This window comes from Macaca fascicularis, chromosome X (assembly GCF_037993035.2).
Source record: "Macaca fascicularis isolate 582-1 chromosome X, T2T-MFA8v1.1".
NCBI classification, from domain to species: Eukaryota; Metazoa; Chordata; class Mammalia; order Primates; family Cercopithecidae; genus Macaca; species Macaca fascicularis.
The window spans coordinates 2,316,696-2,438,591 of NC_088395.1; the positions used below are offsets into that span (position 1 = coordinate 2,316,696).

Below are 121,896 nucleotides of genomic sequence, written 5' to 3' on the forward strand. Positions count from 1 at the left end.
AGCAGATGCCTTTGGTGGTGGAGGAAACCGTGAGTAACTCTTTTTAAGTCTGGTTACCGACTTGCTTACTGTCACCAAATTACTGTCATTTCCAAAAGACTTATCTCTTTTGCATGACCATGGATTGGGTTTATACAGTGGAAATATTGGAAATATTTGCCTTGTTGTGATTTATTCTTGTTGTTGTTGGATTCTTTTTTCCACCAGTATGCTGGCTTTTATTTTAAAATTGTTACAGTTTCTGGCATGATATAAGGCAAATGTCACTTCCCTGGCCGGGTCAGACTTCATGGGCATGTGACCTGTGCACACAGGGACCTGTGCATACAGGGACCTGTGCATACAAGGGCACTATATTGGTGTATTACTCTGTAGCTGCCATCTCGAAATTCTTCATAAAATGGGAACAGTGAGTCTTGCGTTTTCATTTTGCACAGGACCTCTCAAATTCTGGAGGTGGTCTGGACACCTGGCTTAGTTTTCTTTGAAAATACTTGAAAATACTTAAATCCTGTAGCTGGAAGATGATGGAAGGGAATTGGCAAGAGGCTGTGTGTATGGACATCCCCACCATGACAAAAACAAGGGCCACTTTTTACCTGTTTAGTGAACAGTCTCTATGCAAATTGATTTTTCATTTGCTTTTCTGGCTACTATGGAAATTGATTTTTCATTTTCTTTTGTGGTTGCTATTGAAATTGATTTTTCATTTTCTTTTCTGGTCACTATCGAAATTGATTTTTCATTTTCTTTTCTGGTCGCTATGGAAATTGATTTTTCATTTTTCTGGTCGCTATGGAAATTGATTTTTCATTTTTTTTTTGACTGCAAGGCACTGATGATCGCAACTCTCATGTTTTACAAACAGGTGACCCAGCACCGCCTGATCCCCCAAACCAAAGCCAGATCCAAGCCCCAACCGACCTGGTTTCACTGATAAGAGCCTCTAACCCTCCGGGTGGTCTCTATGTCGTTTACCTGGCAGTGATGTTCATGTCATCTGAGAAGAGGAGATTTCAGGTGAGCCTGTTCCTGCTGTTGAATTACAAGGTGATTGCAGTGCTCAAGTAGTGGAAAACCTAGATTTCAAAAATAGTTTTCGGTTTGGATTTTATTTTTCTTTTCTTGATGTCACTTCAAAGATAAACGGAACTTCCAGATAACTGAATAAGAGCTTTTAGATGTAGACTTGCTATGGGGAAAACCATCTCTGTGTTTCCTATGGGGAAGCCAACTTGTTTTAAATAATTAGATTTTTACTGAGTGTTTTTCTTTACATGTTTGTTTAATTTTTAACACAGAACATTATCAAGATGGTCTAAATCCTGTTGACATTTTTATGGTTTTTTGCTGGTAATGTTATTATTGGCATAAGAATATTCCTTGAACATTTTCTTGTGTCATTTAATCATTCGTATCATATGACTTTACATTATTATACTACAATTATACTGCATACTTAATTACATACTTTGGTTTCTTTAATCCCTAATTCTGAAGTTATGTTTCTTCTGATGTTTTGGAATTATAAATTACAAAGCAAATGTGACTGCCCTTCATGCACTTTCCTTTATGTTTGAAGATATGTTTCTAGAGTGCAAGTTGTTTAGATCAATGTTTGTGAGTACATTGGTAGCTTCTGACATGGTTTTGAAATTGCCTCAGAATTGCACCAATTTATTTTGATGGCAGCGGGGTGCGCAGATGACCCTTTCCTCACACCATCTCCGATAGTGGTGTTCACCAAAACATCTTTGTCCAATAGTGCAAAATGTCATGCTAACCTTGTCTCAGTTTCATGTCTTTAATTCTGAAACTGGAAACAAAAACAATGCGTCAGTGGGCCGTGGACACTTCTTCTGTGTATGGCATAGTGTGGCTTTTATTCTTCTGTTCTAGTATGTCCTCCCTGATTTCTAGTCATTTTTGAATTACTTATAGACAATTAACATTGCCCAGTATATTATGAAAATGTGTTTCCACTTTATTGTTGCCTCTGAAAACATTTTGAACAGAACCATTTACAAGCAAGACTTGAATTTTTCTTTTTTATGTTGTCTTAGATTGGTGTGAGTTTCCACCTTTGTGTACCATGTTTTTCCTTTGAACTTCAGAACCATTTTATCACTGTCTCTCTTCCCTCTTGGGAAAAAGAAAACCATCTTTTTCTTTTCTTTTGAATTACTTACAACTATGAATTGATTTATAGAATGCTAAAATATTTGTAAAAGCGAGCATTTTCATTGGGACTCAAATTCTTCTGTGTGCCTTTTTCTCCTGGTGATTTCTTTAAATGGATCTCTAAGGTGTTTTCCCGTCAGTATTGATTTGTTTTGCTGAGTACATTTTTATGTGTGCTGTTTTTCTCTCTATTTCTGAACTATAGCAGCATTTTCGTGCATTCTCTCTTACTCTCCACTGAATGATGAACCTTATGAACTCCAATTGTTCTCTCTCCATTTCTTGTATTTCTAAGAAGACCGACATATGATTTGTAAGTGATTTTTAAAAATTGTCTGCTTTTCTGTGTTTTTTCGTTGTCTTCAGCGTGCATTCGTATTTTTATTGAATTGGCTTTGCTGGAGAACACATGATGGCTTTAAGTATGAGTGAAGAGAGGAGACATTTTTTTATTCCTGATTTCAAGGCAAAAACCTAAAGAGGTTCACCTTTAAATAAAATAAATTGTCTTTGCAAAACCAGATATTCATTTCAAGAAGATCTCTCTATTCTAGTATACTTTATTTTCTAAACATATAATATATAGGTTCTCATCCCGTGAGACTTCTTCTTTCTTTATACACAATATATTGGAAAAATCATCAGTTTTTTAGTGATTACTAATGTACTGTTGTTACATGGTGTTGAAAAGTGTTGGATTCAAAGTAGCCCCTCATGTTTCCTTCATTTAAGCCTCCTTTTTTCCCCTTCCCCATGTAAAAAGCTCCTGATGGCCAGGAATAGAGGTTCACACATATAATCCCAGCACTCTGAGAGGCTAAGATGGGAGGATCTTTCAAGCCCAGGAGTTCAAGACCGGCCTGGGCAACATAGCAAGACCCCCTCTCTAAAATGAAATAAAAAATTAGCAGGCGTGGTGGCACATACCTCCTGTCCCACCTGCTTGGGAGGCTGAGGCAGGAGGATTGCTTGAAGCCAGGAGGCGGATCCTGCAGTGAGCTGTGGTCAGACCACTGCATTCCAACCTGGGTGACGGAGGAAGACCCTGTCTCAAAACAAAACAAAAACAGTTGCTCTACCTTAATTAGAATTTGAAAAGCTTAGAACTGGAAGGCAGCCTCTGAAATGATCAAGAACATACCTGGTGGGTAGACCCACTTTTTAGACGCTCTCTAGCCCAAATCTGATCACAGTCATTCTTCCTCACCTCTTCGGGTCTCCCTCACAGAAGGCGTTGGGGGTGTCGAACGAGATGATGATGGGATGGGAATAAACAGGAGCAAACAGTGTGCAGGCAAAGTTGGAGTTCCTACTCAGTCCGGGAGCAGAATTGATTTATGAATTTCTTTCTCTCTTTGTGTCTATCTCTTTTTTCTCTTTCTCTTTCTCTCTTCCCCCCAGCCCCACACCCCGACCTTCTGATCTCTAATCTGTTCATGTGAGAGAAGAGTGATGTGAAAATGGTCAGGAATTTGCTTTTTCTAATGAGATCCTGGTGAGAGTCATATTCAGAAAAGTATTTAGTCACATGGGGCTCTGGTGATTTCTCTGTTTATGAGCTCATTCCTTCCTCATTTCTGAGAACTTTGGTGTTAACAGCCCGTTTCCTTTTTGTAGGGGCTGACTTGGACTTCGCAGATGCCTTTTATGGTGGAGGAAATCGTGAGTAGCTCTTTAAAGTCTCCGCTGTTGCTGACTTGCTTGTTATCACTCAATTATTATCATTTGCAAGAGACTTACCTCTTGAGAATGATCAATGGAACTTGTTTGCACCATAGAAACTTAGGGAGTAAGTGTGATGTTGTCTGTTTTTGATGTTGTTGGACTTTTTTTTTTGCCAGTTCACTTGCTTTTGTTTAGTCTTTGGAATGATGTAAGGCAAATGTGACTCTCTTGGCCGTGTGAGGCGCACAGGCATGCGACTTGTGAAGTCACCCAGGGAGCTGTGCTTACAAAGGTGCTATATTGGTTTACTGGTCTGTAGTTACCATGTTGCTCTTCTTCATACAGTTGGGATGAGGGTCCCACATTTTTGTTTTGCACAGGACCTTGCCAATTCTGTCACTGGGCTAGACAGCTGCTTTAGTTTAATTTGATGTTAAACAATGTAGCTGGAAGTGATGGAAGAAAGTTGGCAGGAGGCTGTGTGTATGGTTATCCCTGCCATGACAAGCAGCAAGCTCCAACTTTTACCTGATCTGTCAGCCATCTCTATGCAAATTGATGTTGCATTTTCTTTACTCTAAGACAGTCACAATTGCAACTCTCATTGTCACAAAGAGATGACCCAGCACCTCCTAATTCACCCAAGCCGAAGCCAAATGCAAACCCTAAGCAACCTGGATTCATTGGTAAGTGCTTCTCACTCTATGGGTTGTCTGTATATTGTCCATAGTAGAGTGGCATCCACGTCAGCTGGATGAGAGGCTTTCAGATGAGCATGTGCTTGCTATTAACTCTGTACAGAGTTATTCCATTGGGCAGGGAGGGAAGTACACAGTTTTCTGAAATAGATATTTGACTTCATTTTATTTTTAGTTTGCTGATTTTACTTCCAAGATTGTATGGAACTTCTAAAACACTGAGCACAAGATTTTCATGTGAACTTGGTATAGAGAAAATGGCCTGTGCATTCCCTGTAGAGAAACTTGGGTGTTTTCAATGTTTTTGCTCTTGAATATTTGTATCAGCTATTTTGACACATGAGAGCATTCTCAGGGTAATCTGACTAGCAACTGGTTTTTGAAGTGAATTGTTGTGAAACATTCAGGGTTTTAGTTTTGTTTTTGTTTTTAATTTTTAACACAGAATCATAAATAATGTGCCTGCGCTCTTGGCATTTTGATGGTTATTTGCACTTATATTTTATATATCAGTTTAAATGAAGCAAATGTTAAGTAATAAAGCCAGTCTTTTGTTCATACTGCACTGTAACGTTATTATTATTATTATTATTATTATTTGAGATGGAGTCTCGCTCTGTCACCCAGGTGGGAGTGCAGTGGCACGATCTCAGCTCACTGCAACCTCTGCCTCCTGGGTTCGAGCAATTCTCCTCTCTCAGCCTCCTGAGTAACTGGGATTACAGGCATGCACCACCATGCCCAGCTAATTTTTTTGTGTGTATTTGTAGTACAGGTGGGGTTTCACCACGCTGGCCAAGCTGGTCTCAAACTCCTGACCTCAGGTGATCTGCCCACCTCGGCCTCCCAGAATTCTGGGATTACAGGCATGAGCCACTGCACCCGGCCTATTTTATAGTTATTAATAGTCACTGAACATTTGCTCATGTCATTTTATCATTTATATCATATGACATTTACTGTCAATTATATACTATTCTATATAGATATATAATACATTAATTTATTTAACTAATCCCTAATGTCTAAACTATTGTGTCTTCTGACTTTTTAGAGTTAGGAATTACAAGGCAAATTTGAGTCAACTTCATCTGCTTTTTTTTTTTGAAGAGATTTCTGGTATTCAAATTGTCTAGATCAATGTAGATGAGTCCTTTTCTTTTTTTTTTTTTTTTTTTTTGAGACGGAGTCTCGCTCTGTCGCCCAGCCCAGGCTGGAGTGTAGTGGCGCGATCTCGGCTCACTGCAAGCTCCGCTTCCCGGGTTCACGCCATTCTCCTGCCTCAGCCTCCCGAGTAGCTGGGACTACAGGCGCCCACAACCGCGCCCGGCTAATTTTTTGTATTTTTAGTAGAGACGGGGTTTCACCGTGGTCTCGATCTCCTGACCTTGTGATCCGCCCGCCTCGGCCTCCCAAAGTGCTGGGATTACAGGCGTGAGCCACCGCGCCCGGCTAGATGAGTCCTTTCTAGTTTTTGACCTGGTTCGCCATTTGCCCCAGAATTGTCCCAGTTTATTTTGACGATGGTGTGTGCAGATGTCCCTATCGTCACACCATCTCTACTGGTTATCACCTACAAAACCTTTGTCAGATAGTGTAAGGATTGTATCAAACTTGTCTTAGTTTCACATCTCTAATTCTGAAATTAAAAAAAAAAAATAGTGCATTCCAGTTAGCCATGGATACTTCTTTTGTGTATTGGATGTTATACCCTTTATTCTTAAATTATCATATGTACCTACTGATTTATAAGTCTTCTTCAGTTATTTATGGATATTAAAGATTATTAGCCACTCACTATGAAAATGTTTTTGCTATGTATTTTTGCCTTTTAATATTTTTCACAGGAATGTTTCACAAGCAAGACCTATTTTTTTTAATGGTGTCTTAAGTTTGTGTTGGTTTTCTGGTTTTTAAATTTTTTTTGATGGAGAATAATTTTGCCATTGTGTCTCCCACTTGGGAAAAGTAAAACCGTCTTTTTAATTTCATTTGCATTGTCTTCAAACATAAGTTGATCAAAGAAGTTGGGAAACATTTTCAAAGTTGAGCTTTTTCCTTGAGATTTGATGCATCTGTTTTTCCTGATGATTTCTGTCAATGGATTTCTCAATTGTTTTTTGTTTCTCTGAATCTATTTCTATGTCCACTATTTTTCTGTTTGTTTCTATAATATACAAAGGATTTTGTATATTTTTCTTTACGATCCACAAATTGCTTGCAAATTATTTTTTTTAATTTCCTCTTTTTTATATTTGTACATTTTGTTTACAGTTTATTTGTAATTTGGTTGTACTGTCTTTGCTAGATAAACCCAGGACAGCTTTTCATATGTAGAATTGTAAGTGTAGTAAACAGCTTTTATTTCAGACGTTAGGGCAAAAACCCAAGGAGATTCACCTTTAAATAAAATAAATCACTTCAAAAAGCCTCTTTCTACTCTAGTATACTTTTTTTCCTAAACATATAATAATATAGTTTCTCATACCATGAAATGTATTATTTATATGCAATATGTTTGACTACTTATTTGATTTTTATTGATTACTCATGTACTGTTATATGGTTTTGGAAAAATGTTGGATTTGATGTAGCTCCTCATGTTTCTTTTATTTACATTTCCTTGTTATCCCCTTTCAGTATAAAAATTTCCCCAACCTGGCTGGGCACAGTGGCTCACCCTTGTAATCCCAGCACTTTGGGAGGCTGAGGCGGGTGGATCACAAGGTCAGGAGTTCGAGATCAGCTTGGCCAATATGGTGAAACCCCATCTCTACTAAAAATACAAAAATTAGCTGGGTGTGGTGGTGGGCACCTGTAGTCCCAGCTACTCAGGAGACTGAGGCAGGAGAATCTCTTGAACCTGGGGGAGGAGGAGGTTGTAGTGAGCCGAGATCGCAACACTGCCCTCCAGCCTGGGGGACAGAGCAAGACTCCGTCTCAAAAAAAAAAAAAAAATTTCGCCAACTTTAGTTGGGATTTGAAAAGCTTAAAACTAGAAGGCAACCTCTGAAACCATGGTGAGTTTTCACGTCAGTTTGTCTGGCACATCTGGGTTGGTAGAGTCACGTTTTAGACACCCGCTAGCCCCTCTTAGGGCCTCCCTGGCGGACGGTGTTGGTTACCTGGGGGGAGATGATATTTGGACAGGAAATCAACAGGAGAGAACCATGTGCAGGTTAGAGTTGGAATTCCAACTCTGTCCAGGCAGCACAATTGGTTTATAAATTAGTTTATTTCTCTCTCTCTGGCTCTCATCTTTTGCTGTTTTCATCTGAAGGGAGAGTGATGTGAAAATGATCAGGAATTCATTTTTTCTGTTGAGATTCTGGTTAGAGGGATTTCCAGAAAAGTATTTAGGAACGTTGGGTTATGGTGTTTTCTGCATCTGTTTACGAGATCATTTCTTCCTCATTTCTCTGAGAACTTTGGTGTTAACAGCCAGTTTCCCTTCTTTAGGGGATGACTTTGACTTAGCAGATTCCTTACATGACAGAGGAAACTGTGAGTAACTCCTTAAAGTCTCCTCTGTTGCCGACTTGCTTATTACCACCAAATTATTATCGTTTCCAAAAAACATATCTCTTGTGAATGATCAATGAAACCTGTTTGCACAGTGGAAAATTAGGGTAGCTGTGTCGTCGTTTGTTTTTGATGTTGTTGGACTGTTTTTTTTTTTTTTTTTTTTTACCAGTATGCATAGTTTTATTTTAAAATTCTTACAGTCTTTGGAATGATGTAAGGCAAATGTGACTCCCCTGGCCAGGTTAGGCTTCATGAGTGGGTGACTTGTTCGATCACCCAAGGACCCATGCTTACAAGGGCGCCATATTGGTTTATGAGTCTGTAGTTGTCATCTTGAAATTCTTAATACAGTTGAACAAGGGTTTCTGTATTTTCGTTTTACACAGTACCTTGCCAATTCTATAGCTGATCTGAAAAGCTGCCTGATAGGTTTTATTGAAAATACTTGAAGATAAGTACTGTAGCTGGAAGATGTTGGAAGGATATTGGCAGCAGACTGTATGGGTATCCCCACCATGACAAAGAACAAGGTCCAGTTTTTATCTGTTTAGTGAACGTCTGTATGCAAATTGATGTTTCATTTTCTTCACTGCAAGGCACTCATAATCGCAACTCTCATCTTACAAACAGATGAGCCAGCACCACCTGACGCACCCAAACCAAAGCCAAGTCCAAACCCCAAGCAGCCTGATTCCACCGGTAAGAGCCTGTAACCCTGTGGGTCATCTGTATGTTGTTTACAGGACACTGATGTCCATGTCAGCTGGGAGGAGATTTCACGTGAAACCTGTGCTCACTCTTCACTCCTTGTACAAGGAAATTCCAGTGTTGAAGTGGCGAAAAACCTAGTTTTCAACTATATGATTTTTATTTGGATTACATTTTTAGTGTCCTGATTTTACTTCTAAGATTTTAAGATATAAGTCATAAATCTTAAATAGGATCTTAAATTCTGAGATTTTTTGGATTCCACCTCTAAAAAGTTGAATGCCAGGTTTTAAACATAGACATGATATGAAGGAAGGGATCTTTGCATTCCCAGTGGAGAAGTGAGTGCTTTTTGAATAATTAGATAGTTACTGAATTTTTTTTTTTTGTTTACACGCTTGTTTAACTTGTAACACAGAAAAATATAGTGTCCAAATCCTGTTGACATTTTGATAGTTATGTGCTAGTAACGTTATTTTTGGCATATTCATATTTCTTAATGACTTTTTCATGTCATTTAAGTCTTTCTAACATGACTTTTACTGTCAATTTTATATTCTTATTTGTTTCACACATAATTATATACTTCAGTATTTAATTTCAAACATGTTTCTTCTAACATTTTAGAATTACGGATTTCAAAGCCAATTTGAATCAACTTTATGCACTTGTTTTTATTCCTTTGAATCAATTTCTAGAATGCAAATTGTTTAGATCAATGTGTACGAGTACTTCTATAGCTTTTGACCTGGTTCTGAAATTGCCCCAGAATTATATGAATTTATTTTGATGCCAGGGATATGTGCAGATGTCCCTTTCTTCCCACCGTCATTACTGCTGGTGATCACCTAGAAACCCTTTGTCGTGTACTATCACATGGAACATTAATCTTTGCCTAGTTTCAGTTCTTTACTTCTGTAGTTAAAAAAAAAAAAAAATAGTACATCAATTGGCCATATATACTACTTTTTTTTTTTTGAGACAGAGTCTCGCTCTGTCGCCAGGCTGGAGTTCAGGGGCACCATCTTGGCTCACTGCAACCTTTGCCTCCCAGGTTCAAGCAGTTCTCCTGCCTCAGCCTCCCAAGTAGCTGGGACTACAGTAGGTGCACACCATCGTGCCCAGCTAATTTTTTTTTTGTATTTAGTAGAGACGGGGTTTCACCAGGTTGCCCAGGCTGGTCTCCTGAGCTCAGGCAATCTACCCGCCTCGGCCTCCCAAAGTGCTAGGATTGCAGGCAAGAGCCACTGTGCCCAGCCTACTTCTTCTTTTAGGTATTTGTTACTTTGCCTTTATTCTTATCTCCCGATATGTCCCTACTGTTTTATAAGTGTTCTTCATTTTTTTATAGACATTAAATATTGCCAACCATTTACTATGAAAATGCTTTTTCATCTTATTTTTGCCATTAGATAGTTTAACAGTATTTTTTTGACAGGCAAGTCTTCAAACTTTTATTCATGGTGTCTTATATTTGAGCGTTCTGATTTTGGTGACTTTTTTTTTTTGAGACAGAATCTTGCTCTGTCGCCCAGGCTGGAATGCAGTGGCATGATCTCGACTCATTGCAACCTCTGCCTCCTGGGTTCAAGCAATTCTCCTGCCTCAGCTTCCCGAGCAGCTGGTACTACGGGTGCCCACCACCACACCCAGCTAATTTTTGTATTTTTAATGGAGACAGGATTTCACCATATTGGCCAGGCTGGTCTCGAACTCCTGACCTCATGATCTACCTGTCTCAGCCTCCCAAAGTGCTGGGATTACAGGCGTGAGCCACCACGCCCGGTTGACATTTTTTCCTTTGAACCTCAGAACCATTTTGTCATTGCTCCCTTCCCTTTTGGGAAAAATAAAACCTTTTTTTTTTTTTTGAATTGTTTACAAGTAAGAGTTGACTTGTAGAGTGCCGACATGCCTGCAAAATTGAGATTTTTCTTGATATTCGACGTACCTCTTTCCCCGATGATTTCTTTTAATGCAGTTCTAATTTTTTTCTTTTTTTTTTTTTTGTTTCTCTGGATATGTTTTTATGCCCACTATCTTTCTGTTTATTGTTGTAACATAGAAAGGATTTAATATATTTTTCCTTACTGTATCCTGAGCTATGATCCCTTATTAAATTTCTATTTTTTTCTCATTTCTTACCTTTCTAAGAAGACAATCATATTATTTGCACATGATTTTAAAATATTTTTCAATTTTCTGTGTTTATATGTTCTCTTCACATTTTATTTGTATTTTTGTTGTATTACCTTTGATAGTAAACCCAGGACAGGTTTAAATATGAGTGAAGAGAGCAGATATTTTAAATTCCTGACTTTAAAGTGAAAACCCAAAGATATTAACCTTTAAATAAAGTAAATTGCCTTTTAAAAAATGTACTCATTTCAGGAAGGGTCTCTCTATTCTGGTATACTTTTTTCCCAAAATATATAATATTATTGGTTTTCATACCATGAGGTTTCTTACTTCTTTATATATATTTGTATAATCATCTGGTTTTTATTGATTACTCGTCAAAACCATATAAGTTATTGATTACTCATTGAAACTATTATGTAAGTGTATTCTTACATGGTTTTGGAAAAATGTTGGATTTGATGTAGCCCTTCATGTTTCTTTTATTTAAGCCTCCTTATTATCACCTTTCAGTATAAAATTGTCTCCAACCTTAGTCGGGATTTGAAAAGCTTAACACTAGAAGGCAACCTCTGAAACCACAGTGAATTTTCACGTCAGTTTGTCCAGCACGTCTGGGTTGATAGAGCCATTTTTTAGACACCCTGTCGCCCAAATCTGATCACAATCATGTGTCCCCATCTCTTAGGGCCTCGTGGTGGAGGGTGTTGGTTACCTGGAGGGAGATGATGATGGGATGGGAAATCAACAGGAGGGAATCATGTGTTGGCAGGGTTGGAGTTCCAACTTCCTCCAGCCAGCGCAGTTCATTTATAAATTACTTTGTTTCTCTCTCTCCCTCTCTTTCCACCCCCGACTCTTGCTCTCATCTTTTACTCTTTGCATCTGAGAGAAGAGTGATGTGAAAATGATCAGGAATTTGCTTTTTCTTATAAGGTCCTGGTCACAATGATACTTAGAAAACACTTAGAAACACAGGCCTGTGGTGGTTTCTCCATCTGCTTCCAGGTCATTTCTTCTTCATTTCTCTCAGAACTTTGGTGGGAACAGCCTGTTTCTCTGGTTTAGGGGATAACTTTGATTTCATAGATGTTTCTTCGTGGTGAACGAAACACTGAGTAACTCTTTAAAGTCTCCTCTATTGCCGAATTGCTTATAGTTTATTTGTATTTTTGGAGTGCTGTAGGAAGAGCAGTGATGAAGGTTTGAGGCTTCTAGATGCTTCCATATTAGTTGCCTGAGGCTTAGGCAGGGGACATGTGGACCCCTGGGGGGATGCGACAGTTGAGATGACAGCTGAGGAATGAGGATGACTTATATCCCAAGGAGTGGGCCAAAGGGAGTTTTGTGTAGCAAGTGTGGCATGTGCAAAGGGCCTGTGGTCAATGGAACTGAGGCTGCCTGTGGGGCTCAGTGAGGGGGAAAAGAAGAAGTGAGGTATGGCATGGGATGGAGGGGAGCAGAGTGAGGCCACAGTCAGTGCCCAGTCTTCAAAATGTCCCTTTGAGTGTCCCCAGGGCCCATGCTTGTTTTCAGTGCTTATTACTCTTGCTCCCCTCTGCTTGCTCCCAGAGAGCTCTCTCCTGCCTTCCAGCTCTGCATCTCTCAGATCCTGGCTCTGATCCCACGCTGCTGTTGCTTACACCCATGTACCCATTGCTAATGTCATCATTCCCTTCAGCAGCTAAGTGCAAAATTCACTTCCCATTAGAAAAGCAGTCTATACTAATAACAGCCAACTGGGAGACCCTAAAGAGTGCAGTTAAAGAAAAAAAAAAATTCAAATTTTCCCTCGAAAAGAAACCAGTGATATCACTTGGGTCCACCTCTCTGAGGTTCAAAAGCCTCTCATTAGTGTTAGTTGCTTTTAGGCCTGTTCTTACTGCATTAGCAAGGTGTATCTTTCTCTTCATATGCAGACAGTGCCCTTTCCTGGTGGGAGGCTCTCAGTCTCTGTCTACAAATCCAAGACCTGAGAGGTAGAGGGGTCCCCAACTGTCTGTCTTCTGCCAAAGTGGTGCCCTTGGGAATCACCAACTTCCTATGCCCACCTGTTCCAGCTACTGGGTTCACTTTGACCCAGCTCCTCCGAGGTGACACCCTTCCTCATCAGGCTCCCAGATTCCATCAGGTGTTCAAACCCCATGTGACAGGTGAAATACTGGTCCCCAGAGATGCCCACATTCTAACCCCTTGATCGTGTAAATGGGTGACCTTATGCAACACATGGGACTTTGCAGGTGGGATTTCATTAAGGATCTTGACATGGGAAGATTATTTAGGATGAGCTGTGTAATTGCAATGGAATCACAGGTTCCTTATAAGAGTGAGGCCTGTATCAGAGGATGAAGGAGGTGTTCATATGTGGAAAGAGACAGAAAGAAAAGTGGAGAGAACCATTGAAAAAAAGTAATTGAAAGACTTTGGCACCCAGGTTACCATGGCTGCCCCCAGCCCTTCAAATTCTCCTAAAGCCTCAAATCATCTTTGCCTGGAAGATGCACCAGCCCACTGGATAGCTGAGATGCAGCTGTTGGAGGGTGGATCTAGCCTGTGAGGACCCAGTAACCTGGATCCAATACATGACGATAAGGATTGAATGAGTGGTCATTTATTGATGAGTGATTGCTGGTTTTCTTGGCTACCTGGGCCCTGGGTCACAGGGATGGGAGGGCTGAGATGAACCTGGAAAAAAGGCTTTTCAGCACAGAGTCCCAGAGATTTTGAGTATGTGGATAGAAAAAAGCCGTTGTTCCTACACATTCAGTGTCAGAAGTGAAGGATGAGAATGGTGTGCATGTCAAAGGAAAAACAGCTTTTTCCCCCTGTACGTGAGGTCACAGCAAATTTGCAAGATTCAGCGCACGGTGAAAGAAGCAGGCAGCCCCTGACATCCAGGGGCTGGCCTGGCTCCCACTGCCTGGCTTCGGGTTTCCTGTTGGTCATAAGGAATGTCACAGACAGGACATTTTAAAGTCAATAAGAAATGTCAGACAAGATCACTGTGACTACAGTGAAGTCAAGAGACCTTGGGTTGTGCTTTGGCTGGTTCTTGATTTATTTCAGCTCAAGGCAATCAGTATGCCAAGGTGGCATATTTTGGGGTATCACGTAATCTCTTACATTTGTATTTAGGGTGGGGTGTCCTGTACCCCATCATCTGGAAGGTTGTAGCACTTCCTGCTTTCTAGAGATGGTAAATGAACTCCCTGGGTCACTGGGAAGGTTGTAGTACTTCCTGTTTCCCAGAGATGGTAAATAAACTTCCTGGATCACTGGGGATGTTGTAGCACTTCCTGCTTCCTGGAGATGGTAAATAAACTTCCGGGGTCACTAGGGAAGTTTGTAGTACGTCTGCTACCTGGGGATGGTAAGAGAACTTCCTGGGTCACTGAGGAGGTTGTAGCACTTCCTGCTTTCTTTTTTTTTTTTTTTTTTTTTGAGACGGAGTCTCGCTCTGTCGCCCAGGCTGGAGTGCAGTGGCGCGATCTCGGCTCACTGCAAGCTCCGCCTCCCGGGTTCACGCCATTCTCCTGCCTCAGCCTCCCGAGTAGCTGGGACTACAGGCGCCCACAACCGCGCCCGGCTAATGTTTTGTATTTTTAGTAGAGACGGGGTTTCACCGTGGTCTCGATCTCCTGACCTTGTGATCCGCCCGCCTCGGCCTCCCAAAGTGCTGGGATTACAGGCGTGAGCCACCGCGCCCGGCCTAGCACTTCCTGCTTTCTAGAGATGGTAAATGAACTTCCTGGGTCATTGAAAGGTTGCAGCACTTTCTAATTTATAGGGACACTGTAACACTTCCTGGTTTATCTGGAGATTGTAATGCTTTGTGATTCGTAGGGACACTGCAACACTTTCTGGCTCACATTGTTGCATTTCCTGGTTCAAATGGGTAATAGTAGCACTTCCTGGTTCACGGGGACATTGTGACACTTCCTGGTTCATAGGGATAAATGTAGCACTTCCTAGTTCACAGGGATATTGCAACACTTTTTGGTTCATACAGATAATTGTCACACTTCCTGATTCACAGGGATCTTGCAACACTTCCTGGTTCATAGGGATAATTGTAGCACTTCCTGTTTCATAGGGACATTGTAGTACTTCATACAGATAATTGTAGTACTTCTTGGTTCATATAGATAATAGTAGCACTTCCTGGGTCACAGGGACATTGCAATACTTTCGATTCACAGGGACATTGCAATACTTACTGGTTAATTCGGATAATTGTAGAACTTCCTGGTTTGCAGGGACGTTGTAACATTTCAAGGTTTGTACGGATAGTTGTAGCACTTCCTGGTTCATAGGGACATTGTAACACGTCCTGGTTCATACAGATAATTGTAGCACTTCCTGGTTTGCAGGGACACTGCAATACTTCCTGGTTCATAGGGATAATTGTAGCACTTCTTAGTTTGTAGGGACACTGTAACACTTCCTGGGTCATGGTGACACTGCAACACTTTCTGGTTCATATGGATAATTGTAGAACTTCCTGGTTCATGAAGACATTTGCAGCCCTCTGGTTCATAGGAATAATTGTAGCATTTCCTGGTTCGTAGGGACATTGCCACACTTCCTGGTTCATCTGGATAATTGTAGCACTTCCTGGATCATAGGGAAATTGTGACACTTTCGGCTTCATAGTGGCATTGCCACTCTTCCTGATTCATATGGATAATTGTATCACCTCCTGGTTCATAGGGACATTGCCACACTTCCTGGTTCATCTGAGTAATTGTAGGACTTCCTGGTTCATAGGGAAATAGTGAAACTTCCTGCTTCATAGTGACATTGACACACTTCATGATTCATATGGATGATTGTATTGCTTCCTGGTTCATAGGGACATTGCCACACTTCCTGGTTCATCTGGATAATTGTAGCATACTTGCTTGTTCATAGGGACATTGTGATACTTTCTGGATCATAGCGACACTGCCACAGTTCTTGGTTCATATGGATAATAGTAGCACTTTCTGGTTCACAGGGACATTGCAACACTTTCTGGTTCATTTGGATAATCATAGACCTTCCTGGTTAGTAGGGACATTGTAACAGTTTCTGGTTCATATGTCTAATTGCAGCACTTCCTGGTTTATGGAGACCCTGTAAAATTTCCAGGTTAATACAGATAGCTGTGGCACTTCCTGGTTCATAGGGACATTATAACACTTCCTGGTTCATACGGATAATTGTAGCACTTCCTGGTTCATAGGGAAATTGTGACACTTTCTGGTTCATAGTGACATTGCCACACCTCCTGATTCATATGGATAATTGTATCACTTCCTGGTTCATAGGGAGATAGCCACATTTCCTGGTTCATCTGGATAATGGTAGCACTTCCTGGTTCATAGGGACATTGTGATACTTTCTGGTTCATAGTGACACTGCCACACTTCCTGGTTCATATGGATAACTGTAGCACTTCCTGGTTCATATGGATAATAGCACTTTCTGGTTCCTTTGAAAAATTGTAGAACTTCCTGGTTTGCAGGGACATTGTCACACTTTCTGGTTCATATGGGTAAATGTAGCACTTCCTGGTTTATAGGGACACTGTAACATTTCCTGGTTCATACAGATAATTGTAGCACTTCCTGGTTCATAAAGACATTTGCAACCCTCTGGTTCATAGGAATAATTAGCACTTCCTGGTTCACAGGAATATTGCTACACTTCCTGGTTCATCTGGATAATTGTAGCACTTCCTGGTTCATAGGGAAAGCGTGACACTTTCTGGTTCATAGTGACATTGCCACACTTCCTGATTCATGTTGATAATTGTATCACTTACTGGTTCATAGGAACACTGCCACACTTCCTGGTACATCCGGATAGTTGTAGCACTTCCTGGTTCACAGGGACATTGCTACACTTCCTGGTTCATCTGGATAATTGTAGCACTTCCTGGTTCATAGGGCAAGTGTGACACTTTCTGGTTCATAGTGACATTGCTGCACTTCCTGATTCATGTGGATAATTGTAACACTTCCTGGTTCATAGGGAAAGTGTGACACTTCCTGGTTCATAGGGACATTGTAACATTTCAAGGTTCATATGGATAATTTTAGCACTTCTTGGTTCATAGGGACATTATAACACTTCCTGGTTCATCCGGATATTTGTAGCACTTCCTGGTTCATAGGGACATTGTAACACTTCCTGGTTCATACAGATAATTGTAGTACTTCCTGGTTTGCAGGGACATTGTGACGCTTCCTGGTTCATAGTGACACTACAACACTTTCTGGTTCATATGGATAATTATAGAACTTCCTGGTTCATAAAGACATTTGCAACCCTCTGGTTCATAGGAATAATTGTAGCACTTCCTGGTTCATAGGGACATTGCCACACTTGCTGGTTCATACGGATAATTGTAGTACTTCCTGGTTTGCAGGGACATTGTGATGCTTCCTGGGTCATAGTGACACTACAACACTTTCTGGTTCATATGGATAATTGTAGAACTTCCTGCTTCATAAAGACATTTGCAACCCTCTGGTTCATAGGAATAACTGTAGCACTTCCTGGTTCATAGGGACATTGCCACACTTCCTGGTTCATCCGGATAATTGTAGCACTTCCTGGTTCATAGGGAAAGTGTGACATTTTCTGGTTCATAATGACATTGCCATACTTCCTGATTCATATGGATAATTGTATCACTTTCTGGTTCATAGTGACATCGCCACACTTCCTGATTCATATGGATAATTGTATCACTTACTGGTTCATAGGGACATTGCCACACTTCCTGGTTCATCCAGATAGTTCTAGCACTTCCTGGTTCATAAGGATATTGCAACACTTTCTGGTTTATATGGATAATTGTAGCACTTCCTGGTTCATATGGATAATAGTAGCACTTCCTGGTTCACAGGGACATTGCAACACTTCCTGGTTCATTCGGATAATTGTAGAACTTCCTGGTTTGTAGGGGCATTGTAACACTTTCTGGTTCATATGTCTAATTGCAGCACTTCCTGGTTTATGGAGACGCTGTAACATTTCGAGGTTAATACAGATAGTTGTGGCATTTCCTGGTTCATACGGATAATTGTACTTCCTGGTTTGCAGGGACATTGTGACACTTCCTGGGTCATAGTGACACTGCAGCACATTCTGGTTCATATGGATAACTGTAGAACTTCCTGGTTCATAAAGACATTTGCAACTCTCTGGTTCATAGGAATAATTATAGCACTTCCTGGTTCATAGGGACATTGCCACACTTCCTTGTTCATCCAGGTAACTGTAGCACTTCCTGGTTCATAAGGATAGTTGCAACATTCCCTGGTTCATCACCACCATCCTGCCATCTGCTCTAGCGCTATGCAGCCACTCACAAATCTACTTCGTATCCATGGATTTGCCTATCAGGGGCATTTCAAACAAATGGCATCCCATGTGGTTTTGTGCCTGGCTTCTTTCACTCAGCATAATATTTTTGAGGTCCATTGATTCTGTACCATGCATCAGAATTTCATTCTTTTTGATGGCCGAATGACATTCCATTATATGGGTAGACCACATTTTGTTTACCCACACACCTGTTGATGGGCATTGGGTTCTTTCCACTGTGTGACTACCATGAATAATGCTTAGCACTTAGCATACAGTTAGGACTTCTATGTACGTACTTGTCTGAGTACTTGTCTTCAATTTTTTGGGTAAATACCCGGGAGGGGAATGGCTGGGTCATATGATAACTCTATGTTTAACCATTGAAGGATCCGCCAGGCTGCTTTTCAAAGCACCTGCACCATTGCACCATCCCACAAACAATGTAAGAGTACTCCACTTTCTGCACATCCGAGCCAACACTTGTCATTGTCTGTCTTTGTCATTAGAGCCATCCTAGTGTGTATGATGAGCTGTCTCATTGTGGTTTTGATTTGCATTTCCCTGATGACCACATAGGTCGGCTTTCAAGTTTTCTTGTTCTTTCTTCTCTGTCAAGTAGGTGAGTAATACATAAATAAATATTTCTTACTCAGCGTTTTGATGTGTTTTATTCATAGCCTTATTAATGCTTGACCTCATTTGCTTGTCTCTCAGATATGTTTCTCTAAATGTCAGTTTCAAGAAGGAACTGTGTTTTGTTCAACTCCAAAATCCCCAGATCTATCTAGGACACTGCCTGAAACACAGAAGGGGTTAAAAAAATATGGATGAAATATAATAGCAAATGCATGTTCTATTTCAAAATATCAACAGTTATTCCATTTGCAGAACAATAAATTCAATGTGAAGACTAAGACACTGTTGTTTATGTGTGTATGCTTGTATATGTATATGTACATACATATATATGTGTGTATACCTCCATGTATGTATAGGTATATATAGGTATATACACATATACAAGCATACCCACATTGTGTGTGTGTATATATATGTATACACACACACACACATACACACACATATATTTACACATATCTTTATAAAACACAGACCTAGGATATTTTCCCTAGAATCAGGTCCAAGCCAGAGAGTTGAAAATGTTGGATTTCTAATTTTTTGTTAAAATAAAACTAAGAACATTTCATTATTTTCATCATGATTTATTTTGCTGACTTGTGGAACATATGCAGGCTTGTTACGTGGGTGTGATGCTGAGATTTGGGGTATGATCGATCTCATCACCCAGGTAGTGAGCAGAGCACCCAATAGGTAGTTCTTCAGTTCTTACCCCTGTCCCTCCCTCCACACTCTAGAAGCCCCCAGTGTCTGTTCCTATCTTTGTGTCCATGAGTACCCAATGTGTAGATCCACTTATACATGAGAACGTGCAATATTTGGTTTTCTGTTTCTGGATTAGTTTGATTACAATAAGAACCTCCAGCTCCATCCGTGTTGCTGCAAAGGACGTGGTTTTGTTCTTTCCCGTGGCTGTGTAGTATCCCATGGCGTCTAGGTACCACATTTTCTTTATCCAGTCCACCATTCATGGGCATTTAGATTGATTCCATGTCTTTGCTATTGGAAATAGTGCTGTGGTCAACATATGTGTGCAGGAGTCTCTTTGGCAGGATAATTTATTTTCTTTTTTTTTTTTTTTTTTTGAGACGGAGTCTCGCTCTGCCGCCCAGGCTGGAGTGCAGTGGCCGGATCTCAGCTCACTGCAAGCTCCGCCTCCGCCTCCCGGGTTCATGCCATTCTCCTGCCTCAGCCTCCCGAGTAGCTGGGACTACAGGCGCCCGCCACCTCGCCCGGCTAGTTTTTTGTATTTTTTAGTAGAGACGGGGTTTCACCGTGTCAGCCAGGGTGGTCTCGATCTCCTGACCTCGTGATCCGCCCGTCTCGGCCTCCCAAAGTGCTGGGATTACAGGCTTGAGCCACTTTACGTATGTATGGAGGAATGGGATTGCTGAACTAAATGGTAGTAGTTCTCTTTTTAGTTCTTTGAGAAATCAGGGAGATATGTTTTGGAATGAACTTCGTATAGCTTTTTACTTTCTCCCTTTTAAAATGCTTCCAGAAGGCTGTCCCTTATTTGGTGCACAGAAACTGGCTGAAAAATAAACGTGACCAGCTGGGAGCAGTGGCTCACGCCTGTAATCCCAGCACTTTGGGAGGCTGAGGCGGATGGATCACCTGAGGTCAGGAGATAAAGACCATCCAGGCCAACATGGTGAAACCCCGTCTCTACTAAAAATACAAAAAAATAGCTGGGCATGGTGGCAGGCGCCTGTAATCCCAGCTACTTGGGAGGCAGAGGCAGGAGAATTGCTTGAACTTGGGAGCCAGAGGTTGCAGTGAGCCAAGATGGCTCCACTGCACTGCAGCCTGGGTGACAGAGCGAGACTCCATCTCAAAAACAAACAAACAAAAAATTAACCAGGCATGGTGGCACACGCCTATAGTCCCAGCTACTCAGGAGGCTGAGGCAGCAGAATCACTTGAGCCCAGGAGGCAGAGGTTGCAGTGAGCCTAGATGGAACCATTGCACTCCAGCCTGGGCGACAGAGCAAGACTCCATCTCAAAAAAAAAAAAAAAAAAAAAATAATAATATAAATAAAATTAAAATAAAATAAATAAAAAAAAATAATAATAAAAGTGACCTGCAGCCACCTCTCCAAGGGGCCTGGATACCAATGGAAGGAAGTGGAAAGGAGGAGATGAAAAATGTACACCTTGAAAGCTGGAAGTGTTCTAATATTACCAATGCTGTGTAGTCAGACACCTCGATAGTGACTCTAATACCTCCTGACGTCCTTATGTTATGAATACGTAGATGGTAACAAATTATCCTCCGCTTTTTTCCAGCTCATTGAAACATTTTACGGAGGAACACTTCTGCACTGATAACAGCTTTAAATATTTAATTAGTGCTTTGAAGAAACAGAAGAGTCTGTGAGGCAGAAGGGAAATGAAAAGGAAAGCTTAGTCTCCATTTAGTTATGTTTCTCATAAATATTTTCCCAGGGGCAAAGATGTTCTCTTTAATATTAAAAATACAAATAAACACTTGACTTCTCATTAGCCCAAGAACATATTGTGGAGATTTTCATTATTCTAAAAAGGCACACTTTCAAGACACACGGAACAGAGATGGAGCATTGCCTTAGCTTGCTTCTGGCTAGCATGTCTGGCTATTGACCAGATTTTATTTTTAAATGACTAAAATAATATCTTAACTAAATGGTGAAATTCATTTTCAGCATTGGCTTGAGGGCACAGGAGGGTTTTGGCTGGGCCAGTCATCCCTACCAGTGAAGAAAGCAAGGAAATAGGTCATTTCACTCAGGGACAGCTTGAAAACAGAAATTTCATGGAGCTTCGTCATTCCATCAGCCTAGAGTGGGATTTGGGCTGTCACCCTTCAAGGATGAAAAGGTGCAGAGGACATTGGGCTAGAGATGAGGCACTCGTTTAAATGATTGAAAAGTTTTGGCCAGGCGCGGTGACTCATGCCTGTAATCCCAGCACTTTGGGAGGCCAAGGCGGGTGGATCACCTGAGGCTAGGAGTTCAAGACCAGCCTGACCAACATGGAGAAACCCCATCTCTACTCAAAGTACAAAATTAGCCGGGCGTGGTGGCACATGCCTGTAATCCCAGCTACTCAGGAGGTTGAGGCAGGAGAATTGCTTGAGCCTGGGAGGCGGAGGTTGTGGTGAGCCGAGATTGTGCTGTTGCACTCCAGCCTGGGCCACAAGAGCAAAACTCCATCTCAAAAAAAAAAAAAAAAAGTTTCCATCTGGCTGGACACAGTGGCTCATGCCTGCAGTCCCAGCACTTTGGGAGGCTAAGGCAGTTCAATCACTTGAGGTCAGGAGTTTGAGACCAGCCTGGCCAACATGGAGAAACCCCCATCTCGACTAAAAATGCAAAAATTAGCCAGGTGTGGTGGCGGAAGCCTGTAATGCCAGCTACTCTGTAGGCTGAGGCAGGAGGTTGCAGTGAGCTGAGATTACACCATTGCACCCAGCCTGGGTGACAGAGCAAGACTCCGTTTCAAAAAACAAAACAAAAAAACGAGTTTCCGTCTAAGTGAACTCTGTTGGTTCTCCCACCTCTGACCTTACGAGCTTTCTTCTTTCTTTCACCTTCACCTTGTTCTCTGAGTCACTTTGCATTTTAAGGCACAGCTGCAGCTCTCCCATCAGACTTGTTGGTCTTTTATGAAAGGATGAAAAAGTTCTTCCTCCTTTGGGTCTTTAACCGTTTCCTGGTGTAAGACAGCTTTTATGTTTGCTACCTGCTGGAATCAACCTGAAATTTCCTCCCAGAAAATTTGTGAATTTATCTTGTTCGAGTTACTCATGGTCAGTAAGTTAATAAAGATAGGTAGACAGACAGACAAATACATTGATACAGATAGATTCATGATAGGTAGATAGATGATAGATAGATAGATATTACATAGATACATAGATAGATACATAGATTAGACCTGATATATACAGGGTGGGTGGATAGATAAATGAATAAATGGCTAGATACAAGATTGATTGATAGATGATTAGATAGAGATTAGATAGATACATAGATAGATACATAGATTGGACCTGATAGATATATAGATATATATACAGGGTGGGTGGATAGGTAAATGAATAAATGGCTAGATACATGATAGACAGATAAAGCCAGTACATAAATAGATACGTAGACAGGGTAGGTAGATAGATAGATGAATACATGGATAGATAAATATACACAGAGACAGATCAATGATAGAAATGGATATATAGATATATGAATGATAGAAGATATTTTTAGAGAGATGATTGATTAATAGGCGATTGACAGATTAGAGGACAGATAAAAAGTGGGTAAAATGAAAATAAACTGTAAGCCAAAAGTCCATGTGGAATAGCGTGGGAAGCATTGAGAAGACAGTTTTTGGTGGTACCTGTTTAAAAATCGAAAACCTGAGCTAATTCCGTCCACAGTAAGATAGAGGAGGGCACTGGGAATTTATACCTCCCAGGAAAAAGAAATCATGGTAAACAGGCAAAGATCTTTCCAGATTACAGCTCTTGTGGGTAAAAGGTCCCCGAGATGCTCAGTTTGTGACAACCTGTTCTGAACTATTCAGTTCAAGGTTTCTGTTTTTTCTCCCAGGGGAGTTGCCTCGACTCTGATGTGTTTGCTTCGGTGCTCTATGTATTGTATTCATCCCACCCTTCAATTCATAAGCTCTGGAAATTGTTTATTTCACTGGGCAAACCATATGCCTCAGTCTGTCCTCTGATGGAGGCCCTTACATGCAAAATCCAAGAGCAAAATTTCAATAGGTAAGATTTCAATCAGGACCCAAGAGGAGGCTGGCATCAGGCTCTCAGTCACCCATCTTCACATTCAGGTTTCCGGATTCACTTTGCAACTCTTTGGGCGACCTCTGGACTCCTTGTTCCCAGGGTCCACATTTAGTTGCATCTTTACTGCATTGGTTTTATAAAAAAGAATAAAATTGGATGAAACAGGTACAGATACAGAGTATGGGGTCAACCTAAGTAAACACAAAGAGATGGTTTGGATCTGGTTCCCCACCAAATCTTAGGTTGAGTTGGAATCCCCAGTTTGGAGGTGGGGCCTGGTGGGAGGTGACTGCATTATGGGAGTGGTTTCCGTTGACTGGTTTACCACTGTTCCCCATGGTGCTGTTGTGGTGAGGGTGAGTTATCATCCAATCTGGTTGTTTAAAAGTGTGCAACAACTTCCCCACCCCCGTCCTGCTCCTGCTCTGGCCATGTAAAACGTGCCTGTTTCCCTTTTGCCTTCTGCCCTGATTTTAAGTTTCCTGAGGCCGCCCCAGCCATGCTTCCTGTACCACCTGTGGAACTGTGAGCCAATTAAACCTCTTTTTCTTTATAAATTACCCTGTCTCAGGTATGTCTTTATAGCAGTGTAAGGACTGACTAATATACTCTGTAATAGAAGAGATGTTTATTTGGGAGTATAGTAGTGCCATGAGAATAGATGTGCCATATTAAAATATGTACATATTCAGGGAGGTAAAGGGGAAATAAGGATTTTAAAGGAAATAATGAAGAGGATTCCATAATTATTTTGAAATGATTATCCTTGGCTAAAAAGATCAATAACATGGTGACAGCAGTCTGAGTTTGGACAGCCAGTTGTTGAGCAGATGTCCTTGTGGAATTATTTTTTTTGCAAGGGTGAGATTTTTGCAGTCTCTTATGATAGTTTTTGTTATCGGGCATATAAGCATAAAAAGCATTAATATACACTAGAGGTACATTGAAGAGCTTATAAAATTGAAGTTTTTCTTCTTTGGTCAGAATATGACCAAAATATGTCTAAATATGAGTCTAAAATATGAGTCAGATATTTCCTTGGTTATCTTTGAGATTTATGTGGTCCCAGCTTTCTCCTGGATGGGTAGAAATTCCTGCAGCATATACAAAACTATCCTTCATGCCATACTTCTTCCTACCATTATACGATTAAAACTAACAAAAGAGAGTTTTATAAAATGTTCTTCCTCTTGCACTCCTGTACCAATAGGAAGCACAATTGTGTGTTCTTGTGGTTATTCACAAAGGTTCTCTTGCAGTAAGTTTTAAACCCTTGTGTGTACACAGTCACACACACATATACACACATACACATGCATGCACACAGTTATACACATCTTACAAATACATACTGCACATGTATATGCAGATATAAACACACATACATGCACAAATATACAGACATACATACACAGATACACATTCTTATGCACATGTATGCAGACATACACACGCAGATACACACATATACCTATGCACATAAACCATACACAGATATACACATATAAAACATACATACACAGGTATACATACAAACATATACACAGATGTATGCCTACACACGTATACACACATACACATGCATGCACACAGATATCCACAAGCCTGCGGATATGCACATGTACACACAGATATGCATATGCATACATACCAAACATACATTCATACTTACACCTATACACACACATACAGAAACACAAAGATATACACATATGCACATGAACACAAATACATACACACATACACATACACACAGATACACATGCACATACATACCAAATATACATGCATACTTACACCTACACACATACACGAACACATATACACAAACACACATACACAGAGATATGCACATGCACACAAATACCTACATACACATGTACATACTCATAGTTGTACACGCACACACACATGCACACGCAACTTTGGCATAATGGAAATTTGATGATTGGTCATTGGAGTCAACCATACAGTCCCTATCAGAAACAGAGGACCAAAATCTAAGGGGACATGGATGTCACAAACATCTCAACATCTATGGAACCACATAACTTGGAGAAACATGCAACTGAGTAAGGACAGAAGATCTGAGTGACTGCAGCTCTTTTTCTTTTTCTTTTTCTTTCTTTTTTTTTTTTTGTGTGAGATGGAGTTTCGCTCTTGTTGCCCAGGCTGGAGTGCAATGGCGTGATCTTGGCTCACTGCAACCCCCGCCTCCTGAGTTCAAGCGATTCTCCTGCCTCAGCCTCCTGAATAGTTGGGATTACAGGCATGTACCACCACACCCAGCTAATTTTGTATTTTGAGTAGAGATGGGGTTTCTCCATGTTGGTCAGGCTGGTCTCGAACTCCCAACCTCAGGTGATCCACCTGCCTCCGCCTCCCAAAGTGCTGGGATTACAGGCATGAGCCACCGCTCCTGTCCTAACTGCAGCTTTTACTTTGGAATTCAGGCAGCTACAGAGCCAGATTCCTGCAGGCACAGGCATGTGGCTAATACATTTCCCTTCCTTTCCACAGAGTTGGGTGGGTTTTGTTGCAGTGAGTGTCTGGTAGCTCCAGAGAGAACAAATATGAATGTGAAAATACATGCCTTGGTCATTAGTGTTTCTTAAAAATTCTCCATCCCACCCCACTTAATGAGGCCTCTGCTAGAACTCTGGGGTCGGGTCAGTTCCAAGAGCAAAAAACATCCCTGCCTAAAAGAAGCAAATGGAAGAACTGATTCTATGCTGCCATGTGTGTTCTTATCAGGCATTATCTAAGTTTCTCACTAGGAGATGTTGAAAAATATTGATTGATGTCCAAAGGCTAATATACTGCAGTGGTTTATTGAGAAATCCCAGCCATCATCTCTTGCTTGTTAGCTGCTCTGAACGCTCTTAGAAGGCACCATTCATGCTGCTGTATTCAGGACTGCTGAATTGTGCCGCGCTCCTTGGTGTTACGCGTGTCTCTTCTTGAGGAAGTTCTAACCAGAATGCCATTGTGAGGTTGGAAATGTCCTTGGGTGAAAAAGCAGCCCCTGGGTCACACGCCCCATGATTCAGATGCGTCTGAACCCCTCCAGTGCTTTACTGCCAGGGTCCAGGAGAGAGGGAAGGAATGTCACTGTCCCAGCATCCTCTAATTTACTTGACAACACAATTGTTTTAATGTCGGGATTTTGTTTTGTTTTGTTTTGTTTTTGAGATGGAGTCTCTCTCTGTCCCTCAGGCTGGAGTGCAGTGGCACGATCTCGGCTCACTGCAACCTCTGCCTCCCAGGTTCAAGTGAGTCTCCCGCCTCAGCCTCCTGAGTAGCTGAGATTACAGGCACCTGCCATCATGCCTGACTAATTTTTGTATTTTTGTAGAGACAGGGCTTCACCATGTTGGCCAGGCTGGTCTTGAACCACCGACCTCAGGTGATCCGCCTGCCTCAGCCTCCCAAAGTGCTGGGATCACAGGCGTGAGCCACCATGTGCAGCTAGGTTGGTTTGTTTTTTTTTTTTCCTCAGCTCAAGAATGAACTTTTTCTTAGTATCCTGTAGCTACAGTAATGCTTCTCCAGTTTTATTTATTAAAAAATCCTAATGCCGGCTGGGCCCTGTGGCTCACGCCTGTAATCCCAGCACTTTGGGAGGCCAAGGCTGGCAGATCCTGAGGTCAGGAGATCGAGACCATCCTGGCCAACGTGGCGAAATCCTGTCTCTAGTAAAAAAATACAAAAAATTAGCCGGGTGTGGTGGCGGGCACCTGTAGTTCCAGTTACTCAGGAGGTTGAGGCAGAAGAATCGCTTGAACGCAGGAGGCGGAGGTTGCAGTGAGCCGAGATCGTGCCACTGTGCTCCAGCCTGGCAACAGAGTAAGACTCCATTTCAGAAAAGAAACAAAAAAGCAAAGAACACTTAATACTAATGATCACATTTTTGGGCTCAAACATCCTAATTAATTAAGGAAAGAGGAGATGCCACAACGGATACCACACTATGAGATGCCCTGAAGAGTTTCACAAGGGAAGAAATTACCATCTTAGGGAGGGCAAACTACGGAAACTTTTCACGCACTGGTCATTCACGGGTATGATTAGAAGAAATGCCATACAGACCTCAGGATACTTTGACCCAGATGGGGCCACTCTGATGCCTTCTGAGATGAGAATCTATCACATTACCACAGCTGATCACCACTCACTCGGTGACTTAAGACAAAGGAAATTGACGTCACCATTCCAAAGACCAGAAGTCTGAGATCTAGGTGTGAGCAGGGCTGCGCTCCTCCTGGAGGCTCTAGTGGAGGATTCTTCTTGCCTCTCTCACCTCCTGGGGGCCCCAGGTGTCCCTGGACTTGTGGCCACATCACTGTAGTCCCTGCCTCCGTCACTACTTTGCTTCCTCCTCTGTGTCTCCAAATCTCTCTCTCCTTACAAATACACTAGTAATTGGATTTAGGACCCATCTGCAAGGATCCTATTTCTAAATAAGATCCTATTTCTACATTTTGAGGGCAAGGACATGATACACTTTTTTTTTTTTTTTTTTTGAGTGGAGCCTTGCTGTTGTCACCCAAGCTGGACTGCAATGGCATGATCTTGGCTCACTGCAACCTCCGCCTCCTGGGTTCAAGCAATTCTCCTGCCTCAGCCTCCCGAGTAGCTGGGATTACAGGCATCCACCACCACACTAATTTTTGTATTTTTAGTAGAGATGGGGTTTTGCCATGTTGGTCAGGCTGGTCCCGAACTGCTGACCTCGTGATGTGCCTGCTGCAGCCTCGCAAAGTGCTGGGATTACAGGCGTGAGCCACCGTGCCTGGCCCCACATATCTTTTTATAACTCATGACAGTATGCAACTCTGGCATACAATCATGCAAATGGTTTACTTAGGCAGACCCTCCAGGCCTGCGTGGCAAGGGAGTGGGGGTTCACGCCACAGCAAAGGGAAGAAAGAAAACCCCTGTGCTTCTCTAGCTTTTTCAGATCACAGGAAAGAGCAAACCAGCAATTGAAGGGCAACAGTCAAAGATTGCAGGTATAGAGCATGAGAAGCAATGAGCACAGGGCTGGAGGGGTGCACAGAAGTGGTAAAGGAGGTCGAGGATAGCCTGAAGTGGGGCTGACCTTCATGGGAGGGATGGCAGAAGGTGAAGGTGATTGAAAGGGAGGATGGGACGCCAGTAACATCAGCTCCAGGACCTCAGGAAAGTGTAGAAGGGAGCTCCTTTTCCATCCAAGACGGACCCCATGTCTCTCGCGCTTTGGTGCAAGGATGCATGGATGCTGAGACTCATAGGAAGGGCATGTGAGGGGCGAAGCATGTGGGAGGTGGAAAAAGGGAAAGAGGAGGAGAAGGGCTGTGGGGAAATAAGTGAGGAGAATTGCGGAAACAGACCATTGACTTAATTCTCAAGAGGATTCAAAGGCCAGATGCAGTGGCTTATGTCACTAACCCCAGCTACTCAAGAGGGTGAGAGAGGAGGATCACCTGAGACCAGGGGTTTGAGATCAGCCTGGGCAACATGGTGAAATTCTGTCTCTACCAAAAATACAAAAATTGGCTGGGCAGGCTGGTGGGCACCTGTAATCCCAGCTACTTGGGAGGCTGAAGCAGGAAAATTGCTTGAACCCAGGAGGCGGAAGTTGCAGTGAGCTGAGATCGCAGCATTGCACTCCAGCCTGGGCAACAGAGTGATACTCTGTCTCAAAAAAAAAAAAAGATACAGGTCGAGCACAGTTGCTCATGCCTGTAATCCTAGCACTTTGGGAGGTTAAGGCAGGAGGATTGCTTGAGACCAGGAATTCAAGGCCAGCCTGGGCAACATAGTGACACCCCATCTCTAAAAAAACAAAAAAAAAAAAAACAAGAAAAATAAAAAAAATCATGGCCCCTGTATTTACACTCCTCATACACTGCAGACAGATGCCATTTAGAAGAGACGGAGCCTTATTCCTGAGTGGGCAGTTGAAGAAGGATGAATTGGGGAAGTGCGTGCATTACTTTCTTGTTGCTGTGGTAACGAACTGCCAACACTGAAAACAACACATGTTTATTTTCTTACATTTCTGTAGGTCTGGAGTCTGAAATGGATTTCACTATTTTAAAATCAAGGTGTTGGGAGGCTTGCGGTCTCTCCAGAATCTCTAGGAGAGAATTCATTCCTTGCTTTCTCTAGTTTTTAGAAGTCACCTGCCATCCTTGGCTCATTAGCCGTTACCCCATCTTCAAAGCACATGTCTCTGATCTCTGCTTCCATCCTCACATCCCGTTTTTCTGTGGTTAAATATCTCACTTCCTCTCTCTTATAAAAGCCCTGGGACCCCACTGTGATTACATGGATCATTCAAACAATGTCCCCATCTTAAGAACCATACCTGAATCCTTTCTGCACATTCCTCTTTGTCCTAAAAGGTCATACGTTCTAAGAATTAGGATATGGGCATCTCTGGGGACCAGGATTGTACCTGCCACATAGAGTTTCAACACTTGATGGGATCTGGGAGCCTGATGAGGGAGGGTGTCACCCCTGAGGGGCTGGGTCAAAGTGAACCAAGTAGCTAGAACAGGTGGTCACAGGAAGTTGGTGATTCGCTAGGGCTCCAGCTTGGGAGAAGTAAGGGGGGCAGCTGGGGACCTCTCCACCTCTAGCGTCATGAATTTGGAGCCAGGCACTGAGAGCCTCCCACCAGGAGAGGGCACCGTCTACATAGAAAGATAGGCTGGGTGCAGTGGCTCCTGCCTGTAATACCAGCACTTTGGGAAGGTGAGGCGGGTGGATCACCTGAGGTCAGGAGTTCGAGACTAGCGGAGGTCAGGAGTTGGAGAACAGCCTGACCAACATGGCAAAACCCTATCTCTACCAAAAATACAAAAATTAGCCGGGCATGGTGGCAGGCGCCTGTAATCCCAGTTACTTGGGAGGCTGAGGCAGGAGAATTGCTTGAACCCAGAAGGTGGAGGTTGCAGTGAGCCAAGGTCACGCCACTGCCCTCCAGCCCGGGCAATAAACTGAGGCTCAGCATTCAAAACAAAAAACAAAAACAAAACTAGCGGGGTGTGGTGGCACACGCCTGTAATCATAGCTACTTGGGAGGCTGAGGCATGAGAATCGCTTAAACTCGGGAGGCGGAAGTTGCAGTGAGCCGAGCTTACGCCACTGCACTCCAGACTGGCTGACAGCGAGACTCCATCTCAAAAAAGGGGGGTGGAAAAAAAAAAGAAAGACACACCTTGTATATGCAGCAGGACCAGGCCTAAAAGCAACTTACACTAACAGAGAACCTCAGGGAGGTGGACCCAAGCCATATCACTGGCTTCTTTTCAAGGTAAAATTTGATTTTTTTTTTCTTTAATTGAACTATTTTGGGCCACCCTGTTGACTGTACTGAGCACAGACTGCGTTTATAGTGGAATATGAACTTTGCAATGAATTACTCCAAGAAACGATGCCGTTAGCAATGGGTACATGAGTGGAAGCAACAGCAGTGTGGGATCAGAGCCAGAATCTGAGAGACGCAGAGCTGGGAGGCAAGAGAGAGCTCTCTGGGAGCAAGCAGAGGGTGCTAGGCACAATGAACATGGCAAGCAAGGCTAGCCCCTGAGGACAATCAAAGGGCCATTTTCAAGGTTGAGGACTGACTGGCCTCACTGTGTTCCCCTCCATGCCACGCTATACCTGAACTCTTTCCCTCCTCACTGAGCCCCATGGGATCGTCAGTTCCATTGACCACAGGTCCTTTGCACGTACCACACTTGCTACACAAAACTCCCTTCTGCCTGTATCTTGTGCTGTCTTCATTCTTCAGTTGTCAGCTCCACTGTCACTTCCCCTTAAAAGTTCACATCTGTGGCTGGGCGCTGTGGCTTACTCCTGTATTCCCAGCACTTTGGGAGGCCAACGCGGGCAGATCACGAGGTCAGGGGATCGAGACCATCCTGCCTAACACGGTGAAACCCCGGCTCTACTAAAAGTACAAAAAAATTTATCCGGTTGTAGTGGCATATGCCTGTGATCCCAGCTACTTGGGAGGCTGAGGCAGGAGAATCGCTTAAACCCAGGAGGCAGAGGTTGCAGTGAGCAGAGATCGCGCCACTGAACTCCATCCTAGGTGACGGAGCAAGACTCTGTCTCAAAAAAAAAAAAAAAAAAAGTTCACATCTGTGTTCCTGCCTGACCCAAGCTGACCACATTGTAAGCATCTACAAGTCTCACCTTCTTACTGCTGCTCTGACCACAGCACTACTTTTATGTCCTGTGGGCAGTTTTGTTTAAATGTCTGCTTTCCTCGTTAGACGCTAAGCAACATGAAAGTGAGTGAGTGGCCATGGTTTGCTCATCTGTGCACCTCCAGGACTGGCTGGGTTCCTGGACCTTCTGTCGTGTTCAAAGCTGGGTGACCTGGGTGTGAAGAAGCAGAGGTCCACACACATGGGTGAACCTGTGCTTATTCTCACCATCACACTGCTTGACTTCCTTATTTCCTTCCTGTCACCTGGAATGCCTACCCTGTACTTCTCCCCAGTGCCAACACCATCATTTACCACCTCGTTCAGCTCCCAGTCATCCTGGGAGCCTTTCCTGACCACAGGGATGCATCGTGGTGCACAATCCCTGCAGCTGCTGCTATGGTGCAAGGTGATTCTAGAAGAATAGTTTTGCTGTGCGGTCACCCTTATGCGCTATTGTGATTTTGCCTGTAAGATGTTGAAAAAGACATGGAAAACACACACCATCTGATCATCAGTTGCAGGCACATCCCCCGTTGCTAAGAATGTGCCGTGGTTTAAATCAATATCTGTTGGCTCTTCGGCTCCTGCTCTGGGCTTCGTACATCCCCCCTCAGCCCTGAATTCCATTCCCAATCTTGGTAACTTTGGTGGCTTTTGCACCAACCAAAATCAGATCCTAGGTCTTGAGCAAAACCAAGAGCAAGGAAAAACATCCCCCATGGGAATCTGAGTCACTCTAATGACTTCAGTTGCTGTTGACTTGATTTCCTTCAGCTGCTTAAGGGGGTTAGCTCAGCTTCCTCTTGCTTCTAGGACAAAGCGTCACAGACTTTGCAGCTTAAAACAATGCACATTTCTTTGCTTTCAGTTCTGGAGGTAAGAAGTCTGAAATTAGCTTCCTGGGGCTCCCATCAAGGTGTCAGCAGGGCTGGCTCTCTTCTGGAGGCTCTAGGAGAGAAAGGGTTTGCTTGACATTTCCAGCTTCTAGAGGCTGCCTGCCCGTCTTGTTATGTGGCTGCTTCCTCCATCTTCAAAGCTAGCAGTGTAGCATCTCCTAATCTATCTCTAACTCTGACCCTCTTGCTTCCCTTTTTCAATGATAAAGACCCACGTGATAACACTGGTCCTACCTGGGTAATCCAGTAATGTCTTCTCATCTCAAGCTCAGCTGATCAGCAACCTTCATTCCATCCGCAACCTTCATTTCCCTTGCTATGGAAGGCAATATATGCGCAGGTTCTGGGAATCAAGACATGGATATCTTTGGGGCCCATTATTACTTCTACCTACAACAGGTGTTACAAGACTTGGCCTACTTCATCTTGCAAATCCTTTCTGCCCCCCTCCTGCACCGAATGAGATCTGTTCTCTGTGAATGTTCAGGACCTCAAGAGTAGGGACCCCAAAGGCTGGGGGCAAAGTAGATGTGACCGGTGCCAAGCATAGGGTGTGTGACCAGATTCAGATATGTGATTACATTGGGCGGTGATGCAGTCATTTTCGTTAGGAAGGAACATGGTTGTAGGAAGAGAAAATGGAACACAACCCACACGTGTTGGGTGGTTGGAAGATCTGAGAACTCTCGTGGGTGTGCTCCTCCATTTCACTCACCATGGTACAGGGGACATTCTTAGACCTGTCAGTGTCACTATTTAACATAAACATCCAAGAAAGTCAGCGAACTTCAGGCAGGATGAAGGCAGAGACCCACCCCGAAGCACAGTGTGATTCAACTGTCGAAAACCACAAGACAGAAGCGACTGATCCCATCTGAGGAGTCCTAAAGAAGATTATCATCAGACTTCCCTTCGGAAACTTTGGAAGTCAGAAGGCAGTAGGCTGATAAATTCAAAATGCTAAAAACCAAAACCAACGAAAACTTGCTAACCAAGAAAAAAAAAAATACTACACGGCTAAAAAATCAAGCAGAAATCTTAGCAAAATTTTAAATGATCCAACAAGGTCTATGGTTTCTGCTCAGATATGGGCAAACATGAACTTGTATGCTTATTTTTATGGGTACAAGGAGCACGCAGTTATCTCCACTAGCATATTTTTTGTTTTGTTTTGAGATGGAGTCTCACTCTGTCGCCCAGGCTGGAGTGCAGTGGCACAATCTTGGCTCACTGCGACCTCTGCCTCCCGGGTTCAAGCAGTTCCCTGCCTCAGCCTCCTGAGTAACTGGGATTACAGGCATCTACCACCACGCCTGGCTAATTTTTGTATTTTTAGTAGAGATGGGGTTTCAGCATCTTTGCCAGGCTGGTCTTGAACTCCTGACCTCGTGATCCACCTGCGTCGGCCTCCCAAAGTGCTGGGATTACAGGTGTGAGCCACCACACCCAGCCTGTTTTTCTTTTTAACTCATGTGTAGGTTCAGAATTTAGTTCCAGGTACGTGAGAGCTCTTTGTAGATCTTTTTCATGGTGAGTCCGCTGGCTTACCAGACCTTGTCTGACTTCTCCTTCCTGTGTCTTCCCAACAGCTCAGCACCTTGGTGCGGTACAGGGTCCCATTAGCGGCCTCATTTCCCACCACTGACTGAACATCAGCAGGCTCAATCCACGAGTCAGGGGCTGGGGATGTCTTGTCAAGAATTCCCTCTTTTGGAATGAAATTTATAACAACAGCCGTGCTGCTTGATGGAGCCCTTTCTACATGGCAGGTGCTTTGCAAACACTTTCAGAAAATCTGCAGCAAACCTTATAGTAAGAATGATTGCTCTCATCCTACAAGTCAAAGATCAGATTGGTGACGTGGTCACCAATGCACTGCTAATAAACAGCAGAAGTGAAATTCAGATATCAAGACGTTTGTCCTCAAAGTCTCTGCTTGCAACTAGATTATGGTCCTGATATCCTAGGGGTGAATCAGTTTCAGTTGCCCTTCCTGGACCCCCAGCAAGAAGTACATTGGAATTATTCTTGTCCGGTATAGCGGGGAGCAGTGTAAACAGATCAACAAGGTTTTCTGGGACCCTGGTTCAGGCAAATAAATCTTACAACATTATCTGGCTCTTTCAAGTAGACTTTAGACTTGGCCTTGCTTTCTATACTTTATTTTACCCACCCGAAAATAGTGTTTGTATCTTTACAAAATGTAATACTTGATTTTCCCCTCTCAATATTTTGCAGGGCAGAGATATTGCTTTGATCTATTTTCACATAATAATTATTATTTGAGGTCTCAATTAAGACCAGTGTCTTCATCTGTGTGGGGCTCTGCGTTAAGGGCTTTCATAGACTCGCTCCTGCCGTTTCTCCTAACTCACTTGAGCAGAGGCCAGCAGTAGAGAAACTTAATAAATAACACAAGTGCTGCAGTTTCTGAGTCCTCTAAGAAATGAGACCAAAAGGAAAGACTCCAGGGACATTTTCACAGATATGCCCAATTCCAGTGGCCCCAGGTTTTGCACCCTGCTATTGATATTCTGCCACCCATAGTCGTGATCATCTGGCTACAAAACAGCAGGCAAGGCTGTGCTTGAATGATGTTACAGGTGGGCTCATGGCTACATGGATGTCTAGACATGTCTAGGTGTCCATATGCAGGAACTGAGGGAAAGTGAGAAAGAGGGAGGGAGGGATGGGTCAAGGGATGGATAGATAAATGGATGGAAAGGTGGACGAATGGATAGATGCATGAATGGATGGTGAATTGGTGGGTAAAATGGAGGGATAGATGGATGTTTGGATGGATATTTGGGTGGATGGGTAGATGGGTGGATGGATGAATGGATGAGTGGATGGGTAGACAGTGGATGGATGGAGAGATGGGTAAATGTTTGATGGATGAATAGATGCATACATGGATAGACAGGTGTTTGGGTGGATGTGTAGGTGGAAAGGGGGATGGATAGACAGTTTCATAGGTGGATGGATGGGTAGATGGACAGATGGATGAGTGAATAGATGTGTTGAATAGGTGGATGTATAGATGGAGGGATGGATGATTAGTTTGGTAGATGAGTGGATGGATGGGTGGATGGATGGATGGATGGTTAGGTGGATGAGTGAATGAGTAGATGGGTGGATGAATGGATGGATGAATAGATGGATAGGTAGATAAGTGAATGATTGAATGGATGGATGGATGCATGAATAAACAGGTTCATGGATGGGTGGGTGGATGGATGGATGGATGTGGGTGGCTGGCTAGATATGTAGATAGATGCAAAGGTGAATGCAAATAGAAGGGTAGATTTATGAGGATGAAAGAATTTTTCGCCGGAAGTGATGGCTCACGCCTATAATCCCAGCACTTTGGCAGGCCGAGGCGGGCGGATCACGAGGTCAGGAGATCGAGACCATCCTGGCTAACACGGTGAAACCCCATCTCTACTAAAAATACAAAAATTAGCCAGGCGTGGTGGTAGATGCCTGTAATCCCAGTTACTCGGGAGGCTGAGGCAGGAGAATGGCGTGAACCCAGGAGACAGAGCTTGCAATGAGCCGAGATTGTACCACTGCACTCCAGTCTGGGCAACAGAGCGAGACTCCATCTCAAATAAAAAAAAAAAAAAAAAAAAAAAAAAAGAAAGCGAGAATTTTTCTCCTTAGGTAATCAGGGGAAAATTAAATCCTTACCCACAGAGATGTCTTTCATTGACATCAGGCGGAGGCTCTCTTTTCTCTCTTCTGGTGACCAGGACAAAGAGAAGTGCAGGTTTAGAGGGCTCTGACGAGGGAGCCCTGCCTGCCTCCTGTCCTGAGTCACCTTTACCAAATCGTCTCCTGTGTTGGGTCTCCCTAACCTTGATTTTCAAACGCTAGCTTCTAGGCTTTGCCTTTTCTGTGTCTGTGGTTCTGTGTCATCCACCAAGTCTCCCAGAGAGCCCCTTCCTGCCTCCCCTCTGTCCCTTTAGCCCCCACTCCAGACCCCAGATTGGGCTCAGGGTTCCTCTGTAAAAGTCACTGATGGGAGTCCACACCCTGAAAATGCCTTCAGCCTTCATTCCAGCCTCTCCTCTCTGCCAAGTGAGCTGCCCCTGCCGGCAGCAGTCACTTCTTCACACAGGGATGCTTGTTCCGGCACACTGAGTAGGCGCTGTCTCCTGTGTGGGAATCGGCTTGGCATAGGCGACCGTATGACATTGTTTCAAAAAGCCATTCAAATTCTTTGTCTTGTACATCCTGTCTGGAAGCACGTGTATACATTCCCGCCTCCCCACTGGGCACACTCTTACCCTTGCCCTGCCATTGTGGTGCTAGGAGCTGTCTGTGCCGTCCACTGGGTGGACCAGACGTCTTCCCCATGAAAAGGGGAATCAGGGTCTTCATGTGTCTCTCAGAAGCCAGGCATTTGGCACCGGGGCTCATGAACAGCTGATTTTTGAAGCGGTCCCAGGGGAAGCTGAGTTGGTGACTGATAAGAGGAAGGTCTAGGTCCAGTGTGGTGGCTCACGCCTGTAATCCCAGCATTTTTGGAGGCTGAGGCAGGCGGATCAGTCAGGAGATCGAGACCATCCTGGCCAACATGGTGAAACCCCGTCTCTACTAAAAATACAAAAATTAGCTGGCCATGGTGGCGGGCGCCTGTAATCCCAGCTACTTGGGAGGCTGAGGCAGGAGATTCGCTTGAACCCAGGAGGTGGAGGTTGCAGTGAGCTGAGATCGTGTCACTGCACTCCAGCCTGGGTGACAGAGCGAGACTGCATCTCAAACAAAAAGAAAAAAAGAAGAAGAGGATCTGAAGAATTGGGATACTGAGGCATCATCTTCCTTGCCCAGTGGATTTGCAGTTTCATACCGTGGATCTCCTGAAGCTTTGGGGCTCCTTTTTCTTTTTCTTATTTTTTTTTCTTTGAGACGGAGTCTCTTTTCTTTATATTATCCAGTCTTAGTTATTTCTTTATAGCAATATGAGAACACACTAATGATGCTGGTCTCTTCAAGGAAACTCCTGCCATACCCCCTCCCCCATCTTCTTTCTCTCTCTCTTTTTATTTTGAGATGGAGTCTAACTCTGTTGCCCAGGCTGGAGTGCAGTGGTGTTATCTCGGCTCACTGCCACCTCTACCTCCCTGGTTCATGCCATTCTTCTGCCTCAGCCTCCCGAGTACCTGGGATTACAGGCGCCCGCCACCACGCCCGGCTAATTTTTGTATTTTTAGTAGACATGGGGTTTCACCGTGTTGGCCAGGTTTGTCTTGAACTCCTGGCTTCAAGCGATCCACTTGCTTCGGCCTCCCAAAGTGCTGGGGTGACAGGCGTGAGCCATCTCTCCTGGCTGGGGATCCTTTTTCATCTCTGGTGGACGACAAGGTGTATTTTCCTCTTGCTGGTCCAGGGGGCTGCAGACGGACAAGGAGACTCCAGTGTTTGGGGGTCTGTGTGTGTGTTCTTTTTCCCCCGTGGTGCCAGCTGTGGCAGGTCACAGGATGCAGGTGGATAATGATGGCACAGACATATCCTGGCTGTTGGCCTCTCCTACTTCACTTCGTTATTGATGGATGCAGCACCCACTAAGTTGATTATAAAAGGCTGATAAGGCCGGGTGTGGTGGCTCACACCTGTAATCCCAGCACTTTGGGAGGCCAAGGCAGGCGGATCACCTGAGGTCTGGAATTGAGCCTGACCAACATGGAGAAACCCCGTCTCTACTAAAAATACAAAATTAGCCAGGCTTGGTGGTGCATGCCTGTAATCCCAGCTACTGGGGAGGCTGAGACAGGTGAATCACTTGAACCAGGGAGGCAGAGGTTGCGGTGAGCCAGGATCGTGCCATTGCACTCCAGCCTGGGCAACAAGAGGGAAACTCCATCTCAAAAATAAATAAATAAATAAATAAATAAATAAATAAATAAATGAAATCAATGAAATCAATGAATGAATAAATAAATAACTAAATAAATTTAAAAAATAAGCTGGGCATGGTGGCATGTACCTGTAGTCCCGTCTCCTCTGGAGGTTGAGTTGGGAGGATCGCTCGAGCCCTGGAGGTCAAGGCTGCAGTGAGAGGTGTTTGTGTCACTTCACTGCAGCCTGGGTGACAGAGTATAGACCCCCATCTCTAAAACAGATAAATACATATATACAGAAATGATTAAATGGTGAAGTTAATGTTACAGGTATTTTTCCACAACAACATCCTTACCCACAGAAACCTCAGTGGAGAAGACAGGAGTGTGGCAGACCAACATGCTTCTGTAGCCCCACAAAGCTGTCCCTTTAATTGGTAGCACTCCTGGTAAAGGCTGTTTGCTTGGCGGACATTGACCTCTGACCTTGTCCTCCACCTGCTGGCGCAGCGACTCCTGCTATCTCCACTTTGTCCAGCTCACCTGTCAGTCCCCAGAGTCCTAGAACCGTCTATCGGTTCTTGCTTCTCCCTTTTCCCCTAGAAGCATCTCCTGGGAATCGCCCTGATCAAAAGCCCCAGCCACCTCTCCAAGACCCCCTCCAGAAGCCCACACAGCCCTTACATTCATTGCCTTTGAACCTACCCGAAGTCAGCAAGTTCAAAACTCGTCAGAAACCAGGAGAAGTCTCAGCCCCAAATCAATAGCAGCCGTTGTCAGCTCCTCCCAGCTCAAAGTCCCCCGGAGATTGGTTCCCTGGTCTGAGTCAGGAACAAGAGACTGAAAAGCACGGGGATCTGGTGCTTTTTCTTCGTAGGGTTACTCCCTCTCCCCACCAAAAAACCTACCAACTGAAAGATCACTGATTGGTTGCGTCAACCAGCCTCAACCACCAGATGTCTTTGAGATGGGGAGCCAGCCCCCTAAAGCTGAGTCTCTGTGTGTAGCTTCCAAATATCTGGTCCCCTGGGTGCAGACAGAAGAGAGGACACAGAGGCTGGACATCTCCCAGAGGAGGGGGAGACTGGCTGGGCACCAAATAGTCTGGCTTCCCTCTCTGATATCATAGGAACATGAACAGACTTGGAGATACTGATTGAAAGTATATGTCACTTGAAGGAGACATTGGTTCCAGAGCCATTAGTTCCTAACCTCCTACCATACTCTCTGCATGGTGGAAGATGCCAGAACATTCTCAGAGCTTGAGAAGAAAGAGGAATTGAGAGAAGGGATGGGGGTCAAGAGATAGAGAAGGTGAGGAGGAATGCGAGAGAAGGGAGGGAGGGAGGAGAAATGAAGAAGGAGAACTCAGAAGCTCAGGTCTAACTTCACCCCACTCCCCTCAGGATCCCTGCACTCTAACAGTTGTTTCTGAGAGTTCCTGGGGGCCACCCATAAACAATGAGGTTAAATGTAAATGGAAGGGCAGGACTCTGTTGAAGTCCCTGTTGGCTGCATAGTCACCAGCTCTCATGACCCAAAGAGGAGAGTGATCAGGTGACTAGATCGTCAACGAGGGTAAATCTGGAAGACAAAATGTTTGAGGCCAGGTGCAGTGGCTCACAACTGTAACCCCAGCACCTTTGGAGGCCAAGGTAGAAGGATCACTTGAGCCCCAGGAGTTTGAGACCAGCCTGGGCAACATAGGTAGACCCTGTCTCTACAAATAATTTTTAAAAATTGCTCACGCCTGTAATCCCAGCACTTTGGGAGGCCGAGGCGGGCGGATCACAAGGTCAGGAGATCGAGACCACAGTGAAACCCCGTCTCTACTAAAAATTACAAAAAATTAGCCGGGCGCGGTTGTGGGCGCCTGTAGTCCCAGCTACTCGGGAGGCTGAGGCAGGAGAATGGCGTGAACCCGGGAGGCGGAGCTTGCAGTGAGCCGAGATCGCGCCACTGCACTCCAGCCTGGGCTGGGCGACAGAGCGAGACTCCGTCTCAAAAAAAAAGAAAAAAAAAAAAAAAATTAATTGAAGGATTTCTAAAGACTACATGAGTGGTTTTTGTCTCCTGGAGTCAGAACCCAGGGAGGATTTTTGCTGAAATACCAAAGCCGCAGGGAGCCTGAATAGAGATGTTCAGACAGAAATTAAGTTTGAAGAAATAGATTTTGGCAGAGAGGCATGAGGCCACAGACAACTCATACATTCATTCATTCTTTCACTCACTCAACAAACATTAAATGGACTGTCTCTAACTGCATTTCCCTCTCTTGACAAGAGGGGTACATGGGAGAGAGACAGGCTGAAGGAGTGTAGAGTTGGTATTGGTTGGGCCTGGGAGCTTTCCAGAGGCACTGTGCTCTGCTGTGCCCTTCTTCACATCCCAGTCTCTACGATGTTGACTGTGTTCGTGGATATCACATCGCTGTTGAGATCCCAGAAAGAATATGCATGAACCACCGTGACCAATGTCATTCATAATCCTTTCCGCGAAGAATAACCTCCAAAAATGTCTTCTGTGTGCCTTCCCCTGGAATAGTTTGTGATTCTGATGCAATTGGAGACAAAACATCTCTTATCCATGGCCTCTGTTGAATCGGTTTTGTCTCCAATCTGCCTTTCACGGGCACTCCAACAAGAAGGCAAACAAGGAAGGTTCAGCTGGTCTAGCAGTTCTGAGACAGCAAATTATCTCACTGTTGATGTGGACAAAGAGGCTTTTGCAGAAAGACTATACTTAACTTTGAGAATCTGGGTCCCAGCTTTTTGTTTACCCAGAGAGGTATAAATCTGAAAGAATCTGGGTTCCAGCCGAGCTGAGAGAGGTGTAAACTCACAGAGGTATGCCTCCACTCAGAACACACCATTATCGTGCTTTTATATGGAAGGCACAGCCATTCACTCATTGTCTGATAGACGTTTCCATTGAATGTTGGATCTCTTCAAACCAAGTGTCTGTAAACCAAGGGTTCTGCACTGACACTGAGGATGAATCCAACAGGAAAGATAAAGAGAAACATCACAGCACACCCCAGAGACATAGGCAATTATTGTTTATTGATTAAAAATATAATGAAAATTAGGAGGCCGAGGTGGACAGATCATGAGGTCAGGAGTTCGAGACCAGCCTGGCCAATGTGGTGAAACCCCATGTCTACTAAAAATACAAAAATTAGCCAGGCGTGGTGGCACACACCTGTAGTCCCAGCTACTCAGGAGGCTGAGGCAGGAGAATCGCTTGAACCCGGGAGATGGAGGTTGCAGTGAGCCGAGATGGCACCGTGGCATTCCAGCCTGGGTGACAGAGCAAGACTCTGTCTCAATAATAATATTAATAATAATGAAAAATAAAAGAAGAATAAGGGAAACCAAAAATAAGCATCTAGAAGAGCAGTTTAACATGCAATTTCATTTTCATTATTTCTGCTTTAAGTTTGGTATTTATATCGTGTCTCAAACGAACAAGGCTGGCCACTCGTTCCCTCTTCTGTTACCCTGTCGTTGGAGGTTTTGTTCTTTGCCTTGGTATGTTGAGAGACCCCAGAGGTCTGTGAGTAAAATTCAAGGGCTCTGTCAACTCAGATGGGACAAAGTCTACTTCTCTGGATTTACTCACTTGTAACTGAAATTCTGCATCGCCTGTGGACCTAGGCAACACCCCACAACAATATTAGTCTCGCCTGTAGATTTCTTACCAACCATTATCACAGATGCTTTCCTATCACTGTACAGGAGTTGCAGATGAAATATCTTTCATGCTCATGACCACTTCAGCATTACTGTGCTCCTTGGATGCCTCGAAATATTTTAATCTTACGAATATCTAATGCATTACTGTGTTTCCATTACACGAAATAAAACAATGACTTAGCAGTTGCCCAGGTGAAGGGAACCACTTCCAACAGGTGGAATTAATCGTTCAGGGTTTTAAAAAGTTCTCTGTGTAGTTGGATTTTAAGCTCCAGGGTGAATCTGATAGAACTTGCTCATCTGGTTTTAAGAAGTGTGGTTAATGGGGATCCCTTGACTGTAGAATTAGTTTTAAAACACCACATTTACTTCTGACAGTAGGTAAATTTTACCTTGGGGAGAATTGTATGGCCTTGGTGGTAGTTAGTATAAATTAGTATGAATTAACTTGGGCATATGTGAAAATTAGTATAGCGTAAGTGAATGAAGGCATATGTGAAAATTTGCAATTATTTTCTATATTCATCTAAAATGGAATTGCACTGGAAATATAGCATGCTTGTTTTGTGATTTCTACATATCTCTGTTTTATTCTCATGTCAAATTCTACTTTACCCCTCAATGACAGTCATTTGACACTCCTCTCTGTGTCAGTGTCTGAGACACCCTGGGACCGTCCTGACTGGAAAGCACAGTGACATTGCTGGCCTGAGCTGAAGTGCTGATTAAAATAAATTGAAAGCTGAATGACCTTATGAAGAGCTGCTTTACCCAGGAACAAATATGGAGAGGAACTCCTTGCAACTGTGTTCTCAAGTAGACCACTTTTGAGAAATTATACATTTATCATAACACCTCAAGTCCTGCTCTGCATAGAATGACCATTATTATCAAGAAAAGTTCTCCATTCCCTGTGATTCATAAGGAAGTGCAGGCCTAACCAGAAAACAGGAGCTGCGACAACCTTGGGTCAGACACATTCAATCTCTCTATTCACAGTTGCATTTTCTCTCTCTCTCTCTCTCTCTCTTTTTTTTTTTTTTTTTAACAAAGCCAGTTACCAATAACTGGGAAAAACAAAAACAAAAACAAAAAAAATGAACATATGGTTGAGCTCACTTCTGAGAAAGCTTCTGCATTGTGAATGTCAGGATTCCACATTTCTGAAGCACCTTTGCTCCACCAGAAAGCACCTCTCTAGTTTCGTGGTGATACGGGAGGGAAATGACAATTGTCTGGATTATCAGGATGGCCCGTTGTTCTCTGTGGTTCTCAATCAATGTGGACATCCACCATGACCAAGCTCTTTCTTTCTTTTCTCTCTTTCTTTCTCCTCTCTCCTTCTTTCCTTCCCCCTTCCCCTTCCCCTCCCCTCTTTCCCTTTCCTTTACCTTGTTTCTTGCTTGTTTCTTTCTCTCTTCCCTTCCCTCCTCTCCCCTCCTCCCTTTCTTCCCTCCCCTCCGTTTCTCCCCTCCCCTCCCCTCCTCCCTTTCTTCCCTCCCCTCCCTTTCTCCCCTCCCCTTCTCCCTTTCTTCCCTCCCCTCCTTTTGTCCCCTCCCCCCACCTCCCCCTTCCCCTCCCCTTCCTTCTCCCCTTCCTTTTCCCCTCCACTTCCCCCTCCACTCCCTTCCGCTCCCCTCCCCCTTCCCTTCTCTTTTCTTTTCCTTTCTTTTCTTTTTTTGAGACTCTGTTGCCCAGACTGGAGTACAGTGAAGTGATCGTGGCTCACTGTAGCCTCGACCTCCTGGGCTCAAGCCATGCTCTTTCCTCAGCCTCCTGAGTAGCTGGGACTACACACACACACAACCATGCCTGCCTACTTTTTTAAATTTTTATATTTTTTTGAGACAGGGTTTCATGCAGGTTTTCATGCCCAGGCTAGAGTGCAGTGGTACAATCTTTTGGCTCACTGCAACCTCTGCCTCCTGGGCTAAAGCGATATTCCTACCTTGGCCTCCCAAGTAGCTGCGACCACAGGCACTAGCCACCACATTCGGCTATTTGTTTATTTTTTTTTAAAGACACAAGGTTTTACCATGTTGTCCAGGCTGGTCTCAAACTCCTGAGCTCAAGCGATACACGCGCGTCAGCCTCCCAAAGTGCTGGGATCACAGGCATGAACCACCGTGCCCAGCCTGGTTAATGTTTAAATGTTTCCTGGAGATGGGGCTTCACTGTAGTGCAGGCTGGTCTTGAACTCCTGGGTTCAGGTGATCCTCCCACACTCAGAGATACTATTTTCTTTTCTTGCTTTTTTTTTTTTGAGAGGGGTCTTGCTCTTGTCCCCCAGGCTTGAGAGCAGTGGCTCGATCTCAGCTCACTGCAACCTCCACCACCCAGGATCAAACGACTCTCCTGCCTCTGCCTCCCAAGCAGCTCAACTTCAGCACCTCATTCTTTGTCTAAGCCAAGTTTAGCCGAAGAAAACACCTGCCGAGAAGGTAAAAACAAAAACATCTGCCAAAGGCAAGAACCCGGTGGGAAGCCCCCTGAGCCCAGGGGCCTGCAGAGTCTGTTCTGGTGACAAAGCAGGCAGTTGGAAGAGAGCAGGGCTGCGAGACAGCGTGGGTGGGTTTTATCTGCTGCTTTTGGAAATTCATTGCATGATGCGTTTGTTTTTCAGAGGTCCCAAAGCAAAGAAACAAAAGCCCCGCAGAGTTCACCCAGAAGGAAAGCCTTCATTGGATCAGGCTATAAGAGGACTCTCCCCTGAGAAAGATACTTATTTTGGCGCTGTGTTTAGAGAAAAGGGAAGAACGATGGCTTTCCCGTAGAAACATTGACTTATTTCATGATTTGAAAATGGACTTTTATGTTTTAGGAATTATGTGGATGGGATGTTTTCTTGGGTGATAGGATTTGAAATTGCAGAGGGGAGCAGGTGCCATGTGCCAGCAATGGCCGGCCAGTCTTCCTGCCTCCCTCCCTCCCTCCCTCCCTCCCTCCATTTCTCCTTCCCCCCACCCCGTTTCTTCCTTCTTTCTCTCTGTGTTTCTTCTTTCTTTTCTTTTCTTCTTCCTCCCTCCCTCCCTCCCTCCCTTCCTTCCTCCCTCCCTCCCTCCCTCCCTTCCTTCCTCCCTCTCTCTCTCTCTCTCTTTCACTTTGTTTGTTTTAATGAGAGTAGAGAGGAGGAAAAACACTTTTTTTTTTTTGAGACGGAGTCTCGCTCTGTCCCCCTGGCTGGAGTGCAATGGCGCGATCTCGGCTCACTGCAAGCTCCGCCTCCCGGGATCATGCCATTCTCCTGCCTCAGTCTCCTGAGTAGCTGGGACTACAGGCGCCCGCCACCACACCCGGCTAATTTTTTTGTATTTTTAGTAGAGACGGGGTTTCACCGTGTTAGCCAGGATAGTCTCGATCTCCTGACCTTGTGATCCGCCCACCTCGGCCTCCCAAAGTGCTGGGATTACAGGCGTGAGCCACCACGCCCAGCTGGAAAAACACTTTTTATTTTTTGTCTACCTTTATTGTAAGGAGAGAGTGAGAATACCATGCCACACATGCAGGGTTCTGAGCAGAGGGCTACACCGTGCTTAGTTCTAAAGGTACCTACACTTTTATCATGAAAGCCATGGAGAGGCCCACATTTTGAAACACTCAGTCTCTCAGAAGAGGATAGAATGGGCTGCCAGTGTGATAGGGAGAGAAATTGAACATAGCTGACTCCATCTTGCTTCTGACTCCTCAAGCTAACTGCTCTTAGGCACTTCTGCACATGGGCCAAGTTAATCATGGAAAGAACTTAGATTACAGTTTAACTGGAAAGCAAGGATGATAAGAATTCCTTTCCAAAACTAACCTCTGAGGAGATAAGAAGGGCATGCATATAAGTAGCAATGTTGTCTTGAAGATTTGTAGGAGCACTGTGACCTGAGCAAGGACAAGGAAGTTTTGCAATCTCCTTGGGCCCCTGCTGATGCCCAAGTGTCTGTGGTCACCAGCCAACCCCCTCACCTCAGCCTCCTCCTTGTTCCCCCTTCTCAATGTACAAAGAAGTTTGAGATTCATGCCTTTAAAAATGGTTCCTTAGGACATGGGTCCAGTATCTTCCTGACTGGCTGGCTCTCCAAATAAAGATGCTTTTCTTTTTCTAACTTCTTGTCTCTCGAATGATTGGCTGTTATGCAGCGAACCTCAGGAACTTTGGACTCCACAGCACTAGGACCACTCTCAGGACTTCCAGTCTGTACTGGGTGCAGGAATCACTGGGGAGTCGGACTGAAATGCAGGAATCACTGGGGAGTCGGACTGAAATGCAGGAATCACTGGGGAGTCGGACTGAAATGCAGGAATCACTGGGGAGTCGGACTGAAATGCAGGAATCACTGGGGAGTCGGACTGAAATGCAGGAATCACTGGGGAGTCGGACTGAAATGCAGGAATCACTGGGGAGTCGGACTGAAATGCAGGAATCACTGGGGAGTCGGACTGAAATGCAGGAATCACTGGGGAGTCGGACTGAAATGCAGGAATCACTGGGGAGTCGGACTGAAATGCAGACTCTGATTAAGGAGGCCTGGGACACGAGGCCTGAGATTCTGCATCTCCAGTAAGCACCCAGGGGATGTTGCTGCTGCTGATCCAGGGACCACACCTTGGAGAGCAACGCTGAGAAGCTGGCGGAAGAGCCCCGGCTGATGAGGATCTGAACATTGTCCGTAGCAGGGAGGCTGGGAAAATGAGATAAAAATGTTAAAAATGGCAGAGTCACCTTCCTGGAGAAGAAATGGCTTTTCCATTCCTTATTACGCTCATGTCTTTGCAACTAGCCCCCAGTGGTCTCCTTCCTGCTATATACCTGCAGTTACCGTGTTCTTGTTAAGGAAGAATTGCAAATGAAAAAAAAAAAAAGACGCGGTGGCTCAAGCCTGTAATCCCAGCACTTTGGGAGGCCGAGACGGGCGGATCACGAGGTCAGGAGATCGAGACCATCCTGGCTAACACGGTGAAACCCCGTCTGTACTAAAAAATACAAAAAACTAGCCGGGCGAGGTGGCGGGCGCCTGTAGTCCCAGCTACTCGGGAGGCTGAGGCAGGAGAATGGTCTAAACCCGGGAGGCGGAGCTTGCAGTGAGCTGAGATCCGGCCACTGCACCCCAGCCTGGGCGACAGAGCAAGACTGTCTAAAAAAAAAAAAAAAAAAAAAAAAAAAAAAAAAAAAAAAAGGAAGTTGATCATGTTTGGTTGCTTTTGGTCATGTTTGGTCATCACAATAAGCAAATAAAATCTGAAATTTCCCCCTGACTTTGCAAATGTTTTCTTCCAAGGAGATCAACCTTATTGGATTTCTTTGGTTCCCGAACAGCCTGCCATGAGGTATGAAGGACACACGATCTTTTATGTAATTGGTGAGACCCAATGCCTTCTAGATGTTGGGTGTCTCATCCCAGTGTGAGGATTTTTTTTTTTTTTTGGAAATGGAGTCTTACTCTGTAACCCCAACTGGAGTGCAATGGTGCAATTTCAGCTCACTGCAACCTCCGCCTCTCAGGTTCAAGCGATTTTCCTGTCTCAGCCTCCCGAGTAGCTGGGATTACAGGTGCATGCCACCACACCCAGCTAATTTTTTGTATTTTATTAGAGACAGGGTTTCACCGTGTTGCCCAGGCTGGTCTTGAACTCCTGAGGTCAGGCAATCCATGTGCCTTGGCCTCCCAAAGTGCTGGGATTACAGGCGTGAGCCACTGTGTCCGGCCAAGGATATCTTTTGAAAACTTAATTTCCCTTTAGAAAAGAGAACTTAATCTACATGTTGGTTCTTTTTGTTGTTGTTGTTGTTTGTTTTTTTGAGACAGTCTCATTCTGTCTGGTGCAATCTCGGCTCACTGCAAACTCTGCCTCCCAAGTAGCTGGGACTACAGGCGCCCGCCACCACGGCCGGCTAATTTTTTTGTATTTTTTTAGTAGAGATGGGGTTTCACTGTGTTACCCAGGGTGGGCTCGATCTCCTGATCTTGTGATCTGCCTGCCTCGGCCTGCCAAAGTGCTGGGATTACAGGTGTGAGCCACCGCGCCTGGCCTAGATGTTGGTTCTTTTAATTTATCTTGAGTAAAAGTTGTTTTTGCTAATATGAATTTTTAAAGTCATCATTTGGTTCAAACAGTTTTGTGTAATTCACCTCTAAATGTTTTCAGCAGAGGGAGTAACAAAAAAGAAAAGGTTTTTTTTTTTTTTTTTTTTGACATGGAGTCTCACTCTGTCGCCCAGGCTGGAGTGCAATGGTGCAACCTCGTCTCACTACAACCTCTGCCTCCCAGGTTCAGGCGATTCTCCTGCCTCAGCCTCTCAAGTAGCTGGGACTATAGGCACCCGCCACCACACCTGGCTAATTTTTGTATTTTTAGTAGAGATGGGGTTTCACCATGTTAGCCAGGCTGGTTTCCATCTCCTCACCTCATGATCTGCCCGCCTTGACCTCCCAAAATGCTGGGATTACAGGTGTGAGCCACCTCTCCCCGCCAAAAAAAGGTAATTTTAAGGGCAAAGAAGTGAGATGACTTGAGTAACGGTATTCCCCATGCATGGCTATTAACAAATGTTTCCTGACTGCCCACCTGGCGAAAACATCGAACAGGTAGAATGTGTGGTCCTAGGAGGTGACAAACTTCTATTTTAAATGAAATATTAGAAAACAGATTAGACATCCAAGTCAAAGGGGTGACAAATAAGGAATTTCATGGGAGTTCAGTGATTTTTTTTTTAAATGGTGATTGTAAGTCTATTAGAAAGTAGCATATAAAATTTGCTATGGTCTGAATGTTGCTATCTCCCCAAAATTTCTATTTTGATCTCCTCACTTCCAAGGTGATAGTGTTCAGACATGGGGCCTTTGGGAGGTGATGAGGTCGTGAAGGTGGGGTCTCATGGATGGGATGAGTGCCCTTGTAAAAGGGGCCCCAGAGAGCTCCCTCACCCCTTCCACCATGTGAGGACACAGCCGGAAGGCTCCATCTAGGAACCAGGAAGTGGGTCCCCACCAGACACTGAATCTGCCACGTCTTTGCCCTGGACCTCCAGCCTCCAGGACTGTGAGCAATCAATTCTCCAGTGTTGTTAGAGGGCTTGCTCCTCGGTCACCACAATAAACTGAACGCTCGTTTTTCCCCGAAATTTCTGTGCCGCAAAGTGGTGGCGCTAGGAGGTGGAGTCTTTAAAAGGTGGTGTGGTCATGAGGGTGGAGCCTCACGAAGGGATCAGTGCTCTTATAAAAGAGACCCCAGGGGCCGAGCGCGGCGGCTCACACCTGGAACCCCAGCACTTCGGGAGGCCCGGGCGGGTGGATCACCTGAGGTCAGCAGTTGGAGACCAGCCTGGCCAACATGGCGAAACCCCTTCTCTTCTGAAAGTACAAAAATTAGCCAGGCGTGGTGGCACATGCTTGAAGTCCCAGCTACTTGGAGGCTGAAGCAGGAGAATCGCTTGAACCTGAGAGATGGAGGTTGCAGTGAGCTGAGATCGTGCCATTGCACTCCAGCCTGGGCGACAAGAGCAAGACTGCGTTTCAAAAAAAAAAAAGCACATCGGCTCAGACTTACTTTGCTGGAAAGCATATTAGAATGTGTCTCATCCCCCTTGTATGCCGTTTCCAAGAGCTGCTGTAGCAAGCTGTCACACACCAGGTGGCTTACAACTGGGATTCATTCTGTCACAGTTTTGGAAGCAGAAGTCTGAAATCAAGGTGTGGGCAGGGTGAGTTCCTTCTGGAGGCTCTCGTGGTGGATCCGTTCCTTACCACAGCCCCGAGCCTATTCCCGTGGCCTCAGGGCTTCCCATACAGTGCACAGGACGGCCTCACCTCAGAGAGTGATCCGGACTCCAATGTCCACAGGGCTGAGGCTGAGAAACCCTGTATTAGCTTCAAATGCACACACACTCTCTCTCTCTTTCACTCTCTGTCTCTCTCTTGTTCTCTTTTTGTCTCATGTATTGATCTAGCTGTTTCTCCGTAGTTGTCTACCTATATCCATCTGTCTGTCATCTACTTTTTCTTTTTCTTAGAGACAAGGTCTTGCCCTTTTGCCCCGGCCAGAGTGCCATGGTGTGATCATAGCTCACTGCAGCATCAAATTCCTGGGCTCAAGCAATCCTTCTACCTCAGCCTCCCAAGTAGTTGTGACTATAGGTATGTACCACCATTTCCTGCTAGTTTTTAAATTTTTTGTAGAGATGGGCTCTTGCTATGTTGCCCAGGCTAGTTTCAAGTTCCTGGGCTCAAGCAATTCATTTGCCTTGGGCTCCCAATATGCTGGGATTACAGGTGTGAGCCATAGCACTTGGCCTCTTATTTTATTTATTTATTTATTTGTTTATTTCTCTCTCTCTCTCTCTCTCTGTATCCATTCATCCAAGTATCCATATCTGTCTATATATCTATTCATATCTATCTATATATCTATCTGCCTATGCATTTATCTATATCATCTATATATCCATTCATCCATCTATATTATCCATATCTATCATCTATATATCTATAGCTATATATCTAACTACCTATTCTATATATCTATCCATTTTATCCATATCTATCATCTATATATCCATATCTATGTATCTACCTATCCATTCATCTCTATCTATCTATATCTATCTATCTATCTGTCTGTCTACTATCTGTCTGCCTACCTATCTGTCTGCCTATTCATCCATGTATCTACCTCTATCCATCATTTATCCATGAATCTACTTTCTATCAATATATCCATACATGTATCTCTATCTATTTAGCAATCATCTATCCATGTATCTATTTGGATCCACATATTGATATTTACCTATATATGCATTCATGTATCTATATCTGTCCATTTATTCATTTATCTGTGTATCTCTACATTTAATATACATTTGCACTTATATATGCTATGTCTCAAACATGTGCACACTCACATATGCATGTGTGTCTGTATACACACACACACACACACACACACATTTTAGTGAAGGGGCACCCTGACTTGATTTGTACATATCTCAGTGGTGAGAGTCATCAGCAAGAAGCGGCCCCAGGCCCCAGGCCCCAGGCTGATTGCCCCCTTCTCAGGCCCCAGCCTGAGTCCCAAGCATCGCTGCAGAGGCTCACCCAAGAGTCCACCCAGCCAAGGCCACCCCTGGGACCTCCCCTCACTGGAGAAGCCTCATGCCTTTGGCTTCCATTTCTCTTCAAATGGCATAATAAACACCCACGCTCCGGACATGGCGTCGGGATATAAAATTAGAGCCAGATTAACCATGCTTGCTGGCCCTGTGGTGACCACTAAAAATGAGGTGTTTTCCTCTTCCCGTCATTTCCATGCAGTGCTATTTGAAAAGGAAATGGTTTCCATTGCAAAACATTTTCTGTGACTTTTGGCTGCAATATTTTGCTTCTTATGCTCTTTTTTCTCATACTTTTCCTCCCCTGCCTACATTTTCTTTAAGTTTTTTCTGTACATTAAAAATATTCTTTATATGTTAAGTATAAAGAATATTTCAAACACTCTTCTGTAAATTAAACAAATAAAGAAGCTGAATTTTCCAACAGTGACAGCATCACCACAGACAGACGAGAAAAAAAGTGATTTCTCCCAACAGAAAATGCTTACAGTAAGAAATTAAGCCCCATGTTTTTATGTGAAAACTCCCAGTTCAAAACTGTACAAACATTAAAACCTCACGTGAAGAAAATTGTCCGCCAAATTCATCTCTATATTTTATTTGCTCTTCTTGAGGATAATTTGGAATACAATCAGTCCTCTGCCAGAGTAATGTTTTATTTATTTCTGTATTTATCTATTCTTACTCCCTTTATTCCAAAAATCATGTGAGAAGGCTTTCAGACAAAATGGCTTTAGTTTGACTTTTAGAACGGCAACATTCTAGGAGTCAGAGCCGGAAATCAATGCCTTTTATAGTTATCTGTTTTCAAGAGATGAATTTTCCTGGCGCAATAGTACTAGAAGATAGAACCCCAGTTGAACAGGCTTTTTATTCTTAGTCCTGTGACTTTCTTTCTTTCTTTTTTTTTTGTTTGAGATGGAGTCTCGCTCTGTCACCCAGGCTGGAGTGTAGAGGCATGATCTCGGCTCACTGTAACCTCCACCTCTCAGGTTCAAGCGGTTCTCCTGCCTCAGCCTCCTGAGTAACTGGGATTACAGGTGCATGCCACAATGCCTGGCTAATTTTTCTATTTTTAGTAGAGACAGGGTTTCACCGTGTTGGCCAGGCGGGTCTCGAACTCCTGACCTTGTGATCCGCCTGCCACGGCCTCCCAAAGTGCTGGGATTACAGGTGTAAGCCACCGCGCCCGGCCCTGTCCTGTGACTTTCAAGGAGGGACAGCCCTTGACATGTGGCCTGGCACATGTAATTTTTGTGCTGAATCAGTATCCCTGGACTATAGTCCTCTTTTCACCCTTCCATATCCACTTTCTGCCCTGGGAGTTGATTTTTAGAGACTGTATCAGAGGGACTCAGGCCTGTGAGTTTCTAAACGGTGTTGGCTAATCTGGGGGACTGATATTTGACAGTAAAACCTGTATTGGGGTGAGCAGTGGCCCCTCCAAACTCCTGTCTCCTAGGGAGTTCAGAATGAGACCCTGTGTGGAAATAGGGTCTTTGTAGATGCATTTGTTAAGATGAATGAGGCTGAGCCCTACGTCCAATGACAGGCAGCCTTCTGAGAGACGAAGAAGAGACACAGACACACAGAGGAGAAGGTCACGTGGAGATGGAGGCAGAGACTGAGGTAAGATGGCCACAAGGCCAGGGACTCCTGGAGCCACAAGGGGCTGGGAGAGGCAAAAAGGAGCCTCCGCTGGAGCCTCTGGAAGCAACTGGATACAACTGTAGTGGACTGTGCGGTGGTCCTCCTAAAAGATATGTCCACATCCTCATCCCCAGAATCTGCGAATGGGAACTTATTTGGAAAAGGGGTCTTTGCAGATGTAATTGAGTTAAGAATCTCAAGATGAGGGCCAGGCGCGGTGGCTCACGCCTGTCATCCCAGCACTTTGGGAGGCTGAGGCGGGTGGATCACCTGAGGTCAGGAGTTTGAGACCAGCCTAGCCAACGTGGCAAAACCCTGTCTCTACTAAAAGTACAAAAATTAGCTGGGCGTGGCGGCAGGCGCCTGTAGTCCCAGCTGCTTGGGAGGCTGAGGCAGGAGAATTGCTTGAACCCGGGAGGCGGAGGTTGCTTTGAGCCAAGATCGCACCACTGCACTCCAGCCTCGGCGACAGAGCGAGACTCCATCTCGAAACAATAACAACAACAGCAACAAATCAAGATGAGATCATCATGGCATAGGGTGGACCCTCCACTCAATGACAGGTACCTTTGTAAGAGACAGAAGAGGAGACACAGACACAGAGGAGAAGGCCAAGTGGAGATGGAGGCAGACACTGGAGAGATGCGGCCACAAGCCCAGGGATGCCTGGAGCCCCCAGGAGCTGGGAGAGGGAGAACGGATTTTCCTGCAGGGAGGTCATGTCTGTGTCCCACTATCTTCTTCTTATAAGGCCACTAATCATATCAGATTAGGACCCACCGTAATGACCTCGTTTTATATTAATCACCTTTTTAAAGAACGTATCTCCAAACACAGTGACACCCTGCAGTCCTGGGAGTTAGGATGTCAATTGATCAATTTAGAGGACAGAATTCAGTTCACAACAGTCTTTGCAGTTGGGGTCACCAGGGTGGGCCCTGATTTAGTGGCTGCTGTGTTTATAACAAGAGGAGATGAAGACGGACACGGAGGAGAAGGCCAGGTGGAGATGGAGGCAGGGACTGGAGTGATGCGCCCACAAGCCCAGGGACGCCTGGAGCCCCCAGGAGCTGGGAGGAGCAGGGGGGATCCTCCCCTAGAGCCTCCAGAGGGAGCACAGCCCTGCCCACCCCTTCATCTCAGACTGCTGCTCTCCAGAACTGGGAGAGAATAAATTCCTGTTGTTGTTTTGTTTTGTGTTTGAGACAGAGTCTTGCTCTGTTGTTCAGGCTGCAGTACAGTGGTGCAATCTCGGCTCAAGACAACCTCTGCCTCCTGGGTTCAAGTGATCCTCCTGCCCCAACCTCCCAAGTAGCTGGGATGACAGGTGTGCACCACCACACCCGGCTAATTTTTGTATTTTTAGTAGAGACGGGTTTTGTCGTGTTGGCCAGGCTGGTCTCAAACTCCTGACCTCAGGTGATCCGCTCACCTCGACCTCCCAGAGGGCTGGGGTGACAGGCGTGAGCCACTGTGCCCCATCAGTGCCTGTTGTTTTATACCACTGTTTGTGGTCATTTGTTAAGCCACTCCCAGGAATCTCATTCATACCCTCTAGTCTCCTCTGAGTCCCTCAGGCAGCAGCACACCCCTCCAACGGCTACAGCACCTGATCATGAGCCCAGGCTCCGCACGTCACCCAGCTCAGCTCTCTATGGCCCCAAGGCCCAGCACAGAAACTCCTGACCACGGCCCTTCCCACCACTGCCTGCCTGGACACTGACTGATAGAATGCTGCCCTCCCTGTCATCTCAGTGACCCCTTCTCCTTCCCAGGGCTCTGTTCCTTCCTGCCTTTGCTCACACATCCCCTGGTGTGTGACAGATGGTTTTTTTCAATAGTTTTGGGGGTAAAGGTGGTTTTTGGTTACATGGATAAATTCTTTAGTGGTGATTTTTGAGACTAGTGTACCTGTCACCTGAACAATGTACACTGTATCCAATATGTAGTTGTTGTTGTTGTTTGTTTGTCTGTGTTTTGAAACTGAGTCTCACTCTGTTGCCCAGACTGGAGTGCAGTGACGTGATCTCGGCTTACTGCAAACTCCACCTCCCAGGTTCTAGTGATTCTCCTGGCTCAGCCTCCCAAGTAGCTGGGACTACAGGCACGTGCCACCACGCCCAGCTAATTTTGGGATTTTTAGTACAAATGAGGTTTCACCACGTTGGCCAGGCTGGTCTCGAACTCCTGACCTCAGATGATCCACCCGCCTCAGCCTCCCAAAGTGCTTGGATTACAGGCGTGAGCCACCATGCTTGGCCTGAATATGTAGTCTTTATTTTCACCTCCTTTCCATCCTCACCCCCGAGTCCCCAAGTTCCATAATATTCTTATGCATTTGCATTCTCATAGCTTAGCTCCTACTTACAGATGAGAACATACGATATTTGGTTTTCCATTCCTGAGTTACTTCACTTAGAATAATGGCCTCCAGGGCCAAGCGTGGTGGCTCACACCTGTAATGCCAGCACTTTGGGAGGCCAAGGCGGGCGGATCACCTGAGGTCGGGAGTTTGAGACCAGCCTGACCAACATGGTGAAACCCCGTCTCTACTAGAAATACAAAAAAATTAGCTGGGTGTGGTGGCACGTGCCTGTAATCCCAGCTACTCGGGAGGCTGAGGCAGGAGAATCGCTTGAACCTGGGAGGCAGAGGTTGCAGTGAGCCAAGATTGCACCATTGCACTCCAGCCTGGGCGACAAGAGCAACACTCCATCTCAAAAATAAATAAATAAACAAATAAAATAATAATGGCCTCCAGCTTCATCCAAGTTGCTGCAAAAGACATTATTCCATTCCTTTTTATGGCTGAGTAGCATTCCATGGTGTATGTATACCACATTTTGTTTATGCACGGATTGGCTGATGGGCACTTAGATTGCTTCCCTATCTTTGCAGTTGTGGATTGTGCTGCTATAAATGTGTGTGCAAGTGTCTTTTTCCTATAATGACTTTTTTCCCCCACTGAGTAAATACCCAGTAGTGAGACGGCTTCCCCGAAAGGTAGTTCTACTCTTAGTTCTTCAAGGAGTCTCCACACGGTTTTTCAGAGTGGTTGTGCTAGTTTACATTCCCACCAGCAGTGGAAAAGTGTTCCGTAGGATGGTTTTGATGGGGCCATTTTACATCTACCCTGGTTTGTTTGGCCCAATAAACAAACCAGAACTAATCCCTCAAAATAACCCAAGGGAATCTAAATTCTTCTTCCTTCTCATGAATTCCTGGAACTATCACACAGCTTTTTGTTTTTGTTTTTTGTTGTTGTTGTTTGTTTGTTTTTGAGATGGAGTCTTGCTCCATCGCCCAGGCTGGAATGCAATGGCATGATCTCGGCTCACTGCAACCTCCACCTCCTGGGTTCAAGCAATTCTTCCTGCCTCAGCCTCCCAAGTAGCTGGGATTATAGGCACCCGCCACCACATCTGGCTAATTTTTGTATTTTTAGTAGAGACGGGGTTTCACCGTGTTGGCCAGACTGGTCTCGAACTCATGACTTCAGGTGATCCACCCACCTTGGCCTCCCAAAGTGCTGGGATTACAGGCATGAGCCACCGTGCCCGGCCCTAGCACAGCTTTTTATCACTATGTGTGCATGGAGCAACAAGACCCTTCAGCATTGACCTACAAGCACTCCTTCAGCCCTCAAGTTGGAAGACGTTGCAACATGACTCTGAAACAATTGCTGGGTATTTCTCCCAGAATCCAGCATAGAGCTGACCATTCATAAATATTTCTGGATTGGCTGATAAATATTCCTCTGTAATGCTTTGTGTATATTGGAGTTGATGAAGATGTGTTGACTTAAAGCTATTAAACTTGTGACAACCGATTGATGTCTGTAGTCTTGTTATCAGAAGTGCACCGGTGTTGGTGACCCGCCTTTGATATTGCACTCCAATCCTAATAGAAAATGAAGCTGGGTTAAGGGCAAATGAAACTCTAGGTGGGGGTCTTGCGTCCTTGCATCTTCCTTAGACTCTTTAATTACCTCAAAAGGAAATTTAAAGAAAAAATATCAAATTACAATTTGTAAACATTATGCAGAAAACTAATTTGGAAAAATGGTACATTTTACCACGTCTTGTTATATTTCAAAATCTAAATTTGCTTGGATGTCATGAAATAATCCTGTCTGGAACCAAAAACTTTCCCATCTTTATTTTTTATTTATTTATTTTTGAGATGGAGTCTCACTGTGTCAGCTGGGCTGGAGTGCAGTGGTGCGATCGCAGCACACTGCAACCTCTGCCTCCCAGGTTCAAGCGATTCTCCTGCCTCAGCCTCCCAAGTGGCTGGGATTACAGGCACCTGCTACCACCCCCAGCTAATTTTTGTATTTTTAGTAGAGATGGGGTTTCACCATGTTGGCCAGGCTGGTCTTGAACTCCTGACCTCAAATGACCCACTCGTCTCGCCCTCCCAAAGTGCTGGGATTATAGGTGTGAGCCACCACACCCAGCCCCGTGTTTATCTTTGAAGTTGACTTAACATCATTCCTTGTTAAGGAGAGGTAGTTTTATTACATTGAGCAACAAATCTGTTGGCTTCTTTGAAATCAGGCTTAAGCATTAACTAGAACCCATGATGGGGTTAAAGCGATGGATGCATAAACACACACACTTACACAGACATGCATGCACACCTGCACACACACATCAATTAAAATTCAGTTCACTGATTTGCTGGTGACAAGAACCTGCAAACAGAATGTGCAGGTGTACTGATCTGACCTTGGAGGAGAGATAAAGGTTCAAAGATGAGCTCTTTTAATTTCAAGATATGAATCAACTGCCTTGGATTCATTTCCTTGTTGTTTTTTTTTTAATATTAGGGATGTCAATGACTTCCTCATAAGATTATCAGGAGAGACAGATGGCATAAAGTGTATTATAAATGTGATGGTTCTTACTGCCTGTTTAAGGTTCTAGTGCAATCGAATATTAGGGATGTCAATAGCTTCTCATAAGATGATGAGGAGACATAGATGGCATAAAGTGTATTATAAATGTGGTGGTTCTTACTGCCTGCTTCAGGTTTTAGTGCAATAAAATATGAGAAATACATGGCTTATAATTCAAGCAGCTATTAATGTGATCCCGTTGGATTTTTGCTGCCCATATGTGGCCAACCAAGACCGAACAGAGGATATTCTTTAAATGTTGGAAGAATCTGCAAACCACAGACTAGCCAGTTTGGCGTTAATCACCAGAAGATGATTAAGCATGGAAATCAAAGCCAGAGAAACAGTTTATGGTCATGAACTGAACATGTATGTGTACCTCCCCTTTCTCCAACCCCAAAAAGGATGGCAAAGCCCTTGAGGATGCTTTATCTTGTGTCCCTCAAGGTGCCTAGCAAAGCGTTGAAAACTCGGCAAATTCTCAGTAGTGTCTGTGTTGGAATGGGGATGTGGGGACATTGAGAAGCTCGTTAGGTAAACAGTGATTAACTTTTGCAGCATGACAAACCACTCCAAAACGTGGTGCTTTAAAACAACACCCATTTAGTTCATTCCCGATTCTGTGGCTCAGCTATTTGGGTTTGGCTCAGCGAGGCAGCTCGGGGGTCAGTTGGATTCGCTTATGAGTCAGTGCTCAGCTGCCGGGTGGCCAGGAGCAGGCTGGTTTCGATGACTCAGCTGGGGCAGCTTGGTTTAGCTCCAAGTGGTCTCTCCGCCTTCACTGAGGCAGCTCAGGCTTATGGATTTGGCAGCCAGGAAGGCTTCCAAGCCAGGGAGCTAAGGCGTGAACAGCCTCTAAAAGCTCAAGTGCAGAAATTTTTAAAAAATACTTATTTATTTGTTTTTAGAGACCAGATCTCACTCTGTCACCCGGGCTGGAGTGCAGAGGCACGATCGTACCTCACCGTAACTTTGAATTCCTAGGCTCAAGTGATCATCCCACCTCAGCCTCCCAAGTAACTGAGACTCCAGGTGTGCACCACTATGTCCTGCTAATTTTTTTTTGTTGTTGTTAGAGAGATAGGGTGTCATTGTGTTGCCCAGGTTGGTCTCAAACTTCTGGCCACAAGAGATCCTCCCCCTTAGACTCCACAAGTGCTGGGTGTACAGGAGTGAACCACTGAGAGCACAATAATGTCGATCTGTTTTCGCTGTATTCCACGCAGGGATTACAATTCGAGATGAGATTTGAGTGGGAGCAGAGAGCCAAACCATATCAACTCGGTAAGGCATACAAGGTGCATCCCCACCTGATCCCAGATCCCAGACTACCTACCCACCCGCACCTCCCAATTCTCCTCCTACTCATTCAGGTCATAATTTTTTCCCTCAATGTCTGTGTTTTTGCTCATGTATGTATGCTCTCTGGAATGGATGCCTGTACATTTTCTATCTGGAAGACTCCTACACATGCTACACAACCCAGCTTAAATGCAGTCTCATTCGCGAAACATTTCTCAACCAGCATGGCCTCCGTTTTTCTCCTTTTTCCTGGCACAGCACTGTGTGTCCATCATCTGTAGACTATATCACGTTGTGTGAGATAAATTGTTATTTCTGGTGGTGTCGTTGTTGTGCTGTTCTGTTTCCTTTTTTGCTCTCCCTCAACAGAACAATTGGGCTATTTGATGAAAGAAAAAGGACTTACTCACCTTGGCATGCTTTGCATGTAGGAGACAATCTGTAACACTCTATTTGCTAAGTCAATGTTTATTGGATAAATAAACATAATTTTCACATGTTATTACATTACAGTGCTTAAATGTGCTTGCGTTAGCTCTGTAGCTACAATGATGCACATACTGTTGTTGGAAGAGATTATATTTTTCTTAAATGGCCACAGCAATATTTCTGTCCCACACTGTCTTCCAGAACCTTGGCGCTTCCCATCAGGAGTGGGAATCTAATTCCCGTTTCCTTGAAATTGGGTGGATATTTGTGGCTGCTTTTGTGCAGAAGTGATGCCACGTGACTTCAGAAACCAGGTTGTAAATGTGCTGTAACTGTCACCTCACTTTGCCTCCCTCCTTCTCTGTGTTCACTTTTGGGATCCAGCCAATATGCTGTGAAGAAGCCCAAGCCGTGCAGCGAGGCCGTGGGTGGCTGTTCTTGGTGACGGCCACACCAGATACCTAAGCCAGGGCCAATTTCCTGAGCCCACAGTCTATGCAGGTGGACTTGTGCTCAGAAGGGGACCCCATGCTTGGATGAATACTCTGTTTCTGTCATCCTGAAATTCTTAATAAAGTTTGGGCAAGGGACTTCATGTTTTCATTCTGCAGTCAGCCCTATACATCCTGTACCTGGTCCTAGTCTTTTTCAACAGCCAGCCTCAAGCATCAGAAACGTGGATGAGCAAAGCTTCTGTGATTTAGCCCCAGCCTTCTAATTCAGCAGAAGAGTCACCCATGCTGCGATCTGTCCACACTGCAGATTTATGAAGAAAATACATGCAGTGGCTCTTTGTTTTTTCTTTCTTTCTTTTTTTTTTTTTTTTGTGATGGAGTCTCACTCTGTTGCCCAGGCTGGAATACAGTAGCAGGATCTCGGCTCACCACAACCTCAGCCTCCCAGGTTCAAGCAATCCTCCTGCCTCAGCCTCCCAAGTAGCTGGGACCACAGGCACGCACCACCATGTCCAGCTAATATTTTTAGTAGAGATACAGTTTCACTCTATTGGCCAGGCTGCTCTCGAACTCCTGACCTCGTGATCTGCCCGCCTTGGCCTCCCAAAGTGCTGGGATTACAGGCGTCAGCCACCGCACCTGGCTGCAGTGACTCTTTTAAACCAGTAAATTTTGGGATAACTAGTTATACATAATAACTGAAACAATCAGGCGTTTTATAATTCATATGTAAGCTAACTTTTACCGTGTAGCATTCTCACACATTTGTGTGTTTGTGTGTGTGTGTGTGTGTGTGCGCAAAAGAAAAGAGATAAGGAGCTTTGTTATTGCAGAGTGTTTTGTGGTCTGCTCACTTTTGCCTTGCCTGCATTCAGTTGAGCAATTAAGAATCTAAAGTACCCAGTCTGTACATTGGGCTGTCTGCCAGGTACCGTGTTAAAAACAAAGCTGAGCCTGCTCCTAGCTTGTTGGAAAACTCAGATAAACACAAATTAACAGACACAAATTCCAACAGCTCTCCTGTCACATTCTATGTTTCGGAACACCCTAGGGTGGCTCTCTCAGATTCAGCACTGGGACCATCATAGTCAACACTTGTCATGATCAAGACTCAACCTTAGGTCTTGGATACAGTCCTAACGGACCACCGGTTCTAACCCACAAGGTTGTTTACCCATCTAAGCAGACTTAGGGGTAAACAGGATTCCTGCTTCAAATACAGGATTCTGGGAAGTTGATTCTTTCTTGACTCTAAGTCAAACTAAATGCAAGCATAAGCTTCATCAACAAAGTAGTTGTTTGTATATTATGCAACTTCCCTAATGCCTTTTAATTTCTTCCGAAGACTCAACCAATGCTACAGGTAAGACAATTAAAAAGACACACAGACATAGGATCACACATCAAGTTTGTGCCAAATTAAATTACTGTTTTAAAAATGATTTGCACCACTGATGGGCAAAAACCATAAAATTTCCAATGTATGAACTCTGGGATACAAGACACTCTTTATCTTTGACCACTGTGAACACTCTGAGGAAAATTCCTGTGGTTTTGAGGCAGTCACAAGGCAATGTGCTGCAAATGGCCTGGACTCAGAAGCAAAGGGCTCTTGATTTTAATCCCAGCCCACCACTGACAAGCTCAATGGCCCTGGGATGTTTCCTCATCAGCAGAGGTGGGCTAATGAATCCAGAGCCCCTGATTCACAGTTGTTCCTCAATGAACGAACACACAGAAAGTTATACGACAATACAAAAATATCAGGTAGAAATTTACTTGTTTGTAAGTCTATCAATCCATCCGTCCACTCACCCGTCTGTCTGTTCATCCATCTATTTTTCTAGCCACCCATCCGTCCGTCTATCCATGCACCTATTTATCCATCCATCCAATTATCCATCCATCTATCCAGATGACATATCCATCTGTGCACCCACCCATCCATCCATTCATGGATACAACCATTCATCTACACATCCACCCACCTATTCACCAAATTATTCATCTGTCTGTCCATCCATCCATCCATCCATCCATTCATTCATCCATACATACATTCAGCCACCCATTCACCAAACCCTTATCTATCATCCATCCATCCATCCATGTGTACACCCACCCTTTCATCCATCCATTCACCCACCCACCCATGTGTTTATCCATTCATTCATCCACCCACACATCCACCTACCCATTCATCCAACCCTCTATCTATTCACCCATCCACCCATCCACCCACCCATCCATCCATCCACTCACCCACCCATTTGTCCATGCATTCATTCATCCATCCATTTATTTATTCATCTACCCATTTATCTCTCAATCAATCCATGCATCCAGATGGCTGTCCATTTATCCATACATCCACAACTCCCACCCATCCACCTATCTGTACATCCATCTTCCCACTGACTCATGAGACTTCATTTGAGTGTCTACAGCCGACACTGCATGTGGCTCAGACACCTCTTAAATGCCTTGGTTGCCCACAAGTACCTCACAGGAGGTCTCTACTATAAATTTTGCTCAGCCCCTGGCAATGGAGGCCAGAAATTAAAAAAAAAAAATGATTTAAATAACACTGAAACAAATCTGACTTTTTGAACGGTAAGGTTAAAAACGTACTCCTCTGTCTGTAGTGAGGTCAGCAGAGTTGCTCTGGGCCTGGCACGGCCATCTTGCAGTGTCACCAACCACCCTGGCACCTTTGCTCCATATATTCTGTCATTCTTGGAATAGGACCTCTACCCTCTAGAGGACTTCCTGCTCTAAGCTAGCTGCTGGAACTCCAGACATCACATCATTATTCCAGGCAGGCCCGGCATGATGCAGAGAAAGTGAAAAGTGGGCTTGTTGGCCACCAGTCCCCCTCTTTTTTTTTTTTTTTTTTTGAGACGGAGTCTTGCTCTGTCGCCCAAGCTGGAGTGTAGTGGCCGGATCTCAGCTCACTGCAAGCTCCGCCTCCTGGGTTTTATGCCATTCTCCTGCCTCAGCCTCCCGAGTAGCTGGGACTATAGGCGCCCGCCACCACGTCCGGCTAGTTGTTGTTTTTTTTTTTTTTTTTTTTTTTTTTTTTTTTTTGTATTTTTTAGTAGAGACGGGGTTTCACCGTGTTAGCCAGGATGGTCTCAATCTCTTGACCTCGTGATCTGCCCGTCTCGGCCTCCCGAAGTGCTGGGATTACAGGCTTGAGTCACTGTGCCCGGCCATAGTCCCCCTCTTAAGGGACTCCTCAGAAGTTTCACCCAATAACTTTGGTTTACATTGATTTTATTAACTAGAACATAGATTTTTGGTTACACCTAACTGCAAAGGAGAATGAAGATATCGTCTTCCAGCCGTCACATTGCCAAAATCAGTAAATTCAAGGTCCCTTAATATAAAGGAAGAAAGAAAGGATATGGGATAAGCAACTGGAGTCTCACACATGCATGAGAAATGGATGGACGGACAGTGGACAGGGGCGTGTATGTAAATACTATATTAGTCTTCTCAGGCTGCCATAATAAAATAGCGTAGACTGGGTACTTAAACAAAAGGAATTGATTTTCTCACAGTTCTGGAGACTGGGAAGTCCAAGATCAAGGAACTGGTTGGTTCAGTTCCTGGCGAGGGCTCTCTTCTTGGTTTGCTGTGTTCTCACATGGCGGAGACACAGAGCAGGCAAGTCCTCTGGTATCTCTTCTCATAAAGGCGCTAACTTTACTGCCTAGGGTCCTAACTTTACGATTTCATTTCACCTTAATTATTTCCTTGCTGCAAGTACAGACACATGGGGAACAGAACGTCAACACAGGAATTTGGAGAGCAGACAGCACCCTGCCCATGGCACGTGTAAGCATGCATACTGAATGTGTGTGTGCATGTGTGTGAATGGAACGATTGGAAACCTCATTCATAGCACATATATGCATGTATACCGTGTGTGTGCATGTGTGTCTGTATGGAAAGATAGGAAACCTCATTATCTAAATGCCTAGCCTTTTGGGGGAGCTACGTTTTGTTGTGTATGCATTCAATTGAGTAATTTAGCTTCTCAAAGGCTGCCTCTCTGTTGGGCTCTCTGCCAGGTGCTGAGGTACAAACAAAGATGTGACTGCTCCACAGCTTATTGGGAGGCTCAGATAAACACGAATAAATCTAAATAAACACACATAAATTAAGGGCTATTAAAATAAACACTTGCTGCTCCCAGAAGCAGAGCCACAGCTGTTTGATTCTACTGCTGTATCCCACAGAGCAGATACTCAAAAAGCTTTGTGGAGGCCGGGCATGGTGGCTCCTCCCTGTAATCCTAGGACTTGGGGAGGGCTGAGACTGGGGGATTGCTTGAGGCCAGGAGTTTGAGACCAACCTGGGCAATATAGTGAGAGCCCATCTCTAAAATAAAATAACCTGGGCATGGTGGTGCAGTCCTGTGGTCCCAGCTACTCAAGAGGCTGAGGTCAGAGGATCACTTGGGCCCAGGAGTTTGAGACCAGCCTGGGTAACACAGAGAGACCCCATCTCTAAAATTATAAAATGAGCCGGACATGGTGGCACATTCCTGTGGTCCCAGATACTCGGGAGGCTGAGATGGTAGGATCTCTTGAGTCCAGGAGTTTGAGACCAGCCTGGGCAACAGAGAGAGACCTTGTCTCTACAAAAAATAAAAATAAGCAAAAATAAATAAAATATTTTTTAAAACGTGAAAAAGCTTTGTTGAATAACTGGGCATGTTGAGAAATCACCAAGAATAGAGCACTGTAGGAACCTGAGGAGAAAAAAACTGAGTTGGTGGTGCAGGAGCCAAGCAGTTAGGGGTACATGGAAGAAAATTGCGAGTGGGCTATACCCTGGCAAATGCAGCTAGACAAAAGATCTGATGCTACTCGTTCCCGAAGATCACATTCTTAAGCTCGAATGGGTGGCAGAGTTGACCTGACTCAGGGTAATGGTACAGGAATATACATGTGCATATATTTCATACTGCAAATGTATCGGTTTTGAATCTGACTCTCTAAGAATAATCTAGAGGCCGGATACGGTGGCTCCCACCTGTAATCCCAGCACTTTGGGAAGCCGAGGAGGGTGGATCACCTGAGGTCGGGAGTTCAAGACCAGCCTGACCAACATGGAGAAACCCTGTCTCTACTAAAAATACAAAATTAGCTGGGCATGGTGGTGCATGCCTGTAATCCCAGCTACTCGGGAGGCTGAGGCAGGGCAATCACTTGAACCCGGGAAGTGGAGGTTGCGGTGAGCTGAGATCACGCCATTGCACTCCAGCCTGGGCAACAAGAGCAAAACTCTGTCTAAAAAAAAAAAAAAAAAAAAAAAAAGCCGGGCATGGTGGCTCACACTTGTAATCCCAGCACTTTGGGAGGCCGAGGTGAGCAGATCACGAGGTCATGAGATCGAGACCACCTTGGCTAACACAGGGTGAAAACCCGTCTCTACTAAAAATACAAAAAATTAGCCGGGCGTGGTGGCAGGCACCTGTAGTCCCAGCTACTCGGGAGGCTGAGGCAGGAGAATGGTGTGAACCCAGGAGACAGAGCTTGCAGTGAACCAAGATCGCGCCACTTCTTTCCAGCCTGGGTGACAGAGTGAGACTCTGTCTCAAAAAAAAAAAAAAAAAAAAAAAAAAAAGATAATCTAGACATCAGGAGAACATCTGTTGGTCACAATTTGAGAGAACAGGGAGATAAGAATATCCAGCCACCTATCCATCTATTCATCCGTCTGTCCATCCATGCACCCACCCACCCATGTATTTATCCATCCATCCATCCATCCATCCATCCATCCATCCACTCACCCATCAATTAGCCCACGCATCCTATCTGAATTATGTCTGTGAGGTTCCTCCATAGTGAAATTATTCTTTTCCTAATTTTTTAATGTCATACACTTTGGAAGAAGTGGGGATTTGTGTCTACCTCCTTGATGGTTAGAGCAGCAGTCCCCAACCTTTTTGGTACCAGGGACCAGTTTCATGCAAGACAATTTTTCCATGGGACCAAGGGTGGGAGGGATGGTTTCAGGATGATTCAAGCACATGACATTGATTGTGCACTTTATTTCCATTATTATTATTATATTGTAATGTGTAATGAAATAATCCTACAATTCACCATAATGTAGAAACAATGGGAGCTTATATGAGCCCATTCTCGCACCGCTATGAAGAGCTACCTAAGACTAGGTAATTTATGAAGGAAAGAGGTTTAATTGAGGGGGGCGGTGCAAAACCATTCATGAAGGATCTGACCCCATGATCCAGTCACCTCCCACCAGGCCCCCACCTCCAACACTGGGGATTTCAGTTTGACGAGTTGGGCAGGGACACAGAGGCAAACTGTATCACCACCAGCACAGCACCTAGCATCTTGCCACTCAGAAAGAATGCCAACATTTCTCTCTAGACATATTTTCTTTTTCTTTTATTTATTTATCTTTTGAGACAGAGTCTCTCTCTGTTACCCAGGTCGGAGTGAAGAGGCACGATCTCGGCTCACTGCAACCTCTGCCTCCCAAGTTCAAGTGATTCTCGTGCCTCAGCCTCCAGAGTAGCTGAGATTACAGGCACTCACCACCACGCCCTGTAAATTTTTTCTGTAATTTTAGTAGAGATGGCGTTTCACCATGTTGGCCAGGCTGGTCTTGAACTTCTGACCTCAGGTGATCCACCCACCTCAGCTTCCCAAAGTGCTGTGATTACAGGTGTGAACCACCGTGCCCAGTCTAGACATATTGACATATTTCCTTGTTCTCTTTCTTTCTTTTTTTTTTGAGACAGAGTCTTTTTCTGTCACCCAGGCTGGAATGTAGTGGCGTGATCTTGGCTCACTGCAACCTCCACCTCCTGGGTTCAAGTGACTCTCCTGCCTCAATCTCCCAAGTAGCTGAGATTACAGGTGTGCACCACCACACCAGGCTAATTTTGTATTTTTAATAGGGACGGGGTTTCTCCATGTTGGTCAGGCTGGTCTCAAACTTCTGACCTCAGGTGATCCGCCCGCCTCAGCCTCCCGAAGTGCTGGGATTACAGGTGTGAGCCACCGTGCCCAGTCTAGACATATTTTCTTCAAGGATGCACTTATCATTGGAAATGGTTCCTTCTGACAACCCCCTGCCCTGATGCTTTCTTTTCTGTTCCATGGAGTTCCGTGTTCTGTGCAGCGTAGTTTGATTCTCAGTCCTCCTTTGAATTCTGCAGCTGTGTATTTAGACCCATTTCCCAGACCAGTAAACAAAGCCCCGTGGGCAAGAAACCACAGATCCCCCCTAGAAAGTGGGAGAAAAAGCCAGTCTGCAATAGTGTGTGCATGTATGTGTGTGCGTGCATGCACGTGTGTGTGCATGCACGTGCATGTGTGTGCATGAGGATGGAATATAATTATAACCCACGTGTGTGTGCAGTATAAAACATATAAAACTGGTTTGGAGAGCAGGGTATGAAAAGTCCAAAGTCAGAAGAACTAATCTTTGGCCGGGGGTGGTGGCTCACACCTGTAATACCAGCACTTTGGGAGGCCGAGGCTGGTGGATCACTTGAGGTCAGGAGTTCGAGACCAGCCTGGCCAACATGGTGAAATCCCATCTCTACTAAAAATACAAAAATTAGCCAGGCATGGTGATGAGCACCTGTAGCCACAGCTACTCAGGAGACTGAGGCACAAGGAGTGCTTGAACCTGGGAGGCGGAGGTTGCAGTGAGCTGAGATCGCACCACTGCACTCCAGCCTGGACGACAGAGTGACACTTGGTCTCAATAAATAAATAAACAGAAGAAGAACTAATTCTTAAAAATTAAAGACACATGGAAGGTTTCCGCAGGAGGCCGGGAGCTACCAAGGGTTAGGTTGAAAGGTGCAGCGTGGCCACTTGGGTCCCTTGGAAATGGTCAGAACGTCGTTATTTCTTGGGGTTCCACTGGTGAAATAAATGGGAAACATGGAGACTGCCCCAGCGGTGAGTTCCCCATCCCTTCCTCAGCCTAGCTTGTGGCCTTCAAAAGATGCTTCCCATGGCACCTGGACACAATTCAGAAGACTTTTTCAATTAATTTAATTTTCGTTCTGGAGGTTACAGCCTCTTGGTGCCAGTTCCAGAGTGTCTGCAGAATATTATGGAAATTCGTATTTGGAGCCAAAGAATGGTAGCGTTAAAAAAAAAAAAAAGAAAGAAAAAAGGCAAAAGGCATCTAACTAAATGAATTAGAAACAGAAGTCTTCCAAATGCTTATCTGTGTGAACGCAAAGAAAAAGCCTCAAAGCCTGGCCTTCAGAAGCTGATGTTGCGTCTTTATTATGGCTGGCAAGAGTGACCTGCGCCCTCCCTGAAAGGCAGCCAGAGTCTAGACTCTACTGGAACATAATGGACGGTCAGAGGAGGGAAGCTTCACCTGCACTGCAGTGCCGTCCAAATGTCAGAGGCTGGAGATTGTCCAGGGTAGGGCCTTTCTTTTGGAGGTAATGGGGGGGGAAGCAGGAAGTTCACAGGGAGAGGGGTCTCTGGAGTATGAGACGGCAGAAAGACCCTGCTTTCTTTGCATCTCTGCTTCATCCCAAGTCGGACTTGCCTCAGGGTGCCAAAATGCCCAGGCAGCTCCAGCATCCCCTTTCTCCTCAAAAGGAGCCCCCAGGGTCCTCCTGCTTACCCTGACCTAGGGTCCACACCCTCCCTCGATCCCAGCCCAGGACTGTGGCCAGGGAAAAAGAAAGTGCTAATTGGTAGAGTCAATGCCACATGGGGAGGTCGGGGGAGAGGTGCAGGAGAAAATACCACGGAAGGAGCTCTGGTTGGGTAATTCATCGGGATTCACTCCAAGAGGTAACACTTTAAAGATGGTGTTCCCATGAAGAATGATTACATTTTCCTCATGCCTCTAAAGTGCAATTATGTTGCTGGGGTTTTGCTGGCTGAAAAGAAAACAAAAAAGAAAAGAAAAAACCTTCCGGTGTGCAAGCTCACCCTGTTACTTCTGAAGATATGCATCACTCACACCACCTGGGGCACAGGCCCAGCCCCTCTAGCCTTGCAGGTTTCTGACCTAGGGGTGCAGATGACCTAGGGAGGGGTGGGTATGGCCACAGGCAGGGGACAGCTCAAGACCATTTGACCCAGCAAGCCCATTACTGGGTATATACCCAAAGGATTACAAATCATTCTACTATAAAGACACATGCATACGTACGTTTATTGCAGCACTAGTCACAGCAGCAAAGACTTGGAACCAACCCAAGTGTCCATCAATAATAGACTGGATAAAGAAAATGTGGCACATAGACACCATGGAATACTATGCAGCCATAAAAAAGGATCAGTTAATGTCCTTTGCAGGGACATGGATGAAGCTGGAAACCATCCTTCTCAGCAAACTATCACAAGAACAGAAAACCAAACACCACATGTTCTCACTCAGAAGTGGGAAAGCACATGGACACAGGGAGGGGAGCATCACACACCGGTGCCTGTTGGTGGCGGGGGGGGGGGGGCTAGGGGAGGGACAGCATTAGGAGAAATACCTAATGTAGATGATGGTTGATGGGTTCAGCAAACCACCATGGCACGTGTATACCTATGGAACAAACCTGCACGTTCTGCACATGTGCCTGCCCCAGAACTTAAAGTATAATAATAATAATAATAATAATAATAATAAAAAGACAGTTGTTATCTCAGAGCCCCTGACTCAGCTGGCCAGGCAGCAAGTCTGCCAGCCCAGGAATGGGCCAATAGATGAGGCAGGGTTTTGTAAACCAAAAATAAAATTCTTTGGGAGGCTGAGGTGGGCGGATCACTTGAGGTCAGGAGTTCCAGACTAGCCTAGCCAACATGGTGAAACCCCGTCTCTACTAAAAATACAAAACTTAACCAGGTGTGGTAGCAGGTGCCTGTAGTCCCAGCTACTCAGGAGGCTGAGGCAGGAGAATCGCTTGAACCTGGGAGGTGGAGGTTGCAGTGAGTTGAGATGGCGCCACAGCACTCTAGCCTGGCCGACAGAGTTAGACTCCGTCTCAAAAACTCAATAAATTAATACAATAAAATAAAATCCTAAGCCCCCCACCTCCCCACCTTCAAAACATCTGAATGGACTTCCTCCTCGGCCAGAGCTTTTTAAAAATTTAACCTCAGAGACTGTTTCAGGCCGTGATGCGAAGCAGGGGTCGAACATGCCTCATGATGCCTCTCCGGGGTTAACATCCACACAGGCTTTAAGTCTGAGAAGAAACATTTTACAACCTCTTCTCTCTGACCCTAGCACCCAAAGGCTCCTGTTCAAATAAGAACTTGATTCTTCACAATTCTTTATCTTAACCCAGACATTCTTTTCTATTGATCCCAGGACTTTAAAGAAACTCAAGCAATTGCCAATCAGAAAATTCTAAAATCTACCTGTAAGCTGGAAGCCTCCTGCTTTAAGTTGTCCCGCCTTTCTGGACAAAACCAATGTGTCTTACATTTCATTGATGCCTCACGCCTCCCTAAAACGTATAAAACCAAGCTACACCCCGACCACGTTGGGCACACGTTCTCAGGACCTCCTGAGGGCTGTGTCACAGGCCATGGTCACTCATATTTGGCTCAGATTAAATCTCTTCAAGTATTTTAGAGTTGGACTCCTTTTTCTTTTCTTTTTTTTCTTTTTCTTTTCTTTTCTTTTTTTTTTTTTTTTTTTTGAGACGGAGTCTCGCTCTGTCACCCAGGCAGGAGTGACAGAGTGCAGTGGCCTGATCTTGGCTCACTACAACCTCCACCTCCCGGGTTCAAGCGATTCTCCTGCCTCAGCCTCCTGAGTAGCTGGGACTACAGGTGCCCGCCACCACATGCGTCTAATTTTGTATTGTAGAAGACAGGGTTTCACCTTGTTGGTCAGGCTGGTCTCCAACTCGACCTCAGGTGATCTGCCTGCCTCGGTCTACCAAAGTGCTGGGATTACAGGCGTGAGCCACTACGCTGGGCCTAGTTTGACTCTTTTCGTGGACAGTTGGAAACGTGGAATGCAAGAATATTCAGGGTTATTTGTCAGGCTGCAAAGTTGTTCCACCACCCTACAGGAAAATGGATACAATTTTTTTTTTTTTTTTTTTTTTTTGAGACGGAGTCTTGCTCTGTCGCCCAGGCTGGAGTGCAGTGGCCTGATCTCGGCTCACTACAAGCTCCGCCTCCCGGGTTCACGCCATTCTCCTGCCTCAGCCTCCCGAGTAGCTGGGACTACAGGCGCCCGCCACCTCGCCCGGCTAGTTTTTTGTATTTTTTAGTAGAGACGGGGTTTCACTGTGTTAGCCAGGATGGTCTCGATCTCCCGACCTCATGATCCGCCCGTCTCGGCCTCCCAAAGTGCTGGGATTACAGGCTTGAGCCACCGCGCCCGGCCGAAAATGGATACAATTTTAGGCTTGGGTGTTAACAAAAAACATATAGTTAGTGTGGGAAGGGCGACAACTGCACTGCAGCTGTGGCCGGTGGTGCGGGAGGGTCTCTAACCTCGAAGCCCACTTCGGAAGGCGAGTCGCCCGTGACCAGGACTAGGGCCTAGGCACCCCAGATAGGAGAAGGGACCTCGTTCCCTATTGTTCCCCACTAACCCCCATGACCAGGAGTCCCCACTCCCAGCCTCGTCCTGGGGATTCTGGGGAGAAACTGCCCCAGCGCAGAGGCTCCTCCAAGGGTCGTCCTTGGTCCCGCGCAAAGGGGGCGTCCGCCACCCTCCCGGCTGCGCACCCCCAGCTCCCCAGCTCGGACGCTTTAGAAAGGACATGAGGCGGGGGTTGCCCGTGGAGCGGGGGCCACGCTTCCTGAGCAGGGAGGGGATTGCCCTTTGCTCCCCTTGGGGAACTCCCTGAGGTGAGCATCTGGGAGGGGCCCCCATAATTTTCCCAGCAGGGGAGCCGGGAGAGTTTCCTTTGCTCCCATTGCAGAGCAGGGGAGGGTCCCTGTTAGGGGCAGAGAAGGGGCGCAGGGGCGAGTAGGGAGAGTGGGGCCACACATTTCCACTAAGGGCGGTAGTTTCGTGTCGCTACAGTTAGAGGCGTGCATTTAGGAGGCTGTAGACAGGGAGCGACCCGCACTTTCCCGAGCAGGGGAGCTGCTGGGAAAGTTTATTTTGCTCCCACTGGAGACCAGGGGGTGAGGGGGTCCTTGTTAAAGGGAAGGGGAAGTGGCTGCACGGGCGAGCGGGGAAGGGGGAGCTCTGTGTTTCCAAGAAGGGCGGCAGTTTTATGCCACTACAGTTAAGAGCTGCCCTGGGGCGTGCATTCAGGGGGCTGTAATCTGGAAAGGACCCGCACTTTCCCGAGAATGTTGTAGTCCACTTTGCTCCGGGTCGGCGCCGCCCTGGCTACGGCCTTGTGGGTGGGGGAGGGGGCGTGAGCAGCTTCTCGAAAAGGGAGGGGGGGTGTCCCGTGCTCCCCTCGGTGCTGCCTGGGGCCATCCCCTCCCGCCTCCCCGTTCTGTCCCCTCCCCAGGCCCGGCGTTCCCGCCCCTTCTGTGCGCGCGTGGAGGCCGGGGCGAGGCGGGGCGGGCGCAGCCGGGGCTGAGCTTGCAGGGCCGCTCCCCTCACCCGCCCCCTTCAAGTACTCCTCGGGCTTCGCACCACCCGGCCCGTGGGGGAGTATCCGTCCCGCCGCCTTCGCCCACTCGCTGCATTCGGGGACAGTCCCTGCGCGCTCTGGGCGCACCATGGCCCGCGGGGCTGCGCTGGCGCTGCTGCTCTTCGGCCTGCTGGGTGCTCTGGTCGCCGCCCCGGGTGAGCGAGCGGAGGGATCCGGGTGGCGGGACGCAGAGGGCGCGGACCGGGCCTGGGGATCCGCTTGGGATGCGGGGTTGCGGGGACACCCGCACCCTCCTCCCTGCCTAGCGGGACGTGCTGTGCCCGCGGGGGCCCAGGCCCGGAGGAGGCCCCCACTTTCTCCCCAACGCTTTTCCTGGAGCCATTTCACAGAGAAAAGTCAGCGTTTGTTGTCGGAGTTGTAAACTCTTAAATTTGGGGGGGCCTTGGGAGAGGTGGCATACGATTCTTCCCAATCTAGGGGACTTTCTTCCGGATCTCTGCCCCTTTGGATAAGCCCCTCACCCCACCCCGTTATCTCCCCGCAGGGTTTGGGGACCTGCGTCTTTAGGCCGCGCGCGGAAGCCGCCCTGGAGTTGCCTGTCAGAGCCACGCCCTGCGTCCCGGGCCTAAATTTGGAATCGCTGGGAGCCGGAGACCCGGGTGGTGGGGGGAAGGGAAGGAAAAGTTAGAAAAACACTTTGAGCCCTGAATATGTTCCAAAATACTGTGGATGCAGGCTCTGGGCATTTCAGCGCGTGTGCGCCAGGCAACACGGGGCGCCGAAAGAAACGTGTGCTTACCAAATTGTCCATCTGTAGCGGGGGAGAATTCGGGAAACAAAAAGTATCCAGGGAAGAGCGAGCCACGGTCACCCTCCCACGCACGGCCTAAACCGGGCCTATTTCTAATTGTTACTCGAATCATGTTTTTCTGTTTCCCTCCCTTTGAAAGGGAAACGGGACCCTGCTGGATGTGGTGTGTTATCAATTCTTTTTTCCAGTGGCCAGTGCATTTTTGCTTTTAAGTAGGCAGGCTTTTAAGTAGACCGGCTTGCAGGTGGTGTAGACTTCAGGACCGGCCTTATCAGGGTTGGACATATTTAGGAAGGAGAGGCGGGAACGCCCAGCCCTGGGGAGGACAGAGGCGGCCCGGTTTGTGTTGAGGGGATCTAGCTCAGCCTGGAGCTGTGGTGACTAGACCGGGTCTGTATTTTTAGGGAGGAGTTGCTAATGGGTTTACACCCTGTTTAAAGGGGTCCCGGGTATCCTAGAAATTGTGGTTTCACTCGGTAGAGGTTAGAGATAACGAAGCCTGCTCTGTAGAGGAAAACTGGGAGGATTTTCCAGCCTGCAGGGGAGGTTCCAAGCAGAGCTTCCTGTTTCTCCCTTTTCTTCCTAAATGGCCTTCCTTCTTGCCGGCAAGCTGCCACCACGAACGGGATGGCTCTGTAGGGTTTTATCAGCTGCATTTATTCCCAAGGCACCCTTTAGATGAAAGGGTTTTTTCTTGTCTCTCTGCGAATGCATTTCTTCATCCTTCATGTGTTCCTTCCTTTCTTTGCATCTACTGTGTGCTTGGGGTCAGGGAAAAATATATCCAAGGGAGTTGTGGTGGCCTAAGAATTCAGTTTCCTGGAGAACAGAGGCATCTGAACAGGCAGATGGGAGACAGGGCGACAGGCAACATTATAGTTCCATCACAGAATAACTCCGGGGTTCCCAGTGGTCAGTCTTGGTGAGGGGCTGGGCTACGTTTTGAAGCCCTGGGGACAGTTTTGCCGGCTGGTCTGGCATTCCAGGTCATTGGAGGAGAGTGGGTGGAAAGCCTTATATTCTCTGAGCCCCAAACAAGTCGTTGCACAGTTTTTTTGTTTGTTTTTGTTTTGTTTTGTTTTTTGAGACGGAGTCTCTGTCGCCAGGCTGGAGTGCAGTGGCGCGATGTCGGCTCACTGCGTTGCACAGTTTTTAAACCCATGGCAGTGTTCATCTGGAACTCCTGATTTTGGAGGCATACTGGGCTTAGGAACTCCAAGCTGCTGATGTTTGAGTAAAGGGAAGCGTAGCTGTCTATGGGGTGGGTGGGTAGGGAAGGGCAGTGGGACAGGGGGATAACAGGGGCCAATCTGTCCTTCAATTGCAGAGGAAGGCCTGGCCGTCGGCACTGATGGATCTCCCTGAGGGACCCTTCTCACCTCGTCTTTCCAGTCTGACCCTGCTAGAGATGGAGACAGAAACAGCCTGTCCCAGTAATATTAATACACATGTTGTTTCATTAGGAAAGTTGACTTTTGAGTTGATGATGCTCAGAACACACTTTCCTATCGAGCGATATGCATCAGGTGCACAACCCCGTTGAGCCTGGAGTAGGTTCTCACACTGGTGCTGATAGCCCTGGCCTGATCTCAGAGGGTTGGGGACCCTGTGTTCCTTGGTGTCTTCATAAATTCTCAGGGGTACAGGTGGGATGTGGTGAGGGGTGGATGGAAGTGTATAGAGGAAAAGAGGAGGCTTCAGCTTTGTAGAGAGCAGGACGTCCCCACAGGGCGACGCTGGCCCGGAGGAGACACTTTGTGATGGTTGCAGACATTTTTGGTTGCCACCCTGGGGTGGGACCTCCTACCATCCTGCAATGGGTGGGGCAGCTTAGGGAAGCTGCTCAGAATCTTTCAAGGGCCAGAACGGCCCCCAGCACAAAGAATTCATCTAGTCCCAAATGCCAATAGTGTTGAAGGTGGAAAACCTTGAGGAGGGCTTGGGAGTTGTATGTATGCGCTGATTCAGGGCTGCCCCGTCCCAGACAGTAGAGCAGCGCACATCCAATGCATCCGTGCTCTCCAGCAAAGGCTGATTTCCACCCCCCGGCAAAGGCACAGCGGCCTGTGCAGTTTGAAAAACTCCAAACACCCACGGAACTGCCATCTCTTGAACAATACCAGGCCTCTTCAGGATTCCTTCACCCCAGTGGAGCAAGCGTGGGCTTCGTTTTTTTACTCTCCAGAGCTCTTGTCTCCTGCCCGTGTGGGTGTGTGGGGAAGTTATTAGGAGAATGTTTCTGGGCAGAGGAAGTGGGTTTTATCATCCCGCGAGTTTGCCTTGATTTTCCACCAGCATGTTTGGCTCTGATAAAAGTTGATTGCTTTGCATTTAACTCCCTACTAAAGGCCGGGCATGGTGATTCAGGCCTGTAATCCCAGCACTGTGGGAGGCCAAGGCCTGTGGATCACATGAAGCTAAGAGTTCGAGACCAGCCTGACCAACATGGCAAAACCCCGACTCTATTAAAAATACAAAAATTACCTGGGTGTGGTGGTGAGCTCCTATAATCCCAGCTACTCAGGAGGCTGAGGCAGGAAAATCACTTCAGCCCAGGAAGCAGAGGTTGCCATGATGTGAGCTGAAATCTTGTCGCTGCACTACAGCCTCAGTGACAGAGACTCAGTCTTAAAGAAAAAAACAAAGAAAACTTCCTGCTTTAGCTCTTTCTCCTTTCTTCTGTGTATGAGACACTGTTCAAATACAAATACATGTCTTTACACTGTGGAGATATTCAAGTAAATGATTGTTTGTCTGGAAATCACTTTTCTTCCGGAAGGTTGTGTGGTGGGTACATGCTGTCATTGAGAAAAAAATGCAGCTCATACAACACTTCTCCCAATTCAGCATTTAGGAATCATGGCGGGATTTCATGGATACTGTCTGTCTGGAATGTTTTCAGACTTAGATATCTTCCCCCAGAGAGATAGACGTCTCAGTAGCCACATGGGCCTTGTGCTGGTTTTCAGTCCTGCTGAAAATTTTCTAATTACTCTTGTTACTTTAGGGGAAAAGAATTACATGTCCTTTGTGATTTATAGACACAGTAAGAAATAAGACCCATGTGTCTTTAGGGGTGTGAAGGAGGAAAGGTCTTTTTTTTTTTTTTTTTTTGAGATGGAATTTTCCTCTGTTGCCCAGGCTGGAGTACAGTGGCACGATCTCAGCTCATGGCAACCTCTCCATCTCAGGTTCAAGTGATTCTCCTGTCTCAGCCTCCCAGTTAGCTGGGACTACAGGTATGCGCCACCATGTCTGGCTAATTTTTGTATATTTAGTAGAGATGGGGTTTTGCTATGTTGACCAGGCTGAAAAGTATTTTTTTGAGGTGGGGTCTCATTCTGTTGTCCAGACTGGAGTGCGGGGGTGCGATCAGGGCTCACTGCAGCCTCTACCTCCTGGGCTCAAGCAGTCTTTCCACCTCAGCCTCTGCAGTAGCTGGGACTGCAGGCACATACCACTGTGCCTGACCACTTTTAAATTTTTTTGTAGAGACAGGGTCTTGCTATGTTGCCCAGACTGAAGAAAATATATATATTTTTTTGGAGACAGAGTCTTGCTCTGTCACCCAGGCTGGAGTACAATGGCAGGATCTCGGCTCACTGCAGCCTCTGCCTCCCGTGCTCAGGCAATTCTCCTGTGTCAACCACCTGAATAGCTGGGAGTACAGGCACATGTCACCATACCTGGCTATTTTTTGTACTTTTCGTAGAGGCAGGGTTTCACCATGTTGGCCAGGCTGGCCTCGAACTCCTGGCCTCAAGTGATCTGCCCACCTTGGCCTCCCAAAGTGCTGGGATTACAGGCGTGAGCCACCTGAAAAATCATTTAAAAAATCAACTGTCCTGCGTTCTTACTTGGAAGGGACTCCTGTAACCAAAGACGGGAAGAACAAACCAAACTTTATTAACATGCATTTTTCATTGATACACCTAGAAATGGGTAGTTTTCAAGGAGGTGGCTTGGATTCTAGCTGCTCTAGCATCCTCAACAAAGAACAGTCCATTTTTAGAGAACTGGCAGAGAAAGACAAAAGACTTTGAGTCTTCAGGGGCAGCAACTAAATAGCAGAGAAAGGCTGGTTAGTGAAGCTTGTTCATTCCGAATCCTGTGGTTCCGAGTCCAGGCCCATGAGGATTTTCCGCTGTCTTCTGTGGTTCACCTTTGTCCTCCCAGTTGGGGAGGTGGGGTTCGGATTGCTTGTGAATGTGGTCTCATCATTGCTGGTATAGCTTCAGGCTGCAGGCTGTCCAGGGCTTGAGGATTTGCTGATACTCTTTTTTTTTTTTTTTTGAGATGAAGTCTCGCTCTTGTCCCCCAGGCTGGAGTGCAATGGTGCGATCTTGGCTCACTGCAACCTTCGCCTCCTGGGTTTGAGCAATTCTCCTGCCTCAGCCTCCTGAGTAGCTGGGATTACAGGTGCCCACCACCATGCCTGGCTAATTTTTGTATTTTTAGTAGAGACGGGGTTTCACCATCTTGGCCAGGCTGGTCTCGAACTCCTGACCTCAGGTGATCCACCCACCTCGGCCTGCCAGAGTGTGTTCTTTTTTGATTTATCCCAGTCTCTTGTCTGAAACATGGTAGCTCACCAAAATTTCTACTCCCGTTTGTCCAACTGATAGTATCTTTTCACATCTCTAGAGACCAGAACGACTTCCTCTTCTTGAATTTCCTGTTCAGTATTCTTTCTTGGCTTGGTTCCTTGGTGAGTTTTGAGGAGATGGTGCATGGGTGTGTTTTTCAGCTTTGTTTTAGTATGACTCAGGGTTGCCACCACGCCTTGTACGGTCTCCTAGTCATAGTATTAAAATTTCCCCTGAGCAGGAAACCAGAAACTTCCTTTCTTCTCCCCCAGAGTCAGATTCAAACCAGTGTTTCTCAAGTGGGCTATGAAAGTAGCATGCAGCCACCCGCCTGACAGAGAAGAAAATTCAACAGAGGAGAGGATAAAACGCCCACAGGGTGCATGGAAAGCCTTGCTAAAGAAGCCACATGGGCAAAGCTTTTGTTCCGCTCCCTCTGCCCTGGTGGACTGGGCTGGGCTGAGATATAATACATGTTCGTCATTGTGGACGGCAGTTGGATGGGTCTGAAAGCGATTGCAAACCCCTTTAATTCGCTTTGATTTCTCAGCTGAGTGGTGTCATGGGCTGGGGTGGGTCCCCTGTTTTTGAGAAGCACTCGAAGGACTCTGATTTTCTGCAGCTTTTCGGGGAGCAAAGCTGTTGCTCCAAGAGCGCTCTTTAAAAGCTGACAATAATGTATTTGGTTGAACTAACAGCCCTTCTTGAGGAGGCAGCAGACTGGCCAGAGCTGTTACATTCCAGGGGTTCTGCAGGCATTACTCATCAGAGGCACCTGAGCCTGGAGAGCCTGACTCTTGTTTGTTTCTGCTTTGCCTGACCCTGCAAAATTATTGTCCCAATGCACCCTGGCAAGCATTGATCCACGAGGGCATGCTGAGCAGAAGGAGCTTTCGTTTCTGCAGGAACACGATGGACTGGAATGATGACAAGAATAAACACACTGCATTGTCTTTTAGGGCCAATGGACTTACAATTAGGCGTACAGATGTTATAACTACCGCCAGAAGCCAAATATTGCCAGTCGGCGTCTTCCGCTGCTGTTGCTAGCTATCTTCTTCTGGGGGAAATGGGTTGGGTTCTAAATATGAATTCACATAGGGCTGTCTTCGATGAATTCAGCACAAAATAGTCTCAGCAATTGAAGGGACACACTCAGAGAGAAGTGTTAGGCATTTAATAGAATAGCAGGACAGGGAAGGGTTTGGATCTGGGCAAGCAGGAGATGGGTGTGAACACCTGACTTTCGAGACCCTGCCGAGGTGACCTTGAAGGTAGAGGCCCTCTATGTTGATATCTTTACTCAAGAGGCTGTGGTCCTTTGGTGCTAACATAGCATCCAATAGACAGACAAGATGGACAGCTATAGCCACCTATGGGAAGCGGTTTCTACTCTTAAACTACAAGCCCCTAGACACTCATCATATCATAAACATATCACTGGGCAGTGGCTTGCAATCTTTTTTCTTTTCTTTATTTTTTAGACTTGCCCAGGCCGGAGTGCAGTGGCACGATTGTAGCTCACTGTAGCCTTGACCTCCTGGGTGCAGGTGCATCTCTCACCTCAGCCTTCCGAGGAGCTGGACCACAGGCATGTGCCACCCTCAGCTCATTTTAAAAATCTTTTTGTAGAATCGGGGTCTCACTATGTTGCCCAGGCTGGTCTTGAACTCCTGGGCTCAAGCAAACCTCCTGCCTCAGCTTCCCAAAGTGCTGGGGTTACAGGTGTGAGCCACCATGCTCAGCCTGCAATCTTTTTTTTTTTTTTTTTTTTTTGAGGCAGGCTCTCACTCTGTCGCCCAGGCTGAAGTGGTGTGATCTCAGCTCACTGCAGCCTCGAACCCCCAGGCTCAGGTGATTTGCCCACCTTAGCCTTCTGTGTAGTTGGGACTACAGGCACGTGCCACCACACTCAATTAATTTTTATCTTTTTTGTAGATACAGAGTTTCGTTCTGTTGTCCAGGCTGGTGGACATATTTTAATCCTACAGAGTCCAGGCTAAAAACACACCAGTAACTGTGATGCCCATCCCTCCTGCATTCCTGATTTCTGAGTGACGGTTTGAGACACAGACCTGCTTGACCACCCTCCAGTGGCTCTTGCTGATCTAGACCCGAGGTTCTCAGCTTTGACTCCATTGCAGGAAGCTTGGAAACGTCACTCTTGCCCAGGGTTACCTGGGTAGTCTGGTTTATAGACATGTTAGGCGTTTTAATTTTTTTAAAAATATTTTTGAGAAAAGATTTTGCTCTGTCACCCAGGCTGGAGTACAGTGGTACAATCATAGCTCACTGCAGCCTCAACTTCCTAGGTTCAAGTAGTCCTCCCACCTCAGCCTCGAAAGTAGCTGGGACCACAGGCACGCCTCACCATACCTGGCTAATCTTTTCTTTTCCTTTCTCTTTTCTTTTCCTGTCCTGTTCCTTCCTTTTCCCTTCCTTATCCCTTCCTTTTCCTTCCCCTCCCCTCCCTTCCCCTCCCCTCCTCTTCTCTCCTCCTCCTCCTCCTCCTCGTCCTCCTCATCTTGACAGAGTCTTGACAGAGTCTTGCTCTGTTGCCCAGGCTGGAGTACACTGGTGCAATCATGGCTCACTGCAACCTCCGCCTCCCTGGTTCAAGCGATTCTCTTGCCTTAGTCTCCTGAGTAGCTGGGACTACAGGCACGCACCACCACGCCCGGCTAATTTTTGTATTTTTAGTAGAGACGGGGTTTCACCATGTTGGCCAGGATGGTCTCGAACTCCTGACCTCATAGTCTGCCCGCCTCGGCTTCCCAAAGTGCTGGGATCACAGGCGTGAGCCACCCTGCCCAGCCTATTTTTTTTTTATTTTTTATTTTTGAGACAGAGTCTTGCTTTGTCATCAGGCTGGAGTGCAGTGGCGCAATTTTGGCTCACTGCAACCTTTGCTTCCCGGGTTCAAGTGACTCTCCTGCCTCCGCCTCCCTCAGGCGTGAGCTGGCATGCCCAGCCAAATTTTTCATTTTTTGTAGAGACAGGGTCTCCCTATGTTGCTAGTCCTGAACTCCTGGGTTCAAGCCATCCACCTGCCTTGGCCTGGCAAAGTCTTGGGTTTACAGGCAGGAGCCACTGCATCCCGCTATTAGGAATTTTTTAAAAGCCCCTCGGAGGGTCTTCATGTGTGACTGAGTTGTCAAGAATCATTGTTATTTTGCTGGATATTCTGTTTCTTCCCTCCTACACGAGATTTCCCACGACTGCTTCTCGGATGTGAACGTCTGTGCCATGGATTACATTTTTCAAAGAGCATTCAGTTTGTTATTTCATCTTCAGTGAGCCCTTAAGATATTTCTCATGGGTCTTTGGTAGATAAAGACACTGGGGTCAGAGAGTTCAGGAGCTTGCTGCTGACCACGTGGTCAGCATGGGGAAAAATGCATGTGGGCATGAGCTCTGTCGGTGGCGAGACCTGGGCACAGGGGCTGCTGGGCCTGGGACTTGGTGGCTGCGTGTGTGGGCTGAACAGAGCTCCCCAGGCACGGCCTTGTGGACCTTGAGGGATGCCTGCCTTCACCACTAGTGTGACTTGAAGGGGAGGAGAATGTCCAGTGATGGGCATTTTGATATGGAAGAGAACTCCCATGAATCCTGATGGTGAACTTGTCTCAGACCAGTCACTGAGGCCTCTCCAGCTCCTCGGGGTCTCCGTGTTCTAGGTATTCATGTGTCCTTTCATCCATTTACCCATCCATTTATGTATCTATGCATCCATCCATCCATGCATCCTCCATTTATCCATCCATCCATCAACCCATCCTCCCATTCATTTACCCATTCATCCATTCATCCATGCATGCATGCATCCATCCATCCATCCATCCTCCCAGTCATTTATCCATCCATCCATCCATCCATCCACCCACCCATCCATCCATCCTCCCATTCATTTATCCATCCATCCATCCATCCATCCACCCACCCACCCACCCACCCATCCATCCATCAACCCATCCATCCGTCAACCCATCCTCCCATTCATTTACCCATCCATCCATCCACCCATCCTCCCATTCATTTATCCATCCATCCATCCATCCATCCATCCATCCATCGTCTCATTCCTTTACCCATCCATTCATGCACCTGTCCATCCATCCATCCATTCTCCATTCATCTTTCCATCCATGCATACATCCATTCATCCATCCTTTTAGTTCATCCAGCCACTCATCAATTGATACATCCACCTATCTACCATCCACTCATCTGTCCATCCATTCACCCATCCTTTCATCAATTTACCCATCCACCATCCATCCATTTATCCATTCACCCATTCACCCATCCATCCATCCATCCATCCATCCATCCATCCATCCATCCATCCACCTATCTATTCACCCGTCCATCCATTCATCTATCCATCTATCCACCTACCCACCCACCCACCCAACCATCCATCCACCTGTCCACCCATACCTCCATCCATCCACCCACCCACTCATCCACTTAACTAGCCATCCATCCACTTATCCATCATTCATCCATCCGTCCACCCATCCACCTACCTAGTCACCCACCTAAACTCGTCCATCCACTCAACCATCCATCTGCCTATCCACCCGTACCTCCATCCATCCCCTTACTGCCCATCCTTCCACTCGTCTACCCAATTACCCATCCATCTGCCCAGCTATCCACCCAACCATCCACCCACTCATTAATTTATCCACTCACCCAGCCATGCATCCAACTATCCGTCCGTCCATCCATCCATCCATCCATCCATCCATCCATCCATCCATCCATCCATCCATCCCATCCATCCATCCATCCATCCATCCATCCGTTCACCCACCCACCCACCCACCCATCCATCCACTTACCTGCCCGTCCATCCACCCTCCCAGTCCATGGCTTTCTCATGCATTCCTTCAGCCAACATAGGTTGAAGTTAAATGTGCTCTTGGTGCTATTTGCTGTGGGCCCAGAGAAGACATACCTGGTCCCTGTTTTTTGTTCTCTGCCTGGGAGGTAACAACCAGAGCATCAATTTGGGCATAAAAGCGCCATTGTGGATGGAAGGCCTGGATGTGTGGAGGCACAGAGCAGGGACCATACTTGCTCAGGGGGTCAGAGAGAGTTCTCCCATGAGGGGCCCTCCCTGGACACTGAGCTTCCAAGAGTGAGCAGAGCAAGCCAGATGTAAGGAAGAGGAAGGGTGTCTCAGCCTGGTAGCGAAGCAGTAAGAGTGATGATGGGGCAGCTGCAGTTCATCTCAGGCTAGAGGAGCTGCAGGGGCCAGATGGTGGGCAGCCTCTGTTGCCATTGCTGAGGAGTGCAGATTTAGGCTCCCCTGAAGGGTTTGACGCAGAAAACTGTGCAGGGACACTTAACTTGCTGAAGGCCCCTCTTTGGATAACAGCATGGAGAACAGGTGGGAGGGGCTGGGGCTATTTTTGGCAGAGCCTGGATAAGTCAGCGGAGATAGAAGAAAAGAGACAAGCTATTTTAAGAGATATTAAGGAAGTTAAGATCTGTAACAGGTCCCTGCCTGCAGAGTTGACCACACGTTTGCATCACGTGGGTAGGCTTATAGACACCTGCATCTCACCTTGGAAAGTTTCTGATTTAATTAGACTGGGCATGAGGACTTAGGAAAACCCCACAGATATGTGTAATTTGCTACTGGAGTTAAGAACTGGGGTCTGGAGCTGTGCTCCTTAAACTGTAATATGCTTACAAATCGCCTCTGGTAATGCTTGTGAGAAAGTGCTTCAGGTTGGCCAGGGAGAGGATCATGGAGGGCTTCCTGGAGAAGGTGACATTCTCCTAGGGCCTTGAGGGGTGAATAGAAGTTTTCCGGGTTCGGAAAGAAGGAATAGGCTTTCATGGCCAGGTAGAGGATCCAGTGAGGCAGATGAGGGGCCCAAATTCTGTGACCCCCTCCCCCCACCGCACCCCCAGGATACCCCTGTATCAGTCCCATGGTGTAACAGCCTAATTCACAAGATGCTGCAGAGGGGAAGGGATTTTAAATTTTCCGAGAAAGACAATGATATATTTTGGACTCCATGAGAAGTACTGTTACTAACTTGTTTTAACCTATGTACATGCAATCTTCATCATTCAAGGATTCTGTATTTGTGAACTTGCCTACTTGCTAAAATGTATTTGTCATCCCCACATCAACATTCCCGGCATTTAAATTTTTATTTTTATTTATTTTTTTTTTGAGACAGAGTCTCACTCTCTTGCCAGGCTGGAGTGCAGTGGCGTGATCTCGGCTCACTGCAACCTCCGCCTCCCGGGTTCAAGTGATTCCCCTGCCTCAGCCTCGCAAGTAGCTGGGATTACAGGCACGCGCCATCATGCCCGGCTAATTTTTTGTATTATAGTAGAGACGGGGTTTTACCATGTTGGCCAAGATGGGCTTTATCTCCTCACCTTGTCATCCACCCGCCCCAGCCTCCCAAAGTGCTGGGATTACAGGCGTGAGCCACTGCACCCGGCCTTTTCTAAATTTTTATTTATTTATTTTTTAACTTTCATTTTAGGTTCGGGGATACATGTGAAAGTTTGTAACTTAGGTAAACACGTGTCATGAGGGTTTGTTGTACAGATTATTTCATCACTGTGGTATTTAGCCCAGGACCCAATAGTTATCTTTTATATTCCTCTCCTTATCCTTGGCGATTTTGTTCATGCACAGAACAGCAAAAAAATTGAACTTCTTTTTTCTTTCTTATTTTTTTTGAGATGGAGTCTCCCTCTGTAACCAAGGCTGGAGTGCAGTGGCATGATCTTGGTTCACTGCAACCTCTGCCTCCTGTGTTCAAGTGATTTTCCTGCCTCAGCCTCCCAAGTAGCTGGGATTACAGGCATGCACTACCATGCCTGGCTAATTTTTGTGTTTCTAGTAGAGACGGGGTTTCACCGTGTTGTCCAGGCTGGTCTTGAACTCCTGGCCTCAAGTGACCCACCCACCTTGGCTTCCTGAAGTGCTGGGATTACAGGCGTGAACCACCGCGCCCGGCCAGAATTGAGCTTCTCAGTAGCTCATGTTCTCAGTTGAGGTTCAGCAAAGCCACACACTGCCTTCTCAGGCCAGCACATACTGTCAACAGGGTTCTTTTCAGGTCTATTCGGTGTCCTGTGTTTTGTGTTTTCGTGCTTTTTGTCAGTGATTTTGCGCTTTCAAATATCCCCCAAATCAGTGCTGACATGCTACTTAGCGTCCCTAAGTACAGGAAAGTGGCACAGTCTCATGGGGAAAATACACATTTGATGAGCGTCATTTAGGCACGAGTTATAGTGAAGTTGGCTTCGAGATCAATATGAGTGACTCCACAATGTCTATTCACTACGTTGTCTTTAAACAGAAACCCACATAAAACGCACTTAGGTAGTGATTGGTTGATGACCTCTGGGAACGCAATCCTGTCTTTTCGTAGGAGCAATAGTTCACTATTCACTAATTCAGTGTTCACTGAGACTTTATAAAATGTAACTACTTTGAATAACAAAGCTGTAGTCAACAAACTGAGCTGTTAAATGTGTGTGTGTGTGTGTGTGTGTGTGTGTGTGTTGGCCTTGCGTCATTTTACAGAGACACACAGGGCTCCGTGAACTGCTAATAGTTGGGACCGGTGGAGGGTTTATTTCGAGCAAGCCCCGAACTGCAGGGCAGAGACCACTTTGAAAGGAGACCAGCAGTCGGGGAGTGACTGGCGTGAAGTTGGAAAAAGTGCTGAGGCTGCTAAGTCAGTTTCCGGTGTTTCCACGTTAGCGTTGGGGGGTAATGACTCAGTTTCCTGTAGGAATGGGATCTGGGCTAGCATCTGCCTGCGGAAGGGGTGACTGGGACAGAGAGCAGGGAACCCCGAGCAGCCCTGCCTTGCTGTCCTCTGAGCCCCAGAACTCCTGAAGGCAGGGTCCTTCAGCATCACCCTGGAGTTTGTTAAAGATGCAGGCTCATGAGCCTCACCCCACACCACAGAATGAAGATGTCTGGGGGTGAGACCTGGGGTTCCACATCTCCCCAGGTCCCTGGCAGGGTGATTGTGAGAAACTGCCGGTGTGAGGTGTGCTCAGCCCAGCCCAAACATTCACACCATTCTTTGGACTCTTGTGAAACTTGGCATAGCTCAGGGGACATTCCCAGAATTATGGCACAAGAACAAAAGAAAGTTTCCCACTTCTTACCAGACATATTGTAAAATTACAGAAAAGAGCTTGTTCCATCACGTCTACACCCTCGTGCTGTTGTCCCAGTTAGGATGAAGCCGAGATGATACCTTGTACGTTAGGCCACCCCAGACAAGGAAGCATGTGCAGCTTAACCACCTGCATATAATGCAGTTTAACCACCTGCATATCATTTTTTTTTCTTTTTCCTTTCTTTCTTTCTTTCTTTTTTTTTTTTTGAGACACAGTCTCATTCTGTCACCCAGGCTAGAGCACAGTGGTGCAATCTCGGCTCACCGCAACCTCCACCTGCCGAGTTCAAGAGATTCTCTTGTGCCTCAGCCTCCCAAGTAGCTGGGACTACAGGTGCATGCTACCACGCCCAGCGAATTTAGTAGACATGGGTTTTGCCATGTTGGCCAGGCTGGTCTTGAACCCCTGACCCCAATGATCTGCCTGCCTCGACCTCCCAAAGTGTTGGGATTATGGGAGTGAGCCACCACGCCCTGCCTATTTTTTTGAGGCAGGGTGTGTCTCTGTTGCCCAGGCTGCAGTGCCATGGTGCAGTCTCAGCTCCCTGCAATCTCAACCTCCCCCCCAGGCACAGGCCATCCTCCCACCTCAGCCTCCCAAGTAGCTGGGACCACGGGTGTGTACCACTTCACCTGTCTAATTTTTGCATTTTTTGTAGAGACGGAGTTTCATCATGTTGCCCAGGCTGCTGTTGAACTCCTGGGCTCAAGCGATCCTCCCACCTTGGCCTCCCAAAGTGTTGGGATTATAGGTGTGAGCCACTGCACCGGCCACCTATATATAATTTTCAAGCTAAGAAGACAGACGAGTTTATTGCTAGAAACACGAATCCCTTTCCTTTCCATAGTTCACCAGCAGAGAATGTTTCCAGGCACAGTGGCCACTGTCACCCACTGCGTTCATAGCTTTCCATGAGGGGAACAGATTGTGCTGGACTCAGCGGTTCAGTCGAAAGTGTAGGGTGTTCGGTGAACTTGGAGTTCCTTGCACTTGTCCGTAATTCCTTGCACTTGTGTTTTCTGTACTCAGATATTCAGTCACTGGCACACATCCTGGACCCAGCACTGGAGTGTTTCTGAGACTATGACACTCCAGTGTATTCCTGAAGCAATTTATCACACTATTAAGCTCTTTTCAGTAATTTTACAATATGTTTGGTAAGACCTCGGAGCTAGATTTTTTTAAATGATGTGTTAATTTCTTTTAATTGACAAATACCCATTGTATCTATCTATGCGGTTGCACGTGGTGTCTTGATGTATGTATCCATGGTGAAATGGATTTAAATATGCATAACCTCACAGACTTCCCAGCACTTTTTTGTGTGGTGAGAGCACTTAAGAATGGGCTCCTTTAGTCGTTTTCGAATATTCAAGCCATTGTTACTAATTGCAGTCGCTCTGAGCTTTCCTCAAGTTATTTCTCCTGTCTCATGGAGACTTTGTATCCTGTGACCAATCATCTCCCCTGTGTTAAATGATACATCTTGAAAAAGAGAACAATACTTCCAGAGCAATTTGGTTTTAAGCAACAGAAAAATAAGGGTGTTTGGACCATCTGAATAAAACGGTAAAATGAAATGTATCAGCTGCCTCCTGCTGTTCCCACACAGGAGGACTTCTGGTACTCGCTCCAATGTGGAGGCATTTTCTCTTGCACCGTTCTGAGCTTTCTTTGTACTGCAGTTATCTCTAGGTTGGGGACCCTTCCTGAGGCCCCTCAAACCTAGAATGAAAGTTTTTAGGGGCAGACCATGTGACTGGTTCCACCGACCTCCAAAAAAATAAAAAAAAGAGCTGGGCACAGTGGCTCTCGCCTGTCATCCCAACACTTTGGGAGGCCGAGGCAGGCGGATCACGAGGTCAGGAGCCACCTTGGCTAACATGATGAACCCCGTCTCTACTAAAAATACAAAAAATTAGCCAGGCGTGGTAGCGGGCGCCTGTAGTCCCAGCTACTCGGGAGGCTGAGGCAGGAGAATGGCGTGAACCCAGGAGGTGGAGCTTGCAGTGAGTCGAGATCACGCCACTGCACTCCAGCCTGGGTGACCGAGAGAGACTCCGTTTCAAAAAAAAAAAAAAAAAAAAAAGACTCAGCAATGAGTAAAGAGCACATATGTGCCCTCTGCACCTCCTCCCCCTCCTTTTCTACAATGTCCTGAAAGTTTGTGTTTAGAGGGCTTTGGAAAAGGGCGTGGAAAAGCAGCAGGAGCAGATGAGTACTGGAGTGGCCATCAGCAGGTGTGAGCACCCCGGGGTGATGGTGGGGCTGAGTGAATCGGACGTTTTCCAGCAGGCACACCCAGGCCAGTGGCGGGATCTTCATCCTCCCACCCTTAATGAAGATTAACAGTATTATTGAGAACGCTGCAGGCACACACACAGCACTGCATAAATGACATCCCTGGCTGCTGCTGTTACTATGTAGTGATTGTGTTATTCTTATGAAAATCTGAAAGTTATAAGAATCTTGGAACTGCCTAATTTTTATTTTTAACTAATTAATTTATTTATTTTGAGATGGAGTCTCACTCTGTCACTCAGGCTGGAGTGCAGTGGTGTGATCTCGGTTCACTGCACCCTCCACCTCCCGGGTTCAAGCATTTCTCCTCCCTCAGCCTCCCAAGTAACTGGGACTACGGGCGTGTGCCACCACGCCCAGATAACTTTTAATTTTATGTGAAACACCTGAATGGTGTGATGATGGGGTTTAAGATATCCCAAGTGTCCGGGCGCAGTGGCTCACACCTGTAATCTCTGCACTTTGGGAGGCCAAGGCAAGCAGATCACTTGAGGCCAGGAGTTTGAGACCAGCCTGGCCTACATGGTGAAACCCCATCTCTATTAAAAACAGAAGAATTAGCTGGAAGTGGTGGCACATGCCCGTAATCCCAGCTACTTGGGAGGCTGAGGAAGGAGAATCACTTGAACCCAGGAGGTGGAAGTTGCAGTGAGTTGAGATCGTGCCACTGCACTCCAGCCTGGGCAACAGAGCAAGATTCTGCCTCAAAAAAAAAAAAAAAAAAAAAGAAAAGAAAAAAAAGAAAGAAAAAGAAAAAAGAGAACCCAGGTACCGGCTCTCCTCCCGAGTTTGCCACGGTTGAGCGCATTCCTACATAGTGCAAGCCCTGGTCACATTTCGGAGGAACTCACACACCCCATGTGGCCTCAGGGACTTCACTCTAGGTTCATCCTGTTTTTCGAGTTGCCTGGCTGATGTGAAAAAGAAAACACGGTTTGAATCAGTAGAAAGTGTCTTGTCAGACTGACTCATGCCATCTGTGGTCCGTTCTGCCTTGTCCTGATGAGTCATTGCCCTGTCCCCAAAACATCTGGAGCTTTGAGAGGGCCGGGTGGAAACCGCAGTGGCAGTAGGGGGTTCTGCCGAGGGTGTGGTCTCTTTGCAATTTTGCAGAGAAGCTGAACACCGTGAACATTCAACACGGGCACCTGAGTTCTCCACCAGGCTCCTTCTCTAAGGGCATGGTTGTAGCTCCTGCTGGGTGGGTTTTGATGGTGTTTTCTTCACATTTGCAGCCCCGGAGGTCGTTTTCAGGAGCAAAAAAGAAAGTGGGGGCCGGGTGCGGTGGCTCAAGCCTGTAATCCCAGCACTTTGGGAGGCCGAGGCGGGTGGATCACGAGGTCAGGAGATCGAGACTATCCTGGCTAACATGGTGAAACCCCGTCTCTACTAAAAATACAAAAAACTAGCCGGGCGAGGTGGCGGGCGCCTGTAGTCTCAGCTACTTGGGAGGCTGAGGCGGGAGAATGGCGTGAACCCGGGAGGCGGAGCTTGCAGTGAGCCGAGATCACGCCACTGCACTCCAGCCTGGGAGACACAGCGAGACAACGTCTCAAAAAAAAAAAAAAAAAAAAAGTGGGGGTGTCTGCTGTGAGCCCACAATTTCCTGCCTACCACCTGAAAGCTCAGGGTATGTGATGAATTGGGAGATGAGTCCTAGGAAATAAAGAGACCAGTGGACTGAGTTAGGAGACGACAGCTTCATTTACAGAGGTTCCTTTACTGCCTCATGATCATTGATTGGGTTTGCTTCCCCATGAGGCTTCAAGCCAGTAGCATGTGCATTTGTATACACCTGGGGGACGGCGTCCCTCACGCACCTGGGGGACGGCGTCCCTCACGCACCTGGGGGACGGCGTCCCTCACGCACCTGGGGGACGGCGTCCCTCACGCACCTGGGGGACGGCGTCCCTCACGCACCTGGGGGACGGCCTCCCTCACGCACCTGGGGGACGGCCTCCCTCACGCACCTGGGGGACGGCCTCCCTCACGCACCTGGGGGACGGCCTCCCTCACGCACCTGGGGGACGGCGTCCCTCACACACCTGGAAAATTAGCCTCAGAGGTGTCTGCAGTACCAGATTTTACCAGGGAGTGAATGCTTGATCATGGGTGATTCAGAGGGCCCACCTTTGTATGAAATCAAGAGCTGGTCACCCCCCTTTCCTCCCTACTCTCTGTGGGGTGGTGTTTGGGAAGCTGTCTTAAGTGTTAGTCACCCGAGGAGAAAATGGTGAGGGTGGGACTCTGTGTCCCACACCTACACATGCACACACAAACCCACAAATGCACACACCTACACATGTGCACACACAAAGCCTGGCCAACATGATGAAACCCTGTCTCTACAAAAAATACAAAAAATTAGCTGGGTGTGGTGGCGGGTACCTGTAATCCCAGCTACTCAGGAGGCTGAGGCAGGAGAATTGCTTGAACCCGGGAGGCGGAGGTTGCAGTGAGCCAAGATTGCACCATTGCACTCCAGCTTGGGCAACAGAGTGAGACTCTGTCTCAAAAAAAAAAAAAAAAAAAAAAAAAAAAGGAAGTCCTGACATTTGCACCAACATGGATGGAACTGTAGGACATGATGTTAAGTGCAGTAAGCTGGGCACAGAAAGACAAATACCATCTGACCCAAACACACTTACGTGGAATCTAAAAACATTGAACTCATAGAAGCAGAGTGGAATGGCGTGACCAAGGGCTTGGGAGTGAGGGGTGAGGGAAACGGGGAAATGATGGGTAAAGGGTACAACATTTCCGTCAGATAGGAAGGGATAAGTTCAGGGGTCTTCTGTACTCAGGGTGACTGTGGTTAGCAAGAATGCATTGCATGCTTGAAAATGCCTAAGACAGTAGCTTTGAACTGTGTGCACCACAAATAAATACGTGAGGTAAGATGTAAATAAAGAAAAAGTAATACAACTTCAAAAAATACAGTTATAGATTTCTATGGAAACATATGAACATGAATGCATATATATATGCGTGTGTGTGTACATGCCTTATGGTTTATTCCAGATCAGTAGGATCCTCCCTTGCTACTGTCTAAAGATCTGCCGCATGCTGCAGGAGGAGCTGTAATTGCATTTGTTATGTCTGGCAAACGTCCTGTTGTAGAAAAAGCCATTTCAGGGCTCTGAGGTTGTGGAAACAACTCCACTGTGGTTGCTGGCATGGGGCCCACAGAGCTGTTCTGAGGATTTAGTCTACTTTCTACTTACTGTTGACACACACAGAAACACACCAGCAGCCATGGGTACACACACACAGACATACAAGCAGACATAGACACACCTACCTGTATGTACATACTCAATACACGCCTTCACACTATGCACACCTACCCATACACACACGTGCACACAACTACATGTGTGCACACAGCACGTGCATACATGCACCTACGCATATGCACACATGGAAACACACCACACTACACACGCACACACAAACCCACAAATGCACACACCTACACATGCACGCACAAACCCACAAATGCACACACCTACACACGCACACACAAACCCACAAATGCACACACCTACACACGCACGCACAAACCCACAAATGCACACACCTACACACGCATGCACAAACCCACAAATGCACACACCTACACATGCACGCACAAACCCACAAATGCACACACCTACACACGCACACACAAACGCACCTACACATACACACATTGACACATGCACACACACATGCATGCAACTGCACACATGCACATGAAAAACATACACACTACATCTGCCTACACATACACACACAAACCCACATATACATGCACCTACACGTATTCATACATAACACCTACACATTTGCACACAGAACCCACACATACATGCAACTATCCATAGGCACACAGAAGCAGCTACACACTACGCACACCTGCATATGCACACACAAACCTACACGAACATGCACTGACACATATGCACATAGAAAACACCGACACACTGCGTACACACACACACAGGCACAAACCCACAAAATGCACCTCCACAGTTACACAAAACACGCCCACACATATGCACATATGCAAACCCACTCATACATGCACTTGTATATATGCACACACAACACATACATACACATATACACACAGAGAACCCACCTACACACCCCATGCATGCACACAAAACCCACAAATACATACATTTGCACTGCAAATGCCCAAATATACATGCACACGCACACACACAGCCCTGTGACATATGCATGCACTCTTCATTTATACACACAGGAGCATGGCCTGGTCACTTGCACCTGCTGTGGAACTGGACACATTTCTGTTGTTCACAGGGCTCCCACGGGTTGTTCTTGGACCCCTCAGCACCCACTGCAGGTGCTTCCTGACGGTTGAGAGGTGTTGCACCCCTTTGGTGCTGAGGAATGGGGACGCTGGATGTTGACGATTATCCTAACTCTTCCTCCAGTTAACCAAACAGTCCAAGTCGACTTTTCCAAATTTTCCTGAATTTGGCTTTTCTTCAGTGCGCCAGAGATGGCCACGTTGAACTAGCATTGAAATTCTTGTAATTAAAAACTGTACAAACAGGATAGCCTATCAATAATTGAGCGTGACAGTTTCCTCATTCTGTGAGATTCCATGAGTTTTTTTTTTTTAATGCATAATGCATGTGTCTTTCTGGGTTGTTGAGTGTTTCCGCTATATTTTGGTTTGTAATTACAGGACAGTTGCCAATAAAAAATGGAGAATTTTGTTCCCCATGTGCTTTTCAGTACATATTCAAAATTGTTACTCCTTTGTTTCAAAGGAACTGCCTTTTAAGAATAATACACAAAATGATCACGTTTTCCCATTATTTTAATTTCTACTAAGCTCGAAGGTCATTGTTTCTTTAAAACCTAGGCTAACATATTCTTACTTTTAGGAATGAAAGTGAATATTTAGAATGAAAAGAGAAATCACAGCACCTTGTAAATTTTTTTAAGTTGCCGTTTTAAATGTCACAAAAGTCAAAATCACCTACCATTTTTTATCTCTATAATTTTCAAATTTATTTTTATTTTTCTTGTTTGTAAGTTGACTCTTTTTTTCCCTCTAGATGATGGTTTCGATTTATCTGATGCCCTTCCTGGTGAGTAACAACATCAATTTTTAAAATCCTGTCAATATTTTATGTTAACATAGTAAATACAGGCATATCCTAGACATTTCCGGCTCGGTTCTAGAACACCGCAGTACTGGGAGTCATAGCAATTTTTGGCTTCCCAGTACATATAAGTGTTATATTTACTCTTGACTGTAGTCTGTTAAGTATGCAATAGCATTACTTCTAAAAACAGTTTACTCTAATTGAAAATAACTTATTGCTAAACAATGCAGATACAGAGACAGGAAGTGGGGCATGTGCTGTTGGAAAAAATGATGCCGAGAGTCTGGCTTGGCGCAGAGTTGCTGCAGACCTTCTGTTTGTAAAACACATAGTATTTGCAAAGCACCTTAAGACAAAGTGCAGTGAAGGAGGTCTGCCTGTGTGTGGCCACCTGCCTTATTATAAAAACTAGATTCATAGATGACAAGGAAAAGCAAGATGCCCTCGTTAAGATAAACGAACCACCCTGGTGGAATAATTCACACTCCTGTGATGGTCGAAGGCCGAGCGAAAACTTGCCAGGTGCTTGGGGAAGGGGCTAGAGGAGGTGAGCAAATGGAGGTCCCCCTGGAGAGAGGGGCGTCCAGTCCTGGCATCCTCCCTCTCAAAATCGGCACCCACTCGCTCCATGGGGCCACTCCTTCCTTTTTCTGCAGCTCTTCCTGTCTCCTGCTCCTCACCCAGAGCCCTCGGTGAAGGGCATGGGAAAAGGAATTGAAGGAATCCGTCTTATCACTCTATCTGCTTCTGGGTCTTGTCATCCCTTTGTATTTGTTTTCTGGGGCTGCCATAAAAAGGTACCACCAACTGGGGGCTTAAACCACAGGGATTTACCATCTTCCAGACCTGGACAACGGAAGTCTGAGATCAAGGTGTAGACAGACCCATGCTCCCTCTAGGGAGCTCTAGGGGAGGGTCCTTCCTGCCTTTCCCAGCTCCTGGGGACTCCAGGTGTCCCTGGGCTTGTGGCCGCATCACTCCAGTCTCTGCCTCCTTCTCCATGGGGCCTCCTCCTCTGTGTCTCTGTCTCCTTTTCTTTCTTTTACAAGGACACTTGTGATTGGGTTTAGGGCCACCATACTCCAGGATAACCTCATCTCAAGATCCTTCTCAAGCACATCTGCAAAGACCCTATTTCCAAATAAAGTCTCAATACCAGGTTCTAGGCTTAGGATGTAGATATGTCTTTTGGGGGAACCACTGCTCAATCCACTGCAGTTATATCCAGTTCTTTTTGGTGGCTCTAGGGGAGGATCCTTCCTGCCTCTCCCAGCTTTTGAGGGCTCCAGGTGTCCCTGTGCTTGTGGCCGCATCACTCTAGGCTCTGCCTTTGTCTACACTGGTCTCTTCCCTGTGTCTCCATGTATCCAAATTTCCTTCTTATAAGGGCACCAGTCATTAGGATCTATCCTAATCTGTTCTAACTTCATCTTAAGTAATTACAACTGCAAAGACCCTGTTTCCAAATAAGAGCACCTATTGAGGTTTGGGGTGGATGTGGATTTTGGAGGAATGTTCTTCAATCCAGGACAGCCCTCTTCACTTTTTGTTTGTTTGTTTGTTTTTGAGATGGAGTCTCTCTCTCTCGCCCAGGCTAGAGCGCAGTGGCGCGATCTTGGCTCACTGCAACCTCCACCTCCCAGGTTCAAGTGATTCTCCTACCTCCACCTCCTAAGTAGCTAGGATTATAGGCATGCACCACCATGCCTGGCTAGTTTTTGTATTTTCAGTAGAGATGGGGTTTCACCACGTTGGTCAGGCTGGTCTCGAACTCCTGACCTCGTAATCTGCCCACCTTTGCCTCCCAAAGTGCTGGGATTACAGGCATGAGCCACTGAGCCTGGCCACCCTCTTCACTTTTTTATGTTTTACTTTTTTTTTTTTTTTTTTTTGAGACACTGTCTCACTGTGTTGCTCAGGTTGGAGTGCAGTGTTGGGATCTTGGCTCACGGCAGCCTTGACCGTCTGGGCTCAAGCAGTTCTCCCACCTCAGCCTCCTGAGTAGCTGGGACTACAGGCATGTGCCACCTCACCTGGTACAGTAAGCAATACGGGGTCTCACTGCGTTGCTCAGGTTGGAGTGCCGTGGTGGGATCTTGGCTCACTGCAGCCTTGACCACGTGAGCTCAAGCAGTCCTCGCACCTCAGCCTCCCAAAGTGCTGAGGTGTGAGAGGATTGCAGACGCGAGCCACTGCACGTGGCCAGCTTTTAATTTTATGTCCTGTGGTGCAATGCCGATGGTTTGAGAGAAACAGTGCTAATGGGGATCATCTCTTTCCTGATCACCTACCCCTTCTTAGCCCTTGGGAACAGGTGTTCACTGCAGTGGGAGGTGCCCTTAGTCTTAAAACCTCCACCTGATTTGCCTGAGACTTCCATTCCCAGAGGGGGCAGCCTAGGCAGAGGCCTGACGGAGCCAAAAGTGTGTTTCATATGAGAAATGTGAACAGCCTTTCAGCCATCAATCCGGTGTCTCCTTCTCATGCATAGATCTTGGGCTCTGAAAGGGCTGTTTTTCTCCTAACTTTGCCATTCTCCTGCCTTCCTGGCTTACATCTCGGTCACAGTCCCATTTAATGTCAAGAAGTGGAAAAGGGCTGGGCGCGCGGTGGCTCACGCCTGTCATCCCAGCACTTTGGGAGGCTGAGGTGGGTGGATCACCTGAGGTCAGGAGTTCGAGACCAGCCTGGCCAAAATGGTGAAACCCCATCTCTAGTAAAAATACAAAAAATTAGCCGAAAGTGATGGCATGCGCCTGTAAACCCAGCTACTCGGGAGGCTGAGGCGGGAGAATTGCTTGAACCCAGGAGGCAGAGCTTGCGGTGAGTGGAGACCATACCATTGCACTCCAGCCTGGGTGACAGAGCAAGACTTGGTATCAAAAAAAAAAAAAAGTGGAGAAGGGGCCCCGGTCTCTGTGGAGACCATGGCTGGTAGCAGCCTCTGTGCCTGTCTTCTGGGCTCAAGAGTCATCCTGTGAAGCTCAGCGCACTTGGGCTGGAGAGGAAAAACAATGCTAAAAACATTCTCCAGCTGTTTCCAAGAAAATGAAACAGCCTTCACCACAAAAGAGTTGACACTTGTTTTCCCAGCCGCAACTTTGACTGACTAAAATGTCTTCTCTCTTTAGACAAAGAAGGCAAGAAACCCACTGCAACCCCCAAGAAGCCCAGTGCTGGTGAGAAGGACTTGTTCCTAGTATGCAAAGAAAAAGAACAAATCATTTTCTGTCACAGCAGGACGGGACTTAGGCAACTAGAAAGAAGAGAGAAGTGATTGGAGTGCTCCGGGCGGAGTCTGGTTCATGCTGGAATTGTGTTAAGATGTGGACATTGCATCTGGTGATTCCAGGAGAGAATGGTTGCTGATGTGAAATGTTTTGGGGTCATTGGGACAATATCTCCGGGTGCTTTTATTCTAAGGATCTGAGTTACTCTGTCTTTAGATTTTCTTCTCCCTTTTTTTTTCCGGCTCATTTTTTGTATTTTTACAAAATACAAAAGGCAGAAACAAAAGTCAGAAACAAGGGCCACATGATGGAATTGCCCAAGGGTCAACCCCACTGGTGGATAAACAGAGTAAAAATGATGCCCAAACTTACGGCATCACTGTCTTGTCTTAGCACTTCTGAGTTTTCTAATATAAAACACGAATAGCTCCACTTCATTATTGGACTTCCTGTCTAGAGTGTCAGCTCATGAGCAAAGGGACCCGTGTCCCCAGATCCTTGAACTATGCAGTCGTGCAGACAGCACCCAATGAGTAGGTGTTGAACGTCTGGATTTGTACTATTACAGTCTCCTTGAGGAAGGGACTGGAAATTCCCATACGTGACTCAGGATGGCTCAGTACGTGCTGTTGGGTGGATGCCAGCAACCATTCCTCCATCTTAGTTGGGTATTCAAAATCATTCTTCCTACTAGAAGACAAGATCTGAGGCCATGGTGAATTGTCACGTCCATTGCAGAGCACATGTGGGTTGCCAGAGCCGCATTTTAGACACCCTCTAGCCTAAATCTAATCACAGTCATCTGTCCTCTTCTCTTGGGGTCTGCCTTTCAAAAGTTGTTAGGGACCTGGGAGGAGAGGGTGATGGGATGGGGAGTCAACAGGAGAAAATCATGTGCAGGCGGAATTGGAATTTCACCTTGGTCCAGGCAACACAATTCATTTATAAATTACTTTATTTCTGTCTCTCTCTCCCCTGCCCCTCCTCTGAGAGCTTCTCTCCTAGCTCTTTGTCTCTCTGTGTCTCTTTTTGTTTTTTACTCTTTTAGTCTGAGAGAATAGTGATGTAAAAATGGTCAGGAATTCACTTTTTCTAATGAGATCCTGGTCAAGCTGATATTCAGAAAAGTATTCAGGAATGTGGGGCTGTGGTGGTTTTTCGATCTGTTCATGATCATTCCTTCCTCGTTTCTCTCTGAAATTTGGTATTAACTGCTTTTTTCCCTCTTTTAGGGGATGACTTTGACTTAGGAGATGCTGTTGTTGATGGAGGAAATGGTGAGTATTATCCTTTAATCTCTTCTGCTGCTGGCCTGCTTATTATCACCCAATTATGATCATTTCAGAGAGAATTCTCCCATTTAAATTATAAAGGGAGCCAGCTTTCACAGTGGAAACCTAGGGAATAGGTATGTTGGTTTGTTCTTGCTGTTGTCGTTGGGTTTTTCTTTACAACCAGTACATGTGCTTTTATTTTAAAACTGTTACAGCCTTTGGAAGGACATGAGACACATGTGCCTACCCTGGCCAGGGCTGGCCTCACGAGCATGTGACCTGTGCAGTGGCACGGGACCCCATGGCATGTTGGTTTGACATGGGCACCATACTGGTTTACTGTTCTGGTGCCGCCGTCTTGGAATACTTAACAGAATTTGAAAAATGGGTCCCACCTTTTTATTTTGGCCCCAGAAATTCTGCAGCTGGTGTGGATACCCGCTTTAATTTTTATTGAACATACTTGAAATTAAGAACTGTGGCTCAAAGTTGATGGGAGGAAATTGGCAGGAGACTGTGTGTATGGGTATCCCCACCAGGACAAAGGCCAAGGTCCAGTTTCTGCTGAGGGAACCGTCTGTATGTAAACTGATGTTTCATTTTCTTTACTGCAAGGCACTTATCATTGCAACTCTCATCTTTCACAAACAGACGACCCACCACCACCACCCAAGCCGAAGCCAAATCCAAACCCCAACCAGGCTGGTTCCTCTGGTAAGAGTCTCTGACCCCGTGAGCTGTCTCCATGTGGTTCAGAATTCAGTGATATTTATGTCAGCTGAGACGAGGTGATTTCAGATGAGTGTGTGCTTACTGTTGACTGCCTGTGCAGTGTAATGCCCGTGTTCATGTAGTGGAAAATGTACCTTTCAAAAATAGATATTCAGCTTGGATTTTATTTTTAATTTGCTTTTTTTTTTTTTGAGACAGAGTCTCGCTCTGTCACCCAGGCTGGAGTGCAGTGGTGCCATCTTGGCTCACTGTAACCTCCACCTACTGGGTTCAAGTGATTCTCCTGCATCAGCCTCCTGAGTAGCTGGAATTACAGGCACACACTGCCATGCCCAGCTAATTTTTGTATGTTTAGTAGAGTCAGGGTTTTGCTGTGTTGGCCAGGCTGGTCTCGAACTCCTGACCTCAAGTGATCCGCCCACCTTGGCTTCCCGAAAGTGCTGGGATTACAGATATGAGCCACTGTGCCTGGCCTAGTTTGCTACTTTTACTTCCAAGTTCCATCTTATGGAACTTCTAAAAAATTGAATACAAGAATTTAAATATAGACTTAATAAAGAGAAAAGTATTGGCATACACATTCCTTATGGAGAAGCTAGTGTGTTTTAAATCTTTTTGCCCTTAAATATTTAAGAAAAAAGTATTTTCTGACATATTACAGCATTTTCAGTGTAATTTGAATAGCACCAGTTTTTTTTTTAGCTGAATGATTGTTGAAAGTTTATATGCTTAGAGTTTTTTTGTTTACATATTTAATTTTTAACACAGAAATATATTAATGATGTCCACATCTTGTTGACATTTTGATGGCAATTAGTGCTAGTATTTTATGTATCTTTTTTTTTTTTTGGAGACAGGGTCTCACTGTGTTGTCCAGGCTAGAGTACAGTGGTGTGATCATATTAAACATAGGAGCATACCACAGCCTCCAACTCCTGGGCTAGAGAGATCCCCCTGCCTCAGTCTTTCAAGAAGCTGGGGCTACAGGCACACAGCACCGTGACCAGTTAGTTTTGTCATTTTTTGTAGACATGGGGTCTCAGTATGTTGCCCAGGCTGGTCTGAAACTCCTGGCCTCAAGCAATCCTCTTGCCTCAGCGTCCCAAATCTCTTGAGATTATGGGCACGAGCCACCTCACCCAGCCTATATATTAATCTAAATGAAATAAATTTTAAGCAAAGTTCCAAGTCTTTTGTTTATACTGCATTGTAACATTACTTTTTGCTTACTGATATTCCATGAACATTTTTTCATGTCACATAATCATTTCTATCGTATGACTTTTACCGATAATCATGTACTATTACATACTACATATATAATTATATACTTCCTTGAATTCTGAAAATGTTGTGTTTCTTCTGGCATTTTAGAATTATGAATTAACAAAGCAAATCTGAGTCAACTCCATGCACTATTTTTATTCCTTCGAGGAAATTTCTAGCATTCAAGTTGTTTAGATCAATGTGTATGAGTACTTGTATAGCTTTTGACCTGGTTTTTAATTTGCTGCAGAATTTTAGCAATTTATTTTGATGCCAGGGGTGTGTGCAAATGTCCCTGTCTTCACACCATCTCCAATATTAGTTATCACCTGGGAAACCTTTGCAAATAGTGTGAAATATTCCGTCAACTTTCTCCTGGTTTCATGACTTTACTTCTAAAATTAAAAAAAAAAACAACCTGCATCCATTGGCCGTGGGTACTTCTTATTTTGTGTATTGTATGCTTTGCCTTTTATTCTTATATTCTGATATGACATTATTGATTTATAAACCTTCTTCATTTATTTACAGACATTAAATATTGCCAGCATGCAATATTATGCTCACGTTTTTCCACTTTATTTATGATTTTTTGTTTTGTTTTGTTTTGAGACTGAGTTTAGCTCTTGTTGCCCAGGCTGGAGTGCAGTGGTGCCATCTTGGCTCACTGCAACCTCCACCTCCAGGGTTCAAGTGATTCTCCTGCCTCATCCTCCCAAGTAGCTGGGATTACATGTGCCTGTCACCACACCCAGCTAATTTTTATATTCTTAGTAGAGATGGGGTTTCACTATGTTGATGAACAGGCTGGTTTTCCTGAGTTTTTCCTTTATTCTAAGACATGAAGACCCTTGGAGGAGTTCCAGGTTGACAGATGATGCTGTATTTTCTTTCCTAGGTAGCTTCTCAGATGCTGACCTTGCGGATGGCGTTTCAGGTGGAGAAGGTACAGTTACCTTGTTTTCTGTCTCTTTTCTCTCTCCATCCCATGATGCCCACCTGCTCTGCAGAATCACTACAGGGTCTAAACTCTCAGCCGTCTGTGAACTCACAGTGAAATGTTCAGTCATTTCTGTGGGAACTGCCCGTTTGCTGAGGCTTCAAGGTTGTGGGAAGTAAAGGCTGCCCCATAGAGGATTGGTCCTGGGGGAAGAGTTCAGGGCCCAGGCAGCTGTCCCACTTTTCTGAGGGACAGGGCCTGTCGAATGGGCCCTTCTCACCACCTCCTCACCCATCCATTCACCTGTGTATTCTTTCGAATAGCTAGTGTTGTTTCAGCTTCGTTTTATTGGGCTGTTTTCTGTAATTTAAGGAACGTGAATATTAAAGCCCTAAGAATAAAGAGAGAATGCCTGGGAGTACAGGTTCTCAGAGTACCCCTGGAGTGTAACAGGCAGCACCCCAGCTCTGTAGCTGGGTAACATGCACCCCCACAGAGTGTAACAGGCAGCACCCCAGCTCTGTAGCTGTGTAACATGCACCCCCACAGTGTAATAGGCAGAGGCAGGACTCCAGCTCTGTAGCTGGGTAACATGTATCCCCGTAGAGTGTAAGAAACAGGACCCCAGCCTCTTCACGGTCCTGGCTGTGAATTTTTCCTTGATCCCGAATCTTCCAGATGCAGATTGTCAGCAGATGTTGCTTTTGTGTTGCAGGAAAAGGAGGCAGTGATGGTGGAGGAAGCCACAGGAAAGAAGGGGAGGAGGGTAGGTGCACCTGGCTTCTGCCATATTTCTTCTTGTCTCTCCCATGTGGTGGTGAGAAGGGGAAGCAGAATGTCTGAGAGCTGGCGGACTACACTGGCATCGGCCTCCTGAAGCTACTGGCAGGAGACACGGGTGTTCTGTGCCCAGTGCTCCCAAGTGGTATAGCCACAGAGGTCCCCCCAGCAAACCAGCCCTGCTCCAGGTGCCCACGTGACCCAGATTTTACATTTGGTCACCTGCCCATGATGTTCTGGCTGGCGATCTGATCCCTACATCATGCTTAGCCTTGTCCTTGTGTTTACTAAAGCTCCTACACTCACCCTAACGATCAGAAGCTTGTGACGCGGCATCCTCCATTGCGCTTGGCCCTTGAGAACGTCAGTGACCAGGTGGGAGGTGGGAATGTGGATTGCTCCCACCCTGGCTGTAACAGGCATTGTGTTCTCCATGAAAGTGCCGGTGATGTATCTCCTGTCTCCTTTTTCATAACCTTTTCCCTTAGATGGGACAAGAAAATAACAACAGAAAGAATTCCTTTTAAAACTGTAAAGAAAAAAAAAATGAGGTAAGAGAAAGAGAAAGTAGGGAGGAAGGAAGAAGGGAAGGAAAGAAGGAAGGAGGGATGGAGAGAGAGAAGGAAGGAAGGAGGAAAGAAGGGAAGAAGGAAGGAAGAGAGGGAAGGGAGGAAGGAAGGGAGGAGGAAGGGAGGGTGGGAGGAAGGAAGGAAGGAAAAGAGGAAGGGAGGGAGGGAGGGAGGAAGGAAGGACAAGAAAGACGGAGGGAGGGAAAAGAGGGAGGGAGGAGGAAGAAGGGAGGGAGGGAAGGAAGGGAAAGAGGGGAGGGAGGGAGGGAGGGAAAGAAGGAAGGAAAGCAGGAGAAGGGAGGAGGAAAGGAAGGAAGGAATGAAGGAGAAGGGAGGAAAGGAATGAAGAAGAAGGGAGGAAAGGAAGGAAGGAGAGAGGGAAACAGAAGAAAAGAAGGAAAAGAAGGAAAGAGGGAAGGAGAGAGGAGAGAGAAGAGAGGGAGGGGCGAGGACAATAGCTTCGTCTTTTAGTATCTCACATCTCTAAAATTCTCAGGGACTTTGCTTCTAGCAAAATGCCTGGTTTTAAGCAGCTTCTTTGGCAGAAGAGGTACTAACTTGGCCAAAGATTTTAATACCTGTTTGCCATTTTAATCGCTGATAAAATGTGAATTCTTAAAATACGCAACGAATGTTTGTGGAAAAAGAAAAGTGGGTAGTCTACCCTTGTTTTAGGTAGTTATGATTTTTATGGATACAGTTCTTGAATTCTAGGCTTTCTTTGAAGAGGTAGTAATCTGTCTGTAGCCCTCACCTGGGACTACAAGGTCATTTAAAAAAAAATAGCTAAGAAAACCCATGTCTGGCATGTTTATGGCAGGCCGTCGCTCTTGGCCTTCTGGAGAGTTCATGTTTACTATGCCACTTCATCAGGGAGGGGTAGTTAAGCTCGAAAAATCTTTCCATGACATGACTGTGTCTTGCACATATTAAAGACTGGCCGAGTGAACACACCACCCACAGACCATGTTTGGAGCCAGTGTTTTTGCTGAAAGTCAGACAATTCTCCTTCCCCGTCATGGAGGGCAGAGAAGATTCTATCTGGAGAAGGGTCCTCTAAAGCTCACATCTGGCATTTGGAATTAAGAATCTCTTCATCGGCTGGGCGCCATGGCTCACACCTGTCATCCCAGCACTTTGGGAGGCTAAGGCGGGAGGATTGCTTGAGACCAAGAGTTCGAAATCAGCCTGGCCAACATGGTGAAACCCCTTCTCTACAAAAAATACAAAAATTAGGCCAGGTGTGGTGGCTCACACCTGTAATCCCAGCACTTCGGGAGGCCAAGGTGGGTGGATCACTTGAGATCAGGAGTTTTGAGACCAGCCTGGTTAACATGATGAAACCCCATCTCTACAAAAAATACAAAAATTAGTAGGGCGTGTAGCATGCACCTATAGTCCCAGCTACTCGAGAGGCACAAGAATTGCTTGAACCCGGGAGGCAGAGGCTGCAGTGAACTGAAATCATGCCACTACACTCCAGCCTGGGTGACAAAGTAAGACTGCATTTCAAAAAAAAAAAAAAAAAATTAGCCAGTGGTGGTGGCACATATCTGTAATCCCAGCTACTTGGGAGGCTGAGGCAGGAGACTAGCTGGAACCCGGGACGCAGAGGTTGCAGTGAGCCGAGACTGCACCATTGCACTCCAGCCTGGGCAATACGGCAAGACTCTGTCTCCCAAAAACAAAAAAGAATTATTGCTGGAATGACATTTTTTAAAAAAATAGGCTGGGTGTGGTGGCTCATGCATGTAATCCCAGCATTTTGGGAGGCCTAGGCAGGCAGGTTGCTTTAGGCTGGGAGTTCGAGATCAGACTGGGCAACATAGCAAGACCCCAATTCTATAAAACCACAATAATTAACCAGACATGGTGGTGCACACCTGTAGTCCCAGCTACTCAGAAGGCTGAAGTGGGAGGATCTCATGAGCCCAGGAAGATTGCGGTGAGCTATGATTGCATCATTGCACTGCAGCCTGTTTGACAGAGTAAGAACCCATCTCAAAATAATAAACAATAATAATAATTACATAGATATGGATTTAAAATATTTGCATTGAAACCCAAAGCTGTTTTCAGGGGGTGAAAAACGAACATTCTAACGATACAGAACGCTATGGCAAAGCACCAAGCATTGCAGGTCTTTGCTTCTTCATCTTCTGCCCCTACCTGGGCTCTTTCCTCCAGGTTTGATGTCCAGCTCTCTCTCTTTTTTGTTTTGTTTTGTTTTGAGATGGTGAATTGCTCTGTCACCCAGGCTGGAGTGCAGTGGCACGATCTCGGCTCACTGCAACCTCCGCCTCCCGGGTTCAAGCGATTCTCCAGACTCAGCCTCCCGAGTAGCTGGGGTTAAAGGCGCCCGCCCCTACTCCCAGCTAAGTTTTATATTTTTCATAGAGACAGGTTTTACCATGTTGACTAGGCTGGTCTCGAACTCCTGACCTCAGGCGATCCACCCGCCTTGGCCTCCCAAAGTGCTGGGATTACAGGTGTGAGCCATTGCGCCCAGACCCAGCTCTCTCTTTCCATAGGTCTTTGTCTGTCTTTGTCTCTGCCTTGGTTCTGCTGAGCTTCTTCCTGTACCTCGCTGGCCTCTCTTCATGTCTCTTTTCTCCCAGCTCCACTCCCTCCACGGTCTGACCAGGTCTGCCCAGCATGGCTGGCGATGGGAGACTGTGCCTTGCTTTGCCTTCCTGTGTACCATTCTCGGCGTGCTCCCTTTGCAAATCGGTCAGCTCGGGTGACTGAGATGTTCTGAGGATCTTGGTGCTCTCAGACTGACTGTCTCTGCCAGCCACTGCTCCCTGGGATCTTCTCTGCACTGTGCATGTCTCAGTCATGATGCTGTGTGCTTCCTCCTGCAGCGGACGCCCCAGGTGTGATCCCCGGGATTGTGGGGGCCGTCGTGGTCGCCGTGGCCGGAGCCATCTCTAGCTTCATTGCTTACCAGAAAAAGAAGCTGTGCTTCAAAGAAAACGGTAAGGCTCGCTCTGCCAGTGCCACTCCTTCATGCCTTGCTGATTGGAAAACTGTGCTTTCTTTAAAAGGCAGAGACCAAACTCGGGCTGGCACGAAACAGGTGCACGATGACTGGTGGTTCGTGAAACCACTAAAACTTTGGAATCAGACCTTCTGGCTTTGATTCCAGGGCTGTTCTGCCTTGTGTTTCATTGTGTGAAAGTTTACAAGTTCTCACTGCTGCAGTGCTTGGGTTTTTTACGTCTACAAAGTGGGAAATGGTTGGTACATACGCCGAGGAATTGTTGCAGGGGCTAGAGACAGTCCTGCAGGAAAGCCTCCACAAGTTTCCCTGCAGAGAGCAAAGGTGGAAGACACTTAGCTCTGATGATTCCTGCCTTGTTATTTACAATCAATGTCATCATTAGGAGGAGAGCCGTGATGAGGGGGCTGTCACGGTCCTTTCTTCACCCAGGAGAGTTAAGTTAAAACCCAGCACAAGGCCGGACACAGTGGCTCACAGCTGTAATCCCAGCACTTTGGGAAGCCAAGACGGGTGGATCATGAAGTCAGGAGATCGAGACCATCCTGGCTAACATGGTGAAACCCCATCTCTATTAAAAATACAAAAAATTAGCCGGGCGTGGTGGCGGGCGCCTGTAGTCCCAGCTACTCAGGAGACTGAGACAGGAGAATGGCATGAACCCAGGAGGCAGAGCTTGCAGTGAGCCGAGATTGCACCACTGCGCTCCAGCCTGGGCGACAGAGCGAGACTCCGTCTCAAAAAACAAAACAAAACAAAAACCAGCACTGCGGATTCCCTTTCTGTTAGTACTGAAAACCCACACGCACCCAGGACCTGGGAAGTTTCTTGGGTCGGGACTAAAATTTACAGGGGAATTAGGAGGAGCACGTACTCACCATTGCAGTCCTCCTAGGCCAGTCAGCAGGCTCTTTGGGATCTTGTATTCAAAAGTCCCTAAATCATTTAGGATCCGCCGTGAAGTTGGGAAGTAAACCCTGCTATTTGGAACACAGCTAACGTGCATGCATCACTGGGCAGTTATGTTTAGCTCTGGCCTCCCTCTTGCATGACCAAGCAGTGTGGTTTGCAGGGATCTCATCGACCGGGAACAGCTACTCTTATTTTTCATTTTTTTTCTTGAGGCAGAGTTTTGCTTTGTTGCCCAGGCCGGAGTGCAGTGGCGCAATCTCGGCTCACTGCGTCCTCCAGCCCCCCGGGTTCAAGCAATTCTCCTGCCTCAGCCTCCTGAGTAGCTGGGATTATAGGCGCCCGCCACCACGCCCGGCTAATTTTTGTATTTTTAGTAGAGAGCGGGTCTCACCATGTTGGCCGGGCTGGTCTCCAACTCCGGACCTCAAGTGATCCACCTGCCTCAGCCTTCCAAAGTGCTGGGATTACAGCTGTGAGGCACCACACCCGGCCAACAACCACTGTTTTATGGAGGAGCCCCTGGGGTCCTTCACGCCTCTGGGTGTCTGAACATCTCACCCTACTTAGATCTTAAGTCCTGACTCATTCTTGGTCACTGATGTCATCCACCCAAAGCACTGCTGCCTGAAGATTTTAGGGAGATTCCTAGAACATTTGAATAGATGCTGGTATGGACAAAGTTAGACCGTAGGGGTGGAGTTTCCCCGTAATCTCCCATCATTCCAGCATTTGACATCCACAGACGTTATTTAGAGTGTAAAATGGAGAGTCCTAAACAGCTTTCAGGTCTCAAGACTTTAAATGAGCTGCGGGTGTTTATATTGCCATTCTTGCTGTGGGGTTTTGGGCAGTGTGTGGAAGACAGTTGCCTCCTACCTGCTGGGTGGACTAGTGGGAATGGTGTTTGGTTGGTTGTTTGTTTATTGAGATGAAGTCTCAGTCTGTCACCCAGGCTGGAATGCAATGGCTCCATCTCAGCTCACTGCAACCTCCACCTCCTGGGTTCTCCCACCTCAGCCTCCCAAGTAGCTGGGATTACAGGTGCACACCACCACGCACGGCTAATTTTTGTTTTTTTAGTAGAGGTGGAGTTTCATTATGTTGGTCAGGCTGGTCTCGAACTCCTGACCTTGGGTGATCCGCCCGCCATGACCTCCCACAGTGCTGGGATTGCAGGCATAAGCCACCGTGCCCAGCTGGCATTTGGCTGATTGAATGGCAGTGTTGAGCGAGGCCCAAATGGACAGATTACCACCTTCAAGGAGATGCCTATAAGAGACCTACAATTAGAACCACGTTGGAAAAAAGCAAACAGCAAAACATTCTTCTCCCCTCTTGCTGCTTCTAGAAGTAGCAGAGAGGTTAAAACAGTAGGGACACAATGAAAGGGAATTTGTGTTTGCTTTTCAATGACATTTCTTTTTCTTTTCTGAAACTGTTCAACTCACTGCGTAATATTCAACCAGGAGGTATGGAAGGCTTGTTTGCCAGGACAGGATGTGTAATATTCTAGATGTTTTATTTCAAACTCTCGTTTTTTTTTTTTTTTTTTTTTTTTTGAGACGGAGTGTCGCTCTGTCACTCCGAGTGGAGTGCAGTGGCGCAATCTCGGCTCACTGCAACCTCTGCCTCCTGGGTTTAAGCAATTCTCCTGCCTCAGCCTCCCAAGTAGCTGGAATTACAGGTGTGCATCACCACACCCGGCTAATTTTTATGTTTTTAGTAGAGACAGGGTTTCACCATGTTGAACACACTGGTCTCGAACTCCTGACCTCAGGTGATCCCCCCACCTTGGCCTCCCAAAGTGCTGGGATTATAGGCGTGAGTCAAAGCACCCGGCCTCTAGCTCTTTTTTAGAATCCCAGATAATTGTTGAACACTTTCGCATTAAACTACAAAATCTCTGATTGATGATTCTCTGAAAATCTTTGGGTCAACCCAAATTGGATTCATGAGTTGCAAAGGATGTTTATTACCTTGTGCATGCGGTCTTAGGAACTTTTGGGATCTTGTAATGCTATTTCATATTCACATCCTGTATTAGTCTGTTTTCACACTGCTATGAAGAACTGCCTAAGACTGGGTAATTCATGAAGGAAAGAGGTTTCATTGATTCACAGTTCAGCATGGGCGGGGAGGCCTCAGGAAATTTACAATCATGGCAGAAGGGAACGCAATGCACCATCCCATTATCATGAGAACAGCATGGGGGAACCTCCGCCATGATTCACTGACCCCCACCTGGTCTCTCTGTTGACACCTGGGGATTATGGGAATTACAATTCAAGATGAGATTTGGGTGGAGACACAGAGCCTCACCATACCACATCCCAAGACACACGAACTTGGGAAGGCACCCAGGAGGCTTAATAGGCTTGATTTTGTAAAAAATTTGGAAATAGAGTTGGGAAAAGGAAAAACAATATTTTCTCTGCCTTATCCGCGCCCCCACCCCTGAGTCTTGGTCTTGGGTGGGAGCATTATCTTCATTTATTGCAGGAGGTGGGGCAGGCATGAACAATGAAAGCTCTCACTGAGTAGAAACAATTTTCCTAGATTTTTCAAGAACAAAAGCAAATGTGTCCCGGCCTGGTGGCCCACACCTGTAATCCCAGCACTTTGGGAGTCCGAGGAAAGAGGATCGCGTGAGCCCAGGAGTTCAAGATCAGCTTGGGCAACATAGCAAAACCTCATCTCTGCAAAAAATGTAAAAAATTAGCTGGGCGTGCTTGCATATGCCTGTGGTCCCAACTACTCTGGAGGCTGAGGCATGAGGATTGCTTGAGCCCAGGAATTGGAGGCTGCAGTAAGCCATGATTGCACCACTGCACTCTAGCCTGGACGACAGACAGAGACCCTGTCTCTAGATATAAAAATAAAAATAACTTTTTTTTTTTTTTTTTGAGACGGAGTCTCTCTGTGTCACCCAGCCTGGAGTGCAATGGCGCGATCTCGGCTCACTGCAGCCTCTGCCTCCCGGGTTCAAGCGACTCTCCTGCCTCAGCCTCCCGAGCACCTGGGACTACAGGCGTGCGCCACCACGCCCAGCTAATTTTTCATATTTTTAGTAGAGACAGGGTTTCACCGTGTTAGCCAGGATGGTCTTGATCTCCTGACCTCATGATCTGCCCGCCTTGGCCTCCCAAAGTGCTGGGATTATAGGCGTGAGCCACTGCGCCCGGCCCCCAAAATAATTTTTTTTAAAAAAGCATCCTTTCTGAAGAATTGGCTCAGGGGAGTCCAAGATTCACTTTATACTACTGAGATGCTAGGGTAATTTTCTTCTAATATTTTCCGTAAGTCTTTTATTCTGATGCCAAATTAACAGAAGGTCCAACTTTCAATTCCTGGTTTGCTTTCTAGTTGTCCAGGGATTGATTTTCTTGGCCTTTTGTAAATGCACAAATCAAAGGACCAAAAAGAAAATAAATAAAGCCTAATAAGAGAAGCAAGAGATGGTGAAACCCCATCTTTACTAAAAATACAAAAATTAGCTGTGCCTGGTTGTGGGTGCCTGTAATCCCAGCTACTTGGGAGGCTGAGGCAGTGAATTGCTTGAACCTGGGAGGCGAAGGTTGCCGTGACCCAAGATTGTACCACTGTACTCCAGCCTGGACAACAGAGCGAGACTCTGTCTCAAAAAAAAAGAAAAAGAAAAAAAGAAAACGAAAACAAGGCACTATTCTATAAATGCCAAGACACTGCCTCAAAAGAGGACTTTTCCAACTGCATCCACTCACATCTTGGTTTTTATACCTGAATTATAAAATGAGTTTAATGTTTATCTCAGTGACACAGTTTTATTAGTAGACATGGAATTGTGATGTTGGATCGAGGTATCCGGAAGACAAAAGATGTCAGAGCCCTCAGCCTCTGTGGCAGGATTTTGCTTTATGGGTTTGGTTTCTGGGATGGTGATTTTGAGATCTTGCAATCCCATGGGTTTGTGGGGAGCTTGGAGATTTCATAAGAAGGATGTGAGTATAGCATGCCCCGGTCCTTCAAGAAACCATGGGCCAGGCGCAGTGGCTCATGCCTGTAATCCCAGCACTTTGGGAGGCTGAGGCAGGCAGATCACCTGAGGTCAGGAGTTCGAGGCCATCCTGACCAACATGGTGAAACCCTGGCTTTACTAAAAATACAAAAATTAGCCAGGCATGGTGGTGCACACATGTAATCCCAGGTACTTGGGAGACTGAGGCAGGAGAATCGCTTGAACCCGGGAGGCAGAGGTTGCAGTGGGCCAAGATCAAGCCACTGCACTCCAGCCTGGGGACAAGAGCGAGACTTTATCTCCGAAAAAGAAAAGAAAAGAAACCATGCCCAGTTTTGGGGATACCGTTACAGACTCATTTTCCAGGACTGTGTCATTGCATTGAAATTTTCGGTGTTTGTTAAATTTGCATTAAAATTAGTCCCAGGCAAGTGGGTAGACATAGGTGAGTCTTCCGCATCTTTTCAACAAGGAGATGCCGTCATCAAATCCTGTAGCTTGATACAGATTTATCAAGAAGCTTTGCAGTGTTATGTTTTGGGGCTCACGGATTAGAAACTCCTTGTGGGATCAGACAGCTCTGTCGTATGTTGGTGCAAAACTAACTGCAGTTTATGCCATTAAAAGTAATAGCAACATAGCAAGACCTCGCGTCTACAAAAAATGTACAAAAAAAAAATTAGCTGAGTGTGGTGGCTCTCAGCCAATCTTTTACCTTTTTTTTTTTTTTTTTGTAGAGACACAGTCTTGCTATGTTGCCATTACTTTTAATGGCAAAAACCACAATTACTTTTGCACCAGCCTCCCTTCTTCCCTTCCTACAGATTTGAGTTTGTGGTGCTTGGGCTTCTCCTGGTTTTTGTCCACATGATATGAAGGGGCCTGTTTAAGCTGCTTCTCTCATGCACTCGGGTCTGTGACTTTGCATCTGGGTGTGTTGGCTTCATGGAGGACCTGGCTGAGACCACTAACCGCACGGAGCCTGGCCGCTTCTCACGGAGCCCAGCTTCCGTGGTTGGCACGGGGTGTTAAGGACGCTGTCCTTTGGGTGTGGTGGCTGGTCCTAACGCTGTGTTTACCAGGGTCCTGGGCTCACACTGGGTTTCTTGAGGCTTTGGCAAGATGGGCTATTGGCTCTCCCTGCCTCCTTCTTTCTCTTCTTCTCTGCCTTTCTTCCTTCCCTCCTCCTTTCTTTCCCCCTCCCTCCTTCTTTCCTCTCTTCCTTCCTTGCTTTTCTCTTTCTTCCTTTGCCCTCAATTCTCTTTCTTTTCATTCTTTCTTGAACTCTCCCTCTTTCTTCCTCCCTCCCTCCCTTCCATCCCTCCTTCCCTTCCATCCCTCCTTCTTTTCCTCCTTTTTTCCTTTTTCTCTCTTCCTTTTCTCTATCTCTTCCTTTCTTCCTTCGCTTTTCTTCTTATGTACCTCTTTCTTTTTTTCTCTCTCCCTTCTTTCTTTCCTTCCATCCCTCCCTCCTTCTTTCCTTTTTCTCCCTCCATCCTTCCTTTTTTCTCCCTCCATCCCTTCCTCCTTTCCTTCCTTCCTTTCTTTTTCTTCTCTCTATTCTTCCTCTCTTCATCCATCTCTCCTTTTCTTACATGCCTCTTTCCTCCTCTCTCCTTCCTTTCCTTCCTTCCCCCCTCCTTTTCTTCCTTCCTTCCCTTCCTCCCTCCCTCATTTCCCTCCTCCCTGCTTCACTTCTTCCTCCCTCCTTTCCTCCCTCTCTCCATACCTCCCCCTTTCCTTTTTTCCAACCTCCTTCCCTCCTTGTTCCTTCCCTCTCTTTCTGCCTTCCTCCCTTCCTTTCCCCCATCCCTCCTTCCTTCCTCCCTCCTGCCCTCCCTGTTCCCTGCCTCCCTCCCTGCCTTCCTCTGTCTCTCCCTTCCTCCACTCCTTAATTTTGGTTGCCGCTTCCCACTCTCACACTTTCAGCTTCTTACCCCGTTACCTCCTTGCTCAGAGCAGCTCTTTCTAACACCTCCCTGCCGCTGGGGGCCCAGCGCACAGCAAAAGCAGACCTAGCACCAGTTTACCTTTTTTATTATTATTTTTTTGTCTCTTTCAACCTTCCATTTCAGATGAGCTGAAGACCTAGGGGTGAGCAGAGAACCCAGCCCAGGCCTGCGGAGCATCCTGACCGTAATCGTTTTATCTGCTAAGAGGCAGCCTTAAAGCAAACCCTTCCATCTGCCACTCCCCTCGCCCCACTGGCAAATTCCCACCACAATGGGATTCTCACTCACGTGACAGATTCTCTGCCTTCAATTCCATATGCTTTTACCTTTCTTGATGCACAGAAGCTCATTATAGCAAACCATATTTCTGCACAAGAGCTTCAGAAAATGAAGTACAGATATGTTCTTTTAAACGTAACTGTAACAGGGCAGTGACTTCCATGTTTTAATGAGTTTTGTCCCCAAGTCTATCCCTGCCAAGGGAACAAACTGGGACCCGGGGTGGCCACCCGCTTCCCTGCAGTATCCTAGGTTAAGCTCACTCACGTCCTAACGATTTGACTTTCCAGGTCATGCATGGATTTTTAAATCTTCAACCTTTTCAGCCCTTGACTTGCATTTCTCACTGCACTTCCTATGAGGCGGTTCTTAACTCTTTCTGTGATCAGTGTTCCAAACAGGTGCACATCTTGGTTCCTAGAAAAACAAAATTCATATGTTGAGGAATCACCCAAACATCTCCTGATCTTCACATTCTAAGGCCTGTTGGGAATTGGTGGGTGGTCAGGTCCCTATTCACATGTCTGAGCGCAGAGCCTCCCCGGGCGTCTTCTTCAGATTCTCCCATATGCCTGAAACACACAGATTGTACCTGGATTTTCCTTCCGTTTCCGAAGTCCACCAACTTGTTCTTCAGCGCAATTGATTCTAACTTTTTCTTTCTTTTACTTATTTCTTTTTTTCTTTCTTTCCATTTTTTCTTACTTCTTTTCCTTCTATTTATTTTACTTTTCTTCTTTGTTATATGTTATTTCTTTTTCTTTTTTTACTTTTCTTCTTTTTTCATTTTTCTTTTATTTATTTTTTGAGATGAAGTCTCACTCTGTTGCCCAGGCTGCAGTGCAGTGGTACAGTCTCGGCTCACTGCAACCTCCACCTCCTGGGTTCAAGCGATTCTCCTGCCTCAGCCTCCTGAGTAGCTGGGACTATAGGCACACACCACCACACCCAGCTAATTTTTGTATTTTTAGTAGAGACAGGGTTTCTCCATGTTGGCCAAGCTGGTCTCAAACTTCTGACCTCAGGTGATCTGCCTGCCTCAGCCTCCCAAAGTGCTGGGATTACAGGCATGAGCCACTGTGCCTGGCCCTTTTTCTTTTTTCTTATTCCTTTTACTTTTCTTGTTTCTTGTTTCTTATTTCTTTTTCTTTTTCTCTTATTTCTTTTTCTTATTTGTTTCCCTTTTTGCTTTTTCTTTTTTTATCTTATTTTTCTTTTACTTTTATTCTCCATTTTTCTTCATTCTTTTCCTCTTATTTCTTTGACTTTTCTGATTTTTTTTTTCATATTTTCCCCTTTTTTCATATTCCTTTTGCTTTTTTCTTATTTTACTTTTCTTATTTGCCCTCTTGTGGAAATGAGGCACAGCCTCCCTTATGGTTTAGCGGTAGTTCTAGCTGAGCACAGATGGTTTGATCCTCCTGTGTTGGGGCACTGTATGGTGTGAGGGCACAAAACCCTGACCCACATGGGTCTGGTCACCTCACAGAGGTCACCTTTACAGCCCCCCACTCTTTGAAGGATGTGTCCCAAGGTGTCTCAAGTCTGATGCAATGAAAGCTGCCCCCCAGTGACCACAAGACTGAGTCCAGAATGTCCTGTGTGTTTCCCAAAATGTCTGTCCTAACACCATTTAAAGATTAGCCACTGCTAGACAGTGATCCGCAGGTATATGGTCTCAGGATTGGCCCCAAGTGCATGGTGTGTGTGTGTATAAATATATATTCACAAAGCATAGGGACCCATTAAAGGCATATTACTTTGCTTAATGGTTCTAATAGCTAAAAATGATTTCTAACCTGAAAGAAAAGCACCACGAATTGTTTGAAGTTGACTTGTCAGATGTGGCGTGCTTGGTCTAAGTTTTGACAGGAAGGGTTCGTGGGTGGGGGTGTACGGAGCATCTCATGAGACCAGTTCTCCTGAGAGGTCCGTGATATTGGAACTGTTGCCCCAGATGGACTTTGCCCTTGTGAGACTTTATTCTTTTCAATTGACTTTTTCCCTCTTTACAACTTGCCAGCTTTTATGTAGTGTTTTATAAAAGTACAGGAATAAAAAGAATATCTTTTATGCTTTTTAACCAATGAGGGGGGAAGGAGAAATTATTTGTCCTCTGAAATGAATGCACGTTTTCAGTTTCTAGCCAGGACAGTTGGCTGCAAAATGCACCCGTGTTGACAACTTGCCACCAGCAGAGAACAAATCACATTTGTGCTGAACATTTTCAGATCATTTCGAATGTTCTCCTCTTTGGGGGTTTTTCCTCTCTTTCTTTTTCTTAAATCATAGAACTTTGGCCTCTTTATGTGGGAGTCACTTAGTGGTTAGGGAAGAATGGATGAAACCATGAGTTCGTGTGGTATAAACTGGCGAGGCTGCCTCTGCTGCTGTTGTTAAAAGTTATGCTGCTAGCTCGGCACGGTGGTTCACACCTGTAATCCCAGCACTTTGGGAGGCTGAGGCGGGCAGATCACGAGGTCAGGAGATTGAGACTATCCTGGCCAACACGGTGAAACCCCGTCTCTACTAAAAATACAAAAAATTAGCTGGGCGAGGTGGCGGGCGCCTGTAGTCCCAGCTACTCGGGAGGCTGAGGCAGGAGAATGGCGTGAACCCTGGAGGCGGAGGTTGCAGTGAGCTGAGATCACGCCACTGCATTCCAACCTGAGTGGCAGAGCGAGACTCTGTCTCAAAAAAAAAAAAAAAAAAGTTACATTGCTGCACCATACAAACGTGTCCCTTTATGAAGGCATTCGAACCACAGATGGGGCCGTTTTACAAATAGTACGGTCTTTGTGAGTGGGAAACGCATGGCCACAGATTCAATGAGCTGCTTCTGCTGCTTCTCTTTGTGTTGAAAACGTAGGTGTTTCTTCACACCAACACTGGAAAGAAATAAATATATATAGATCTGTGCATCTCTTACGCGTTTCCAATTCTGTTGGCTTATGCTGTGCGTCGGAAAAGAAGCGACACCGACAACATTTGGGGAGATGACCCTGTTTGCATTGTGGCATGTTTGAAACATTTTTTAATAGAAATTTGGGAATAGAGGGCCGGGCGCCATGGCTTAGGCCTGTAGTCCCAGCACTTTGGGAGGCTGAGGCGGGCGGATCACGAGGTCAGGAGATTGAGACCATCCTGGCTAAAACGGTGAAACCCCATCTCTATTAAAAATACAAAAAATTAGCTGGGCATGGTGATGCGCGCCTGTAATCCCAGCTACTCTGGAGGCTGAGGCAGGAGAATCGCTTGAACCCAGGAGGCGGAGGTTGCAATGAGCTGAGATCGCGCCACAGCACTCCAGCCTGGGCGACAGAGCGAAACTCTGTCTCAAAAAAATACTAATAATAATTTTAAAAAAAAGAAATTTGGGAATAGAAACAAGACTGGGAAAAATGCTGGAGGAGGAAGAAAACTGGGTACACAAGACCCCTTGGCTCTCTTGTCCTTTGATGGCTGGGGCGGTTCTTAGTGGTCTGAGTCCTCACTTATCTCACTCTGCATTCTCGGGGAGGTAGAAGGCGGGGTAGGAGAGCCGATTCAACCTGAGAAGGATGATCAGTGGGGGGTAGATAAAGGAAGAAAGTCCCCTTTCCCCAGGTACTGAAAAGATGCTAATCTGCTGAGATTCTCTGCATTTATTTTTATTTATTTTAATTTTTATTTTGGGACAGTCTCGCTCTGTCACCCACGCTGGAGTGCAGTGCCATGATCTTGGCTCACTGCAACCTCTGCCTCTTGGGTTCAAGTGATTCTCCTGCCTCAGCCTCCCAAATAGCTGGGACTACAGGTGCACGCCACCACGCCCAGCTAATTTTTGTATTTTTAATAGAGACAGGGTTTCACCATGTTGGCCAGGATGGCTTTGATCTCTTGACCTTGTGATCTGCCCACCTGGGCCTCCCAAAGTGCTGGGATTACAGGTGTGAGCCACTGTGCCCAGCCTCTGCATTTGTTTTTATTTATTTTTATTTTGAGACAGTCTCGCCCTGTCACCCAGGCTGGAGTGCAGTAGTGCGATCTCAGCTCACTGCAACCTCCACCTCCTGGGTTCAAACGATCCTCCTGCGTAAGCCTCCCGAGTAGCTGGGCGTACAGGTGCACGCCACCACACCCAGCTAAATTTTGTATTTTTTAGTAGAGACGGGGTTTCACCATGTTGGCCAGGCTGGTCTCGAACTCCTGACCTCAAGTGATCCACCTGCCTCAGCTTCCCAAAGTGCTGGGATTACAGGCGTGAGCCACCGTGCCCAGCCATCTGCATTTGTTTGATGAGTTTGGGGGCAGTTATTAAGAATCTTATTTTCATAGATGCATGTACTTTTTTTTATATATGTATAGAAAGGGCTTCCATGTGCGTGTTCCTCAGCATTTAGGGAGAAGAAAGCAACCCTTAAAATAGAGGAAAATAAAGCTGCTTGGATTACCCTGTTGAAGTTTATCTCTGCCTGTGCCATGCATGAAAAAATACTGGCAGCCGGGCGCGATGGCTCATACCTGTAATCCCAGCACTTTGGGAGGCCGAGGCGGATGGATCACAAGGTCAGGAGATCGAGACCATCCTGGCTAACATGGTGAAACCCCATCTCTACTAAAAATACAAAAAATTAGCCGGGTGTGGTGGCGGGTGCCTGTAGTCCCAGCTATTGGGGAGGCTGAGGCAGGAGAATAACGTGAACCCGGGAGGTGGAGCTTGCAGTGAGCGGAGATCGCACCACTGCGCTCCAACCTGGGTGACAGAGCAAGACTCCATCTCATACAAAAAGAAAAAGAAAAAATACTGGCAAAGTCTTCACTTAGTTGAGTGTTAGACTCCATATTCCCAGTGGGTCTTGGGGTTCAGAACTGAGTGCTCTCATCCAAGCAATAGGAGCGTCAACCTCAGGAAAGCCCAAGTATTTTGTGTGTATTTTGAGGAGAGGGTTCTCTGTCACACTGAGCCTCTCTGTGTGTTTTCTTCTTGTTTTCAGCAGAACAAGGGGAGGTGGACATGGAGAGCCACCGGAACGCCAACGCAGAGCCAGCTGGTAAGAAGGACGGGGAACAGCGGTCCGCACATGTGGCCAGTGTTCCCATTTTATCTTCTCCATGCTCTCCCATCTTGCTATCTTGCTCACATTCTCAAATTTGGTTGCATGGCTTTGAAGGTCTTCCTTTATGTCTCGTTGCTTTTGAGGGATACTTTCAAGAGACAATGAATGTATAAACTTCCTAGGGCCTGGGCCTTCAGAGAAGACCTGTATGTGCCTAAGTCTCTGTTTAACAAAATATTAAGGAAGTTTTCCCAGGAGTTCGAGACCAGCCTGGTCAACATGGTGAAACCCCGTCTCTACTAAACATACAAAATTAGCTGGGTGTGGTGGTGGGCGCCTGTAATCCCACCTACTTGGGAGACTAAGGCAGAAGAATCACTTGAACCCCAGAGGTAGAGGTTGCAGTGAACCGAGATCGTGCCACTGCACTCCAGCCTGGATGACACAGTGAGACTGTTTCAAAAAAAAAAGTTCCAAGTGGCACACGATTGTTGCATCATCGGGAAGTCCACAGCTGGCTGGCATGCACTGGGAATTAAAAGTCCTCCTGAAATGTATCTCCTGAAATACAACTTGTCAAGTTTTGCTGTCAACTTTTTTTTGTTGTTAGAGATAGGGTCTCACTTTGTCGCCCAAGTTGGAGTGCAGCGGCACGATCATAGCTTACTGCAGCCTCGACCTCCTGGGCTCAAGGGATCCTCCCACCTCAGCCTCCTGATTGTCTGGAACCACAGGCGTACACCACCATGCCCGACTGATTTGTTTTTTTATTTTGTGGAGACAAGGTCTCACTGGGTTGCGCAGACAGGGTGTCACTATGTTGCCCATCCTGACCTCAAGCAGCCCTCCCACCTCAGCTTCCCAAAGTGCTGGGATTCCAGGCGTGAACGACCGCACCCAGCCTGCTATCACTTTCTACAACTCCTCTCAACCAGGTGGAAAATGGGGTTAAGAAGAGACTATTTAATTCATGAGAGGCTTCTCAGGGTAAAAGGCATTTTGCCATTAGAAGCACTTTTGAAAATGGCAAGAAAGATTTCTGTGTGTATATATGTGCGTGTGTTTTGTCTTTCATTTGTACATAATTGGAACCTTCTCATTTGCCTGAGAGATGCAACGTTTATTTTTAATAGGAGCTGTCAAATTGAGATGTATTTTTAGTGAAATGATTTAAAGTATTTTAATTTTTTTTCTTTTTGAGATGGAGTCTCTCTGTCGCCAGAGTGCAGTGGTGCGACCTCTGTTCACTGCCGCCCCCGCCTCCCGGGTTGAAGTGAGTCTCCTTCCTCAGCCTCCTGTAGCTGGAACCACAGGCACCTACCGTCATGCCCCACTAATTTTCTTTCTATTTTCAGTAGAGACCGGGCTTTCACCATGTTTTCCAGACTGGTGTCGAACTCCTGACCTCAAGTGATCTGCCCACCTTGGCCTCCCAAAGTGCTGGGATTACAGGCATGGGCCACCATGCCTGGCATTCAGTTTTAAAGATAGAGACTTCTAGAAAGTTAGTGTCTCGCCAGATGCGGTGGCTCATGCCTGTAATCCCAACACTTTGGGAGGCTGAGGCGGGCGGATCACCTGAGGTTGGGAGTTCGAGACCAGCCTGACCAATATGGAGAAACCCCGTCTCTACTTTAAAAAAAAAAAAAAATACAAAATTAGCCACGCGTGGTGGCACATGCCTGTAAATCCAGCTACTTGGAAGCCTGAGGCAGGAGAATCGCTTGAACCCGGGAGGCGGAGGTTGTGGTGAGCCAAGATCGTGCCATTGCACTCCAGCCTGGGCAACAAGAGCACAACTCTGTCTCAAAAATAATAATAATAATAATAATAATAATAAAAGAAAGTTAGTGTCTTGTTGAGTGCTCTTTCGAGTCAGGGAAAGATGTTTAGAACAAGCTATATCTTGAAGAGAAAAGGAAGATTTCTTCTGCCCACTAATGAAGTTGTCTGGCTTCAGTAGCCAGTACATTGGTATATATGTGTGGGGCCCTCATTACCTGAAGGGCTTGGCATTCCAGTGTTTGCTGCCAGCCTGTTTGGAAGAAAAATACCATTGTTCTTAATTCCTTCTTCCAAATCCCAGCTTCTCCCTCCAAAATAATTTTAAGACTGACATGCAGAATAAAGTTTCCAAAACTTAAATGAACGGACCAGAAAATCTCAGCCTGGCATAATTGCAAATCAATAAAAACTGCACACTCTCATTTAGAAGATTTATTCTTCCATTTGGTAAGTTATAGGCATTTGTTACTGTCTCTGTGACGTCGTTAGTGGAAATTGCCTTCTGCCGTTTTCCTTCTGCTTTTTCTGCAGTACCCTTTTTTTTTTTTGTATGAATGGCATCATTCAATGAAATTGATTGAGTTGATTGAGAGTTAGGGTTTTGCTTTTTCGTGATGAGTTTTGGGCCCATTTTTCTTATGCAGAAATAAAACCACCGGCTCCTGGCCGGGCGCGGTGGCTCAAGCCTGTAATCCCAGCACTTTGGGAGGCCGAGACGGGCGGATCACGAGGTCAGGAGATCGAGACCATCCTGGCGAACACGGCGAAACCCCGTCTCTACTAAAAAATACAAAAAAACTAGCCGGGCGAGGTGGTGGGCGCCTGTAGTCCCAGCTACTCGGGAGGCTGAGGCAGGAGAATGGCGTAAACCCGGAGGGCGGAGCTTGCAGTGAGCTGAGATCCGGCCACTGCACTCCAGCCTGGGCGACAGAGCCAGACTCCATCTCAAAAAAAAAAAAAAAAAAAAAAAAAAAAACCACCGGCTCCTGAAAGTTTTAGGAACTATGTCCACGTGAGTGCTCAGGGAACTGGGAATGACTTTCTCTTCTCTCTGTCTCACAGTTCAGCGTACTCTTTTAGAGAAATAGAAGATTGTCGGCAGAAACAGCCCAGGCTTGGCGGCAGGGTTAGAACAGCTGCCTGAGGCTCCTCCCCGAAGGACACTTGCGTGAGAGCAGAGACGGAGGCCTTCTGTTCACGGCGGATTCTTTGTTTTAATCTTGCGATGTGCTTTGCTTGTTGTTGCTGGGCGGATGATGTTTACTAATGATGAAACATCCAAAGGGGGATAGGCACTTGGACCCCCATTCTCCAAGGCCCGTGGGAGAGGGGTTTCCCATGGGATGTGAAAGGCTGGCCATTATTAAGTCCCCGTAACTCAAATGTCAACCCCACCGAGGCACCCCCTGTCCCCCAGAATCTCGGCTGTTTACAAATCACGTGTCCATTGAGCACGTCTGAAACTTCCCTGGTAGCCCTGACTTTTTTTTTTTTAATTAAAATAAGGTAAGCCCTTCAATTTGTTTCTTCAATATTTCTTTCATTTGTAGGGATATTTCTTTTTCATGTCAGACTAATAAAAAGAAATTAGAAACCAAGTACTTTTTTTTTTTTTTTTTTTTTACTTAAGTGTTTTGCCATGGGTGCATGTTAAAGAAGGCTGTGGTAATTTACAGGATGGGTTCCAAGTTCTTTTTCTGGGGCTTTAAGGCAAATTTTCAGCCTAAGTGTTAGCTCTTTATTTCCAAAATGTCCTTGTTGGGCTCTTTTCCTTTCCCGCATCCTGCCACATTGGGACGGGTGCTCTTCTGTACCCAGATACTCCCAGCCAGATACTCTTCTCCATCCAGATACTTTGTTTCCAGATACTCTCCCCGCAGCTAGGTACCCTGCCCCGAGTCCAGATACTCCCTGCTTCCAGATACTCCTGTATATTCAGATACTCGTCTGAATCCAGCTACTCCCTACATCCAGATACTCTCCTCCATCCAGATTTTGGTTTATAGCCAGGTGCTTCCTGCATCCAGATACTCCCTGCATTTTGGTACCCCCACTGAGTTCACATACTCCCTGCGTCCAGTTGTTCCCCTGAATCCAGATACTCTATGAATCTAGGTACTTACTGCATCCAGATACTCCTCACATCCAGGTACTCTCCTCCATTGAGATACTCCCTATATCTGGATACTCCCTGCATCCAGATGTTCCCTTTTATCCAAATACTGTCTTCCATCCAGATACTCCCTTTCATCCAATTACTCCCTTCCATCTAGATACTCTCCTTCATCCAAATACTCCCATCCACTCTTCTATATCCACATACTCCCTTCCAGATACTCTCCTTCATCCAGATACTCCCTTGTATCCAGGTACTCCCTGCATCCAGATGCCCCCTGCATCCAGATACTCC

At 46.0% G+C, this 121,896-nt stretch overlaps 1 protein-coding gene and 1 long non-coding RNA gene across 2 annotated transcripts; one reads left to right on the plus strand and one right to left on the minus strand.

The window, feature by feature from the left end:
* Window positions 1-18,930: 18,930 nt before the first annotated feature.
* On the minus strand, window positions 18,931-39,428 carry LOC135969174 (uncharacterized). Its single transcript, XR_010584276.2, has 3 exons — window positions 39,356-39,428; window positions 38,797-38,922; window positions 18,931-19,071 (listed from the first exon to the last, which is right to left on the minus strand). It is a non-coding gene; the product is annotated as an uncharacterized lncRNA (long non-coding RNA).
* A 26,887-nt stretch (window positions 39,429-66,315) lies between these two features.
* On the plus strand, window positions 66,316-121,084 carry CD99 (CD99 molecule (Xg blood group)). The gene is made up of 11 exons (XM_074030205.1): window positions 66,316-66,371; window positions 72,639-72,919; window positions 93,683-93,715; window positions 96,865-96,912; window positions 98,196-98,240; window positions 98,889-98,951; window positions 101,134-101,181; window positions 101,891-101,941; window positions 105,389-105,502; window positions 117,639-117,695; window positions 120,549-121,084. Exons 1-11 carry the CDS (start codon window positions 66,316-66,318, stop codon window positions 120,572-120,574), a joined length of 822 nt encoding a protein of 273 aa, XP_073886306.1. The 3' UTR covers window positions 120,575-121,084.
* The last annotated feature ends 812 nt before the right edge of the window (window positions 121,085-121,896 follow it).

Bases quoted from the DNA above. Each gene is read 5' to 3' on its own strand.
- CD99 (XM_074030205.1), top strand. From the start codon at position 66,316: ATGGGAGCTTATATGAGCCCATTCTCGCACCGCTATGAAGAGCTACCT. The intron at 93,716-96,864 runs GTGAGTAACAAC...TTCTCTCTTTAG, and splicing joins TTTATCTGATGCCCTTCCTG to ACAAAGAAGGCAAGAAACCC. The intron at 105,503-117,638 runs GTAAGGCTCGCT...TCTTGTTTTCAG, and splicing joins GCTGTGCTTCAAAGAAAACG to CAGAACAAGGGGAGGTGGAC.